The following is a 144,179-nucleotide window of genomic DNA, read 5'->3' on the forward strand; positions in this document are numbered from 1 at the left end:
GTGAGGTGTAAATGCCAGCCCCTTGGGTTGTATGTTGTCTCTGACATCTGATGGCACCCTCGGTCTTCACAAACCTATCTGATAGGAATGATTCGCTAGAAATCAGACTTGATGAAGCACTTTTTTCCCCACTATGGAGCAAGCATGAATGTTTGCTCCCCAGCAGGGTATTATGAAGAAGCTGGAGCAATGATTACATGGTTTGGTTGCAAGATGATCTGTGCTGGGATTTCAGCTCTTGGCTGGTTAACACCTACGAAGCAATTACTCCATGGCACTGATGTGGCCTGTGCCTAACTGGGGTTGTTCTCCTTGAACACTTAACTGATCACTGGAAAAACAGATGGCAGTGGTTTCATTTAACCCTTCTGATTCAGCAGAGGAGCTAAAATGAATGGGGTGAATAGGGAGGAAAATCTTGGGTGTGTTCCCAAGCTGCAGGCAGTTTTTTCTTAAACCATGTGTTTTTACATGAAGAGGAGCATTAAAGGAGTCCTGGAGTGCTATTCAGGTCCATTTTCTTCCAGTGCTTACAGAGAATAAAATTCCAGCATGAAAATAGCTCATTGGAAGCTTGGGCTTTGGTGAGAAGCCTGAAACATCGCTGCATTTATGCAGAGGGGTCATGGTTTTCCTTTCAGTAAGGATTTAAAATCTATTTAATCTCATTTTAGTTGGGTTTGTGGTTTGTGAGGGTCACTTAGCAAAACGATGTCCGTGGATGGAGAACGTTGGTTTCTGAGATTGCAGGGCCTGGTTTTCACCACGGACACACCTGCGGGTGCTTTGGGAAGCCTGGCTGCTGCCATGATTGTGCCCAACAGGGTACAGGGAGGGTGTAAATCTCACTCTGCTGAGTGGCTGTGGCATTCTGGTCTCATGATCTCCACAAGATGTCAGTGTAGATTTATTGGATTAGATATAAAATCCTCGTGCTGTTCCCCCTGCAGATTAAAGCAAAAATTGTTTTAGTGCTGCACAATAGGTTTGATTGTGCTCTGGAATGTGTCGCCTGTGGAGGAGCGACATGGTGAGCACTGGCGTCCAGGAAGGGGTTTGAGTGACACCCCAAAATGGGAACAGAGCTCCTGGCAAAAAAGGGGCAATACTTTGCTCATATCAGTGTGCCCTTACTCCCTTGGGGATGAGTTGCATATTGCATATTACACATATTTCACTTGTGCAATAAAGTGCTCTATATTTTCCTCAAAGAAAAGCTGTGAGCCTGAAGAAAAACTAGAAGGGCTAACCCGGGTGACAGGAAAGATCTGAGAGTGGTTGGGTCCGGTTGTGTATTGATGCTTAACTGCTGGCATGTGGTATCCACAGCTTGCTTGCTTTCTTTACATACAAAAAGTGGTCTAGAAATGTTGAGCAATGAACTGTGACCCCGTAAAGAAACCAGGACATGGTGTCCAGCCCCCTTCACCTTTTACTCTTTTGCATATCAGTCCCTGTTTGTCTGAGAAACTTTTTAATGCCTGTTGAAGTGAATTCAGATGGATGACAGCAACAGAGTTTTTACAGGGAAGATGATGTAAAACGCTGGCAGTGGTGGTGGAGATGCTGACCCAAGCCTAGGTCTGGCCCCATGAGGAAGGGAGCTTCCCCAGCCAAGGCTGGGCTGCTCCATGCCCCTGCACTGCCCAGCCTCTCTTGGGACTACCCTGCCCTGGGCATCGTTGGGCCACCTGAGCTTCCCCTGTGCTGCCAGCTCCCAGATGCTTCAGCCACGGCAAGGAAAAGAGGCAGCGTGACCAGCTGCCGTAGGGATGGTTCAGAGCCAGCTTCCCTGTCTTCTCCCTTACAGCCCCTGGTATTTATTCCCATTTTCCCAATAAAAGCCAAATGCAATGCAGACCCCTGCCCTGCCCCCCTTCCTTGCAGCAGGGCTGCCGTCCCCCCACCCCCTGGTGCTGGCCTGGTGTGGGTGGCCCCACTCCCACTGCCGTGCTCGAAAGCCGCAGGAGCTGCCGAGTGATGATTCATTTATGGTCCCCGGTGCTGCACCCTGTCACCCGCGAGAGAGGGGAGGGAGCGAAAGGTGACAGTATTTGTCAGCGATGGCAGAAATAGCCACGTTTCAGTTTTCACTGGGGAAGCAGGGAGGGAGATCGAGATCAGGGCAGTGCTCAGCCCCGTTCCCAGGCCTGCCTCGCAGCTGCGAGGGAAAAGCGGTGCCCCCTTTTATTTACAGGCAAACATTTGCCCAGTCACTCCCCAGCATTTGCACTGTGCGGATCAGCCAGAGCTGGGGATACAAATTGCCTCTCTCCTTGGTGCATTGTGCACCAGCTCACCCTGGGGACAGCTGACATGACTTTTGGGGGTCAAGGGGTTTCCTGAGGAGGCACTTGTGTCTTCATGCCCTTCATGCCACTGCAGCTGCTGGGCTCCATTTGACTGTTGGCCACACTGGAGAGTTGTTCTTATTTTTCTGCTGGCAAAGGGGTTTTGCCTGTTCAAGGGCTGGACTCTGCCAGCATGCTTGCCGCTGGCCGTGGGCCAGCGGTTGGGTTGTGCTCCTGGGCTGCCCGGGACAGGGGATGCTCTGCAAAGCTGGGCAGTTTTCAAAGATAAGGGATAATCTTATCTTTAGACCTGATTTTTAAATAGAATGAATCCTGATGCTCAGCACACTTGCAGTCACGTTAGATAAGGGAAAAGGTGCAAACAAAACAGCCACCTGGATTTAAGGGCAGAGCTGTCAGCTTGTTCCTCAGGTTAGTGATTACCCCCTGAAATCAATGGGATTGCTCAAGCAAATTGCCACTCTGGGTTTAAGAAGACTTTACTGTGAACTCATCCTAAGCCTTCTTGCTGAGGGGATGTTTGCTTAGTGCTTTCCAAGGGGAAAAATGGAACTGGAGGCCCATACCAAGAGCTGCTCCTAAAAACCTCTCAGTCCCTTCGACCAGGATTTATTCCATTAAATATATATATATATTATTCCATTAAATATATATATATATATGATAGCCCAAACATAGTAGTAAATGCAAAATTGTTTTATAAAACTGGACTTTGTAAAGTTAGATTTATAAACCCACAAGCTATAAGACAAAAAGGGGGAAAATAAAAGGAAAATAAAATGTAAGTAATATTTCAAGTTTAGCTCAATTTTAAGCAGAAAATGAATGCTTTAGCAGAGTTGCTCTCAATGTGATCAGCGGTTGTATTTTGCTCAAAAAGACCCTGTGATCACTGAGTTTAAAACCCTGGGAACATTGCTCTTAGGAAATTATTGGAAGTTACCTTTTTTTCTCCTCTCTCTTGAATTTTTTGAAAAGGGATGTTTTAGGACACTCACAAGATACACAGGCCTCAGTGTGGCAGTGCTCTATCAGATTGGCAGCGACACTGAGCGGCAATATCCAGAACTGGATTGTGCCGGTATTGTGAAGGTGTAAATCTGAGTTTCCAGTCGCTCCAAAATCATAAGCAGCTGCCCAGTGCGTGAAAGGTTGGTTGCCTGAATTCAGAGCTGCAGTCAAATTGTTTCCTCTGGTGTTGCAAGCTGTGTGATTTACTAACAGGAGTGGCAGAGAGGGATGAAAGTGCCTAAAGCCACTCAAGGCACCCCCATGGCTGGTGGAGCTGCTGTGGGTCCTGCCGGGATGCAGTGGGGGGGGAGGAGGGGATTCCTGGTGCTCTGCAGAGGCCAGCTGTCCCACCTGCTGTTAATTTTCCACTTTGCCCTCTCCTAGACCTGAAACATCTCCTGCTCCTTTGTAAGTGCCTTCTGCAGATGTTTTAAAAGTGACTTCCCTGGCAAACTTCCCTGCTGCAGGGGCTGCTTGGCTTCTTTCCACTCCCTCCATAGAGAAAAGACCCTAATGTGAGGGGTGTTTGCAAGTGTGAAAAATAAGGCTCCTTTCTCTATCTAATAATTTTTAAAGATTTGATGAAGCAAGCTTGGCAGTCTTTCCAGGTGCCTGCTGTGCCTCTCTTGCTTGCCCAGAGCCCAGTGCTGCTGGTTGTCAGTCACTTAGAGAAGCCATGGAGGCCCAGTTCTGTGCATTGACTTCCACGGGAGCTTTGCCATTAACATTATTGCTCCCAGCATCAATCCCTGTGAGACAAGACCAGTAACCTTGCTTGGGATGTTGGGCTAGGGCCCCCCACCATCAGGTTCCTGCTGGAGGAGACTTTGTGGCTGTGCATCTGCCAAGAAGAGATGTTGGAGGGGTTGTGCCTTCTGCCAGGCTACACTGACTTCCCTGGTCTGTGTGTACCATGCAACACGTAGGTTTGGTTTGAGCATAACCGCCACTTGAGGCAGTTTTTTCTGCAGCATTATGATAATAGAACTGATCAAAACTGTAGCTAAAACACCCAACCCCACTGTTTTTGACACTGTGAACCAAGGGTCTGGAACAGCCTCCTTTCTGAAGCCTCACTCTGCACTCGGTTGCACGGTGGTTTATTTTGTGCATGGAAAGGTGATGGCAAAAGGGGAGGGGAGCAGGCTTTGCACTTTTGAAGGAGCGTGTTTCAGTTTGGCACTGGGCAGTAATCAAGGTGGGCTTGGGTTGGCTGATGCCCAGCTTGCAGCCCCCCAGTCCCTGAGCAACGGTGCACCTGGCTGCATGCCCACTGGCTCAGGGTTGTAGCTTCTGCAGCTCCTTGAGACCCGGATTTCACAAGATTTTAAAAGAAACCTGGGTTTCTGTCTTGGCAGTGGCATTATTTAGAGGTTGGAAGGGTCTGTGCGAGGCTCATTCCTGATTCTCCATGGCCATTGGCAATAACTTGTTTTTTGTCTCTTCTTCTGCAGTACATCCCCCAAATGGATGTTTAATCTGATGCCAATGTAGGAAGCGGACAGCCTTCACCCAGCTAATCACCAGCACTGAAGTATTTAAACTGTACTGCGGTGCGGGGGGAATTCTGCATCCTTCTCTGAGCCGTCCTCAGGTCTTTACGTTGCCAAAGTGCCATGTCGGTAACAGGAGCAGGCTTGAGCATGGCCAAGGAGGCCAAGGGGGCTACAAGGGATGTCTCTACTCCTCTCCAGGATCTCCAGCATCTTGAGACCCAGCAGCATCATCTCTGTCCATTAGCTGGAGCTGAGGGGTGAGTGCTGCAGTTTTTCCTCTCATCCAGCCCTGGGAAAAGCGCTGAGACCTGTTAATCAGATCTTCTCCCTCCTCCCACCAGGTGGAAATGAGGAAGAAAAAACTGGTCCCCTCCTCTCCTATCTGGGACGGGAAAAAGAAGCTGTTTTCACTTTCCACTGCCTCATAGCTGGAAGGAGGAGAAAAAAGGATGTGGAAAGGGAGAAAGGAGAGGCTCAGGGATGGGGATCCCCATCAATGACCACACTGGGGTCCACCAAAACCTGAAATGGGCAAACAAGGTGAGCAGTCTGTGGTGTGGCACCCCCACTTATAGAGAAAACATTTACTGAGTTGTACTGTAACAGTACAGGGCAAACTGGGAAGGCGACCCAGAGAAAAATCTGTCCCATGTGTGGTTGTGTCAGGGGTGTTGATGAATGTAATTTATAACATTTAATTATTATTATTTTTACTTGTCCCAGTTCTTCCCAGGCAGAGAAGGTCTCTCAAGCCATTCCTCAGGAAACAAAGTGCAGTTAAGCTGGTAAAAAAGAGTAAAACTCCTGTGGTTTTGGTTTTTTTCTTTTCATAATTTTGCCATTCTCATTTTGGTGGGCACTGAGGTTTCCTACACACTTCACCTGAATGAGAGCTGAGTGTGGTGATTAAAAAGATAAGGAAGGGCGGAGTGGTACAGAGATATGGAGGTGAGTCTGAGTTAATGCTTGCCAAATAAAAACCCAAAATCAACTATTTCTTGGTGACAAGCACCAGGGGCATGTGCCAGGGTGGTGGGCGCTGGGGCTGCAGGAAGGAGCAGGCAGCCGGGTGAAGAGGAAGCTGGCAGAGGGAGTGCAGCCCCTGCCTGCCCCCGCCTATTTCGATGTGATGCCTGCAGTGGAGTGATAGCCCCTTGAGATGGAAGAAGAGCCCTTCCACCAGGACAAGATGGGTCTGGGCACCAGATAGAACACACTGGTCCTGGAGAAGGTCACTTGTGGCAGTAGGTCTGGAAGTAGTTGTAGCGTTATGGCTGTGGCTTGCCTCTGTGGTGTGCAGGAATGGTCGTGGTCATGGCACTGGAGGAACACTCCATGTGTCTGACTTGTGTGTGGCCTGAGGTTGCCGGCATCATGTTCCCGAGTCAGGAGGAGTTGTTACTGCTGCAAGAGGAGGCAGAATCAGGCATAAGATTTGAAACATGGGAAGACATTAAAATCCCATGGCAAGTTTCATCTACTCTTTTTTTTCTCTCTGCTTAAAAAAAGAGAAGCTGAGGGGCTCGAGGCCTTTCACAAGCACTTACCTTGGGCTGTCGGCTCCAAACCTACCCTATTTTGAGCATAAACTCCCTACTTGCTGTGGCCTGGTATAACAGTGTCGTGCGGGACAAGCAGTGCCTCCTCTGCCCTGTCAGTGTGACCCTGCCCAAGAGTAAATGACTGCAGTGGCTGTCAGGTAACAACAATAAAAATTAAATGTTGCTGTTAACACACTGCTTCTCATTCCAATTCTTATAAATAGGCCAGATAGCACAGCTACTAATTTGAATAGTTTCTGTGGCTCCCCTCAGACAGCCTTTACAGCAGCAGTCCCTGATTTTAATTGGGCTATGGAAAGACATTACCCTTTTCTGAATCATTTGCTAGATCTGCTCACTCCCACAAATGGTGACACATGATTTTACTGCACAGAAGCCAAACATAACAAATCAACAAATAACTTGTGGTATCTGATAATCCAGGTGACGCAGGTGAATAATTGCCTAGAAACTTACAGGAAGACACTTGGATGCTAGGATTTTTAAAGGTGACAAATAAACCATGAGTATCAGGTTGCATGCTTTGACTTTTTGCAGTAGTGGAGATAAAGATTTGAGTCCAAGACATCTAGGGCTAAGTCAGTTCAAAGGTCTATGACAAGGGTTTGTCTCTGGGAGGAATGTGCTTCACTCCCCATTAAAATGATCCTACATGGAGGTGCTCTTGCTGAGAGGTAAGGCTCTTCATGCCTTCTCATGCCACCCTAGAGCTCCTGAGTCCTCCATGTGAACAAGATCCATCGTTCATGGATCATGACGTCAAAATGAGGCCATATAACCCTCTAATCTGACGTTACGTGCACTGCAAGCCGGGTGGCTTGTTAATTTCAACTAGAGAATCTTTTTTTTCAGAAAAAAGCAAGCAAAGAATCCAAATATTTGGGACTTAATAATTTTCAGCAGTGGAGAGCCCACAGCATTGCTGGGTAAGTTGTTGCAGTGGTTAATTATGCTGATCAGGTCAATGGAGTTACTGTAAACTCAAGTTATACCAGCGTGACTGAATACAAAATTTGGCCTAGTTACCCAAAAGGAGCAGCACTTTGAAGTCTCTGTATGTCTTTAAATAAAATTATTCTCCATCAGAAGATGTGGAAATGCAAGACTTTGCCTCTAAAGCATACTACAGCAGTCAATTGGTCTCCAGTATACTACTGGAATATTAATACCACATCCAAATTGCACCCATGTTTAAGGCAGTTAATTGGACTTATTTTATGCATAAATCTATCGTCGTTAGGGCTATATTGCTGCTGGCTGTGATAACATTTTTATCTGTTAACTTCCAAGCTGCTACGACTAACACCAGCTACTCATGAAATGAGTCAGCTAACTTTCCTTTTAACCGTTTGTTCTGCTCCCTGAAGGTGTTATGAATGTTGTGGTATGACAAGCTGGTCGACACTCATTCCTTTAAAGCTTATGTAGCAATTTTATTGTCACAATAGGCTTTCTAAAAAATGGGGTCAGAGTTTTACAGCAACTGGGCAAGAAACATTTCCCGCTTCAGTGCGAAGACCTGAGCGAAAACAATTGTTTTGATTTATTTAAAAAGTATCTTATGATGGAAATTGCTGTTACCATACCCACTTTTTTTCTTCCACAGGAGCAATTCTTAAAGGCTGAGTTATCCAGAAACTGCCAAGGCAGATTTATACTTAAACGGGATTATAAGGAAATACACTGCAAACCACTGCAACAAATCATTATTAATCACAATCAATTGGAGTGATTAAAGCTCTGAAATCTCTCCTGAAGTTGCATTAATGAATGAGAGATTGCATGCAAATGGCACTGTGCTTCTCTGTCCCAGCCAGATGTTGTGCCTCTCATCCCCCCCTCTCACCCAGTGCACTGGAAGGTTCTTCCTTGAGCTGACGTTGCCATAATGGTTTTTCCAACCCAGGTGAAATTTCCACGGGAGGACTGGGGATGTTTATCCCAAAGAAACAAGGAACACTGTAGCTTGTTACACCCTAAAAAGATGTTAACCCCTATAGACTAGTCACACCCTTACTCAGGTAAAATATTTTCAGACTAGCTAACTTATCTCTTCACATGTAAAATGTCTGTGGTATTCTTCTTAACTTCCTGTGCCTAACTGCTGGTGCTATGGTTGCTATACATGGCCAAGAAGCTATGCTTTCCCACCCCAGACATGAACAGTGCGCTCCAGCATATATTTATCTTTTTTTTCCATACTTCACAGCAATATTTTGAAGCTTAGAAATCTCTTGGATTATGTTTGTGTGGTGTTTCAATAACCTCCTGTGAAAATGCTTGCAAAGGATTATTCTTTCTGGTCTGCGATGATTTACTTATTCTTCCAACTCAGTGTTTGCTTCGTGCTGATTATAAGGGCCATAAAACCATGGCACTGAAATGCATCATTTCCAGAGGCTGCTTGCTCTCTTTGCTGGGAGAAAATGAGGAATCACACCCCAGAGGATGCTTCCCAGACAGAGGAGGGAGCCTGCTCTCCTGGGGCTGCAGAGTGGGGCAACAAGATGCGTCTGTGCCAGACCCACTGGTGCCAGCGCTGGCTGGGAGCGGAGGGTGATGGATGCCCCTGGGTGTGTTCATGGCTGACAGCATCTGAGGAAGGCCCCCTAAAGAGTAATCCTTAATCTGTCTCCTTGGGAGCCCAGAAAGCCTAACATAGTTGGTGGGACGTGTGTGAATTTGGGCCCTTTAAAGATAGAATAGGACAATAATTCCTCCATGCCTACCATGCTGGCATGAACTTGGCCTGCATGTTAAGAGTCTTTGACAATGTCTCTGTGTTTTATCCTCACCCAAACCAGCCAAAATGAAAAAAAGAAGTCCCACATTACCCAGTGCCCACTGGTCCATGCCCCCTGGGAGACAGACGTGAATGTTCACCACCTGCTCCAACCAGGAGGCAGAAGATATGCCTGCAGACATGGGTGCACACGCCTGGGAGAGCAGCGGTGTAATTGCTGAGTGGTGAATACCAGTTTATCATGTTCTGGGATCCTTCCCCACGTACACCTACTTTATATGCTGCTTTCCTGTTTAGATGGGAGATTATCTCAGCCCATAAACACCCCTGTAGTGAGATAGCTTTGTGTAGCTCTCCTCCGTGTAGCAGAGGTAATGATGAGGAGGCCCAGTATAAGGAAACCTGTGCACCACAGGACCTGTCCTCTGGGCTGTTCTGCTTCTGGGTGCCCTTTTGAGGACATCTCCTCCAGCTGCTGCGCAGCAATAAACCATGTCCACACCGTGTCCACAGCACTGAGAGCACCTTCCGCTCAGCAGAGTTTTGCAGCTGCTGGAAGAGGCACTTGTGGGAAGAGATGCCAACACCTACTTTAGGGTGCTCCCGTATCCCAGCACAGCGTGGATGTCCCTCAAAGGCTGGGAGAGGTGACCCAGATCCAATGCATCATATCTCCCCAAAGGGTGTTGCTGCAAAGCAGTGCTTCTTGACGCAATCATCACTAAGAATAGTCACAGGAATGAGGTAGGTGTGTTTTAATGAAGAGCAGCTTTAGCTTCACCGTGAGTCCCCATGTGGGAGGATTGCTTTGCTGTGGGTCAGTGCTGTGGGTGAGTTCACCCCACTCCTCCACAAGGCCACTGGCCCCAGGCACTGCAAGATCACCCCTATGGCTCTCGCCAAAAGTTACTTGAAATCTCTCCCTGATGGTTGTGCCGTTGTTGGTGAAGGAGGCGATGAGCTGGACTGATAGTTGCGTCTGCTATAGAACAATAGATAAGCAAACATTTGAGGAGGAAGAAACTAGTGAGGGGAGAAAAAGAACCTGTATTTCTCACGGTATCGGGATACAAACACTTGGCTAACGGGCCAGTTTGAGCTGAGACTATTTCAATCCAGAGTGTTTTAATAGGGCAAAAGGGCCAGCTGGTCATCTTCCTCTTTTTGTAAAAGATGAACGGCTGTGACCCCAATAGGTCTGCTTTGATTTAACACTCACCTGAAAGGAATCAGAAGCGCCTCCACAAGCACCTAATACTTATGTGAGCCTGCAGTTCATCCCTACAAATGTGCACACAGTGCAGTGTGTGCCAGACTTTCAGCTCATGGGGTATCACAGAGCATTTTCTGCTTAACTTTTTTCATAGTCTTTCTAAGAATTTCCTATTTTTATCCTCCGCTGTTACTTACTGAGTTAAAGGGATGCACTTGCAGAGGATATTCATCCCTGTCATTCATCCCAGGTTACTTGGACAGCTACCTGAGAGCCTTCATGTTTGTTCTTACCTTCATAAGCCCTTATCCCTATAAGCTTCTCTCAGAGAAACCTGGCATCTGACCCTAGCATTGCTCCTCCATTCCTGTGAACCGTTTTATGGTTTGAATGTTCGAGGGTGTGTTCTGCTTTTCTGTCTATCTAGTTCACAAATACTCACTGCTGAAATGATCCTCTAACTCTGAGCTGACCACAAGACACTATGTTCAGCAAAAGCAGGTTTGCTCTTCAAAACCTTTCCTGCTGCCTCTTGGTGCAGCATCGCTTTGTGAATCATGTCTCCCTTCTAATGGTAAAGTGTCCCATTCATAGTCAAGATGAATGTTTCTGGCACTGAACATAGCTGTATTCTGAAAAGTGTCTCTGGCTCCTCTTTAATCTTTCCCTTTTTAACTGTGGGGGTTGTGCATGTTCTGCTTCTCAGTAGGTACTAGAAGCTCTTGTTTAAAGACTCTTGCAAAATGCTTTTGTTTCTTTTAAGTGAAACAGATCATTGGAGAGCCAGACACTGCTAGTGTGTGTTTCTTTCCATGCTTTAGACAGTCTTCCATGCCGTTTTCTGTAAATTCATTCTGGGAGCTTCTTGCTGGTGTCTCCCTGAACCCTTAGTTTGTATCCTCTTCCTGTGCACATTGCTTTAAAGTAGTTCTTCCTACCTTCAGGAAAAGACAAAAAGATCCTCTTGCCATGGCCAGTGCATTCCAAGGATGCTTTGACACCCTGGAATCCTTGGTTGCTGCAGTTGGGTTCCTGCTCTGCTGGTCACCCTGCCTCCCCATCGCTCTTTGCCCTGCCTCCACTTCTGATATGAAATCAGTGTTCTCTGCTGGTAGATAAGGTGAGCCCTGTGGCAGAGGGGCTAATGATGATCTGTCTTTGTTATAATAACAGGTTAACAGGTGAAGGGAGCAATCTGAGAGGGGGAAAGCTACCTTACCCTGTGGTGCCAGTACCAGCTGACTCCATCTTCAGTTCTTCCAAACAAGGAAATTCTGGTCTCCTAAAGGCCATTGGTAATTTTGACTATAACCCATGCGGGGGGATCAGACTTTAAAGTCCTTGTCAATCTTCTCTCCCTTTCCACTGACACCAGCCCATTTTCAGGTCAACATATTTCATTTTCAAGTTGCTATTAAGTTTACAACACTGGCGTGGCATTTTGGAGTAAATTCACTAACAGAACAATGCTCACAGATTACTGATTTGTGTAGCTTTTATCAAAGCAATGTACAAGATGCTTTTATTAATACCGTCAATACTATTATTATGCGGTGCTATCAAACATGAGAATTTACATTTAGCTGTGAATTTATTTTACAGAAAAGAAGATGGTTTGCAGTTCTGGCTGAAGATCTTTTTGGTTAAAAAAATGATGTTTTATGTAGAATGGTTGCTGCCTTCATTTTTTTATCTGGACTGAGATTCACCTTTGTATAAAGAAAAATACACACTCTCTCAGTCTTCACTGCCATCGGGCACCTGTAAGTCATCTCAAAACTTAGCACTGTTTGAAGGTTTTCCATCCAGAATTGAAGTAACAGCGCTAGCCAACACATTGTCTTCAAACACAGAAATTGCCTCCAAAGTATCAGTTGATATTTGATGTAGATTGGATCAAGCATTTGACAGGCCTTAAAAAAAAGGCAGTTGACTGACAACTGTAAAGGCAGATTACTTTCTTTTAATACTGCTTTGACAGAGGGCTTTCTTGGTCAATGTCCTGTCAGTGGTGTGACTAAAGTTTGAGCCAGAGCCAAAGCTTAACCAACATTTTTCTTGTTGATGTGCTCTGATTTTGTGGGGGTTGGGGTTACCCTTGGAGGATGAGCATCTGAAGGAGCTGCACATATCTCTAGCAGCCTGCAGGAAGGGTGAGCTTTGCACTCAGCTGTTAGAGGTGTGAAGGTAACTCATGTCCAGGTTAGTGCTAGCTCCTCTGTGTTGTTCCCATCAAGTCAAAACAGAGGACTGCTCAGCTCTCCTGGCTGTCAGGCCAGGCTTTGGATAAGTGAATTTTTCTCTGCCTGTTTTTCTTCTTCAGCTACAAATGGAGTTGAAGGTGGTTGGCAAGGATCTAAACATTAAGTTTTAGATGCCTGAGTCATGGCAGGTGAATCTTACCCACACATTGAACTGCTAAACGAAGCTGCACACAGGCTCTTGAATGCCCGTCTCCCCAGAAGTCTTGGCCAGCACAAAAACGACTTGAAAGCTGCTCTTCCACCTTATGACTGGGAAGATTGCAGGTACTTTCCCCTTTGCCTGGAGATATTGTTAGAAGGCAGCAGAGGCCCGTTTTACTGCCATAACAAGTTAATTAACTTCATTTTCCCCCAACTAAGCTGAGCAAAGGTTTTGTGTAAGCCACATGCACTATATTGAGAAACAGGGCTTTTCTCCCACGTTCTTGCTGTGCCCGCAGTGATATGGCTAACAAAAGCTGTTGTCTTCTCAAAAGGAAAATCATACTTCTGAATTGTTTCCAATGGCCTGGGTTGCTCTTTTGGATTCTAACTAAACTCACTGCATTAGAAGAAATCCCCATCGTGAATTGTCTGCTTCCCTCATCGAGCCCTTGTGAATCATCCACAAGGGAACAACACGGTGCCGCTACCGTGCTGAGCACAGCAGCTGCCAGGCTGCTCTCCTCGTCTGCTGCAAGACGATGCCCAACATGAGCATTCAACAGCTTTTGTGGGTCGTTCATACAACTTCCAGAATTTTTGGCCTTTTTTTCCCCCCAGTTGATTCAAAAAAGATATGCCTCCGAGGTTTTGCAAAAGAGGTTTCCAGATACTTTTTCATAGCGGGGTTGTATGTGACAAGAAGTGTAAAAAGCCTTTGCAAATCAGGAAACTTGTTCCGCAGTGCAGTTGGTATAGGAAAAAGTTCACTTGCTGCTTTTTGTGCTTGGCTCTGCCAGTGCAGATTCAACATCTCGCAGCTTCGATTCCTGTGAAACACTCTCAAAATATTTGTCACAGACTGCTTTTGCTCAAAATCTACAAGAGCAGAGCAAGCTGTGCAACACAGCATGCCAGCATGCTTGTGAAAAATCCCTTCTGGATGCCTGTCACTGCTCTGCTTAGCATTTACCTTTGCACTCGCTATAGCCATTTTCTTGACCTTGTGTTTACCTCCATGGCACTTGCCCACTTCCTTGCTCAGCTGCAGATCTCGTTGGCTGGTTCAGACATCGCTGCACATGCAGCAATCTGTCAGCTAGGCAGTAACCCCACTGAGGAAGAAATGTGCTGATTTCATCTGACATTGGCACATGAATTTGATTAAAATATCAAAGAAAGAATCCATTGACGTAGGTGTTTTTGAAGACCCATTTGCACGACTTCACAGACATTACTCAAATAGATGTTTTTCTTGATCACCATAAGAAAATCTTGGGTTTGATGATGGAGGAGGAGTTGCAACCCATGCTATAACAGCGTTGCTTGGGATGAAGAGTTGTGTAATCGATGTGCCAGTGGTCCACAGCTGATGTTTTGCAAATCACCCATCTGGCCGCTGAGCTACTCTGTCTGCTGATTTCACAGCACCAGCAACCACTGGGTCTCCTTTCTCACCTGCCTCTGGATCAAGCTGAAAACCAAGGACAAAGGTGATCTGGGCAACTGCTTCTGCAGGAACTTTCCTTTTGGTTGCGTTAGGCCACGGGTTACTGTCTTGTCCCTGGAGAAACAAGAATTGAGGTGATAGATTATAATGCAAACCAGTAATGCTGCAAAACTGCAGTAGGGCAAAGACATATTCCTGAAGATCTGTCAGAGAAGCCAACAAAAATGAGAGCTGTTCTGGTGGGTCAGAAATATTTGGCTATCACTATCTGCAAACTACAACCTTTGATAACCAGTCAGCTACTGAGAAATTCAGCATACTCAGTGGTGAGTTTTATGATCATCTCCTCAGCTACCAGGTATTGATAGCTTTTTAGGAACATGATATCTTTTTGGGCTTCCTTGCCCTTGTCCTCGCTCTTTGTTGTTTTCTCCTTTTCTTATCTCAGCGGTTAGGTCCATTCTTGAGCTACCTTCCCACCCTTCACAGAAACCTCCATAAGATGACTAAACATCACCACCTTCTCTCTTTCTCCCTCTTTTCAAGCTGCCAGATATTCAACAGTGGTTACAGTTGGCGACCTGGAAGGGTCTGAATGATATAGATGCCAACACTGTATGATAAGAAGTATAAAATGCAGTTATTGTCCATTGGTCAGTCTGCAGGTTGACAAAGCTGGAGATTGTTGGTGACAAACCAGTCATCTCCACAGCCTTGGGGCTGTGGGGAGGGTAAGTCCTTTCCTCACCTCTGTGTTTTTTGGCAGTCTGAGGCATGGAGCCTGCCTGGTTTGGGGAACTGACTTTGAATGGGTTGCTTGCTGCTGTGCTGCATTTTGAACATTGCTCTGGAGGAGGCTGGATATCTGCTTCATACCCTAAGTGCCCTTCTGCTAACAGGGAGTTGAGGAGGAAAGGTCTAGACAGGGTCAGAGACCAGTGCCTGTATTTGCCCTCCTGACTTAGTTCCAATATTAAAATAACCCTCATTAGATTCACATGATGGAGCAGCAAAGAAAATGCCTATTTATAGAGGCTGAGGAGAATCTACAGAGATGTGGGTTGCTGTTATTTGTCTGAATGGCGCCTCCTGACATCACAAGTGGCTGGAAGGGCTTGCTCAGGAGCAACACAGAAGGCAGCTCTGCATTAAAGCCCTAACAACATTTTCAGTATCTAGAATTTCATTTATTGTCTTTTGTGATGGAAGTCTTATTTTGCAGAAAGTTTCATGTGCAGAGAGGGTAATGCTTTTAAAGTCGTGTGCGAAAAGGTTGCTTCTTGCTTTTAACATGACTTTTCAACCACACCATGGTGATTTTACAAAGAGTAAGATTAGGTGTATATGTAGAAGAGGAAAAAAAATAGCTGTAAGAAAAGATTTCGCTAAAACAAATTATAGGAAGATATCAAGTGAAAGGAAGACACATCTGGCAGATCTGGAAAAGCAACAGAAAAGTAGCAGAAAAGTCTTGCTTTTCTGCACTGAATTTCCTATAATGTGAAAATGCAGTTTTGCAACAAAACCATACAGGGCTCAAGTTTTTAACAAATATTAAGGACTTAAAAAAAAATTGCTTCTGTCCCTTGTCCATTTTGTCTTGACTCCTGAGTCCTTTTTCAAGTGTGTATCCAAACACTCGGTGGCCATCATGGCTGGTTCCTCCTGGGCACAACACTAGCAAGAAATGCTGAGGGTGCCTTGGCATTTATTCAGGTGGGTCAAGCAGAGAGCAGCTGGCTGCCTGATATACCACTTCATCTAGAGCTGTCAGTCCCTGGCATCCCTGAGGCCCTCAGTCCACGCGTTGTGCCCGGCTGTTCAGGACAAAGCACCACTGGGTGAGGGTTCCTTTGCCAAGTGCAAATCTTGTGTCTTTTTGCAGCACAGCCTGGCTTTGCTGGAAAGGCTGCAGGGAAGTGCAGCCCAGGGTGTTTATTCTAGACTTGTGGGTGCTGCAGGGCAACATCAGCTGTGCCCCAGGATTAAAGGGAAAGGAAATGCTGACTGGCTGATTCATGGCAGAAAGCGAGGTGCAGGGCCAGCTTTGCAGCACACACTGGACCAGGTGAACTTCACTGCAGCATAAACTTTGAAAATGCAAAATTACTTCTGACTGCATTAGGAGCAGGACCTCTGGATCCTTTTGCCCATTAAATCTTCACAAGGCACACTGTGGTGGGGATGTGAATGTGGCCAGGGTGAGCCCTCTGGAAGACACCCATGCAGACCTGCCCTGGACACCTGCATAGGTTGCCTGTTGCCCCTTGGAGGCACAGCTCTGGGATAACAGTCTTTCAGTGCCTTTTAAGTATTCTTGTGGGTTCTTTGTTTTGCAAAAGCTCCAATTCAGGCTGCTTTGATACACGTCCTCTTTCTTCATACACTGACCAAGCCTCATTTCTTTCCTTGTTTTGTGCTCATTTTCCTCCTTTCTATTTTTTTCTTGTCCTTTCTTGCTGATTTTTCCCTTGTTGTGACTTCTTTTTGTGATTTCCTTATCTCCCCCCACCCTTTCCTTCTTCTCTTTTTTTTTCCCTGCTTACTCTCTCCCTTCTGCCTCTTTGTTGCGTTTCCCATTCTCCAGCAGCTCTGGCACCCATCAGGGAGGATGAGGCGTCCCTGTGAGTCTGTGCCTTAATGAACCAATCCCCACCCCAGCGAAGAGGGGATACCAGAGAGTCCAGTTGCTGTCTGAGACTCTACTTTGGTTTTTGTTTGCTTGGGGTTTTTTGGGTTTGGGGTTTTTTTGTTGCAAGCTATTTCATCAGCCAGCGGGGTTGGTAGACACAACTGGAGCAAAGAGTGAAAGTGGGTGGCTTTCAGGGAGCCACTGCTGATTTCTTTGCAGCTGCAGCAGCATTTCTGTAACGTGTGGGTGGACGGATCTGAACAGCCCCATCATTTACCCCTTCGCACTCGATGCTTTTCTCCACCTTGAGCCCCCTCCTAAATCTCATCAGAGATCCCCGTCCTCTCCTTGGATAGAAAGAGAAGGCACCAAGCTGCTACCCGCCATGTGCCTTCGTATTACTGATCACGTGGCACGAGCTCGTCTGATCCTGGTCGAGGTTCACTATTTGGGGCTTGGCAGATGCAAACGTAAAATTGAAACTACTGGTTATTCTTCTTATCTGTTTTCAGGCTGATATGTGGTGTGCCTCTGTCTTTAGGCAGAATCTGCCACTGGAACCTTGCTGGTTTCAGTTTCATCGATATATTCTCCTCGCAGGCCAGGTGTAAGCGAGGGTTGCATTTGCAGCATCAGATCTCAAAGCACATGAACTGTTAACTAACTGGGTTGCAATGGGCAGACATTTTTTTATACCCATTTTACAGAGAGGTAAAAAAAAAAAGCACAGAGTTACTGTTTTTCACAAGAAGAAAGAGAGTGTAGCTGCCTGGAGTTGTCATCCTTCTGCTATGGACATTTATGTTGTGGACAGTATTTGTACACTACAAACTACTATTGGTCATCCTGCCCAAACACTGCCTTCTGTAATGTACTAGTTACCAGCAGCGTAGGAATATATACGTATATGTCAAAATACTGTCTTACTATTATTGTCTAACCATGTTTGCATCTATATAAATCTAGTGTAAAATGTGTATAATGCTACCATGCATATGCATTTGTGTAGCATATACATAATGCACTCATTCATATGCAAATACAGTTGTATACATATATAATGCTTTTCAAGCATTCAACAATGGAAAAAAATATTTGTTTTAAAAAGTAAGCCTTTATTATGCCACAGCCTCCATGCTGATTCTGGCTATAAATGATTTTTCTCACTGGTGACAGGTAGCTATCAGTTTTCCAGGGAAACAAAGGAAAAGAAGATGAAATAGTTGTCGAGCATCGTATTGTACCGTGCCATGAATTTTCCTTCCTACAGGCTGAAGAGAAACCACTGAAATATACCGTAACTGTCAAGTGTCCTGTTTTTAGTTTGTTGCTCAAACACAATAAAATTATTTAATATACAAAAGCTACCATGTGAAGCCAGTCAGTTTTTCCCCCAGCAATATATCAAGGAAAACAAGAAATGAGAAACGCACCTGAAAATGTTGAAACATTGACCGTAGGATGTGGGAGAATATTGTAATAGATCATATTTACGACAAAACAGAAACTCAACACCCTGGAAAACATACACACCACTTGAACTGTGTTTACTTCCAGACACGTTGGCCTTTGCATAGGGGTGGGCCGGGTGATTCAGCTGAATCTGAAACCTGATAAACCCTTGCCTTCTGTTTTTACATCACAGCCAGTGATTGCACATGACACATTAAAACCAGATATCACTACGTAGGCACTACCTTTGGTATTTATTGTATCGATCCAGGTAAGGATAATTTCTCAGGCATATTGTACTTCAGTATCCGCTTATGGATGTGTATACATACATGGGTGCGACAGGATATATGTTTAAATGGAAGGTCCTGAGCCTAGACTGTGAGAGAGTTGAGAGATGAGTTCGTGTCTAGTATTTTCTTTGGTTTACCTTCTTTTTTTGTTTATGACATATGGCAGCAGACTGTGGTTCCCAGTAATGTATGCCTCATTTGAGCTCATTCAGTGAATATGGTTTTGTCCAAATGCTAAGTAAGAGCTACACTTAGTAGGAATTTAAGCTTCATTAATTGCAGCAACCAGTAAAGTCGTACTATTATGTGTTTTCTTTGACTGGAAAAACATACGAGTGTTTCTGACATGAGTTCTTGCACAAGGAAATTTAAATTTAAATTCTGATTCCTTCAAATAGTGCAACTTAGAAATGGTTCCCATGAAACCTTGCCCTCAAATCTTAACTGGTTACATATTTGCAGATGCTGAGAACAAATTAGGTATGAACAACATCAAAGGAAATTGTTCAAAAAGACATAGTATTTTAACTAGCTATTTCTAATTAAAAAATACGAAATTATTTTTTAATTTATGTAACTAAATATTTATTGTGGCATTTCTTTTAAGACAGGGTGGTCAAACTTCAGCAGCCACTAGGTCTGCGCCGAGATTTTGGTAGGCCAACCCCCAGCAGCTCCATCTCCTAATCTAGGGAGCACAACCCCACCTTTGTCCTTCTTGACAGCTCCCTTTCGCCATTGTTCCTGGCATCAGTGTCTGCCAAGCTCTCTGACCACTCTCTGCCACTGAAGCTGGTATAGAGAAATTGGGGAAGGAGGAGGGGGTTGACTGTGGGTTGTTGCTCTCCAGTTGGAAGACTCACTGTTGATTGCTGGTGGTGAAGAAGAGCAGGAGGAGGAGGAAGAAGAGAAGAAGGAGGAAGAAGAGGAGGAGAAGGATGCAGTAGTTGCTGCAGAAGCCCCAGTCACAGCAGCCCAGCTGCACGGGTGAGGAGATGAAGGAGACAGCATTTGGCTATTTGGGCAGCTCTTCTATCAGCAACCACGGTTCCCCATCTCCTCTGAGAGGAAGGGGTAGGCTGCCTGGAAGCTTTCTGGAGGCTGGACCTGCACCACACTGTGCAAGGAGCTGGCAGTTCTTGACTCTGAAATATGTCCAGAGAGGCAGGCAGCCAGCGCGTGGCCCTAATTTCAGCCATACAGATGTAAATCCAGAAGGGCCTTGCTGCCTCTAAGGGGAGCATTCAGGATTTTCAGGATTTTCCTGTGTGTAGCAAGAGATGGACTTCATACAAGGTAACTTTGAATCCCTCACCAGCAAGTACCCTGACAACTCTTTGATGACATGAATTTTTTTAGGTTTAATGACTGGGTCTTGGTAGACATGCCTTCAAAGTCTGTCTCTGCCTACATGTCCTCTGTGAGATCCTCTGCACATTTTGTGAATTCATGGTGGCCCATTTTCCCCATGTAAAGGAGGACTAATAATTTTGCCTTTCTTTTACCATCTCCCTGCAGTGCTCCATTAGCCTGTTAGCCTGAAGCTGTGTTGCATGGCCTTTTTCTTACTGTTGAGCTCAGGAGGGCTGCAGCCATTCTGGGGTGTATAGGTGCTAGTGTACATTGGATAACAAGTAATAATGTAGAAGTTTGTGCCAGGCAAGGCTGAGTGCCACTTGTTTTGCTTGAGCAAGTGGTCTTGAGATCAGCATCATCCTGCCCATCAGATCTGGCTTGCACTGAGCCACTGGATATACTTCTCGAGCCCGGAAAATCCTGGGGATGTGATGGCAAGGGAATCAGAGATTATGAGTTTTCCAGGCACTATAAAATGGGATGGGTAGGATTTGCTGGCCTGAAGACAGCTGGCTGAAAGTGGGTGTGACCTACTCGGAGCAAGAGCCTGGTATCCTTGTGGTTGGTGAGTTCTGCCATTTTGGGTGCTGAATCACTCACGGGGGGGAAGTGTTTCCCTCCATTGACCATGGAGTGGCCCTGAATGTGACACCCACCTCTCCTCGGGCTAGCCAGACCCCGACCTGCCTGTGGGTGCTGCTGTGCGAGGTGGGAGGCAAAGGGCGGGATGAAAAGGGGGTGGGGGCATTAGCACCACCAAACTGTGGCAAGGGATTAATAGATCATTAAATTCCCTTTGTGGTTTGTGTAGTTGGCAGGTGGAGATGCGCACTCCCAGGAGGTAACTCACAGCGATGAAAACTCCTGCTCTGAAATGTGCTACTGAGGAACTGCCTTACGACAGTGACTGGGTAAGAAGCCTCAGACTGGTTGGAAGAGCTTCAGACACTTTCAACTCCCTTAGCTGGGCAGTGCAAATGTCCTGTCCACCTGGGACATGTCCAAACCCTGCTTGGGTAGGGAGGCCCTTAGTAACCTTGGGCTGGGAGGGGATATGACTGAGGTGCCATGCCACCCTTCTGATACCCAGGCCCCTCAGAAATGCGGACTGCAAACTAAAGCAAATCTCTTCTGAGAGAGACTGACATGGTTTAGCCCCAGCTGACAACTAAGCACCACACAGCCATTCACTCACTCCTCCCCCCACAGTGGGATGGGGAGGAGAATTGGGAAGAAAAAAAAGTAAAACTCATGGGTTGGGGTAAGAACAATTTAATGACTAAAATAAAATATGATAATAACAATAATAATAATAGTAATCAAAATGAATATAGCAAAGGGAGGGAGAAATAAAACACAAGAAAAGACAAGTGATGCACAATGCAATTGCTTACCACCCACTGACGGATGCCTGAGCAGCGATCCTGGCCAACTCCCCCCAGTTTATATACCGAGCACGACATCCTATGGTATGGAATATCCCTTTGGCTAGTTCGGGTCAGCTGTCCTGGCCACACTCCCTCCCAGCTTCGTGAGCACCTGCTCACTGGTAGAGCATGGGAAACTGAAAAATCCTTAACTTAGGATAAGCGCTACTTAGCAACAACTAAAACATCAGTGTGTTATCAACATTATTCTCACACTAAATCCAAAACAGAGCACTGTACCAGCTACTAGGAAGAAAATTAACTCTATCCCAGCTGAAACCAGGACAGAGATGCGGGAGGGAACTGAAGGTGCTGAGCTATCCCATCCTTCCTCAGAAAACAAGCTCTCTCCCAGCTCTTATGATACCAGGTGCAAACTGGTATTTCATTGTTGCTTTTTGTTCTGTTAAGATGTTTGTATTCTCTCACCATGCACATACATGTATAAAAAAAGAGCTGTACGTTGAGTGTGAGTGCTTTCAACTTCATGTAATCTCCTGCTAAATTTGATCAAAACCTCAGAAAATTAATTATACAGATAGTAGTAAAAAGACAGTACAGATCCTTTATTTTGGCTGCCTTGAACCCAGAATATGAATAGAAGGCTCTGCTTTATTCCAGTGATGATAAAAGGCAATCTTCAGGTCTTTAATTTGAAAAAAAATAAAAGTCGATGCTAAGGATGATAGGAGATATTGTATTGTAGAGGAGTGGAAAATGGGAGCAGAAGTAGGAGTAGAGAAATGAAAAGGTGGAGTGTAGGAGGAGGACCGTGGGAGTAGAAAATGAATTGTGGTGCATCCATCAGCATTTCAGCATTGTGGGAGATGAGATAAACTTAACGCTGTCATTTGTAGATGCGGTAAAATTTCTTGTACTGAGCTATCACTGTGCTGATCTGTTTTAGGAGGAGCAAGCCCCCCTTCAGCAGCTGAATGGGTGGGTTTTGTTCACAGCAGTGTGTCCTAGGGGTTGTCAACTGCGTTGCGGGGCACTGGGAGAGTGGTGCAGGTGGGGTTAGAGCACGTAGCTTGCTTGACCCTCATACTGTGCATGGCATGAGTGTCACTTGGCTGCTTTGACTCTGAAATCGGTTGACCTGAAAGGATTCAATCCCCAAATACTTGACGGAGAGAAGAAATCCTATGAGAAAAGCAGAGGATCACATATGTGTGGACTGGGGCCTTACAGAAGGACTCACTCACCCAGGTGGTTCCACCGAAGTCAGAGCAGACTGCCTGGCTTACTCATCCCAGGAAAGTGCACAGCATTGTCTCATCAGCCTTCGTCCTTCCTTCAAGCCTCAGCAGACCTGGACCCAGCCGATAGCGTGCAATAGTCAAAATCCCCGCGGCAGAGCTAAGCTCTGCCTATTGCCTTGTGAGTCACGGGGTGCCACTTGCCGAGCAAATGAAGCATTTTGAACGTCCTGTTTTTACTGCACTCTGCCTCCTTGTCCCTCACCCCTCACTGCACACTGCTGCCTGTATTCACTGCTAATTTTTGAGCTGCAAGAACATCAGTGACATGGGGCACAAATGTGGCAGAGCCCTGCCAGGAAGGTGAGGTGAGCAACAGCAACACTATGGAGGGCCAAGAAAGGGCAATACAACCCTTATCCTGCAGAACAAGCCAGGCTGAACTATGAACACACCAGGCTTCCTAAAATCCCTCAGCAGTAGCTTTCTTCCCGGTTTTCACAGTTGGCAACTGACAAAGGAAAGCTATTTTTTTTCAACACCTGCATATACCAATAGAGGTCAGGGAATAATATCTCTATTTTTGACAAAATAAAAAAGCAAGGAGTACAAGATTTTTAAAAAATCCTTAGAAGAAAGCCTGGGTAATAAACCTGTTTCCTTTAGCAGGATGGGTGCCAGTCTGGCTCTTAGATTTTTTTTTTTTTTCCCAGACACCAAGGAAAGGAAAAGAAAATGTTTCAGTGTTCTCGGGAACTGCTTTTGTTTTGGCTCGCATTTAAACATGTCCATTCGCCGTGCGTCCCTGGCTGCTTCTCACCATTATATAATCTCTGGTTCTCCAAGGCAGGGTGCTCTCCCTTATTGCAGGGCAACTACTGTAGCCGAGTTGTGTAATGCTGCCGGATAAAGCTGTTCCAAGCTGAAACGTGGCATGCAAGTTATTAGGTCAAACTGAGACTATTTTGCCTTTTTTTTTTTTTTTTTTTTGTTAACCTGAAAAAAAAGGGTTTTTCTAAAATCTGTGGGCTAAACAATATAAATTTGTGGGTTGAACCCTTTGCAGGATTTGGAAAACATAGAAATGACTTAAAGGCAAAGCAACTCTGAAATCTGATGAGCAACCAACCTATAATAAGGTGTAATCACCTTTGGCATTTGGGGACATAAACATGACAAAACTCGTGCTTTAAATTTTGATCAGTTACTTTGCACTTATACATATGTTGAACTAACTATATAGTAAGGTATCACTGCATGTCTTAAGAAGTGTTTTCATAATAGACAGAGTGTGTATTTAGATGTATGATCTGTCACTAAATTATATGCTGTGGGCCTAAATCCAGTCTTACACTCTCTCTCTCCTTCATTATTGTTACTCATTTTCAGAAAATATTTTTATAGGAACAATGAACCGCATTTAAATAACATTAACCCACTGCCTTGATGCAGAGAGGAGGGAAGAGTAACAGGTTTGCTGGCTCAACAGTGACAGTTACCCTGCTTCAGTAGTTCTTTGACAAGCAACATGAAATGCCGTGGCTGGTTGTGGATTTTGTGACTTACTAAGCCATGTCTGAAGCATGTTTTTTGAAAGCACTTCTCCTATTGAAAACAAAACAGATTTTCTAAAAAGTAGAGTTTGCCAGTTTGAACAAGGTGTTGAGTCGTGCCTCATCCCTGAGATTGCTTCCCTAGTTTAAGCAAGTGTCTTCCTTTTAATTTTAAACAGAGTAAGACTTCTGTGTTGCCCGGAACGTGTATCTCTGTATGTTTATGGGCTCGGGAGGCAGAGGCAGCATGTGCTGCCTTTTCGGAGGGGGGCCTTACTAAATTGTGTGGCCTTGGGGTTTGCCGGGAAAAAGATAAAGTGTGTTGACTTAAAATGAAATTATCCCGAGCTCCAGTGCCTGCCCACGGAATAAAACACCAGCTCGCGGTATGAAAACACGCTCAGCCGAAGGGAAGGTTTATCGCTTCGGGAGGCGCAGACACTTTCTGGCGAGGAGCCGGCCTGGGAAGGACTGAGGCAGGGAGGGACTGAGGCAGGGAGGGAGGCGGGAGGGAAGCAGGGCAGCTCGCAGCCCCCGGCCCCGTCGCGGGGGCTGCCAGGACCCCACGGGGCGGGCAGACGGGCGGCAGCGGCGCCTCGCACGGAGCCAGGGCCGCTGGGCTGCTGGTGGGAGCGGGGCCCCCGCTGCAGCCGGGGGATGCCCCCAGGCCCCCGCCGATCCCCGCGGGCGGCAGGCACCGGGGCCGTCGGGGCGGGCAGCAGGACCCCGCCGGCAGCGGCCAAAGCAGCGACACTCGCGGGGGCATTTTGCGTGGCCGTGGCCCCGCTCCCCCGCGGCTCGCCGTGAGAGCCCAGTTACTTCCTTCGCCCCCCGCGGCGCTCACTCCCCGGCGGGGCGAGGGAGCTCCGGCACCGCCCGCACAGCCCCTCCGCGGCGCCGAGCCCGGGCCTGCGGGGGGCACCGCCGGCCGCCCGCCGCTTCTCACCCCCCTCCGCCGCCGGAAAACAAAAACCACCCAGAAACAGCACGGGGGCACCGGCACCCTCCTGCCAAACCGGCCCCGCGGCGGGAGGCGGGCGGGCGGCGCGGCGCTGCCATTGGCGCGGCGCGGGCCGTCCCTCCCCGCCGGGAGGAGGAGGAGGAGGAGGAGGAAGGCTGGAGGCGGGCCCGCGCGGGGCGGTCGCTCCAGTCGGTGCGCGCCGGGCGGCCGGGTCGCTGCTGTTGCTGCCGCCGCGGAGGGCAGGGAGCCGGGAGCCGGGCAGGGGCAGGGCGGCGGGGCCGGAGCCGCGAGGGGAGTTGTCGGCCGCGCCGTCGGGGCCGCGCCGGTCCGCGCCCGGAGCCTGCATGGGGCGGCGGCGCTGAGCCCGGCCGCCCCGCTGCCGCCGCCGCCGCGCTCCCGCCCCGGCCCCGCCATGGCCGAGGCACCGCAGCTGGTGGACATCGACCCCGACTTCGAGCCGCTGCCGCGGCCCCGCTCCTGCACCTGGCCCCTGCCGCGGCCGGAGTTCAACCCCCCCAGCTCGGCCACCTCCAGCCCGGCGCCGTCGTGCGGCGGGCAGCCCGAGGGGGCGGCCGGAGCCGCGGCCGGGGCCGGTGCCGCCGCCTCGGGAGGGCTCGGCGCCGACTTCATCAGCAACCTCAGTCTGCTAGAGGAGAGCGAGGACTTCGCGCCGCTGCCCCCCGCCGCCGCCCCCCCGGAGGCGGCCGCCTGCCGTTGCGGGGACTTCCCGGCGCCCGAGGCCGGCTGCCGCCTCCACCCGCCGGGGCCGCCGCCGGTGCCGCCGGTACCGCCGCCCGTGGCCGGTCTGTCGCCTGGCCCCGTGGCCGGGCAGCCCCGTAAGAGCAGCTCGTCGCGCCGCAACGCCTGGGGCAACCTGTCCTACGCGGACCTCATCACCAAGGCCATCGAGAGCTCCCCCGAGAAGCGGCTCACCCTCTCCCAAATCTACGAGTGGATGGTCAAGAGCGTCCCCTACTTCAAGGATAAGGGCGACAGCAACAGCTCGGCCGGCTGGAAGGTGAGGGGCGGGCGGCGGGGGACCCCCCGTCGGAGCGGGGGCCCGGGGTGGCTCCGTCACGCCGGGCGCTGCACACGCCGCCGCCCGGGCAGGGAGCCGCGGCGCTGCGAACGGCTGGGCTCGCTGCCCTCCCGCGGGGGCTCGCTGCCTCCTCCCGGGCTGCTCGCTGCCCGCCGCGCAGTTAAAAGCACGGCTCCGTGCTTTTATTTATTTTTTTTACTCCTTTACAATTGTTACTTATTTCACCCTTCCCAAGGGAAAAATCTTACGGGAAAAAAAGCGACTTTGTCGCGTGTCCCGTGTCCGTAGCCCCCCCCCCCCCCCCCCTTTCCTCCGTGGGGCGCAGGAGGGGCCGGGGCCGCCCCCCTAACTCGCCGCTCTCCGCCTCCTCCCGCCCGCCCTGCCCCGCCGAAAGCAAAAGTTCACGCCGTGTCACGGCGCCGTCCCCGGGCAATCGCGGCGGGAGCGCCGCCGCCTCCCGCTCCCCCGGGGCGGGGGGCTGGGGTTCAACACTCGTATCGTGGGGGTGGCCGTCGGGCCCTGCGGAGGCACCGCCGCGTCCCCTTGGGGGCTGCACGGCCTCGGGGGGATGGGGGGGCAGTGTTTAGCGGGGTTGGGGGGGGCCGTGCCTGCAGCCGACCCGGCGCGGCGGCGTTTGCCGTCGGGCGGCGGAGAGGGATCAGTAGCAAACAGGGATGGGGAAAGAGCGGAGGCAGGACAAGGGTTGCAGAAATACCGTGTGTTTAATGAGTAAGCCGCTGTATTTGTCTTGATGGCTTTGTTAAACTTGGGTTGCGGGAGCGTCTTTCTCCTGTGAAATAGTGGGACGCAGTTTCCCCCTGCAGCCGCTGCAGGCTGGCGGCGGTAACCGGTGGGGCTTCGTGCTCGGCGCTGCGCAGGCTGGAGCCGAGCGGCCGGTGCCGCTCAGAGCCGGGCTGTAAGGCTGACTGCCCGAGCGCTGCCTCGTCCCGGGGCACCGGCTCGCCAGGTCCCGGGGGGGCCCGTGGGCACCGGCCACCCTCCCAGCCAGGTGGCCCTGAGCCTGGCATCGCTTCGCGTGGGGCTGTGTGGCCATGCTGGCCCTCACCCACTGTGGTGGTGGCTGCAGAAGGCCTGTGGTACCCTCCAGCTCCTCATCCCTCTGGGTGGCCAGTGCTTAGCGCTGCTGCGAACAAATCCTCTTCCTCTGAGGCCTCTGGTGAGGAAGTGTCGCCCACCTGTGCCCCTGCTCGCTGCAGAGGCAGAGAGTGAAATACTGTGGCACGGTTGCACGAGAACGTTGTCAGAATAACCTTTAGCCATCTGTGTAAAGGCAGAGCCTCCTCTGCCCTGCAAGAGATTAAGTAATGACGATAAACGTCTGAGGTGCACACACCTACCCACGGTATCAGCGTGTCCTGGTGTGTTCATGGCTTCGGCCCAGTTGGGGCCAGCCAAAGTCTTTGCTTCACTTTCTGGTATCTGTAATATTTGCCTCTTTTAAAAAAGAAAGTGTCAGCTCAAATTGTGTATTTATACCTTTTCAGTTGCGAGCTAGGAGTTTTTGTTGTATCAGGTTTTTGTAAATTTACTTTTTTAGAGGTAAGTGACCTCCTGGTAAGGAAATGCCCGTGAATCTTAAACTCATCATTAGCTGAAGGCTTTTAAAAGTAATTTGTTAGTTTCTGTCGATGTGTTTGACTAAAAAATTTAAAGGAAATTCTCTGAAGACATCTTTCATGAAAACCCTTAAAAAGAGTGAAATGATTGATAGCTGACAACTTTTAAATACGGTAACTTGTTACTTGAAAATGCTGGGGTTTTTTCCAGTGGTATTTCAGTCTCCTTGAAAAAAGCAAGATACATCAATTTCAGAATGAGTAGAAGAGAAATGAAAACCAAACAAACCAAAATAAAATCAAAGCAGAGAGCTCCTGAATTCAAGTGAGCAAATAAGAAACTCTGCTGGCTATGTAGCTTATTTATTGCTCTTCCTGTGGTGCTTCAGCAAGTAACAAGTCTTGCACTCCTCTTTCTGACGGAGCAAGCTCTTTCTGTAGCCACATGCTTCCACTGTGACGGGGAGAGCCGTTATGGGTATTGTTTTTTGGTTGTGGTACTCTCTGGTAGAGTGCAGTAGGTACCCTGCCACTGCTAGCGGGTAAATACACATGTACGCTCCTACCATAATTAAGTAGTTACTGTGTTCTACATTGTACACGTTGCCCTAATCCCTTCCTTTGGCTGTGTCACTGCCAGGCTGCTCAGAAAGTTACATGCTTGCAGGTTTTACTACTTTAGCCAGATAAATGCAATGTGTTTCTTAACCACCTTTTCAGGTTTAGTTACTGGCAGCCACTGGGTGACAATGCTATAACTGATCTGCTTGAGGCGCGCAGCCCGTTTGCCTTGTTTACCACCATTTATCCACAGCTCAGTCAGAGTAAGGATTATTTTTATTTTTCAGAGTGGGAGTTGTTGGTTTGCTTGTGTTCTGGGGGCTGGGGATTCGCTGTAGGTGCGGGTGCAAGGCTGGGAGAGAAGCCTAAGTCAGCCAAGGGCCCCGGCAGAGGAGGAGCATTGCTCCAGCGATGAACACAGATTAGCGGCGGACTTTTCTGCTGACAGAGGGAGCGCGGGTTCGCCTTAGAGCCTGGCACTGACTTAGGGACGGGAGTACACTGTGCTCGGGTGTTTTGCAGCCTGAGAAAGAGAGGGTGGTTGATTTCTTCCCCCCCCTCCCCCCCTTAAATAAAGCTTCGAGACACTTCATCTTGTTGGAGTTTGCATATTTGTAAGTGCAACAAAGCACCTTTCATATTATACACAAAATCTATGAAATACCCAAGAAATTGTAAAGAATGCGCCCTTTCTGCATAGTGGCAAGGCTGTGTTTCTCACTCAGAAGATGAGGGCTAACTTCTCTAATGCTTGTGAATATGTACTGCCCTGATTTAATGTCTGATATTGAGCTGCTTTTTCATGTTTCACTGAACAAAGAAGTTCAGTAGTGTCAACATTATCTGTTAGGAGCTCAAAATAGCATCCAAGTTGTTCTGGATAAAAATATTCAGATAAAAATGGCTTTTAAAGTATGAGTAGAAGCTGAAGGGAGTAACATAAAACTATCTATAGTAGCTTATTAAAGTAGGTAAAGTTGTCTTCAGTTATACATACAAAGCAGTTTATTCTAGACTTTCTTAGCTCAGACTCCACTTTATGAACAACCCTCCCATTGAACTCTAGGGCAGCAAAGTCCGCATGATCCCCTGTGCAATGGCTACCTTGAGTGAAGCACTTGAGGTGTTCTCTGCCAGACCTGCTGTAGCGTTGATTGTGAACGAGTGCCAGTAGTGACCGTCATTGCTCAGAAAGCTGAAGCAAGAACAAGATCCGTTTCAGCGATAACAAAGAAATTGTTGTGGAAGTTGCATGGAAGAATGAAACTTTTCTCCTAGTAGTAGTCAAGTGAAAGCAATGTTTTCCCTTACCTGTGCTAGTGGGAGGCATAGGACTTAAGACAGCCTATAATCGTCCAAGAGCAACACTGCAGCTGTAGGTAACTCTTCTTTACTCAAATCTGATAGCTTTTTGGCTAATCATCATATATAAAATATAAAACATATCTGTGATGTGCATATTTCACGATGTCTTTGCTTTATGGCAAGATTGTTGGCATTTATTGTCAAGGAGCTATCACAGTTAAGCTTCCTTGAATGGTCTCATCCTTTTAGCTGGCTTGTGAAAATGAGTTCAAATCAAAACCTATAATTCTTTTTAAACAGAAAACGCAGAGGTTTGGTGGTACTTATCTGGAGGTGGATGGGTTGTTTATTTTTCACAGTGGCAGGCGTTAAGGTTGCATGGGTATTTACACCTCCTTGACTTCTAGTCCCAAGGAAACTCGGTCATCTAAATTTATTTGTTGCCATTGCAGAAGGAATGAGAATAGGTGATATCTAGCTGCAGAAGGATGAATGGATGTAAGCCTGAAAGCCTGAGGACAAAACAGGTGTGGGACGGGTGCTTTGGGTGGCCTTACGGAAGGAACACTCTGTGGTTGTGACTCTATTCTGTAGTGATTGGTCACTATGCAAAATAAATTCTGGGTTGTGGTGTATTTGATTTGGAAGCCACATGTAGTATGAAGTGTTTGAAAGACTTTGAGAAATGAAGAATAACCTTGACAGAAGTTGTCCAAAGCTTTTTATTCTAGATCAGTGCAGAATTTAAACTGTGGAAATTTATACAATTTATTTAGAGTGAAATGTGTGCATCTTTGAGGTTTTTACCACGCATTTCTTTTTCTACATGGAAATACCACAATTGAAGATTGCCTTGAAGAATTGCTGTGTATTCTCTCAATGCTGGTTACATACCTGTAGGCATTTACCTCTCTTCTTAGATGCTTCCCTAGGTGATTTGTGGACCCCCTAGCATCATGCGTTGTATTTATACTTGCATACAACACAGAAACATATGCATATTTGGTTTTCTATTTCTGGATTCTGTCAAGTTAAATGCAATTACAGTCATACTTTCTTATATGTGGCACTAGTAACAGCCTGAACATCTGGAAGCTGTAGTTGCATCTGCTCTGCTGTGACGCCCGATCTCAGCAGAGGCACGCTCGGAGAAATGGCCAGACCAGTTCCAGCCTCTGCCCGCCACATTGTGAGTTTTACTATTTAGTGGCTTGTATACCTGCTCACTGCCACTAAAAGTCCTTTGTAGCAGCCTTCATTGTCTGTCTGTGAGTCACTGGCTTGCGTTTAGCTTTGTCTGAGGTATGAAAGTTCAGCTTAATCTTTGCAGGTGCAAGGTAGTCTCCTAGCTTGCCCCTGAATAACTCATGGCGAAGCTTTGTCGAAATGCTGGCCCTTAACTGTTTGCTCCTTTAAAATCTAATTTTGTTTCTCCTTTTGTGTTTGCCCTTTTGACCTCAGCCCTTGTTTGAAGTAAAAGGCCCATTCTGACCTCAAACCTGTATGTTGCTGCCGTGCTTTTGGGGTGGTGTGTAGGTTTTACTGGCCCCATCCTGCAGGCAGATTGTGGCCACTAGGAACCAAGCCGCTTCTCGGCATCTGGGATGCTCAAGATGTGCCCGCTGTCAGTGGCTTGTGCTGTCCAATGCAGTGTGTCCCAGCATCCATTGCTGGATTTGAGCTTCCATCAGGGCCTTGAATTATGTCCTGGAAATACTCTTAATTTTCTTTGCCCATTTTCTGTTTGCTGTGATGTCCGTTCAGTTACTTGTATGATTATATGTAAGATTAAACATCAAAACAAAACACCTGAGTGGCTTTGTGTACTGACATAATGAACTAAATTTTCCTGAAGTCCCTGACTTTAAAGAACTTCAATACAAAAACTTCTCTTTGTCACTGTATTCCCTACAACACGGTCAGCTGTTGCCTTAGTATTATTATTTTTGTATCACTTAAAGGGTTTCACAAGTTGTCAGTGAAGTTGATGGTTTAGGAAATTGGGGCATTTGCTGCCTGGGATGGAAGGGGGAAGCAGCGTGGTACAAGGGGATAGAGATGTTTAGGTAAGGTTTGTGAGTTTTCTCTTTTTTAATACAGTGATCAACAATAAAATAGGCAATATTTTTGGTGGTTTAGGTTTTTTATAAGACTCCAGAAATGATGTACTCTTGAGATGTCTGTTCAGACTTTTTCAGTTTCCAAAGCATAATAGTACCTAAATATACACTCCTTTGTTTACACAATTGGTGAATATTTTGTAAAATGTATGCTTGGCTTTTGGAACAAAAATGCTGATACAATTTTGCAGCCACAGATTTGTGAAATATGTAGGGCTGTGGCTACAGATTCAACCTTCATTCCCTTGTGTTTTGGGAGAAAGTTCGTATGTGAAACAAGGATTTCTAATGGGAATGATTTTATAACCTTGAGTAATGAATACTGAAGTAAGACATAGTGAACATACCTGGTAAATAGTTTATTGTTTTCCTCTTTCAGAAGTATGGGAAAGATGGATATATTTACTTTAGTCAACTAACTCCTGTGAAAAAGGAACTTCAGATTCGCTGATGCTGCTGCAGCTAGTCATAGTTAAGCATATGGTAGTGCATACTAATATTTTAATGAATTTTGTAGCATTTTGTTTGTAAGTCTGGTTGCCAAAATGGGTTTTAAATATTGGGGAAACACTGCTTCAGAAATGAAGTGCACTGGGAAGAGTCACATTTCGAAGAACAACATCTCTGCTGCTCTTTAGAGAGCTTCAGCATGAATTAAATTGATCTCTTGAGGACAAGTGCTATTCACATTTAAGTATTATTTCTAAATATACTTAGTAAATGTTATTCACAAGTGTTCATCAAACAAAGGTGCTTCATTCCTGTACTGTAGTTTATGATATGCTGACATCTTAAATTAGCAGTGCAGCAGCTGTATCATGAAGTTTCTTGGTAGGTCTCCATTCCTAATGGAGAAGGTGGAGGAATAAAAAGAATGAAGTCAGCTGCTTTTACTGGATTAATGACTATCTGCTAAGAACTTCATTAGGCCTCATGCCTGTGCTAGACTTCAATAGCGGATACTGATCTTTACCAGATCACTTAAAATAATACCTAAGGAGGCAAATGTATTTAGTTCTGAAGCACTTCTGCAGTAAATGGTAGAGGTTTAGCAATGCTTTGCTTTGTGGTGCACGGGACCAGAAGTGGCTAGGTTTAAAAATGTAGTCACGGAAAACCTCCTGGGACTCTGGCAGCTGCCGCATCCAAGAGAGAGTTAGAAATTTGCTGGAGGAGTGGAGGGCGGCACTCGATTTGCTCAGACAACTTACTGTTGTCAAAGGCATCTTGCATCACTGCACAGTATCAATGATGTTATAGTTCTGTTTGAAAATACGTTTTATTCTAGAGTTAATTAAACTTAAAGGTACAAGTCTTCTCTTGTTCTAGCCTTAGAAACCTAATTTTTGGGAATGCTAGGAATCCATGCAGCTGGAAGAGTATTCGGTCCTGTTGCTGCTTCAAGCCAGCGTGCCAGGGATGGCTGCGATTGCATTTCTAAGCAGCCCGTGTCTCCCTGCGTGTTTTGCTGGTGTGTTAACTACTGCAGCCCAGGCCCACATTGGTGTGAGCCTGTGGGGCACCTTTTTTGTTTTGTCAAATAGGTCTAAGGGGTGTGTAAATTTTGGGGCCTGGCATGTGTGTACTTGAGAGAATGTACTCTATATGTGTGGGACACAGTCTCTAAAATAGTACATATTCAGATTTAAATTTGGTTTGATTGACAAAAAAGTGTTTGCAAGCAGAGGTGCCCTTAACCCATGGTGTTTGCTGACTAAATTACATCTCCTAGCTATGCTTTGTAATATGTAAAAGCTCTTAGTTAATTACCATATTTTTATTTTTTTGAGCATCTATTGTTCAGAGGCCACTTCATGCTAGGTAGGCCTCCATGCTTCTCCTCTGTTAGGATGTGGAAGGGTGAAGTGGGCTGCTCTCTGCTTCTTAGGTGTTGGCATCTCCCTTTAAAAATGTTAGAGACTTACCTCCCCTTTTAATTCAGTTAGTACCAGAATGAAATTTTCATGATGCACGTAAATCAGAAAATGAAAACCTTTTTTAAATGAGCGGTGTGCATACATGAAGGAGTTACACATGTAAGCAGCCTTTCTGCTCTCCATGGAAGCTGTAGTTTTAGGGAAGGTTGAAGGTTCATAAAGACAGGAGATGCAGAGGGCAGCTGATTGCTGGCGAGGTTGATCTGCAGCTCTGCAGCTCAGTAGCTGAGCAGCAGGGGCAACGCTTTCTTGCACTGCTGTTGATGTTGCAGAGGAGGAGGGCAGCAAGTGAGCAAAAGTCCTGTATCTGGGATGGCCCTACACCCACTGCTCTTCACCTGGAGCTGGTCTTAAACTTCCAGGCTGGAGCTGGCCGTGTGTAGATGGGCAGCAGTGGCTGTGTACAGACCGATTCCCTGGCTGCCCTACTTCCCCTTCTGCTGGCAGATCCACCGTCTGGGGAGTCCCTGTTCTTGCTGATGGTCTCTACTTTAATGCTGCAGTGATATGTGCCTTCTGGCATAGGCAGAACTTGTGAATGTTTTGTTTATATGCTGACCTATTTAAATTTATAGAATTTAATTCAAGTTTGATTTGGTTTTGCCTTTTTTTTTTTTTTTTTTTTGGCAGTTACCGTGAGTGGGCCACAGAGGGTCTTTGACTTTGACTTTTTTGGGAAGGGGAGCTCTGCAGCATTGGGATACAGACATTCATTTTGTGGAAGAAAATTGAAGTGAATATTGCATGCTTCTTCTCCCCTTCCTAAACAAGGGCTGTATGTGTAGTTCAGAATATGGACTCTAATTGTCCAAATACTGTTGGCAGTCTCACTTGCAATAAGAAGGTAGCAACTTCTTCAGTTTTCTTGTGCTTCACTCCAGAAACTGTGACGTGGGTGGAGTTTCACTTACCCATCACTGACTTTTCAAACTACGCAGTTAGATAAGACTGAAGCAACTTGCTATAAATGTGGTGACTTGTTAGACCACATTTATTGTGCAAATGAGCTTACATCCTGCAAGATCAGCAGAAACGCTTAATGTTTGCCTGGATGGAAATTAATTAAAATTTGGCGACTGAAATTAAAGGAATGGATTTGTTGCCCGTTGTGTTATATGAAGCTGCCTTTCAGTTCCCACAGTAGGAATTGGTGTAATTGCAAGTGTTTTTTTGGCATGTGTGAGTTTCAAGTCCAAGTTGGTGCTAGGTTCTGGCATCTGTGGCCTTCTTAGATTTAGACAGAACTTGTTTGACTTCATCTGCTGTTCTTTATTTTATGTTAAATGTATTTGAGGCCTCTAATGGGAGTAAGGATACTAACAATCCAAAAATATACTACTGTGGTGGTGGTGAAGGCTGATATGCTTGTAGCTTGCGTTTGCTTAAAACTGGTTCGAGCTAATCTGCTAATTTGAATGTAATTGTTAGAATAAAAAAAAGTACCTGTGCTGTACATATCTCGGATTTATATCCAGATTTAAATTTTGATTGCCAAAAGCATACTTACAGACTGAGAGATCTTTAGTGTTTGCCAACTAAATTATATCTTATAGCGATGCTTTGCAATATATAGAAACTCCTAATTAGATATTCAGAAAATGAAGATGCTGTTATTCAGAGATGCTTCATAGCAGGCCTCCGCAGTTCTCCCCTGTCAGGATGTGAAAGGATTACGTGCTCTATGCTCCTGCTCACTGTTAACATGTTGATTTCTCTTTCCAAAAATACTCTCTTTGAATATGAACCTTCAAATTAACTGTAATTATTTACAACCCCCACAACCCCTTCTCCCAGAAAACCTGGCTCTGAAGGCATCCTGGTGGCGCGCTGAGGGAAGAGGGATTATATCTGCTGTTATCTCCCCTCTGGAATCGTGTAATTAGCAGATGTAATTTGTAACTGGTTAGTGCCCCTCTTCTTTCCTTTCCCCCTTTGTCCCCTTCCCCTACAGCACTTTGCTGTGATGCTCCAGCATCAGAGTGCTGCGTTCTGGGGCCAACGGCTGCTCCTGCTGCTCTTCACAGTGGTCCTCTCAGGCGCTAGTTGGAAGGCGTGAAGCGGTGGGGAGGTGTGAACAAAGGGCTTTTCGGGAAAGTCTGGAGCCTGGCTCCTGCCCCGGTGCTGACAGGGTGCTGCTGTGCATATTTCTCTGGGTGTGGGAGCCGTGACCTGGCGGCTGCTCTGTGCCGGAGCTGAGCCCGCTGGTGGGGTCGGGCTGAACTGAACGCTGCCGTCTGTCAGGCCCGTTTGAGGGCCCTTCTCTGTTTGCTGCTCAGGTGTGAAGAGGAGGTCAGGGAAAGGAATCGCATTTCCTCATAGCAGTCACAGGGAGAAGTTTGTAGTGATTCACCACGTAGGTTCCTCACTACTTAAAGCAGTTGAGGTATGTCACTTGGCCTGCCCGGAGGATACTGTGCTGCTGCCTTAATTCCTCAATAAGGTCTTTCAGTGTCTCCAGAGGTTCAGGTGAGGAAAGCAATGATTGTGCTAAAGTGAAAGATTCATGATGGAAGTGTTGTTCCAAGATAAATGTTTATTGATTAGATTCATTTGTATTGCTACTATTTATATTTTTTTTAACGAGCTTTGTGTTGATGTTAAGGAAGGTTTAGTTGCCAGAGCCAGATCTGTCTCGGGTATTTGCAGTTGCTGTTTGCCTATTGCCACTGCCACGCTTGTCCTACTTTAGTCCTGCCTCTCTGAGCTGAGCTCTGCTCAGCTGACAGTTCTGCAGCTCAAACCAGAAGCTATTTGAAATTCAGGGTGAGGATACAGCAAGTTGTGTTATATAATTCAAACATAAATTAAAATACACTACATATTTTTATCTGGCTAGATATATTTAGATTTTGATTAATATCTAGAAATCTACAGTGAAGGAAGCAATACATTTTTTTTTTTTTTAATGTGAAAACCCGGAGCATGACTGCTTGTTTAGCACAGAGCAGCTTCACCACTTTTTTGTAGTTTTTATGGTATCTTGGCCCTGCCGTCCTTGGGATGATATGAAGGCAGATCTGGAAGGCACTTCTCTGTTTCAAATGCAGGTGGCATGATGCTTGGAAACCTCAGAGATGGATGGACAGGCCTGAACCAGGACCTTTTGCTTTTGGCTCAAGTTGGGGGATTAATTTTTTTGGCCTTATTTCTCCTTTTTCTTTTTTGAATATACACAGCCTCTGCGTAAAACTATGGTGCCAGATCTTTACGTCTGAGGACTGCTTTTGCTGCAAGACCTAATGACTCTCCTAACATTGTGTGAGTGTATATTCTAGCCAGTGGAGTATTAATGCTGTTCGAGGGTCTGGTCCTTGTTGCTGGTGGTGTGTTGCACCCTTATCCACAAATGTAGTAAATCCAGTAAATACCTTGAAAAAAATTGAGGATGGGAGTTTAAAGCGGTATTTTAAATTGCAGCCTATTGCAATTGATTTTGGGAGAATAGAGATGCTATCTTAATGCAGACTTTTCCATGCTTGTTTGGAAACTTGAGTCACTCTTGAATAATCCAGTTTGTTCAGTCTATGAAAACCTGATACTGCACTCTTGCCTATTTCTTCTTTACAGTTCTGTGGCAATGACATAGTAATAAGCGTTTAAAGGAGAAACCATAATTTTCTCTGCTTGCAGTCCAAGCCAGTGCTAGTCATTCCGCGATGCTATGAAGTCATCCTTTGCTTTGAGGTTTCTAAGTCTTTGCTCCAAACGTCTGCTCTGGGTGAGTTGTAGTGGCATTAGTGAGGGAGTCTTGGTGCCCTCTCACTGCCTCCAACCCCTCTTCAGACCATCCTCCTGTGGCTGAGGAGGCCAGTTCTGCAAAGTCCATGCTGTCCTTTGACAGTGACTGCTCCTTCCCCCGTCTGGAGCTCTGGAACAAAAATGAAGATGTAAATGAATGTGCAATGATTGCACAACCCAGTTATGCAACGGGGCTGACGTGGTAGCGTATACATATGTAGAAAACGCCTTTTTGAAGAGATGACATTAAGCACAGTTTCACCACCTTCTCCCCAAAGATGAGGGCAACTGTGTTACTTACTTCACCCTCTGGTTGGTTAACCTACACATTAAAGCACACCAAATATTCAGCTTCTGTGGATTGAGGATTATTGTTGATGGAGCAAAAAACCAAACTGGTTCTTGTGGACTGTTTATTTGGGAAGGAGCTTTTTATTTTGGGGCCCAGAGTCCAGGCAATTAATGTTACAGTTCTCAGTCCTGGGGCAGTGTCCTACACTGTAGTGAGTTTTTGTTCTGTCAGCATAATCTGAACCATCTAAGTGTGTGTTTAGTTTCATCTTTTTCAAATGAGTGATGGAGTTTCAGTTGGAAGCATGATGTGCTAGTCCAACAGGTCTGTGAACGAGTGCTCAGCGTTCCTTGCAGCTGGGAACTCAATTCCTTACTTACTATGGCTTTTTAATTTCTCTGGAAGAAGACGTGCAGCACACTGACTCCTGTCTTTTGTGTGAAGGAAGCAGACTGATGGCACAGCGCTCTAACTGCATTTTTGGGGCAGGCTTATAGGTGAGGCTGCCTTAGCTCTGAACGTGACACAGGTGTGTGTTTTGTCACTTCCCTGGTGAGTTACCCTGTGTGTCATGCAGGCTGGTGGGCCCTGGGAGTAGGACTGCAGCGAAGCAGAGGTGTGATGCCCCTCTTTGAGTTCACTCACCCCCTCAGGGGTGTCTGCTGGATAGCTGTGTCCCCCGTGGACCTGTGAGTGAGCTGGGGGGCTGTGAATGGGGCTAAGACTGGCTCCCCTCCATGGATGTTATTACCAAGCAGCTTCTTGAAAATGTCTTGGGCATAATTGCTGATGCCTTGGGGCAGGGGATAGACTTCCTGAGGTCACTTACATGTCTTCAGCTGAGCAGAATGATATTCAGCTACAAGACCTGTGGGAAGTTGTTCTCCCATCTAGGATGTGCAGTCTCTAGAAACAGAATCTATTCCATCTTGCCAGAAATGGCTGATGCCATTGTTAACGTGATGTGCTGTGGCTCTTGGTCTGACTTTGGCTGGTACATTTTTACTTATGTGTGAGAAAATAAACCTTTTTGTCTCTCAGTTGCTTCTCTTCTTCTGTATTAATTCCTGGTAGGTAGAACAAATAAATGATGATATCTTCATACGTAACACTGCTGATTGAAAGAAAAAATTCTGCAGACTAAGCAAGGAGACTGACCTGATGACTCCTCATGACAACTGCCTAGTTTAAGTTAACATTCAGAATATTTATATCCTAGTTTACTCCTTAGAGGCTAATAGAGTGCTGCTAGAGTAATTTTCAGATGAATCATCCCATCTGCCATGCATGCTTTGCTGTTTCAGCAGTAGAGGAGGAGAGGGAATATATACATACAGTGGCCAGAAACGGTATGTTTGCATTCACTGTAAAACTAATTAAAGTTTCAGAGCTTTTTTTTTAGCAGAAATTTTATATTTTTTGCTTTGATTATCAGTTTCACATGTGGCTCCAGCACTGATACTGCTCTGTTGGGGTGGTCAGTGCCAAACTTTGCAGAGGCTCACAAGGCACAGGGGATCCTTGATCTGGCCTGCTAGTGAGTTGAAGTGGAATCATTGCAAAGTAATTTTTTTTTTTGAAAACACAGTTCAAATGTTGACCCTTGGGATTGCCAAACTGAGACAGCTGTAATTTGCACTCCCCTAAGAATAAAAAATAATAATAAAAGAATTGTAGACAAGTGAAACTGGAGAGGGTAGCCTGGCAGTAGAAAGGTCACCTGTGGAATGAGTCTATAGGGCTAATGTTCAAAACTTGTTCTTCCAGGAGCTCTCCTGAGCCAAGGGAAGAGCATCCCCAGCATGCAGCTGTCTTACCTGTGGGAAAGAGCAAGCTGGCATTTGAAACCAAGAATTCATAACCACAGTAGAGCATTGAACATGTCATGTCCTATCTCTTACTTTGTCCAGAAGCAATTATTTGGGAGACCAGCCAATCTGTTAGTAAGGTTCATGGCTTTGGATTTGGGTTTGGAGAGGGCTGGAATCATAATCTTGAGGAGTTTGTACTTCAACCTTATCCCATCTTTGAGAACAGGCTATGATATTAGATAATGCTTTAATTATTACCAGGCAGAGTAAATTCTTCTGTTCTTATATATTAAAAATCTTTCCTTGCTGCTGTCCTAAAGATCTAATTTTCTCATAAACCGATTTGGCTGGTGAATGCTTGGACTGAAAAATACTAATAGATTTTGTGCTTTCTTCATGTCTTTAAGCTTTTTACAAGAATTTTATCTCATGTGCTTGGTTTCAGTGCCCAGACAAACTGTATTTGAAGAAACTGAGAGCAGAATATTGAAGTGCAGAGCAATTAAACTGTTTTCTCCCTTTTCATGCATTTCACCCCTGCCCCTCAAGGGAATGATATATCTGGTAAACTCCAGAATTAATTATGTGAGGTCAGTTGAAGGCCTGAACAATAGCATGCTCTCTTTTCCAGGCAAGAAAGACAATTTTTAAATGCCAGGAATTAAAAGCAAAGATTGCTTGCCTATGGAGAGGAGTTGCTGCACCAGATACTGAGCTGACATGCAGGCAGATCTCTGCTACCCTTAGATGAGGATTAGTTTATGCCCTGAAGCAAATGGGTTATTAACTCTTGTAATTTTATTTTAGCATGTTTAACAACAGATACTGTTGTTTATAAAACCCATTTAATCCCTTTTTAATCACTGCAAGTTATTTTCCAGTAGTTATCCTGCAGCCATGGGTTCCAATGGTTAGTTATTTACTGAGCAAAACATAGAATTTGGCTGTTTGTGTATTTTTTTAAGTCATTCTTTAATGCCTTGGATTAGAGTTTAAAAAAAAAAAGGAAAAAAAAAAAGTTGTGCCTCTACTTCTGTTGCCTTCTCCTCTCTCTTCCTTCCCCAACTCTTCAAATATCTATAGCAGCCCCTTGCTTTTGCTCTTTACTCGTTGGACTATCTTTGCTGCATCCTCGTGTCCGTTCACTTTTTCCTGGCCACTGCTGTTGCTTGATGTGAAACACCAGCAGATAATCCTAGCAGATTTTTATTAGCTTGGGCTTTGCTCTGCACCTCAAGGCATTTATTGATAAATAGGGGCCTTGTATTATGGGATGTATAAACAGGAGCATGTGACTGCCGTCTGCATTGGATTTGAGCACACAGGAAATAGCGGTGGCGTTGGTGGTGTCACGACGCTCTTAAAAGAGGCAGTGCCTTTTCTTAGAGCCAAGGGTACCGTGGGGGAAAGGCTGGCAAGCTTTCAGGCGTACAGGAGGTTCTTCGTGTGTGAAATAAAAGCTGTCAACTTCAAAACTATATAACCGAGAAGAAATATTTTCATTTTCAAAAATGATCAGAGCAAGAGCATCGTTGGCAGGTGTTGAGAAGGGGCACCGGGGGGGTGGAGGGCTGAGTGGCTCTCCCAAGGGAGAGAGGAGGGAGGGAGCTGTTGGAGCTTGGAGATATATTGGTGGGAGGGGAGGAAGAGAATAACCCACTGTAGTTATGAGCATCATTGCTTGATCTTTTCCTCATGTTTCCTATCTACTCCTGGGGCAAGAGCTGGTATTTGCTGTGTTTTTTCACTGCCAGCCAGCTGCTGTGCAAGCACAGATACCCAGCAGACAAACTGGTGTTGCAGCCTGTCCTTTGGAAACCAGGCTAAAGCAAAAGTGCACCAAATGGCTTAATTTTCAAGCTGTAATCCAGGTTGAGACAGAGGTAAGAAATAATTACACCAGAAATTACTTGCCAGGTTAGGTGTCTTTAGCTAGGCACGTTGTGTAAAAGAGCGGCGAATGATATGTGCATAAAATGCAACTTGTGCCAAGGTCTTCAGGCCTTTTACATTAGCCCGTCTGTGACCCAGGGCAATGCCATGGCTGCAAAGATTTCTTCTGAGGTAGAAGTTTCCAAACTGCTTCAGTTGTTCTGCTGAACAACAGGTTTTAGTTACACACCAGCTGACGTTGCAGCTGTGGCCCAGGGCAGTGTTTTGTTTTTGTGAGCCAGCTCTCGTGGCAGCATCCCTGTGGTGACCCAGCGGCTGGTGTCCCTACCCAGCGGCTGGTGTCCCTGCCCAACAGCACTGTGTGCGGTTGGGGATAGGGACATGGTGGCGGACTTTGCTGTGCTGGCCTCTATAAACTTTTGGGGTGTCTGACTTGAGTTCTGTCTTCCTTCCTCACTGGAGGTCAAGGAAAACGAAAATGAGAATTTTGCTCTTCTGGACTATGTATGTGTGGACACACATGGATGGCTCACCTGCTCAGAAAGAAGGGTGGAGAGCCTTAAGCCTTTTCAAGTTTATTGCTCAGTCCTGGCCACTGTGCTGGGATCTTTCAGCATCCTGCAAAAATCTGTTCTTTCTGTGCTAGCCACTGGGATGCAATGTAGCAATGCTGCCTTGCATAGGGGAGTAATTTTGTGCTCTGTCAAGTGTGTGTCTGAAATAGGGTGCATATATATGTATATAAGTCACTTTCCAACGCAACGTGAAAGATTAGGAATGAGAATGAGACAGTGATAATGTTTATGTCTTTCTGTCTGTAGGAGCTTTGCCTCTTGGGTCTGATTAAGTCAATGTTTAGTCCGTGAACATTTTTTTCTTTTAACACTGGGAGATCTGCTGTTACAAGAGATTTTGCCATCGGGTCTGGATGGCATAAAGCATATACCTGACTGACTTGAAATAATTTGATTAGTCTGCCTTTCACTGGGAGAATCCCTTGCTCAGGCCTATCCCAGGGATAAATGAATCATGCAGAGGAGAAACTGAAATTGCCAACCAAGGTTTTAAGTTTGTTGCTGTTAAGTGACTGTTAAATGAGCTTTGCTATAGGAAACATGCCCTTTCCTAGAAACGTCTTTAACATGATCTGAATTATATTGAAATGTGAAACTTCCTTCCAAATTTATGGAAAAAAAAAATCAGAGGGCAGAATATGCCTTCATTGTCAGAAACTTCTAACCAGGTTTATTGCTTGTGCTGCTGATTTGGTAAAGTACCACTTACACTGAATTTTATTATATGAGAGATAGAAACAGAGTAGCAAAACATATCTGTACTGACCTGAATATTCCCTCTCCCTGTTAACCCCTTTTTCCCTCTGCCATGTAAATCTTGCATTAACGTTCACATGGGTAGCACCAGTAAGAAAAGTAGATCTTGCTTACCATTTAAGATCTGATTTTTCATCTTGTACTGGCAACCTAAAGATTGTGTGTAACTGCTGATGGGAACTGGTTGTGCGAGAGGTTCTGAGGTTCCTCTGCAGCACTGGAGCTTCAAAGTAGGAAATAGAGGTTTCTTCTTTGCTCCTGTCTGTTTAGCTGGTGTGTAGACCACAATCCTCTTCCGAACTCGGTGTGAGGTTGCCTGAAGTTAGAAAGCCTAATGGTTGCCTTTAGTTAAGCCTAGTGATTCCTTTCCATGTGTTGACTTTTGTGATTCAAAGTGCTTCTTGGTGTTGCAAGGAAAGCCCTTGGGTAACAGGAGAAGGGAAAGAAGACAGCTAGATATCCTTAGGAGACTGGTCTATTTGGGATTAGTAGCTGGTGAAGGAGAATAGGTTCCTGCTTTAACTGTTCACAAGGAGAAGCTTCATCAGGCATGGTGAATAACTTCCTAGAAAGGAGGCAGCCCTTATGAAAATCCCCAGAGGTCCTTTTAGGCTCAAATTATGAGACACCATCAGTCTAGGGAAGAAACCAAGGGACAGTTTTGAGTGCTGACAAAATAACCTCATCAAATTCAAGCCTGTAGCCCCAAGTGCCTGGGACGAAGATGGTATCTCAGACCATGTTGTTTCCAGCTCATGTGAGGGCTTTGTATTTTGGCTTCTTGAGGGATTGGCCCAGTTTGCCCTGTTGTGCAGACATTGAGAGTTTAGGCACCTCTGAATTTCTCTCTGTATGGGCTATATTTCAGCAAACTGATTTGGAAACCAAGCTCTGGGCATCTTCTTGCCCATACTACAGTGGCCACTAAAGGACTGGGAAGAAGGTCCTCTAGAAAGGATTAAAAAAGCAAGAATCTCCTAGTCTGTAAAGAAGTCATGGGTATCGCATGCAGTAGCAACAGTCTTCTCCTCCAGGGAGGTGGAAAGGTGACAGTCTTATATGGGGTTTAGCCAGTGCCTGACCCCCTGCTTACTAGCACTGGGAAGTCTTAACTCTGATCTCTTAAAGATGGAGCACAACCACACAGTTCACACATAGCGTAGGTGTGTTTTTCAGATAAATAGTATAAATTCTATGCATATGCAGTCCAAGAGGGTTTTCCCTTTGAAAGCAAGGCTGGGAATACAGTGTAGTATGCTGTGCATCCTGGTTGTGTATGATGAAATATACTCTTTGAGCCAGTGATGGCTATGACGTCTGTGAGTCTCTGGCTTGCCCACTGCGAGGACAGATGTAAGAAATATCTGAACTGCAAGTTGTTTTGTGCTTCCTAGAAAGTGCACAGGCTGGATGGTTTCAATATGGGGACAAAGGCTATAATGTGCTGTGGGTTGCAGAGAAATTTCCTCATATTTGGGAGTAGTAGAGCTTTGAAAATCAAAGCAAACAAATGTGTTTTGGTTGTGGTGTTTATAAGAAAAGGTGAGAGAGGAAATGAGAAGACTTTGAAATGTGAGTTAAATCATGAGTACTATGAGTTGTTTTTCTCGTTTTTTTGCTTTGTAAAATCCTGCTTTCTGTTGCTGAGGCTTAGTAAGGAAAGTTTCACTTTCTAAAGAGAAGACTATGTATGTCACAAAGAAAAGGAATATCTTAAAGGTAGTAATCTGCTACGTAATGGAAGGGTTTGTTATGGGGAAAAACTGCAACAGTAAGACCTTATGGGATTTCCAATTAGTTCAAAAAAACAATCTTTACCTGGAAGCATGAACTAACTCTTCAATAACATAAGTGCAGATGAGAATAAAATAGAAAGATAGAATTAAACATTGTTATGAATAAGCTGCAATTAATAAGGAAGGTAACTTGCTATGAATTTTATCTAAGAAAATGGCTATTCCCATGCTGAAAATTAAAATAATAAAAAGAGTTAAAGGAAGAGCTTTTGTAATTCAAAGCCTATGTGCTTTTTTCAACTTTGTTGTCCAGTACAAGCTATGACGTCTGTCTGCAAGTCTTGTCTTTAGACACATGTATTCTTTTCCATGATTTCTGGGTCAGAAGGAAGAGATTTTTTTGTTCTTACTGGTGTAGGATAGAAAAAAGCAGACTTTTGCTTGCAGAAGCAGTGCTGTGTAATGTCATTGAATGGGGCTGTTCACATCACAAGCCAAAACGGAAATAAAGTTAAAAAAAAAAAATCCAGAAGCTTAAAATGAACCATTCTTCCTGCATTTTTAAGGGTTGAAATCCAAACTGTGAAAGGGATTAAAAAACCCCTAAATGTATCTGTGGGCTGTTTATAAACCCTAATATTTTGCCATTCCAAATGCTGGGTGCTTATGCTTCCCTATAGTGTTGTCATCAAAATTGTTTTGATTTGTAACGCTTTTTGAAGTGTAGCTCTGATGTGAAATGTGGCCCCAAAATTATGGAAACTTTACTCAGTTTTGAAAATATGTTTAATGAGTCACAAGGCAGTAATGAATCCAGCTTCTGTGCTCATTGCTGTAATATTCATTATTATGGATAACTGTCACCAAAAAAAGAAAGGAGGTTCAGTTCAAGAGTTAAGTAGCCTTGCTTGGGATCTTCTGTTTTGCTCCTGGTGGATAGCAACTTGCTGGTTGGTTCAAGCTGTGTTGTGGACCTTCCAAAGGATGTTGTTTAGAAGGGGCCGAAGGGTGCTGTGGAGTTTGTGAGGCATATGCTGGGCGCTTGCAGTTTTTGGGGGCTGCAAAAGATAAAGGAGTGAAAGTAGCTAATTTGGAAAGGGGGTGCAGATTGTGGGGTTCAGGTTATGCCCGTGGCAGGATGTGTGGGACAGTGGGGGGGGGGTGGTAAATCTCCAGGAAACCATGGCGTGGCTTGTTGTGCTTGCATAGCTTTAGTGTATCAACCTTTCACATGACAGTGTTCTCACTTATTTTGACACGTGTTTGTGTTTAGGGCAGCTGAGAGGAGCAGTTGCAAGAAAGGCAACCCTAAATGTATCAGAAACCTCCACAAAATAGCCTAAAGCCTGGGGAGGCCCAAGAGCAGAGGGGTTTCAGTGTCCTTGCTGGCGGTGGTGGGGCACTTGAGGAGGAGCACTGGACAAAGGAGAGGCTGAAGCAGCGTGGGGGCTGGTGGTGGAACCTGGAGCTGAATCTGGGACTGTGAGTCAAAGTCCCATGACTCCATTGCAAGACCATTAGTCCTTTTAAGTAGCTGCCTTAAGGGCTGCCAAGAATTAAGGCTGATGGATAGCACCAGAACAGAACTTGAATTATTCGGGGTTTTCAGCTAGAAAGCAGCATGGGGTAGAAACCAACACTGCAGTGTGTCTCACAGGCAAACTCTGGCACAGTAAAACGTGCATGGGAAGAAAAAGTCTGGCCTGCTGCAATGGTAGCTCTCAGTCCTGACCACTGTTACCCAAAAGATCTTGAGGTTTTAAAGGTCATGATAAATTTGAGTTACTGGAGCATGCATAAGGAGGTGCAGAAAGAAATGGAAATTGTGCATTTGTACGTTTAAACTGTATGTTTAAAAAACTTGCAGTCAAAAGACACCTCTTTAAAAGCAACTTTGTACTTTTGTCTGCATTTTTGGTACAGTATTAGACTTTTGGTCATGAATAACTTAGTAGTTATTGGTTGCCAGTTTATTAGCAGTAGTACTCTGGGAATTAACATTTGCTTTTCATACTCTAGTCTAAAGCATTAGTTTACAATTTTTTGTTCTATGTATAATGCAGAAAAATGTCAGGTTTTTTCCCTACAGTGAGATATTAGATAAATTTTATATTCTCAGTACATATTATTTTAATTCAAAGAGTTTTGAATTCTTTGTATATCTAATGTCAATTATTGTATATTTCAAATATGCAGAGTCATAGGGCTTGAAATTCTTTGAGACAGATACCTCCCCTGGAAATGACCAGGGGTGTCTTTGTGACACTTAACTTGTGCAAATATTTGTGTTTTCTACTATTTTAGGTATTTTTCTTTCTTTTTTTAAAAAATGGACGCTACTTTAAAGACTTTTATATATAATTTGGTTATAGATTTTTTTCTGTGTTCTATTTTTTCTATATTATTCTGTTGTTTAAAGTGTTCTGTGTATGTAGGCCACTCTGTGTATAAAAATATATGTGCTCCAAATTTGAGCTTGAAATAGCCATCTTAATGTGTCTGTGCTTTTTGTCTAAGTCCATAAAATAATGATAGTGATTTTCTTCTACTTGTTACTGTTCTTTTAGTTTGTAAATGGTGTAAGGACTGATTACACGTGGCTTGCAGTACTCCTGCTATTACGTATTTCTGTATTAGGTAAAGGATGAGTATTTTTGGGATATCATCTGTTTCTTAATACTTTTCAGTGGGACAGTTTGTATGGTTTGTATGTAGTGTTTGGGCAGAGCTGCCAGAAGTAGGGCACTGTTTGCTCGCTAGCAATTCACAAAGCGATTCTGGAGTTTACAGCCAGAGGTCCTGAGTGTGCAAATGCACAACTGAGCAGTTGTGAACATGATGTGAGCCCTGGAACCTGATTAAAGACAGCTTCCTGGGAGCAAAAGTGCAGGTGAGGTTAGAGCCTAGACCTTTACCTCAGTGCAGGCAACCTGTTGTTTACAGTAGTGAAGTGGTGGAATCACTTTGGCAAAGAGGCTATTTGTCACAAATTTCATATTCTTTGGCTGTTTGTGCAGTATTTTTTCTTCTTTATTTTTTCCTAAGGTATTGTTTTTGCAGAACATATTGAAAACATGCTTCTTTTTCTTTTCTAATTTGATTGTAATAAGGGCTTTGTTAATCAAAAATAAGTGCAATAAGGCAGAATGACTTGGTTATTTTTACATTTTCCGGTTTAAAAAAAAAAAAAAAAGCCTCAGTAAGTGAGCCACAATGAGCTGTGATGTATTTCCTCCATCAGGATGGAAAATAAGCCATTTATTATTTCAGCTCTGACTCACAGTGAACCTGCTGACACTGAGACATTTTATAATCATAAGGAACAGGTTAGGGCAGTAACTTGGACGCCAGGCTGGGGATTACCTACTTATTACAGTGTTTTACAACCTGGATGCTTTAAGTTTTCTGGCAGAATGTCCTAAACCTCATACTAAACACCACGTTGTTATTGTACAATTACTGCTTGCAGGTCTTGCTGTAGGTGGTGCCAGCTAGACAGATGCCTTCATTATAATTATCCCTTTTACTATATATAAAGATTTCATTCCTTTAATCCATGTAAATTTTACTGCTCTTGAAAGTGATACTAATAGTTATACTTTTCGCCCTTCCTCCTTGTCCTGTGTTGTTCTGAAACCAACTGAGGCTGGGCTTGCTCAATCCAGAAATAGGAGATTTCCAAGGAGAACCCGGGTTCTGCGGGAAGCAGCGCTGATGACTCAGACAGCGCTGGTGGTCATTGCATAGTCCCTTGACACAGTCTGAAAGAAAAGCAGTGCTAACTCCAGTGTCCTGGCCAAACTCCAGCTGAATAATTACTTTCTGCCTGCCTTGAATTCCTCTGCAGCTTCAGCTGGAGAAGTTGAGCTTCGTTTCTCTTCTTATAAACAATCCTGTAGTGTTCAAGTGGAGGGGCTGCTTCAGCGCACCTTGGAGGTAACTGTTTTGACATCAGGTGAGTGACTTTATCCTCGCACTTGTGTATAGCCTGAGAAATGCTCTGGTGCATTTTTGGATAAATCCCGGCTTTTATTCTTAGCAGTCGTGAAAGCATCTGTCCCGTCATTTTTGGTGCTTGTGTAAATAACTTCAAAATACATGTCCTGGGAATAAAAATAACCAGAATTTGAGTGTTTGATTGGCCAAGCCAAATCCTCAAGTGCTCCTTTTGCTATGAAATGTGAGACATTATCTTGTACTCTACTAATCAGTATTGCACTTACTGATAAATGAGGGCATCTGTGAAATTCATGGTCTTCTGATAGCTAAATGTTGAAAGACGACTGGGAAAGGAATATTGAGATGCTCATTAGTGGATGAGCTAAGACTCTTCCCACATAACTGTTTAAGCATAGTAGGTGGTCTCTTGCTCTTTGATAAGCACCACAGTGGGCAACCCATGACTGGATGTCTCTAGTCTGCTTAAGCCCACAGCTCCACATAAATAGTGAATCAGAAAAGTAGGAAGGTAGGTCAGAAAGTCATGTCTACTTTGGCAGTGTCTTCAAAAATAAGACTGTAGCCAGAGCTTGCTCTGTGTCTTGGTGTTCAGACAACCTCATCCCACCATGCTGGGAGGGGAAGGTTGGCTTGCTCAATGAGAGGGACCAGTCTTGCATGCAGGTGTGTACTGTACCCTCTTCCACATATGGGGACTCTGCCAATATTTCATTACACTGTCCTCTAACAGCAGAGACTGGAGGTCTTGTGCTCCTGAGAGAGGAGGTGGCTGGTGATTTAATAGATAGTTTTTTGCTGGTCAGTTGGTTTAATCTGGTGTCTGGCTAATGTGTTCCCTGAGGTGCATAGCTGAAAGGCTCCTGTGTAGACGTACTTTTTGTCAGTGAGTGACAAATGGAGTGTGATTCAGATGTGCCTTTACACATTTAACACATGCAAAAGTTACTTGCAGGAGACAAACTGCAGGTAGAAGAACTGGTTGACGTGGCTGAAGATCTTGGCCCCTTGATTTTGTGCAGGGTCTCGTGCACAAGAGTTCGAATTGTTTTCTTATGAGGAAGATGGAGAAGTTAACCTCAGAGTTAAATTTATGCTGAGATTTGCTGTTGAGTTAATCTGACAGATTTTGCTTGCCAGATACTGAGTACATGTTTGAGTACAAATACTAAATCAAGATTCAGTGAGACTTCCTATGCATATAGGAGCTACCTTTTTGCCATTTATTCTCCCGAAGAAGTTAGGCTTTGCATCCACTCCTAAACTGCCCTTTAATTTCCCATCTCTTTTTGATGAGGAGACTATTCAAGTCTTCTTGAAGCCTGCTACTTAACAGCATTCTGTAGTTAACCATCAAATCCTCTATTCAACACTTATTTTATTATTTTTTCCTCTTCCCTACCTGGGTGCTCAGAAAGTACACCAGTGTTGTAGCATTTCTATCTTGCAGTGTTGGATATATGCAGTATTGGATGTTTGATAGGAGTCAAAGTATTAATAATTGGTTGTTTATGCTATGCAGGTTGCCCACTTAGTTATACAGAGTAATTTGAGCAAGGCATCAAAAAGACTGCTTGGTAGGTTTCCATAGCAAATTCTGCTTGGCAGTTTGTTTTCAAATCATCTTTAGGCAGTATGTGGTACTTAATGTGTTGTCAAAATCAAGATGCAAGAAAGCATATGGATTAAAACTTAGTGGAGAGAGTCTGATAGTTTCAGGCTTCTTGGAAATGGCAAAATTGGAGGTACAAGCAGTTAATCATAGTAGCCCAGGAAATTTCACTAGCTGTTGTGAAGCTCTAGTGTGTGTAAGAATATATGACTGCTGAAGGCATAGACTTTCTGAGAAAAAAAAAAATCTGACAGTGAACAAGCAGTTTTCTTAATGAGTAAATGCTAATTCCAGGCTTTATAATTTACTGTATGATAGAAGAGGCAAAGTTACTGGTCTCCTGCTTTTCCTTCTTTTTTTTTTTTTTTTTTTTTTTTGAAGGCAGGGCAGCTCTGTGTGTGAAGTCTGTTTTTAAGCTGCTTCTGCATAAATGCATAATCTCTGCATATTTGCATGCAGAAGAAACTAAAGTATGCAACAAGTGTAGTTCTCATTAAATTGTCCAAGGATCCAAAGTCTTACCTGGTTTTCTGTAGGCTTGTCAACTCTCAGAGCCATGGGTCTACATAGATCTTCCAAGATGAAGAGGAAACACTAGATTCTAGGCATATCTAATCTGAAATAATCTCTGTATGGGAAGAGGTTATACAAAATATGCAAGTTGAAAGGCAATGTGGGCCCAAGGGAGAATTTATACTGTGAACCCTTTATTTATCATATGAAACATGTTGGTAATCTGTCATTTACTTTAATGAATTTTTTATTTTTTAAATTTAGCCTGAACTGTAAGGCACAGATTTTGAACGGACTTTGACTGTGTTGTTTGAAGAACGACAGATCTTCTCCCAGAACAGAATTAACATGCAAGTGACACTGGAGCTTCTGTATGAGAGACAGGTAGCAGGTTTAGAGATAGAGTTGTATCTGGTAGGTGCTTTCTTTGAGATCATGTAGATATGTAAGTAGGAAGAGCTCTTTGATTAAATTTAGAGTAAGAAATTACCCTTGTGTGTGTATCAACAAAGAATGTGTAAGTAGATGTTCCTTGGTAGATACAAGGTGGGTTTTTTTTTAGTAAGATTGTTGTCAAAATACTCTGTGTTTTCTCTGCTGTTGTTACTAGTCTGCCTGTGGCACTGCATTGCTATTTGTTACCCCAAGTCCTTTTCTAGGCAAGCCACAGATCTATCTAAGAGAGTTTTCTGCTTGATACTTTCCTTTAAATTTCAAAAGACTGGTGCAAATAATTATTTATAAAATAGCAAAGGTGCTATTGCACATGTTTTGGGAGAAAATGTGTTCAGATAAAAATGAGAGTTGCAGGACTAAATTCTAGGTACTTGAAACATATAGGGGTTACATCTTCTTTTAGATGCACAGTGCGGGATAATGAGCAGCTTTATAATCATAAAGCAGGAATGTATGGTTTAACTCTACATGTGCCAAGCATCTTTCTACTACAGTTATTTGATTTTATGAGCTTCATACTTACTAGGAAAGACTGGTTTAAGGCTAAGAATTAATTAAATCCTACCAACCCCATATTCCCATCAATTTAACAGGCTAGATTTTTATTAAGATCAAGTATTTGGGTCTTTTTCAAGCCATTTGCTTTACAATAAGATTTTTTGTTGAGAAACTGTTGCTGAATATATGTGTGTATTTTTCTGTATATTTCTGGGGGAAACATGGGAGTGTTCATTAATAAAAATTTGAATTTCACCTCTAAGAACAAATATTTATAATTGGACCGCTTCTGGATTTGTCCTACATAGAGACTGAAAAAATTCGGTGAGCAGTATTTTGCTAGAACCTATTTGTGGTAGTTATCCCAAATATTTAATAGGAAGGGTCTTTCTGGGGAGCATATTATTTCATTAAAAAGTCTACAGTGAGAGCACTGATCTCACAGTGCAGAGAAAAGCCAAACCATAATGTGTCAGAAACTATGGCATGATCCTTATTGCCCCTGGGTCTCCACTCATTCCTTTGAGCCACTGCTTGCTCTGTGAACCTACCACTAAATATCTAGCTAAGAAGCCTCTGCCCCTCAAGGTGATATCAATGGAAAATCAGAGAAGGCGGCAAAAAAGTCTTACGCAGTTCATTATAGGAAGTATTTAGGTGTGGCTTTGAGTCTTCTTTCTTTCTGGGACATGGAAGCAATCCTTTTTTGAAGTGTATTGCCTGCACATAGTGCTTTTCTTGGGGTGGAGAACTCCATTGCATTGTGCAATTTTATTTTTTTTAAATAAATTTAAAAATCTCTTGTTCTTCCTTACTACAGCATTCCTGTTACTTTCTCTGTTATAAAATACTCACCCAGAAAAAGCTTCTCCCAAAGAAGGTTCTGCGTTGCAGTTAGCAGCTTTTTCTTTATGCCTATCGGGAAATGGACCTTCTAATGATGGCTTCTATAGAGATGGAACAAAATCACCTCCCTGCATCCTTCAACACCAGCCTTTGTGCAAGTCATATGGGGATGTTGGGGTATGCTATGGCATGGGTGAAGCTGGTAGGGTGATGGCTGCCAGAGTTTGAACCAGAGGCTGTGAGGACCAACCTTGTGCCCAGATGGTTTATTTCACTTCTACGCCACACAGCCCTCTGTCGCACTGGGAGGAGCAGCCTGCATTTTTGTAGGAGGAAAACCCTCTTCAGCAGTATCAGTCATCACTTCAGCTTTGTAAGACTGCAGTAAAAGAAGAAAGCATGACTCTTAGTCCTGGTGCTTTTGCCCCATTCCACTGCCTCCTTTCTTAAAGACAAAGAAACCTCCATCCTGGTGTGCTTCCTTCCGTGCTGCAGCAGCCTGAATGTCATCTGACCGTGATTAAGGATTGCAGCAGGGCAAGATGGAGGATGAACAGCTTTTGTAGAAGGAATGAGGCTTGGACAGATGTGGTTAGTTGAGTTTGGGTTTGAGAAGACAGATGATGAGCATGCTGCAGTGGGAATGTGCATGCAGTAGATGGATGCAGGATGTCATGCTGCAGAGAATGGAAGACACCTTTCTGGGGCTGTTCTCAGCTTCCCACTTACCAGCCTGGTAAGGCCACATGATTCAATTTTGCCTATGCTGTTGAGAAACCCTGAGCTGGTCCTAGGCAAGTATCAGTCACACACATACTTTGTCTGGGTGAGGATTTGATGCCAGAATTGCTAATCAGATCAGGAAGTCTGGGTGTGCTTTTTTTCTACAGCAATGTGTGGGCAGAATGCTGTGCCTCCTGCTCCTGCAGGTGATTGAACTTGCTGGGTTTTATAGCTTTGAGACTTTGGCCTCTATCACATGCATCAGTATGAAAGTGGTGCCAGTCTAGAGCTTCTCAAAGAGGTGTTTATTTGAGGAGGCTGAGTTCAAAACCGCCCTTGGATTCACTGACTGCAGTAACATGCTCAAGGGGCTGTAAAATACAAGGGAAGCTGTTACCAGAAGTATGAGAATATGCACAACCAAAGCCCAGTGTTTCTGCTGTCAATGGCCTGGGCAAACAGGAGTTTTGACTGAAATTGGGTAGAGAAACACAAGTTGTATTTTTATTTCAGTATATATATTATAGGTAAACAAATCAGAAACTCTGCTATTGCCAGAACAGGCATCTTTTAGATCATTTTAAACTCATGCATATAGTGGAATTTCCAAAACATAAATAAAAGACATGAAGTTAGAAATGTGGAAAACAGGATAGACACATGACTGAGTGTTTATGAACATCTGTCCCGTCCCAGACCTGCAGCATAGCATGTGATGTTGTTGTTTCTCCTCCAGCAGAAGGTGAGAGCAGAGAGAGTGTGGTCACCAGGAAGGAGTGAGCATAACTTGAGTTAGCATAATCTGAAATCCTTTCACAAGGATTTTTTTAATTTAAAGCATGTAGCACTCTGAATCATCTAAAGTAAATGTATTTATTTTTCAAAGTTCATTCCTTACTCCTGTTATTGTCAATATTCAATGGTGTTGGAGACTTTAGCAGCTCTCAAATGCACCCTATTTCCTTGGAATTCGCAAGTCTGTGTTTTAATTTGGCAGATGCTTTTCTTTAAAGGACTAACTTGTTGCTACTGTTGGAAGTTGTCTTGGGAGCCAGAGAAGTCCTTCCTCTACAGCAGGTGATGCTGAAATTTTTCCCAACAAGAGTGAGATGCCTGAATTCCTGTCGTGGTGCTGAGACGCTGTGGAGCAGAGCCTGCTGTGAGCTTTGCAGCACTATGCAGCCGAGCAAAGTGGACTTTCCTAAGTGCGAGATCTTTTGTAAATGCAAATGTCCTGTGGCCTGTGCTGCACAGTGGCTCTATGCCACTGTCTACTTGGATTCCTTTAAAACAGTAAAAAGCAAAATACATTTCCTCCTCATCTTCCCTCTGCCCCCCAAAACTTGTATCCCTGAGAGGTCCATTGCCAGCCAGGACAGGGTCCTGGTCTTGGCGTAGTTTCCTGTGTGAACCTCTGCCCTCCTGTCTCGGGGCACCATAACTCTGCAGCCAGGCTGTCACAATCTCTTTTCCTGTGATTGTTATCCAGACATCTCCTTTCTAGTTTGTTTTACAGCACAATGATAGTGAGCGCAGGGAGGAAGGAGTGGGGAGGAGCTCCAGTTGTAAAAGGATTTCTCCCCCCAGTATTGCTGTCTGTCCGGCGGAAGCTGTGCCTGGCTTCCTCACCCGAAGGGGGAAGGACTGGTGTACAGGGAGGAGGCAGGCAGTACCCCATGGCAGGAGATCTGGGAGATGGATCTGTGAAATGAAGTTGTTTCACCCATCAGGCCTAACATCAGGATTAAACTCAATTGATCGGAGCACACTTATCACTGTCTGCCTTCAGGTTCTGTTTGCTATCTGATGTCAGCCAAATTATGTTTTAAAAGTGAATTTCAAAATATAAAAATGGCTTTTAGTGAATTAGGCCTAAGATCCTTCTACTGCCATCTTTTATCTGCCTGGGACCTATTGTATTTAGAGTTCAAGATCAAGGCATGCATCTATCCAGTGAAACACCTTCACATTAAAGCTTTGAATTTATTTTATGGAAAGCATGTAATTATAACTTAAAATTCCAACTATCCATCTACTTTCAAGTTACACATATATATTCATAAATACTATTTTCATTTTCTTAATTTGTCATGTTAGATTAAATGAATAGCAAATAATGCTAATGATTTCACACTGGGCTTCTAAAATACGATGTAGTATTGCTGTTATTGGTGAGCATAAAATGCTTGTGAAATTTTACAAGCTTAGAATCTTCATCAAGAAGGTACTTGCTGTTGTTGAAGCTTTCAGTCATATTTCTTGTTAAGAGGAAGAAATCACAGAAATACAAAATTAAAAAATGAATCCAATTGGCTATCTTAAAAAAAAATCCAGTAAGGGTCTCTGGTCTTTTAGAATAACTTTCACTAAAACCATTATACCTTTCTTAGAAATGATGTCTTGTGTATACTACCTCAAGTCCTAGAAACAAGAAGGTAAAATAAGGCTGACTTGCATGTGCAGGCATGTCTGCAAACAGCAATAAGGACAGAGTTCACTCGTCAGCTGTGAACGGGGCTTGTAAAGGCAAATTAAAATACTGTGGGTTACTTAAGCTAAACTTTTGGTTAAATATGAAGTCGGAGCAAATGTGATACAGAAAAACCAATTGAAAACACATGCCGGGCAAAAATGTTCTAGAATAATTTGTGTGTTGGTATGAACCTTGGATAAAAGTAAGTTTTGTGAGCCTGCCCCTGCTTATTCCGTTGAGAGTGGGGAAGAGGGAAAGGAGGTGTTACCACCTGTTGTGCAATGTAAGTCTGCAGGATGCCTCATCTAAGCATCTAAGGATATATATACACACATATATAAGGAAATATATATAAAATATTGTATATATCTATATATAATATTTACATATATAAAACATTAGCATTTTATTGCTAATTTGTGTGTGATGTGTTTATGTTTTTAAAAAAACCAAACCGAAACCATGTACAATGGCCAATACACAAATCATGGTGCTGCTGCAAAGGCAGATGATTTAATTGTATGCAGCATTTAGGAGACATGTAACATCTATGTCCTAAAATCCTGCTTCTGCAGTAGTTATTTTCATGTCACGGATATAAAAGTAGAGCAAATGCATTGTGTCATTGTCTAAAGAGTAAGGTGAATCAGACCTGAGACATTCCTACTGGTGATAGTGTCTTTCATTTTTGTAGGCTTACTGCTAAGTTTCCACATACACAGTTTCTTTTCGAGCAGAAACTTTTGTTGCTCTCATCTTTCCTCTGGGAACCATGGGGTCATAGTTCTTTTCAGTCTGCTGGCACATGGTTTAATAGAGCCCATTTTCATAGGAAGTCACTGAGTAGGAAACACTGTTTGAAGGGTAAGACTTGGCTGTATTATATGGGGGTTGTTTTCTGTTCTTATGGGGTTGCTACTAGATTTAATGCATAGCCTGGAAGAACTACTTTCAGTAATGTTTACACAACTAACTTGGCTTTAGCAGTGTGAATGGAACGCAGGTATCCCAAGACCTGATTTCATGCTTAGTTCATTTCCTCTATTCACTTTTCACTTGTTTTTTAAGGATAGAAGATATTATGGGAAAAAAAATAATCATATTCATGGCATTGGAGGGAGGACGAGGGATTTTTGCTGGATCACTGGCTGTAAATAAGAATAAATTTTGCAGGTAGAACCATCTGCAATGCCAGAGCAATGTTCATGTGCAGTGTTTTAAAGGAAACTTTGTAGGAAACAAAGCTTCAGTGTGTGGGGCTGTTAGTGAAGCCGCTAGCTGTTACGTCCAGAAAACAAATGCCCACTTTGATTCTGCCTTTGAAGCATGGCTTTCTGATGGATAAAGAAGAAAACATCTTGAAGATAAACCAGTCCTTTCCTCCATGAAAGTCACTATGGTTTCTTAGCATGGTGGGAGGTTGGTGCAGAGTAGATCCTTCCAATTTCTGTCTCCAGATCAATTATGACTTGTAGGAGAAGCCTTAATCGGTAGGTGTATTTCAGAAGAACACTTGTTTCCAGCATAGTTTTTGTCGTACGTACTGTCTTCAGTATCTTTTCATAGCGTGGTTGTCCTGGGCTGTCAGCTCTTTGGGTCACTGACTCATTAAACCTCTGTACCTGGCACAACAAGGCCCCTTTCTGCTCAAGGTCTCTGGGTGCTACTGCAGTACAAATATTTAATGATAAAACATGCTTATCTCCCGCCAAAAATCTGGCAACATCCTTATCGAGATATTATTAAATTGTCAGTTCAGCCATATGCTGAGCATTTTAGGCGAACAAATGTTCACGCTGGCTCTCGCGCCATACGTGAAGACTCAGAGAGAGACAGGTGGCCGTGTTTACACCATTGAGTACTGCCCGGTTCCTTACAAACAAGAAGTTGCATTAAGTGACTCTTGCTTTATAGCAGCTTAAAAATTTATGGACTTGATATGCTTGAGACAATGTTAATTTGATTACACTTAAAATGTTAAGTGTCAGTTGGTGGAACCTATGTATATAGTTTGTGTATTAAACGTGTCGCTGCAGTGCCCTTGAAAAAGAAATGGGAGAAGTAAATTTATTAGACCCTCCTCACAAAAAAACCCTTGGCAATGAAAATATGGTTTAAAAGTTTAACAGTATTTTTTCTTTCAGAGTAAGTAACAGAAAAATACCTTCATCCATAAATTTAATTACTTTCAGTCTTTTGCCATTGATGAATGCTCAGGAAGATCCTGGTGCTTTTTTAGACGCTCTGTTCTGTCTTCATTCACTTTCTCCAGATGACATCACTTATCGCACCTTGGTTCTTAGAATACATGAGCTTTAAGATCCACCAAGTAATTGTCAACTCTTTCATTTTATCTTCAGTTTGTCTCTTTTTTAGGAGTGAGAAGTGGGGATGTTGTTCTGTCACTCTACTGGCATTTTTTTCCCACTATTTTATTCTTGGAAGGTAGCCTGTCTGGCAAAAAATCAAAATAGTCTGATTTTTGCGAACATGCTTGGAATTTTCTTTCAGAAATCTGTAGTGATACTGCACAGCCTTAGCTGTGGTTAATCAAAATATCATTTTGATTAATTTCAGTGTTGAAGATTTTTTTTTTCTCTCCTATGGTCTTGCTTTAAAAATAAATTAATAAATTAGTCCATTGTGAAAGCTATCTACTATGACAGCTATTTGCATTTCTTTCATTAAGAATTGTATTCCTTTCTAGGGGCCTGCTACAGCTTGTGGGATTTTATTCTGCTTTTTTTTTTTTTCCTATTGAAGGGTAGACTTTGTACCAAACTTCCATAATGATAAATGAGAGAAGAGGGAGATGATATTTCTTCTTTCTTGTCTTCATTTGTTGATAGCATTTGAATGCATCGGTAAGTAATGAGCTGAAAATGAATTAGAATTTATACTGAACACTTTCTTCAGAAAGAGATGCTTTCAGAATGTTTAATGCAAATTAATTTGAAGGAAGTTGCTGAATTGTCTTTATTGTTGGATATTACTTTGTAGTAATTCTGCTTTTTATGCCTGTGTACTTTCTTCAGGAGAAAGAGGTTCACATGCCAAAAAAACCCGTGTAAGTATAAACATCAAGAACATTAATACTTTCAATCGTTGATGCTGTTTTAGGTGAACTTCCCTTACTCCCTTACTAGCTGCTCTGCTGTCTTTCCGACCTGTGTATTACTTTCTCTGCAGTCTTTTTTTTTTTTTTTTTTTTTTTTGTCAGAATGAGAGCCTATGACGATACCGCTGCTTTGCAGCTCCAAAGTACCAGGAACAAATGTCACCTAGCCCCTAGATGCCTCCTCATACCTTCCTTGCAGTGTGAAACTAGAAGAGCTGGACACCCCCATTGACAGTGTACCGTGGATCCTCTCAGAGGAGTCTTGTGGCTGATGGATGTTCCTGGGGGTGTAGAGAGGGCAAGAAGAGGCTTGCTGCTGTTTTGAGCAGAACTCCTCAGATGCATGCTCATAGCTGTCTGGGCCTAGTAAGGGTAATTTAAACTTTATCTATACAGGAGCTGAAATACAGCTTCCAGTGTCTGTGTCTGAACACTGTTTTCCTAAGTAGTGAGATGGTAACATCTCCTCAACCCATCTGCTCTTCAATTCATTCTGTGCTCTATGGAGAAGTTTTTGTTTGATGTCTGTATTCTGCAGGGAAAGTCCGTCGTCTCACTGAAACCTGCTCCAGAGCAGTGTAAACCAAAGCTGTTGCTGGGCCGGCTCTGTTTCAAGGGGTGGACAGAGTACGTTAGAGCCACAGTGGCATGTTTTTGGAAGACTTGGACAGTGATGAGTCAGTGTCCAACATGGTTTGGGAACATGAGGCCCCTTGTAATTTTCCATCTAAATATTTCAAACACTTTTATGCTTTTCATAAAATACAGAGTGTACAATTCCTTTGAAACTGCCATGGGCCAGGTTGCCAAAAGAGCACAGAGGCAGCATGGATCATAGTGCTGTTCAAGACAGGGTATGTGACCATCCCTTCCATCGCAGTGCTAGAGTCTCCAGGATATATAAAGCCACCATCAGTGGAGATAGGCTAAGGCAGAGATCACAGAATCACAGGGTAGTTGAGGCATGAAGGTACCTCTGAGAGGTCGTCTAGTCCAGCCCTTTGCTCACAGCTGGATCTGCTCAGGACTAGGTCCAGTTGGGTTTTGAATCTGTCCAAGGGTAGAGACTGCAGCCTCTCTGGGCAATTCTATCACTGTTTGACCACTGTCACAGTAAGGGTGTTTTTTCTTAAAACAGGGAAATGCTGATCCATAGGGAAAAGGGGGACATAGTGCCAAGGACCTGATGAGGTGGTGCTCTGAAAGCAAATGACCACTTTCAATTTTGCTAAAGGATCTGAAGCACATTTCAAACAAATTGGAGATCACTGTTGAGAAGCCAGAAGCTTCACTGTGTTTGCACAATGCCTCTAATCATGAGAAAAGCACCATGCTCATGTCCATTCATGGTATGGTTTTAAGGACAGCACCCTGTATCCCTTGCTGGCCCATGCTGCATCCTGCCTAGCCACTGCGTCCCCCCTCCTCTGTCTGTCACATCCGATCTGAGTGTCTCATCTTCACTTCCAGGGCCTCATTTAACCTAGTGTTATTTTCCCTTCCACTTTTACTCATTCTTGTGATGTTCATGCCAGCCCCTAGTTTGCTTGCAGTATCTGTCTCCATTGCCTACTTGATACATCTGTACAAAATCTATTTTGGAGAGAAACCATCCACAAAACTGCTTCATTATCCTCATTCAAAAGCCTACTTCAAGTCTTTATAGTGTTTTAAAGACCTTGGTAACAGGCTGAGTTGCTGGTGTGCTCCTACTACTTTCTTGCGGTTGCATGTTCCCTCATTGATTCAGCATAATGCTGCTTCCTTATCACTGGTTGTCTGTTGCTGTATTCTCCTATCTCAGGTTGTAACCCTGCCTGAGAGGCCACTGTTTTTCTCCCTCCGCAGAAGTCCCAGTAGAATAGCACATAAGGCCTGTGTTGACAGGATAATCCATAACACAAGAAAATGATGGTAGATCTAGATGTTGTTACCTAGGTGAACTTGGATGAACAGCTCCCTTGTGTAGAGAGCCCTGTGGTCTAAAGGGTACAGCCAGGTTTAAAGATTAAAGTGAAAACATGTAATAGCGGACAACAGAAAAATCTTAAATGCTTAAGTGCTTAGATGAAGAGATCTGAACTCTTAAAAATGCTGCAGGCTGGCCTTGGTTTGTGTGGGAGGGGAACATTTGTGGGGTGATTTGATCTCTGCAAAGCTGCTCTGCATCAGTTTGGGCAGGATTATTGAGAAAGATCAGCCAGATGAAGCCCACAGAAAATAAAATAGAGCAAGGCTGTTTGCTGGGAATATTGGCATAACTCCAGCGTGCTCTATCCCTGGCTTTTGGGCAATCATCCTGATCATCCTTGTGGTGGCAAGAAGCTGCCTGTGGTTGGGCTGGAGGCAGGGAAAAGTAATGAAACTGCTGATGGGTTGATGTGGTCCTATTGGCCTCAGTGTCATGACCAGCTGAATTTGGGGACCACTGGTGTTACCCTGTGTTGTCTGGTTGTGTTTGTAATGCAAAGCTGTTGGCAAGATTAGGTGGTTGCAAGTCCAGTGACTGCTGTAATAAAATTTCTAAAAGAGAAAATGAATTTTTCTTTCTTCCTTCTTAGAATGTGTCATCTATCTGTGGCCTAAAGCAGAAGTGTGTTCTTGCCATGATTGAGATACTACAGAAGTAAATGACACTGAAGTTAAATGAATCAATTTAAAACTAAAGTCACCTTTATAGTTGGATGCAGAAAGCTGTCTCATCACAGTTGTGCTTAAGAGTTTTACTAGCAGTCAATCAAACTTAAAGATATGTTAGTAGTCATACAGATCCAGCAACAGTTAAATGTTGGCTTTGAATATCTGAGCTCTTTTTAAGAGTTGCTCTCTATTATGAAACAACTTCTTACTGAATTGAAGGTTAGCAGTGCTTTATCATTAAGATTTGTTACATTGATGCTCTAAAATGCTAGTTTTAAAGTACTTAGTACTTTTAAAAGGTTGGAATTTCTAAGAACTACATTTGTTCTTGTTGTTTTTGTTCTTATTGTGATGCCCAGATGCAAAATAAAGAAAGGTTGTAGAAGGTGATTCTTTTGCTGTTAGAAGTTGAACATACATGAAGGAACTCACTTGCTTGTCTTTATCCGTCCTATGGACAGGAGGTTTCAGGATGAATACGAAGCTGCTGATGTCTCCTACAGCTAGTATTTGCATGTATGTGCATTCTTTGGAGGTCTGTCTTCTGCCTTTCCTCATATCAAAAGAAGTAATCTTCAATTTACCAGTTTCTAACCTCATCCAGTTTTGCTGAAGTTTGGCCCCGGTGAGATAGGAAGAGAGCACTCTGAATAAGGTCTTTCTTTATCATCTTGCTATCTCTTCTCTTTAGCAGGGAATCTTCTTCCCGCTTCCCTTGAAATCCAGAGCTTCTGAAGCAGCGTTTGCGTTTCTGTGGAATCCAGCAGGACTGTAGACTTGTCATTTGATTTTGGTTTGTCAATGAATGGCCCTTCCCATGCTTCTCTTCTAAAGAAAAAAATATTCGGTGGAGCTTGGCTGTTTATCACTGGCCTTTGAGTCCCTACAGGTCTTCTTGTGGTTATGTAGGTAGTCCCTTATTCCTTATTTGAACTGTGCAAAGCTGCATGTGTTGTCTTCTCATTTAGCCTATTTTCCAATAAAGAGATGATATTTAAAGAAAAAAATATTTTTTTAAACTGTGATAGGAAGTTTTGACTACTTTTGTCCGTCAGAACTTTGAATTTGCATGTAATACTGCTTGTCCTGAGTAGGCAGATTGTTTAATAGATCCAATCAACATTTAGATACAGTAAGTATTTGTGACACAGTTTTGCCTGACTGTAAATTCAGGCATATCTCTTGGCAGCAGTAATCTGTAAGTCATCTGCAGATTCTGTTCAGTGATTTGACCTGCTCAAAATAAAGTTATATTGGATGAGCATTAATTCAAGCCTTCTTGTGTGTGTGTATGTGCATCTCTTAAGAGAAATTTGCAGTGCAGCTTAAATAAGCCTTAAATCTGCTGAAGCAACAAAATTGCACAACTATCCGACACAAATAAATGTATTTGGTCAAAGTAAGATGAGTATGATGGTGAGCTGGTAAAATGATGGGAAGTGGTTGAGTTTCTAAAGTCATCAGCTAGACGCATTATTGTTGACTTTTTGGGGGGCAGAAACTAAGTTTTGGTCTAATTGTAATGTGAACTAATTATATGTTGAGAATAGTGTATACTCTAGACAGCTGCTTTGGTAACACCAACAGCTTTGGTTTTTAAACTCAGGATCGTAAGTTGGAAGCTTACACTATGTCAGAGGATGGATAAACTTCAGTGTGCAGCTTTGGGTGTTTTTTTTATAACCAAACATACAGGCATGTACTGTATCTGCTGATGTTAGGAGGTGCTGAGTTTTTATGTTCCTCTTATCACATTCCTTTGGGCTTTGTTGAGTATGATCAAACTTTTAGTTTAAGTCAAGATTTTAAAAGTCATCTTTTAAGCTTAAAGGAAAAATAAAAAGTTTTATTAACTTTGTATATAGAGGGAAATGTGGAGGGAAGAAAAGAGAGGGCACTGTTTGCTTATGTGCCCCAGACTGTAATGCTCCCAGTTCTCATGAAATGTCATTATCTCATTCTTGTTTCACTTCTCCTTCCCCCGTATCCATATTACATTTTAAAGTCTTTTATGCAAAATACATCAAGTCAGTTATTTAATCATCTTAACGGAAAAGTTTGGTCTCAGTTGAGTGCCAAATTAAAAAAAATTCGTATTAGCTTTTTCATCTCAGGCTAGAACTGTTAATGGGTGCCTGTCTCCTACCAAACATCACCAGCTTTGCATAGTGTTTATGAACAATATTTATATGTATGAAGTTGGTCATTGCCAAGGAAGACAAGGTAATAGTGAAAAGTTAGTTGTAGGCTCTAGATTCTAGGGATTGGCAATGTATTGACTGAATATTCCTTTTAAAACAAGGATCCATTTTCTTACTCTTGTTTCAAAATATTCTGGAATTTCCTATCAGATCAGTAGCTATTGACAGTAAAAAAAAAAAAAAAAAAAAAAAGGTTGTCTGCCTGAGTAAATTTCTCAAAACCAAACAGAGCCTTGAAAGCAGTGTGTCCCCAAACCCAGGAGTCATTTAAAAAAAGGTGGGTACTGTCCAATCAACTTTGCTTCTTATTCCCCTTAAAGAGGAGGAGGAGAAATAACCTGCAGATTTTAAAGTTCTCCATCCTTGTTTATAAGAGTAGTCTCAGACATCTGTTTCTGCTGTGGTGCAGTCATGCTCTGGTGCTCCCCCCACCAAAGCGTCGCATGTCTCTGCCTCAGCTCACACAGCGCCTGCCTTGGTGCTTTAGGGAGGGTGAGCATTTTGGAGGTGGTCCCAGCTGCACCTCGGCAGGCTGAGAGACCCAGCCAGCATCCCCGCCTCTCCAACCGCAGGCAGAGATGTTCCTGGCCCTGCTTGACAGGATGGTTCCTCTCCTGCTGCAGCTCAGAGCCCCTATAGATGGTGGCCATACAATTTTGGGGCTGCCCCAGTGCTCAGGTTCGAGTCCATTGGAAGTAAAATGGCTGGCTGCACTGTAGCCTGGCATTTTCTGGGTTATGTGGCCAGGACATTGGACTTAGTTTCATTCCTCCATTCTCCTGTTTAGCTGAAGCTCAGACTTCAGAGTCTTGTGGTTAGCAAGTGTCTCATGTGTGTGGTGAGGGTGGGACCCTGGGGAGGGACTGCAGTGCCCTGCTAAGTGAACATCCAGTTTTTGTTTGAATTTAACTCTTATTTTTGGAACCATGGGTGACTTATTCTTGGAACCCCGTTTTTCAGAAACCCATCTGCATGCAATGTTGCCAGGATTTCTGGTACAAATATTTTGTCATTTGCTCTTGAGACAATCTGTTGTTTCAGTCCTGAATGAAGTTTTGTAATATGTTGCTTGAGATATCATGGAAAAATATCTAAGTGGTGGTGTAATCTTCTAGGTGAAAACACAGGGTTATAAATTTTTTTCGTAAAAAATTGGATTATTTGGTTTTATCAATGAACAAAACCTATAAGACCTACAAGACTCTAGTGCACCTATTTTTTCCATACGTGATTTCAGTAGTTGAGTTAGAAGTGGGCCACCTTTTGTTTTCCAAGGAATATTTGGATATCTTATATTTGGTGCCCATTTTGCTTGATCCTTTCTCACCAATTTCACATGCTGAGAGCATTCATTATGCCTGGAAGCCCGTTTGTTTTCACTTAATTTTTTTTCCTCTAGAGACAGAGCTCATTCCATTAACTAGTACCTCTCTTAGTGTACGTACAAAATCCTGCCTTTGCTAGTCAATGATACAGCAGAAGAGTTGGTGAGAACTTTCAGAAGTTAGAGATGTAAGAACAAGGCTCAATCTTTTACTTTTGAATGACAGTTCTTATTCTTTATCAGACTTGTGTAATGCTGGACAAATCGCTCTATTTCCCCTGTATATATGTGTACAGAGGTAGGTGGTACTTTTGTGTGCTATTTTAATAACAAATGGCAGTATGCTGCAAATAAATTTCTTAGGGAACCGAGCCTGAATACTCCGAGTCTTACAACCAACAATGTTGGCTTGTTAGTGTTGACCCTTCTGGTGTTGCCAACAATGGGATCTCCCCTTGGGTGATCATGTAGGGGGCACAGGAAGATATTGTAGGCTGGCTGCTCATGGTAACACATCAAGGGTAACTGCTGAGATTCTGTTTATTTGGATTATTTTTTTTTTTCTACTTCTCTTTTTCTTCCAACCCCAAAGAATGAAATGGAAAGGTCCCCTAATAAAGAGGTGTGGTGATTTGACTTTGGCTAAATGCCAGGTATCCACCAAGTCGCTCTATCACTTCCCCCCCTTCCCCTTGTTTTCTCAACAGGGCAAAGAGGGGAAAGAAAATAAGATAGACCAACCCTTGTGGGGAAAACAAAAGCAGTTCTAATATAAGCAAAGTGAAGCAAAGGTCCACACGCAGAAGCAAAATAAGAAAACAGATTTATTCTCTACTTGCCATGAAGAGGCGATGTGGGGCCTTCTCAGGATCAGGGCTCCCATACGCATAGCGGTTGCCTCAGAGGACCAAGGGTGACCCCACTCCCTTCCTCCTTTCTCCCAGCTTTATACTCGAGCAGACGTCATGTGGTCTGGAATATCCCTTTGGTCCGTTCGGGGCAGCTGTCTTGGTTGTGTCTCCTCCCAAGATCGTGCCCACCCCGTCCCACTGGGTGGGGAAAATGTCGGAGAGAGCCTTGGTGCTGTGTAAGCACCTCTTAGCAGCAGCCACAACACCAGGGTGCTACCAACACCCCGCCAGCTCCCAACATAAACACAGCACCGTGAGGGCTGCTATAGGGGGAAACGAATTCTAGCTCAGCCAGACCCAGTGCAGGAGGGTGTCAGGAGAACTGGGTTTTGTCACCAAGTGGTAAAGAAAGGGCAATAAATGCACTTGCCGTGGTTGATACTAGAGTGTGTATGTTTACCTGTTCTCATGGCTCTCCTGTTTAACTGGCAGTCTCTGAAAAGTTAAATCCCCACTAGCAAATGGCTTAAGATTTGAAATGAATGGAAAAAAATTCTCAGTCTTCCAAAACAGCCTTCTGGAGGTGAATCTCATGGAACTTGCAGATGGGCAGGTCCAAAACCTCAGGAAGCAGCTCCAAGATGTTATAGGAGAAAACTCTAATTAAGAGTTAGGTCAGCTTTGTGCACCTGGGAAAGCTGTTGCAGATGAGGTTTCTAACTGTAAAGAGAGAATGATCTGCTCCAAAACTGGAGCATGAGTCGAGTGGTTGCCAGGTTTATTTTGGCAGAAGAAGCATTGGAGGTGGTGGCTGGTGCTAAAGGTGTGCTAAGAAAAGCTCCTTTCTGCAATGAGTGGCTTTAAGCTTGAGAAAGCTTCCCATACTCACAAAGTTCATATAGAGTCCTTATGTATACTGCTCCTTTTGGCACTTTCCTCTCTTCCCACTTCTATCGCTGGGCCTGGGAGCAGGCAAGTGGTGCTTCTTGCTTGACTATTGGCTAGCAAGTCTTTCTCCTGGGGCTTCGCTTGCTTTTGTTTTGCTCTATGGATACCACATGCCTGGCAAACTTTCAAGTGCTGGTAGCTCCTCTGTGCAGGAGAGGTGGGCAGGTCTGACAGCACGTAGCTTTGCTGGTGTACTTAACTTTCACTTGTCTTCTCCCTGCAAAATAAATAAATAATCGACGTGTGAAGGGGAAAAGCGTGGGAGGAAAAATGTCAGGAAATTCAAAGGTGAAGCTATTTCCTCCCTCAGTAATATTTTTCTTCTGTGTGTTGTTTCTTCTCTTCAAACAATGGGGTGAGTTTGAATCCATTCTTAACTATCAGCCTTGCCATTGTTTATTCATAAATCCTTTCATGTGTGTGATGGACCTCAGGAAAAACCCACACTTCCATTGTGAGTCGTCTGGGCAGTCTCTCTGTAGTACAGTGCCAGTACAACAGAGCTCCAGTCCTCCTTTGGGGTCCCCGAGTGCCAATGAATTAATATTAACGGTAAAGCATATGATGTGTGTGATTTAAAGGTGTAGGCTGTGAAATTTGATAACTCTGGCAAAGCTTAGTTTTTTTTTTAAAACGCAAATAAATAGCCCAGATACTCAGAACAAGGATTTCTGATGTTAATTACTTAAGCGTAACGGTGTTTGTTAACTTTTTGTGTGTGTTCGTGTGTATGAACACACTTGCATTTGGGGGAAGCGGTGTTTTGCTGAAACAGGTGAAAGTTGGTTCTGTAGTATAAAACAGGAAGCAGATGGGTACTAATTAAAGCTCTGTTGATGATAAAAGGGCATCTGAGTTTTTGAAGCAGCTGCTTTCCTAATTTTATATATAGCTGGTATGTACTTTTATGAGCCGTCCTCCCCACACTTCATTGTTTTCATGAAGCTGGAGGAAATGCGTGTGCATGTGCGTGTGTGCTGCCGTGGCTGAGGGATGGTGCTTGCAGCTCTTGCTGTTTGCTTCCTTCTCTGTGTTAGAGAAAATGGTGTTTTCTGAACACCTGACAAAGGTGCCAGGCACCTTTACATTTCCCTCTTCTTCTCCCTCTGCCTTTCCACGTGCAAGTAGGTACTAGGCTGCTGGGAGCACCTGTTAGCAGTGGTGCTGTAGATAAGGGAGGGCAGCTTACTGTGTGTTGTAGGTCTCGGTGTCTTGACTCACTGGGGAGAGCTACATCTAGGAGAGAAAGTTACTCTGTGTCTGTTACTGTTCTGTTAAGACTTTCACAAGGTGGTTAAGAGAGTCAACAACAAAAATACCACTGAGAGTGTCAGCCTCCAATGTGTGTGACCTGCGATCCTCATTATAATTTCTAATCTTCACAGTGCTCTTTATACTGCCTTAACTGCCATTTATCTTGGGGGTCATAGGATGGATAATAAACTCATTTTACAAAAGGGGGAAACAAAAAGATTCAAGCATATTGTATCGAAATGTAGGTAAAGAAAAAATAGCACCAAAGCAGAGCAGATCTTCATATGGTAGAACTAGCAATGTTAGTTGTAGTATTTTAATTCTGTCAACAGAAAATGGATGTTGGACATAAGGAAATAAATGTTTCTGTTGACTTGATTAGCATAAGTTTTATTCATATATTGAATTGTTGAAACCTGTTTACTGGCAGCTTTTGCCACTAGGAATTGGTGTGGGGGAATTTGCTTCTTCATTAGGGAAAGTGCCAGTGTTCAGTTCCAGTGTTGGAGATGTCATCATTGTGGTAGAGGAAAATCTTGGTCAGCAGTGGACTTGAGTCCAGTAACATGCAGATTCGGGGCATGGCGGCTGAGGTGTGGAGGAATACCTTCTGTATGGGGAAACTCTTGTTGCACTGGCCACATTTCTTAGTGAGCAGTGCTCAGGAATCAGGACTGTGTTCGGCTGAAGCTCTCATAGTGATGGTCTCTGGGTGTCTGTCTGAAGAAGCAGCCTTTCTATTTTGAAGTTACTGCTGAGGTTACAGGTTCCTGATTTAATCTGAAGCAGAAACAGCTTAATTTGAGTGGCAACTCCTACCACCCTGTAAGCTCACAACTGCCTAAGAGGAGCTGGATGACCCAAAGTGTTCAGGGAAGCATTGACTGGTTTGGTGGCTGACACTCCTTCCCTTGGTGTCGCTGAGTGACTGGTATCTACTGTGTCATTGAACAGCTATAATGAAACTGCTATGCAGTACTAGTTGCGGTCTTTAAATCCTTCTCTGGTAATGCTGTTAGTGGGGGTTATTCCCACCATGTCTTTTCACTCTTGTGAGAGATGACCACAACCTGGCAGAGCTTCCTAAGCTGGGACCTGCTCTTGTTTGTTCCTTGCATGTGAGGGGCTGACAGGTCTTTCTGTAGGAATGAACCCAAAAGCTTCTTGCCCTTCATAGCAGGACTGAGAGGAGCCAGCCGATGAGCCCACCTCTTTCCCTGTCCCTTGCTAACATTGCAGATGTGTTTGTGGATGTCCCCTCCTAAATTGTTCTCTCCTCAGCTACTCCATCTCTCCCTGGTTCCTGGTGGCTGAAACAACCACCAGGTCCCAAATTGCCTGGAAGAATGCCAGTGTCGTCATCTCCATGGGACAGTATGTCTCTTGGAGGATTTTATTGCCTCAAAGTCATGTGGGTTGTCTGCCTTTCTGGTTGTGGGCTCAGTAAGTTGTGTTGCATCATTACAACCAAAACGATTTGCTGGGGTTTACCAGGTGCCAGAACCTTGTCTGGGAGAGCTTTCTTTCATGAACAGACTGCAGGGTTATGAATTCTCTGCAGTATTGGTTTCTTAAATGTTCTAGTTTTTATGACCCCTCAGTGTTTGTCAAGAAGCTGTTGCTGTTTGAGTGTACTTTGACATTGTACTTTTGTTAATCTTATTCTTTAAATCAGTCTTTTGACAAAGTCTGGTGACTAGGTTTAATCTTGGTTCTTGCTCTTTTTCTAGAGTCAGCAACTTAAAATTGTCTCTTTTTTTCCTGTGGTGAAGGTGTATCTAAGTCAGGATTACAGAAAACCCAGTGCAATCAGGCAGAGGACATTTGACTGCTACTGCCTCCCCTAACTGCCTTCTGAAAGATTTTTAAAGTGTTTTGGAGGCCCTAAGAATCTGTAGGCTTCAAGCTGAGAACAGCTACAGTAGAAAGGATGTGGATTTACCAATAAACTCGATTAAAAAAATTAAAAATATGTATAGTTAAGGCCGTTTGAGAAGTGGGGAGCCTCTGTGGCAACGCAGAGCAGTCATGCAAGCTGATGCAAAAGTTTCAGTGAGCCCTCAGCTGTGTCAGGAAGCAAATGCCTTGTCACTGCTGCTCTCTGGCAAGTTCTTTCTTAGGGTTAAAGGCCTTTAAGCCTGGTTTAAATGTGTTTCTGTGGCTTTTAGTAGCCAGTCATACTGTATAGAAATCGCTGCAGCTGGGGGATTTGTATGAATCACAGTGCTCTCTACAGTTCTCCTTAGGGGTGAATGTGTATTCTTTGGTGGATCATGCTCAATCTTGAATGTTTTCACATTTGAAAATTTAACACAAAAATAGACAGAAATAGTTGAGAATTGCTAAAAAAATTCATCTTTTCGGTTTAAAATATCTTTTTTTTTTTTTTTTTGAAGAGCTGTAGAGCACAGAGATTTGTATTTTTGTTGTCAAAATTACTCAGCTACTACTCTACTTGGAAGATCAGGCAAATATGGTGAGTGTATATGTGTGTGTGGGATGTCTGCTGTTGTTAGGCAAACTTTGAGCAAGATTACTCTGAGCTTCCTTATCAGATGCCCCCAATCAGATGCCTGGAGTTGAAGGAAGCAGTGGCGAAGTGAATGAGGGGTCCTTGAATAATTGACGGAGGAGGAAAAAGGAGGATTGAGCCCACAGCCATTTTGCACTATTTGAGCCTGATGTGTGCAATGTGTTTTTCAGTGGTGGGTCCTGAACTCAGCTGATGCCTTGAGAATTTCATAAAAAGGAGTTACTAGACTTTGTTAAAATAGTAATTAGTGCCTAGATATCTTCAAGGTACTAGGTCCAGATCCTTCACTCATTGCTCCAAAGCTGAGTTTTGAAAGTACCTTTTTATAAAGTCAGTTTTGGAAAAAATGTTGATTTCCTTCAGCTCCCCCTCTCTTTCCTAGGAAAATGAGGAACATGTAGTTAAACCAGAGCAGTTGTTAACTGTAGTCCTTTTAAGAGATACAGACATGATCTTGCAGCAAACAACTAACTTGTAAATGTTGAGGTCAAGGCTCTGACCTGTGAGCAGATAATTATTCTGTTATCTTCTCTGATTTTATTACTTTTATTCCAGGGCAGGAAATAGGGAGTAAGGGAAGAGGAAAGGACTGAGAAGGGGTAGGGTAGGTAAGCTTTCCTATTATTACTTAAGGCCAAGCACTGTGAAGTAGATACATTCAATATTGCTGAAGTGTAAAAGCAGATAAACTACAATTCTTTGTTTACTCTCAACTTCTACCGCTGTTTTTTGAAGCTTCAGATACCAACTTTGTCAGAGGCTCCAGTACAGTATTGCTCTATTGGAGAGGCTCCTTTGTAACTTTGTCAAGTTGGCATATTAAATCTAATCTTAAATTAGAGAATGGTGATGCCTGGTGTCGAGCCTGGCATATGCACAGCTGGTGATATGAGAGAATGAGAAGAAAAATTAATCGATGCATATGGTCTTATCTTTAGGAAAACTATCTTTGCTCCAACTTCTGTTGCCCAGTTGGAAATATTTTGGCTCAACACAATCCCCAGTTGCTGTGGTTCAGGGGTTGACATAGCAACTTTGGCAGTTCACAGCTCAAAAAGGGCCATGAGCTCTTCTGATTTATGGACAAGCAGATCTGCTCTTTCTTGCATGTCTCCTTGTACTTTTATTTAGTTACAGACTTGACATTTGGATGGGGAAGGAGTTCTTCTGTTGCTGGTTTTCCAGAAATGTTCTGCAGGTAAAAAGAAGGGTATTTTTGGGCAGCTGTAGTGCACTGAGGTTTGCTTGGGTAGACTGTAGATGTCAGTGGGAAGAGGGAGTTATATTGCCAAGTACCTTTATTTTTGAGTCACAAGTCTGTATTTTCCTAGAAAGTTAGATCTTCAAAGTTCATGTTAAGGGGATCCAAACTAAGGTATTTTTAGGTGGGGTCATTTGCTCTGTCTTTTGTGAAAAGAAAGAGTTGGGGGTTTTGAGCCTGTATGCTGAAAGGACTTGAGGCATGATTATGATGTTATGTCAAAACTCAAACTCATATTTTGAAGATATATTTTCCACAAAGATGGCCAAAGGAAAACACGTAGTGAAACAGCCATATTTCTTCTCTTTTGCTTATTGGGATTCCTAAGACTTCTCTAATGGAGGAGAGATGGAAATCCTGCTGCATGGGGATTGAATGCTTGAAAGATAATGTCCAACTTAACCCAATAGAAAAAATCCTTGAGAAATTCCTGAAATGTAGTTCCATGATTTCTACTTTGGCACAGATACTGTTTTGTATGAATTGTGTGACTTTTGGAACAATGTCTCTCCTCATCCAGAGGGCATATTCTTAGGAGTCACAATGAGTTAGTAATGTCCACAGCAGACCATGAGCCTGATGAGCAGTGGGAATGGCATGAGGTTCAAAGTCTCTTTTCTAACTCTCTGCCTTAGTGTCAGGGTGAGCGTAGGCTAACAGTGCCTTGATGGGGCGCTGCCTTTTCTAGCTGAGTTACCTGCAATGCCTGGGTGCATTTGAGCTGACTCCAGAAGAGCTTTGTTGGTTTTCCTATGATTTCAAAACCAACCTTGAGCAAATATGGTTACTTTATATTCTGCTCTTTTTTTTCTTTTTACATCCTGTTTCTTGATCCCTTTTGTTTGTGTTTTGTTCTGACCATGCTTGTGAGCCAAATCATAGCTGTGTTTACAGGTTGCAAAGCTGTGTAAAATTATGAATTATCTTCTTGCAATTCTTCTTGTAAGTCAGCAGTGGACAGGAAGAAAGTTGAAAATACTGAATAGGCAGCATATTGCTGCGTAGGCACTTAATGTTGTTACAGTGTGATATAAGTTAAAATACTGCTTATTTCCTCTTTGCTGTTCAAAACAACCTGAAGCATGTTATGACCAGGATCTAAACAATAACTGAAAAAGTAAAAACAAGCGTTTTAACAGAGAAAGGCATGGCCTGCCAAATACTCTGTGTAATTTATGACTACATGAATAATCAACAAACAAAATACTTGAAAACACCTGACCTTCCAGGGGAAGACTTTAATTTCTTTTTAAAACAAAATGAAAATGTGCAAACATTCCCTGTAATATCTTCAAACCTGAAAATAATCCAAAAATGAAACAAGAGCAGCAAGGGCTGCAGTGTCTTCTGGAGTTTGCTAGCAGTGTACTGAATCTGTGGATATAAACCCATAGAGGTATCAATGACAAATTATTATAAAACTTCATAAATAAACTTGGTTAGATAAATAATATTGGAAAACATGCCTTAGTAAACATGCTTGCTTTTTTCTGTTTCATCCTTGTTTTTGAAGAGACCCTTATGTGATCCATGGAACAAATAACTTCCTGTGTCTTGATAGCTATTGCAAATGACAGCTTCTACTGCTGACATTCCTGCTATTTTTAATCTGAAGTAAGTTTGTGTTCTGTAATTTTAAAAAAAATTTTTTTTTGAAATGAGTGCCTCATTCTGACCTAGCAAGCTGATTTGCTCAAGGAAAGACCTTGCGCATCTTTGGAGCGGCACAGGGGCCTATGTTGCTTCTCTCTGAAATTCTGCAAGAGGAAAAACTAAACTGTGGTACTTACAAGAAGCAAAAGCTGTCAGGAGACAAATACTGAGCAAATCCCTGTAGAGTGTCTTAAGACTTCCTTTGCAGACCTTTGAATTGATTAGGGCATTTGAGCTCTCTGTCTCAGCTGTGCTTCTGACATACTGCTTTAGTGTACATCTGGGGAAAGCTGTAGGAGAGCTCCTGTGCCTTCCTCATCTTTGGGCAAAGGCACGGGAGGGGTGGGAGACCCATGGCAGCCTTTGTGATTGTGAAGTTGGATGTTGCAGTCCTTAAATCTGAATAACTAGTCAGGCAGGGTCAGACTGCCCAGTTACCTGTGGGCTTTTCATTGAGGGGGGGGTGGGAGCAATGATGGTGAAGTTTCCACCAAGCAAAGACTGTGACCTCCGGGAGCACAGAGCCTAATCCAAAAGTTGGTAGGAGCTTTTTTGAGTTTGTGGGACTAGTGAAGGGGAATGTGAGGCTTTTCAAAAGCAGTATTTTCTTTTCCGAACTGATGAGACTCATGGCAATGTCCTTCCTGGGACACCTCTTGTTGAACCTGGCAGGCCCCAGCAGTCTGAGAGCCTCCTCATGTCAGGCTCTTTCCAGGGGAATGGGAGAATGAGTGAGGTTTGCTCTGAGCAGCCATGGTGAGGCCAGTCTCCTGGCATATATCAAATGGAGAAAAATAGTAATGGGAGGAGATTAATTAGATCTAGTCAGCAGGAGAAAAATAGCACCCAAAATGCCTAACAAAGCTCCTTTTTGTATAACAGCATCCCACTCTGGGAGCTGTCTTACCCTGTGTTCAGCATGGTCCCGCTAGCAGCAGATGTGTATGTAAAAGGTCCCAAGCTACAACGGTGTGGCTTACTTTCCTTTTTTGTTGTCCTCATTGTAATATTTTACTGTTTTTCACAAAAGGATGTTTTGGTATTATAATGAATGCTGATGCACCTGAATTCTTGAGCTTTACTGTTAATTCCATTCTTGTCATTAAAAACATGGCTGCGTCTTCTGCTTTTTACTTTTCATGTTTGGGAAGGAAGAAAGCAAGTAAATACAGAGCTGATGGCTTAAGTCGCTGTTGCCAGATGACATTCTATGGGAATGTGGACTTGCCAGTATGTAGATTGTAAATAGTCCTTTGATTTAATGAGGGTCTGTTAAGTACAGAGCACAGCCTACAGTAGTGAGGGAATAGGAATGCTTCCAAAAGGGGTGTGAGGGAAGAAATTACCCTTTAGCTTTCCCTCCTCTGTGTGCCCAGCTTGCTCTGAGAAATAGGACTCTGCCTCCCATACGCTACTGAAAGTTGTGAGCGTGTCTGGGGGTAACTTGGTTCAGAGTTGGTGGTACACGTTTTGCAAGATTGGGTGACTGTGGCTTTATAATGCTGAACAGATGTCATAAGAAACAGTGATGAGTGCCAGCGTTTCTTGAAACTGCAGCCTGGAGAACATGATAGAAAGAAGTGTTTGAGAGGAAGATGATGTCATGAACTGTGCAACCACCCCTCAGGACTCCTCTGAGTCCCGAGATCCTCTTGTGAGAAAATAAACTAAAACCCCTTTAAGTATAAGCTATGCCTTATGCGAAAGAGGGTGGCTGCAACTGGCCAGGCAGTGAAGACGGGCAATCCTCACTGGAATATAGCTCGAGGCTATAATGAAATTTGGATTTTTGAAATTTGAAATTTTTATGGGCATTGTAGTAGCAAATCATGTTATATAAAATATACTGGACTGTGGGAGCAAGCTTGAATTGGAAAGAGCTCTCCCAAAGAGAGTGTGCTGGTGGTCTGGCATGCTTCTGTGGTGGTGGAAAAAAGTACCAAGGCAAGCTGTGCTCAAAGAAACTGAGTAGAAATACAATACCTAGTATATGTGCTGCCTCTTTAGGATGTACGAAGAGGAGTAATTGGAAATCAGAACTTGCTTCTTGTAACTTTGGAGTAAAGAACAAGTACGAAAAACAGAACACAAAGAAAACTGAACAAATTTTGACCGCATAAGGCAATATCCTTTATATGTTTGCAGATGATGCAGTAGTTTAAAGAGAACTTAAATCTGATCCCATTTAAGCTATTTTATTAAAAACTTCAGAAATCTATTTTTTCTGCTAATAGTTTGTTAACAAGAAAATGATATTTTATTTTCTTTTTACATTAGAGACAGATAAAGGGAGAATTGGCTAGAGGAAAAATAAATAGTAAAACCAATGGCTTTATACACTAGACCATACTCATGTGCAAAAGAAACTAAAGGAAGGAGAAATCTCCCTGTCTTCTTTCCTCAGTTTCTCTTGGTTACTACAGCAACATCAGATATTTACAACATTAGTTGAAATCCAGAGGGTGGATGTTATTTTTAAGCTGACACTGTCCCCTTACAAATGTGAAGCCTTCAGCATCTTTACCACTAGATGCAGTAAAGAGTCTCTAAAGATGCACTAAAACAAATCCTGCTCAACTCTGTTTTATTTTCCTTTTTGTAGTTTTGGGGACTATACTAAGATTTTGCTAGCCTATTCTTGCACTTGCTGTAGTCAAAATACAGATCAAATGCATAGTGAGATGTAGCATAAGATACCGTTCAGCCTGTAAATGGAAGGCTTTGCCCTTCTTTTTACAAGACTTGCAGTTTCCTTCAGCCAGGGATTTCCTGTGGGGCACAGCTAACCCTGCTGCAAAGGAAACTTGCTGCTTTCATTGACTTTGTTTCTGAAAAACTAGTATTCAGTGACACCCATGTCCGGAAAATTTGAGTCCTTTCCTTGCTAAAGGAAAAGGGCTCCCTCTGCTATGCTAGTATAAATATAATAAGAAGATGTATTTATGTTTTGCTTTTTATTTTTTTTTAAATCTACACAAAGACTCAGTCAACCCAATTTTTTGTATTACTGCGCTTGTACAACCTCCTTGATATGTTGCTTCCCAAGGTAAGAAATACAGACAGACTTGGTGCCTTTCCTGCCAACAAAGAAACATCTCTCTGCTGCCCTTGTCAGGTGAGTTTGTGCGTTCTAAGAGTTGTGGGCGCAGTGCTGCAGGTGCGCTTAGCTCTGTCTGTGGGTTCATGGCTGCAAACTGGCAGCAGCTCCTTCCCCATGTCCCTAAGGAGAGGTATATGGTCAGGCAGTGGGTATCGTTGCAGGTGAAATAAGTCCTGAAGCCTCTTCAGCCACAGCTAACCTGTGGGCAGTACAGCAAATGGGGCAAGTGTGTGGACAGCCTGTGTGTGCAGTGCATCCTGCTTTGCTTTACCAGTTTCAGTTTTAACTTTTCCACTGTTACTGGTAGCCCATTGCTTGTAAATCCATCAGGTCCGGGCAATCATTCCAACCGTTTAGGTTGTCAGTGATTTTGTGAAAGCAAATAGTCTTGATACGTGAGAACGAAGAGAAGATGTGTGTCTCCCTAGTAAAGCATCCAACTGAAACCAAACATTCAGGATTAGCTTGTGCCTTTACCTAGGCAAGTGGCAAATGACTGCTTTGGTCATTATGCAGGACTTTTGGCATGTAAAGTTTATGTGATTTCTCAGGCAGGGGTCTTTCCAGTTGTTTCACTCATACTATTAAAGTTTTTGAAGTAATCATATCTGGTTTGAAGTAATCGTATCTGTCTGGTGTCGTTGTCATCCATCCCTGTCCCGTCCCCTCCCCCCCTTATTTTTTTTTTATTCTTGGAAGTTCTCTGCCTCTCCATAAAGACCAATGCAAAAAATGAGCCCTATTTTCAGACTGATGTTTCTCACCTCTGTGGTTTACACGGAGACTTTGCCCTATTTCTCACTTTATTGCTTCTTATTAGGGAGAATGTATTTCTAGTGTTCCTTTTAAGATGATCTGCTGGTCTAATTAGTATTGATATCTTTAGCATGTTTACACATTTGTACCTCTTCATTAGTGCTAACAAATGTCAATAAAAGGCAGCTTAGTTTTAGAAAGAAAAAAAAGGGAGAAGCTTTCTATAAACAGTGCTGTAGTTTTGTGATGAATTGGGTGTAACTCTGGAGAGTGGCAGAGGTGAAACAGACTGTCTGTTAAACAGGAAACGAGTGATTAACATTTTTTGTCCTCTGATCATAATTATTCCCACTGGCTGAAAAAAAATAAACACCCCTTAGTCTCTCTTTATTATAGTCGCAGAATAAAATTTTAAGCTATTAGTCATTCTGGCATTGTATGGATGAACTGCTACTTTATTACTCCAAATTTGTATTTATTTATTTTGGTAAACTTTGCTGATAATTGTGATTCATGTTTTCCTTGCAATAATCTGCTTGTGCTCTGCATTTAAAGACAGCTTTGCCTCAAACTGTTAGTTGCTTTCCTGGTTGCTGTGTTAGAGCCTGCAGTGAATAATTGTAAGAGTGCTACCTGCCTGTCATGAATTGCAGCGAACTTCTCACATCTTACTGCACTACAGATAATTTTAATGGTTTTAATCCCTTTGATGAACACACATTAGCAGTGGTCCATGGTGCTAATCTTGGCTTCACTGTCATTCAGTGTGGCATTGGTATATCTGCAGGTGTTCTCTTGCTTACCTTTCTTGAATGAAATTCTTCTTGTACACATGATGGCCTGTATTACAGAATTACAGAATTGTCTAGGTTGGAAAAGACCTTGAAGATCATCCAGTCCAACCATTAACCTATCACTGACAGTTCCCAACTACACCATATCCCTCAGGGCTAAGTCGACTCTACTCTTAAACATCTCCAGGGATGGGGACTCCACCACCGCCCTGGGCAGCCCATTCCAACGCCTCACAACCCATTCTGGAAAGAAATGCTTCCTGATAGCCAGTCTAAACCTTCCCTGGTGCAACTTGAGGCCATTCCCTCTTGTCCTATCCCTTACTTGGTTAAAGAGGCTCATCCCCAGCTCTCTGCAACTTCCTTTCAGGGAGCTGTAGAGGGCGATGAGGTCTCCCCTCAGCCTCCTCTTCTCCAGACTAAACACCCCCAGTTCCCTCAGCTGCTTCTCGTACGACCTGTGCTCCAGACCCTGCACCAGCTCCGTTGCCCTTCTCTGGACACGCTCGAGTCATTCAATGTCCTTTTTGTAGTGAGGGGCCCAAAACTGAACACAGGAATTGAGGGGCAGCCTCACCAGTGCTGAGTACAGGGGTAAGATCCCTTCCCTGTCCCTGCTGGCCACCCTATTGCTGACACAAGCCAGGATGCCATTGGCCTTCTTGGCCATCTGGGCACACTTCTGGCTCCTGTTCAGCCGGCTGTCAATCAACCCCCCCAGGTCCCTCTGTGACTGGCAGCTCTCCAGCCTCTCCTCCCCAAGCCGGTAACGCTGCTGGGGGTTGTTGTGGCCCAAGGGCAGCCCCCGGCATTTGGCCTTATTGAAACTCCTCCAGTTGGCCTCAGCCCATGGCTCCAGCCTGTCCAGGTCTCTCTGCAGAGCCTCCCTACCCTCGAGCAGATCAACACTCCCACCCAACTTGGGGTCATCTGCAAACTGTACTCGATCCCCTCGTCTAGATCATCAATAAAGATGTTAAACAGGAGTGGCCCCAAAACCGAGCCCTGGGGGACACTACTCGTGACCGGCCACCAACCACATTTAACTCCGTTCACCACAACTCTTTGGGCCCGGCCATCCAGACAGTTCTTTACCCAGCAAAGCGTGTGCCCATCCAAGCCATGAGCAGCCATTTTTGCCAGGAGAATGCTGTGAGAAACGGTGTCAAAGGCCTTACTAAAGTCAAGGTAAACAACATCCACAGCCATTCCTTCATCCAATAAGCAGGTCACCCTGTCGTAGAAGGAGATCAGGTTTGTCAGGCAGGACCTGCCTTTCATAAACCCATGCTGACTGGGCCTGATCATCTGGTTGTCCTGCATGTGTTGTGTGATAGTACTCAGGATGAGCTGCTCCATCAGCTTCCCAGGCACCAAAGTCAAGCTGATAGGCCTGTAATTTCCCGGATCATCCTTCCGACCCTTCTTATAGATGGGCATCACATTGGCCAATTTCCAATCTGTTGGGACCTCCTCGGTCAGCCAGGACTGCTGGTGAATGATGGCAAGAGGCTTGGCGAGCACCCCAGCCAGATCCTTCAGCACCCTCGGGTGTATCCCATCCCATAGACTTGTGTGTGTCTGTGTGATGCAGCAGGTCACTGACTGTCTCCTCCTGGAACGCAGGGGGTCGTTCTCCCAGTCTCTGTTTTCTGGCTGAGGAGGCTGGATTCCCTCAGTACAACTAGTCTTGCTATTAAAGACTGAGCCAAAAAGGCATTAAGGACCTCAGCCTCTTCCTTCCTTCCACTAGTTACCATATTTCCTCCTGCATCTAGCAGGGGATGGAGGCTCTCTCTGGTCCTTCTTTTGCTGTTCACATACTTATAGAAACATTTCTTCTTGTCCTTGATTTGTTGAAGCCGGATTAATTTCCGGCTGGGCTTTAGACCTCCTGATTTCTGCCCTGCGTAGCCTCACAGCATCTTTCTAATCACTGTGTGTGGCTAGCCCCTTCTTCCAAAGGCTGTAAACTCTCCTTTTCTCCCTGAGTTGCAGCCAAAGCTCCCTGTTCAGCCAGGGTGGTCTCTGTCGCCGGCTTCTCTTAGAGCACCTGGGGACCGCCTGCTCCTGAGCCATTAACACTTCTTTCTTAAAGAGCGCCCAGACTTCCTGGGCCCCTATACCCTTCAGGACCGTCTCCCAAGGGATCCTGTCAAGATGCCCAACTAGACAAAGCCAGCCCTTTGGAAGTCCAGGATGTCAGTTCTGCTTCCCCCTCTCCTGGCCTCTCTAGGAATAGAGAACTCTATTATTTCATGATCTCTGTGCCCTGGTCCGTCTCCAACCACCATGTCATCCACCAGTCCTCCTGTGTTCACAGAGAGGAGATCCAGCAGGGCACTTTCTCTGGTTGGTTCTCTCACCAGCTGCGTCAGGAAGTTATCTACCACACGCTCCAGGAATCTCCGGGACTGGTCCTGCTCTGCTGTGTTGTATTTCCAGCAGATGTCTGGGAAGTTGAAGTCTCCCACAAGAACAAGGGCAAGCCATAGTGTGATTTCACCTAAATGCCTATAGAATATTTCATCCACCTCTCTGTCCTGGGTGGGTGGCCTATAGTAGACTTCCACTACACCATCTGCCATGTTGGCCTTCCCCCTGATTCTAACACAAAGGCACTCCACCCTGTCTTCACTACACAGAGCAATCATAACTGTCCCTAACATACAGCGCCACCCCACCCCCTCTCCTTCCTTGTCTATCCATCCTAAAGAGCTTATAGCCATCAACTGGCACACTCCAGTCATGGGAGACATCCCACCATGTTTCTGTAATAGCCACTACATCATAATTTTCCTGTTGCATCATGCCTTCAAGCTCCTCCTGTTTGTTACCCATGCTGTGTGCATTGGTATACATTCTGTGGAAATGTTTTGAAAGACACATTATTTTTAATATATAAAAAAATATATACTAATTATATCTGACCTCTGCTGCTTTTTTAATTGAATCCCTTATCAGCTTTTCTATGATATCACCTGGGACTGATGCCAGGGCACCCAGGTTATGCGTGTCTCCTCCTGCTTTGCTGTTTTTGTGTTACTGCTGTAATTGCAGCACAGGCTGCATGCAAAGGCCAAAGGCTTAAAGAGGGAGGAGGAGAGGCCCCAGTTATAAGGGCATCCTGATTTTGAAATGTTCCTCTTCAGTGAGGCCCCAGTGTTAGCAACCTGTGTCACCAGTGAACCTGGGAAATGCTTCTTCATCGTAAGCTATATATGTACATATGCATAGATACATGTTTTGTATTTGTGAAAACCAGAAATGTTTATTTACAAATACAGAACCCTTATATTTGTCAAACACTTGTTTTTTATCTGTTAGAATAGAAAGTTTACAGCATCAGTTTTGTAAAGGCAGCATTAGGATTTGTCTGGATCACCAAATACATAGTTATCCCTGCTAGCTTTGAATTTTTTTCACATCTGGTACTTATTTCTTCCCTTATTTTCTACACTTCACAACTTTTGTTTTATCCTGATGGCTATTTGCTTTTTTTTTTTTTTAAAAAAAAAAAGTTTTAACACTGTGTTGCTGCCTTCTTGTTGCCTTTCTCTTACCCCTGGAAACTGATACATTTTAGACAAACCTGTGGGCTGTCTTGGCTTCCCAGATTATTCTACCAGAGAGAGAGGAAGTTCCATTTGACAAATCCCTTTTAAAAATCTCACAATTTTCATATGCATCTTCGTCTGTTGTTTTTCCTAATCAGTGTCACTTAGTTTCCTTGGCTTTGAAATGCTAGCAAATGTTTATATATTTGGTGTATGCTGTGTTGATGTTATATCATGCCTGTATTATGGTTATAGAAATAATTGTAGTTATAAAATGAAGTTTTGGCACTGATGTAGGTGATCGTTAACCTGTTTGTGGCTCTGTCTCTCTCTTGGAGGTACAGAAAATATAAGGTTGGTCATAAGAAGTTTTGGTTTGGGTCATCACATGTGCAACAGTATCCAGGTGTGGGCTTGCCCTGTGTGTATACTTCTTATACCGTGCTTTACCTTGTTTGTGGTTTTTACGCTTGTTCTTTCTAAATGCCTGTTCAGGGGAAGTAGGCAGGTGTTATCGACTCATTAGAAATGTCCAAACTGCAATTATGGAAAAGTGCTTTAAAGGAGTCTGCCTAAAATCAAGAGAAGGGTATCTGAGGATAACAATTGGTAATTACTCAAATACATGTCAGTAGAGCTGCCAGTTCTGACATGTAACTATGCATAGCCAAGTCCCTTAAACATCCATGGCTGGAGCTGTGCATGTATTTTGTTATTACATACCATGTTCCAGAGGAGAAAGCTACAGTGGTTGTGAAATCCCGTCCAGTCCTTGGAGCCACGTGTGGCAACAGGATGCAACCTGGAGGATGGCCAAGCCCCTTTGGTGTCCAAAGTTTTTTTTTGTCTCCTACAGCTATGAGAGGGAAGTGTAGGAGAGTGTAAATCTGAGGATTTAACTGCAGAATATGCAGGATTTAAATTCATGCCACTGACAGGTGGTCACAGGAGACCCCCCTCTGTTCAGGAGAGACATGTATAGTGACCATATAGTGATAGCTGTCCCATTCTTGTATGTTCATGCATGCAACAAGGGATGCGTGGCTGAAATCTTAAATTAAACAGTCTGTGAAAGTATCTCTATGTTTGGTGATGGTGTTACATGGGTGGTAGTCTGGGAAAGAGTCTTGCTGTGCCAGAGCACAGAGAAACAGTGCAAGGTCCCCCTAGAAAGATTGAAGTGTTTATGCACTTTTTCCAGCTGACACTTCTTAACCATGTAACAGTGCAGGACAAAAATGAAGTCAAACAAAAGCAACCCCCCAAGAACAAAGGACCCAAAAAAGCATGACCTGTTTGGGAGGAAATCCTGCCCTTCCACCTTCATGCAGCTGCAGGTGGCAAATTGCCAGCATCTTCTAAATATGACTCTTTGACCTGAGGCTAAGTGACATGCTTTCTGTACATGCTCTTATCTGACAATGGAGAACGTTTCTAAGCTGTAATCAAAGAATGCTGCAATTGGGTGGCAAAGATAGCTATTTCATTAGCATTTGAAGCCTCTGACACTGCAGTCAGATGTTCCGTTGTGTTGGTGAACATTGTAGTACCAGGAACCCTTTTCAGAGAGAAATGTGGCTAAGGCTGCCTTACGAACAAGTGTTCTATCTGTTGACCAAGTGCTTTTGAGTGTCCAACACTAGCTCTGAGGCAAACCCAAGCTCCATGTGCAGCATCTGCTTCTGAACTACTTGTATCTCATAGTTATCAGATAAGACACACAGGATTGCCTTACACCAAACTTGTACCAAAGGAAATTCTGGTACATCTGGAGTTATCAATGTTCTCTTTCCTCCTTAGCCTCTTCACCCTGCCCCTGCAGAGTTGGCAGTGTGGTTGAAAACCACAGCAAAGCAGGTGCAGGCAGTGTAACTATTCCAAGTAGACCTGCCTGTTTCACCAGGCATGGTCCAGCTTAGCCTTGGATAGATGCTACGTGGTGCCACTTGCCATGGTTATCCCCTGCGGCTGCTGCTGCCTGGCTGTTAATGCTGAAGGAACCCTGAGCAACTGCGCAGGTAAACTTCCTGTCCTTCGCATACTTTTCTAGGAGATTTTTTTGTGACTTCTTTTTAGAGTGGTGCTTGCCACTGAGGGTCCAGGAGTAGGGTGATTTGAACAACTGGACCTGCTGTAGCGTCCCCATACACAGACCTTGAGAGGTCTGATATCTTCTGTAACAGCAAATGAAAATCCTGGTGTCTTCTCTTTGCTGCAAAGGTTTTGCTTTGGTGGTGTTTCCACGGAGGGGCTCTGCTGTTTCTGAATCCTGCTGTAAGCTGTCAGTAACAGGACATGCTAACATGACTGACGCATGTGCCAGCCACTACTGATCACAGTAGACACCTTTCAACAGTGATGATGTTAGCAGATGGGTTTCTGAACTTCTCTCCTACTAGTCCTCAACTCTAACTTTTTTGCCAAGCATGTTCCTATTTCAGTATTCTCCAACTATCAGTTAAAATAAATAAATAAGCAATCTCCCACTTCTCTCTCTTTTTTTTTTCTTTTTTTTTTAGTTGTGATTATTTTAGAGGGTCATACCAGAATCAGCCCTGAAAGTTCCAGCTCCAGCTTCCAAATCCATTTCAGATATTGTTTAGAAAGATCTGAGAACTACAGCATGCTGTGGCCCAATCTGTATTTGCAGCCATTTCAGCTGATGGTAGTGCAAGCTGACTAGCAACATGTGTAGACTGTCCCCTTGGATGAGGTGTAGGAAGCAGTGGACTGCTGAGATGTCTTCTGAATGAAATACTGATGGGCAGTCATTGGACTGTTAATTTTAATGGAAATGTTTGACCTCTGTGTTATGGAAGCATTCTTGCTCTTACGGCCTTCCACTTTGTTATGGCTGCCTCTAGAGGCCAACACCTTCTGCCTTTGTTACTAGTTAGTGGTGAATCTCTTTTCTGAGATGCCATGGCATACTTATTGCAATACCATCAACATATGCACCTTGATAGGAAATCCACACATTTTGTAAAATGTATTGGCTGTTGCATCCATTCCTTGCTCTCTGTTTTGGTGGCTACCTCAGTACTGTGGCAGAATGGGTGCTGCCTGTGCCTGCATGTGAGGGTATGAGGGTGGGAGACACCATGGACACTTGTAGGTGCTTCTACAAAGTTTGGGTCTTGCAGCTTCCTGGATAATCACAGATCCACAGTTAGATCCTGCTTGGAGAGGTTTGCAGGGGCAGCAGGAGCTCTGCTCTGTTTTCCTCTCCCTTGTGTGCTCCAAGGGCTAGGGTAGAGGAAAGATGGCCAGAATGACTGTGGTTTTGCTTCAGTAAGTACAGGCCTACAGTGTTGTAAAGTTTTACAAAGCAGCTGTGTTTTCGGGTATTTCTTTTTACTAAAACACCAAAACAATTTACTGGAAAAGTAATTAAATACCTCAACTTTAATTGTAATAGGAGTATGTTTGTTTTTTTTTTTAGCAATTAGTAAGGTAAAACTTAAGTTGCATGTTTTAGTATGAATATCTTGGATTTCAATGCAGTATCAGGTATCAGCAGAACTATTTGCACCCAGGGATTAAATGGCTGAGACATTTATTTCTTTAATCATTTTAAAACATAAAGCAGTTTGAGGTTTTTTTGTTGTTTGGAAGAGCAGCAAGCAGGGCATTCTCGCAGCAGTGCGGTTCAGCTGTAGGAAATGTTGGAAATGTAACTGAATGATATAAACGTGTAGATTCAAAGGAATAATTTTCTTGGCTTCATAAGTTTTATTAGCTGGTATGTGCTCATCACGCTGCATTTCGCAGATACTGGGTTTGCATATTTTGGCTCTTAAATCAGCAAGCAGTGATAAGCATATCCATGGTTCCCGATCCATATGATGAGGTATGTTATGAAGTTGGTTCACTGACCAAACAGGAGTGGAGGCTCTTTGCACTTTATCTCAAAGGCAAAACTCCATCCCAGGAAACCCCACAGGTGGCAGTAACCCTGCTGCCATCCTGACAAGGTTTTGGCAAGATTCCAGTATGGATGCTCTCAGAGCGATCTGGCATGTGTCGCTGCTGTGTGGAAACCAGCCTCAAAACGTGGCAGCTTGCTTTTTGGGTCATTCAGGCCAGGTCTTGGGAGGCTTTGCTTCGAAGTGCCTCTGAAAGCCATGGCTGAAGGTATCTCACAGTGTGCTGGGGCCGGCGGTGCCGCTGAGCGCCCGGCCACTGACAGCCGCGCCACTTTTCCCACTGCCAAGATCCACTGCTGAAACTACACTTTTTTATCAGGTCATGTTTGTGTCTGGCAAAGATTTGTAGACACAACATCATTAACAGCAGTGCATATTTTCACAAGATTTACCTCTTCAACACTTTTTCCAAGTTAGTAAATCATAGCTTCTTTAATGTCCTGCTGGCTGCGTGAAAAACAGGAATTTATGTAACAAGCTCTGGGCCGCAAACCTTTTCCTGTTAGGAAAATTTTTTTTTCATTGCTGGCAGAGTTAGGAGACAGCTCTGTTACTCAAAGAGCGACCTCAGATGTCCTCAGTACAATAATACCAGATTATAACATTTTTGATGACTAAGGAATAGCAGCAATTTCTTAAATATTTAACACTTCTGTTGCAGAGAAGAGGGAACTGAGCCTTAGCACGGCATTTTCTCTGCCTGATGTTTTGTGTGTTTGATATGCCTATTTTGATAGTAAACAGTAAGCCTGAGCCAACTGGGTATGTTTACAAAATACAGTAAAAAAATGAACTGGCGCAGGAGGTTTTTTAATCAACAGACGTGCAGAACAACTTTCTTGCGACATTTCTAGTGCTGGACGTGTGTCAGCCAGGGATTCGGCTGTGGTCCTTGAGTGAAAACAATGGGCTGTGCCAGGCAGGCCTCACGCGGCTTCTCAGGTGGCCCTTGGGTCCACAGGCAAGTCCAAAGATGGATTTACAGGTTTACCCTCCTGATGTGTTAGCTGCACCTGGTGAAAATAAAATGTCAAAGCCTTCCCTTACACCCTGTAGCTAGATAGAGGATGAGATTTTGATTGCAGTGTTACCTGCAGTGAAGAGATACAGTTCTATGTTAATTAGTTACTATGAGAATAGCTTCCTTTCAAAATTGAGTAAGGAAGCACTCAAATTGTCGCTGGTGTTTGTTTAACCGGGATAATTTGTTAAAGGTGGTTCTTTGGAGGGGAAGGAGAGGTTGGAAAGGCATCTGAAGTTAGGCACATGGTTTGACTCCTTGCTGTGCCGGTTGAACAGGGAGATGCCATGAGGCCGTGTTCTGCCGTCTTCTGCTGTCAAAAAGCACCTCGTACCCGTCTTGGGGTGAAGCTGCACTTCTGTGGGGGTAGTCTCAGGACACAGATGCCTGTAAGGTGTTCCAGGACTGTAATGCCTCCTTGCTGCCCTCATCTGCTGAAGATCTCCAACCCCAGAGTAACCATTCCTGTTGCGCTCTGCAGGTGGCCTGGCCTGCTTTGGCTGGTTGGCTTTTTGTGGTCCACAATGTGTCATGGCACTTGTAGGGAATTTGAGCCTGTTGTCTCTGATTTGAGCCCCTGAGATGACTGTTTACACCTGGCATGCCTCCTTATGGTCTTTGCTCATTTTCTTCTGACAGCTGGATGTATAGACAATGAGGAAAGATGTGCATCTTTGAGAAAGCAGATGTACACAGGAGAACAGATAGAGAAGGAAGACATTTTTGGAGATGCTGCTATCACAGGCAGCACTCTGGGTTGGGAAATACAGCAAAAGCAGCCAGAGACCACAGCAGTGGCTGTATGCCTTGTCCTCTGGTTTGCCTCACAAGGTATGCAAAGCTCCTTGAGCTGTATCATCCTCATGGTTTGGTGTTGGTAGTGGGTCTTGGGGTTCATCTTAAAAACTTCAGAGAAGATAGATGGGGAGGAAAAATGTGGAGAAACAGGAAAGGTAGAACAGGGGGTTTTGTAGGTCTAGCAGCCATTTAGTGTTTTGAGATAATTGGCCTACTGGCCCGTTGGTCAAGATCAGTCTTACTCTTCTGTTTTCTAGAAACAGGCTTTCCATTTTTGTTCCCCCGAATTTTTCTCTAGACAAATTGCTAAAAATGACTGAGTGGAAGGCAGCTACTGCCACTGAGATCTAATTTCTGTTTTACCTATTTCATGTGTTGTTTTGTGGTTCCCTCCTACTCGTTCTGCATGAGTTGCAGTCCTAGCACAGACTGTGGGTCCCCATGTAGACTGTGCTACTGTCCCACCCTCCTACCAACATACATGGCTGCCTATTTCAGCACTCTTTGAACTTGTGGCTTTTTGTTAGCAATTATGTCAAAACATAGGACAACTTTTCTGTTGATATAATGTTCTTTACATGTGCTCAGCAGAAAATTACACAAGGGAAAAAATGTTTATCCACAGCTTGGTAATACAAAGGGTAGTTTCTTCTTAACAGGTCAATCTGTGGTCTTGGATTTGGGGTTTTGGGATCTTTTTCTTTTTCTTCTTTTTTTTTTTCTTTTTTTTTTTTTAATATATATTTAAGAACAAAACTTGAAACATTACTTGTGGCCAAAGAGGTAATGAAAAGCTTCAGTACCTCTGGTCAGTCTTGAAGCACGAGATATCCTGTGCCCTTGATATTAGAAGAGTCAACTTTGCATATTAAAATACTGATTTTTTTTTTTTTTTTTTTTTTTTTTTTTGGAAGACAGTTTTAAGACTGGGGTTTTAAATGCAATTTTGTCTATGCTGTTTGCATTTCTTTCTCCCTTATGATTTCTTAGGAAATTTGTGATGTTTATTTATAAAACTCAGAACTTAATCCTCAACTGGTGTTCTATATGTGTTTTCTCACATAACACAAGTAATATAAACCTCACTAATGTTCAGTGGCAATACTCACAGGCTGGCATGTTTGCAGAGTTTAGGCTTGTGCAGGATGAGAACCCATTATAAAGATCATAGGACAGGATCTAGCATTTCTGATTTTTGCATAAAATAATAACAAAAAACCCCCTAGGTTCAAAAAAGGTTCAACTCATTAGAGTGAAGGTGATAATGAGATCTTCAGTTGTCATCTTGGTCTTCTAGTATATTTAGTCTCCTTTGAGGAATTTGTTTTTCAGAACAGCTCCTTCAGTATTTTATTTAACTTTTTATAACATCAGTTGTGGTTGGGCCACATGACAGACAAATTGATGTGGCAACTCTTTGCAAGCTCATTTCAGCTAGTTCTGAGTGGTGAGCTGATAAAAGATGTTTCCAGACTGGTATGTTTTCCCATTTCATGATTACCCCTGTATTTTCTAGTAAAAAGAAAGAGAGTATGTTTGCAAAGGCGGATATTACTATGGCATAAAATACACATGTTTTCTCCCATTTCTTACACTTTATTTTGTTTTTCAGAATTCAATCCGTCACAATCTGTCTCTGCACAGCAAGTTCATCAGAGTGCAGAATGAGGGAACAGGGAAGAGTTCCTGGTGGATGCTCAATCCTGAAGGAGGAAAGAGTGGCAAATCTCCTAGGAGGCGGGCGGCATCCATGGATAACAACAGCAAGTTTGCCAAAAGCAGAGGAAGAGCTGCCAAGAAAAAAGCATCCCTTCAGTCTGGTCAAGAGGGAAATAGTGACAGCCCTGGATCGCAGTTCTCGAAGTGGCCTGCAAGCCCCAGCTCTCACAGTAACGATGACTTTGATAACTGGAGTACATTTCGACCTAGAACTAGCTCTAACGCTAGTACGATTAGCGGAAGACTTTCTCCTATTTTGCCAGAGCAAGATGATCTTGGAGATGGGGATGTGCACTCCATGGTATACCCATCATCAGCCACCAAAATGACTTCTACTCTACCCAGCCTTTCAGAGATGAGTAATTCTGAGAACATGGAAAATCTTTTGGATAACCTTAATCTCTTGTCACCTAATACATCAATGACTGTGTCAACCCAGTCTTCATCTGCTACCCTGATGCAGCAAACACCCGGTTACTCATTTGCATCCTCAACTACAAGTATAGGTTCACCAAATCCAGACTACAGGAAATTTACATATGCTCAAGCTAGCATGAACTCTTTGCCCCAGATTCCTATGCAGACTCTTCAAGACAGTAAATCAAGCTATGGATCGATGAGCCAATATAACTGTCCCGCAGGACTTCTGAAGGAGTTACTGACTTCTGATTCTCCACCGCACAATGATATCTTGGCATCAGTGGACACTGGTGTTTCCCAGGCTGGTGGCAGGGCGCTGGGCCAAAGTGTGCTGATGGTCGCTAACTCGGTGATGCCAACTTACGGCAGTCAACCGCCCCACAACAAAATGATGAACCCTAATGCCCGCCCTCACCAAGGACATAACCAGCCAACACCTGCAGTTAATGGTCGTGCCTTGTCACACACAGTGAACACCATGTCACACACATCAGGTCTAAATCGCCTGTCGACAGTGAAGACTTCGTTACAAGTGCCTATGAGTCACCCAATGCAGATGAATGCTATGAACCCGTACGCCCCTGTTAACAGTTGCAATGGCTACGGAAGGGTGGGAATTGTTTCCCTTCACCAGGAGAAGCTTCCCAGTGACTTAGATGACATGCTAATTGAACGGTTGGACTGTGACATGGAGTCAATTATCCGTAATGACCTTATGGATGGAGAAACGTTAGATTTTAACTTTGACAGTGTATTGCCTAACCAAAGTTTTCAGCACAGCGTAAAGACAACCACACACAGTTGGGTGTCAGGCTAGGATGTAGTAGGAGGTAAGCTGTGCTTTTTATAATAAATCTGAAAAACAGCTAAAAGGAAAAAGAGATGTCAAAATGCTTAAAATCTGGGTGGTCCTCTATGTTGGCATGCAAAGTGCCTCTATTACAATCATTCACTTTCCAGTCCTTTGTTAGTTTTAAAATGAGGTTTGCACTGGTGCATTAGGATTGCCCTTTACCAACTTCTGTTGCTTTGAGTGGAGCACTAATGTTTTGCCATTAACGTTTTAAACAAAAAAACTTGCTGGTAACTAGCAATTAATCAATACATTTTTTTTTCCCCAATTGGGGTATCTTAAAGCTAGTTCAAGCATATTTTAATAGATTTAATCTTTTGGTGTGAATGTTAATTTGTTCTTTCTGTTGTTTGTTTTTTTTTTTTTTTTCTTCCTAGGCTACGGTTATATTCTCCAGACTTGTCTGACAGCAGGAACTGAGAAAAGCAGTACAAAGATGTCCTTCACCTTCCTTTTTAATTTTCTTGACAAAGCTGTGCGCATGCACTAGCTTTTTTTGGGGTCTTTTTTTTTTTCTTTTTTCTTCCTTTCGTCAGAGTTGGCAGCAGACAGAGTATTTTCCTGTACAGGATGTTTGCCCAAGGTTTGCAGGTTATGTGCTGCTGTAGATAAGAACTGTGCAATTGGAAATTTCATTACTCTGAAGTGCCAAATTCACTACACCATATAATCACAGCAAAGACTCTTACTTACATCATGTTGTGCTTTCGGTTTTGTACAGTATGATCTGTAGAAGAAGAATTGTTTTTTAAGACTATCTGTTTTGGTCCAAGAAAAGTTTATAAACTTTTGTAAGAATACTGTGATGATCTCATGCCCTAAATAAGTTTAACCTTCGTTGATGTTACCTGTGTTTTGATGAATTGAGATAACTGTGGACTTGCCTTGCAGCAGTATGAACTGCATTGTTTTACTCAAAATTGCCACACATTTCATATGGGAACAGAATAGCTTGTTAAATATGATCCTACTAAACTCACTGACTATTCAAAGCAAACAGTAGGTTAAATGCCATTTGATAAGTTACATGTATTCATGCAAATTTATGCAAGAATATATCTGGATTTCATTGTCAGACTAATGACTTTACTGTTGGATTTGAGATAATTTTTGGAATACTTTCCAAGCTATTTTTCTTATAATTAAAGTCTACTTTTGTTACATAGGCAACTTAAAAAAAAAAAATCTGAGATCGGGCAGCATTCATAATCTCTTCATTTTGTACAGTATTTTAACTGGATTAAGTACATGTTTTTATAAATTTCCCTAGCACTTGGGAGTGCTAATAAAGGAAAAGCTTAATAAGGATCTTGAATACAAAACATTTCTGTCCCTTTTTTTGTTGTGTGATGTATAAATATAGACAACTTTATGTTTAGGAAATATTTAATCAGTTTTATATATGCATTTTTAGAAATGTCATCTGCTTCTACTATCATTTTAACCCTGACTACCACAAAGTGTTAAGTATTCATTGTTAGATGCTTGTACAATGCTTCACATTTATATTTATTTCATGGAGGTCTCATAATGTTTGTGCACTCAAGAGCAGGACCTTATGGATAAAATTCATAATTTTGATAAAAAGTGACAAAATTATCATTTACATTAATTAGCAGTAGTTTTAGGGTTTGTCAGTGTTTCTGTTGTAATGCAGTACCTTTGAAGAGGCAGAAGTGCTGCTTTTGAATGGGAGGCTAAAACTTGTGTGATGACCTATTGCAGGACAAAACATTACTTTTTTTTTTTAAGTAAGAAAGATTAAGAAGTGGCAAAGTTATACAAATACATGAGATGTAGGGTAGGGAAGAACATCAATGACAGAGGCCTTGTTCCCGTGGAAAAACTTGCTCTTGTTGGAGTAGGCACACTGACAGCTACCTGAGTGTTTTCAGGATTGGGTCTTGGATAAACAATTTCTGATTTTCCATAATCACATGATGTGGTTTTTATGGATATGTGGATAACAGACCTCACCTGTCTTTTCACTGATTGCTACATATCATTTGTGTTACAGAAATCCTTGGAGCTTTTTTATGCACTGACAGGATGAACAGTTTTTGTTCTAGGGCTGGCTGTTGTGCAGAAGGGGAGAAATAAATGTTTTTCCACTGATTTTTCTTTTGTCTACATAGCTCACAACTGGAAAATGTTTTAACTGAAACTTATCTTCACTGTAGTGATGGCGTATGTTGGAGAAAGAAATGGGATATGCTAAGAAAATGAAGTTTAGCAACAAGCCATATATTTAATGATCCTGTAACGGCTTTCCTAAGGCTCTGCAATGTGTTTATTGATGTGCTAGCATTTAGCTCCCTGTTGGGCTTAAATCACTACTAATTACAGCTGGTCCTACTTTTTTAGATATCCTATTACAGTTGTCAGCAGTTCCAGGGGTTGATGTTAAGCTGTCCTGTGATACAGGATCTCCCCCAGCGTGAAATCAGTCTTTGAATTTCTGTTGAGCAAAATGAAATGTTCCTAGTGCTGAAGCCTCAACGAAACCGCCTGCTTTTACAGGCAAATATGTCTAGTAGCATCTTCACCGTCAAATTCATAGTCCCTGAAATGATTTTACACTCCCAGGTAAATCCTGACAGAGGAGCAAACGAAAGGCTCACATATGGGTTTCCAGAGATCCTTCTTTCTGCTGAGTGTGCAAAAATGTTTGCTTCCAAATGGGCACTGATATGCATAGGCCAAAGTAGTCATAAAATTCACCTCTGCTTGCAGAGAAAGCAGTACTTACAGCTATACTCCATGGGGTTGCAGCTGAACATGCTACATGTAACAATATACCTCCTGTTTATTATTACTGCTACTGTATAACTTCCTATATACAGATATTTTCTTCATTTCCTTTTATAACTATGAATAACATAAATGTAGCCGTTCCTTAATTACAACAGTCCGTAGGAAGCTGCTTTTAATTATTATGAGAAAACAGTTGTAGATAATCAGAGGTTTAGGCTGTATGGTCAAATTTATTTCCTTTTTTTTTTTTTTTTTTTTTTTTGTGGTGCCATTCTAATACTTTGCAATTGTAATTCTGGAATACTGTGAAGTCTGGTGAAGGGGCATGTTGTCTGCCTTGAAAACAAACATTATGTGACCTCTAGTAATAAATCCTTTTTTAGTAAAAGTACCAAGTTTCTAGAGTAACTTAGTTTGTCAGAATTGTTGTAAATGATTGGTTTGTGAATTGTGCAGATGATCTTACCTATGCAGCCTTGTTTTTGACTTTTCTCTGGTTTGTACTGTTATTAAAAGTTTATTGTATTATAGAGCTGTTCAGATATTTTAAATATAAAGATGTATTGTTTCCATAATATAGCTATATGATATATGTTTAGGTAGTAGATGCATTAATTGGAAAGCTCTGCTTTGATAAACTGACAATTTGCCTACATTTATAAGCAAAAGTCATATTGCTTATCATTGGCTTAAGTCAACAGAGCATCCCTAAGAAGACAAGTTAAAATTGGACCAATTATAAAACAGTATAAAATTTGCACTTGTTAAACCACTGGATATATGTTAGTACTTTTTTATTTTTTTACTGATTTGAAATTCCTATTTTCATTATGAAATTGCTAGGATCCTTAATTTATGACTGATTTTAAATATGGTATTCTCATTATTATTATTATTTTGGTAATCACAATGTAAAATGCAGCATGGTTTATGCAAGCAAAAAGCAAATTACTTGGCATTAAAACTGGCCTCCTTTTTGAGGGTGTTCCACAAACCAGCAATATCGTGAGAGATTGGCATGTACATACTGCTAGTTCTACTTGCGAGTGGTGTGACAGCTCTTCAACGCTTCACTGCTCTGACTTAGTCACATTGCAGAATTAAAATTCATACGTGGATATTTTCAGAAAAAGTGCCTGATGTACTTCTACAGACACATGAGAACAATCCCTGACAGTTTGTTGTATAAAGCCATAAATGTATATAAATTACGTTTAAAAGGTTTTGTGTCCTTTCTTGTATACGGAGAATGAGATTTGTATGAGGATTCTACTTGTGATTAGTAATCCTTCTACTCAGACGTTGTCGTAATCACTTTCCTTACCGTGTAATCTTTTTAATGATGATGATCCCATTTGGACAATCCTGATGGCATTAGCAATTTTATACGGAAAAATACCTCATGGTACCAAGTCTTGCCTGGCAAGATGATACCATATTAATGAGCAAACACTAACTGCAGAATAGTTCACAAATTTTCCATTACTTGGTATAAAGGAATTTCTCTCTCTTGGCATTGCTTCTGGAATTGGAACTGTAGCAGGTACAGGAACCTAATAGGGCTGTGTTACCAGTGTTTTATCACAACATAGTGTGCTAAAAGTAACTTGTTTACAAGTCTTTGAGACTAAACGCAAGAAGAATCCATGCCTGACTTGGGGCTCATGAGAGATCTTTGTGTAGAGACGCTTTGTTACTGGAAGCTGCATTAGGCAGCATCAGACCGTATTGCCAGTGCTTCAACAAGTCTAGTTCAGAGAAAATTACAAAAAAGTCCTGAAATCCTTTCAGAATGGGTATTTGTAAGTAAAAGCTCTTAATAAAATTGCTATGACATGAGATGGTAATTAGTGTATCAGAATGTTATGTAATACATTGTTAAAGAAGAAGAAAAAAGGGGATGTAACAACCATCAAACCACAGGAAAGAATTAAGTCTTTTAGTCCAAATTACATGTTAGATCCTAATGCTACTAAATGTGGGAGAGAGCCGGCTCTGGAGAGACATTTTTCTCTTCCCTCCGCTCCCCCTGTGAAAGCAAGATGTTTCACAAATTCCTCTTGGCCCTCTTTTCCCTCGCTTTCGCCTCTTGTCTTCCTCTGCTCCTCCTGCCTTCCTGAAGTGTGTACCTTTTCTTGGAGTAAAGTTTTTTCATTGCCAAACATTTGGGCTATATAGGACAGCCTGCATGGTGCTGCTCCTTTCACAGCTGCACTTTAATGCTGTGGTGGCAGGAGCACTGATGTGAGTAGAAAAAGCAGGAATGTCTCATTTATTTATTATTTTTTTTAAAATTTAAATTGTGTTTCAAAACAGAGCTGGAAGAAAGGAGGAGAGGCTGCCAAAACAGACAGCCAATAACACCCACGCCACAGTAGTCTTGTGAGGCCCAGAACCCTGCTTGCCTGCAGGTGGGGAGGGAGAGGGGTGGCAGAGAGCAGGCTTTAAATGAATTGCTGGCAAAAATGCCAGTTTGATATTAAAATGAGCAGAGGAAGGCCTAAAAAACATGAAAGAACGCATTGCACGTAAACATAGAAATATTTAAAGATATTTAAAAAATAATTTCCCCTTGTACTTTGCAGTTCCATCTTTATTTTAGCTTTGCCCTTTTTTTTTAAATTTTTTTTTCCAGTGTATGTTTTGGAAGGATTCTTGCACGTTAGGGGAAGCTGAAGAGATCTCTGCTCATGTTTTCAAAAGCCTGACTTCTGGAATGGGAGGGTTGTAAGATCCAAAGATACCCTCTTTGGGTGTTCATGAAGCTGTTGTTGGAAGGGATGTGCATCTAATTGGTACATGACTAGTTACTGCTGTCAGGAGAGATAGTCAAAGCTTGTTTCTTGGGAAAGGACTGGCCAGCAATTTATGCCAATCTGGCAACAAGGGATTTGAATCTGCTGATCAAGCACAGAAACCTTTCAAAGCATCCTTGTGCTCTGAGTCAGTTCTGCATCGATGTAATAATAGCTGATGTTTCTGCACAAAAACATGTTTATGTCACGTCGATTGACAGTCCGATTAAAAAGTACAAGTAGCATTAGATATTGCAGCCATTTATCGTGCAGCTGGTGTGCAAAGATGGGTTTTGTGAAGACCTCGAGAAGGGAAAAACTTGTGGTCATGCCCACTGCTGGAATTGCATGGAAATTCCTGTTCAGTACCTGGTGATGTTTTGCCTGAGGTAATATTCTGGCATGTGCCAAAAGGAAAGCTAATATGAGGAGGCAGGGACAGCACCCCATCTTATTTCATTTTATGTTTTTCTAGTTGCTCTTGGACCCTGGGGCATTCAGAAACTTTGCATGTATTTTTTGCGAGTAAACTTGCATGGGTGTTTATCACTGAGATGATGGGAAAAGGGATGAGGGCTTCATGCAGTATGACTGCAGGAAGCTTCTGATGGGTATTACAGGCCTGTGGAGTAAAGAATATGACAAGGAGCTTATTCGTAACTTGGAACCTCAACATTTTACATACTTGCTGTGTGCTCATCTGTAGTTGCTCATGCCGTCCTTAAGTGAAGGGGTCTTTCTAACTGGTTGCATTTCCTTCTCAGTGCCCTAGAGTGACAGTACTTGAGCAGGCAAATGCCCAGCTTGCACAGGTGCTTTGCTGGGTTTTCAGGAAACTGTGAAGTTTGTCAGGAATGTCTAAATTGGTTCTGAAATATTCAGTCAACTTCAATTTTGCTGAAGTTGGAAGAGTTCATGGAAAAGCCCATTACCAAAGTGCATGCATATGCATTGAAAAGGGAGGGGGGGATGAGAAATTCTGCAGGTATAACGAGCTCTTTCTGGGACGATGAAGCAGAGCAAGAAACGACAAAGGAGGCTGGATTTCTCTGGGGTAAGGGCTCAATGTAGTGAGAAAAGAGCTGCTTTTCTGTTGGGTTTTGAAGTTGCGTCCAGTAGCAACCACAATCGACACAATGTCCTGGGTCAGTTTGTTGCTTGGGACTTTCTCACAAGGTGAAAGCAAGTGACGAGCTATGAAACCCTGTGAGAGCTGGAGTAATTTCAGGAGTCCAAGTAAGTTACCACTTCCTGCTCCTCCCTTTCTTCCCCCTTCACCCCATCAATTTGCAGCACATGAGGGGTGTGTTACTGTTTAGGTGGTTTTTTTAACATTTCCACCCTGCTCAGAGGAGTTGGGCTAGGCAAGGCCTTGCATTCTTCTGTCAGCCCCAACAGTGATGACTGTGATATCAAAATTCTTTGCCTCCTCCTCCTCTGTCAGCCCATACAACAGACCTCTTAAATTAACACCCAAATGAGCCTCAAAACCAAAGTTGATTCACTCTGTAGATGACTCCTGAAGCCATTTGAGGTGTGAATTTTTGTCTGCCTGAGGCTTTCCTGCTGGGAGGCTTCTAAATTGAAAACAGCCTTAGGGTGGCAGGGAGAGTCCTGGGGAAGGGGCTCTGCTACCTGGTCTGCAATACTGCTGGCCCTCACCCACCCTGCCTCGGTGTCCTTTAGCCCTTGCACTGGGCCTTGTTGGTCTGCAGAGCAAGGCTTTCACAGGAGAGGTTTCTGAGATGTCTCATTCTACTGCAGGCAAACTCTGCTGGTGTAAGCCCATGCGCGCGGAAGTTTATTTTCAGCATAAAGCGAGAGGCGCAGCCCTCCCACCTACAGCCTCCTTGAGCAACTGTCTGTCTTGGTCTCAGTGGGCCTGGTGTGGTAGGTACAGCAAGCCAAGAGCCTGCTGGTGACTGAGCAGCATGCCAGATGCATGGGGTAGTTTTCATGCCAAAAATAAGATTAATTAATAATATTCAATATAATTATATTGAATATGCTGGACTCCAGTATAATTGCTGGGAGACCTGTTGCTTAAATAGAACTGAGTGCCAGATAAATGAAGTAAAAAAACCCAGTGGTGTTGCTCATCTTTACAAGGGGTAAACATGGTCAGAAGAGCTGGATTTGACCTCCATGTGGGGTAACCTCACAGAATGTGTTATACAGGCCTGATAACAGTGTGGAGTGATGGGGGTAATAGTGGCTGTGTCCCTGCTGGAAGGAGTGGCTAAGTCAGTAACATGGGGACATGGATGATCAGTGTAACCTATTTGGATTTTCAGTGGCTTCAGAAGTTTTCCTCACTGAAGTTCCTGAGACAGCTGGGATATAATGGAGTTCCTCTCCAGTTCCTACACTGCTTTAAAGGGTTGGCCATCTGAGTGTGAGTAGTACTTGTCTTTTCCAAACTAGGAAAGCCACCACTGCCTTCCCTAAGGACCTGTGCTGTTCAATGAGTTTGAACAACGATCAGTAGAAGCAGTTGATCTAAATTACTGAGTGCATCATTATGCAGGATAGCGAAATGTCAGGCTGTGCCAAGAGTTGTGGAAGGGTTTCAGGATATTTTGTGACTAGCTGATAAACAAGCAGATATGATTAAATGTTGATAAATGTGAAATCATGCACGGGGGAGAAGGGAAAAGTGGGTCTAGCACATATGGATGCATAATGAACCCTGGATGAGGTGCTACCACCATGAGAAAGATTTTTGGAGTTGTTGGAAGGATTTCTTGCAAGTCAGCTCAAAATTGGCTGTGGACAAAAAGACACAGTAGAAATAAGAGGAGGAAAAGAGCATGGAAAACCTCTGTGGTGCTACCGCTTACATGCAAAATGTGCTTATATCATAAATACTGCATGCTGTTTGGTTATTAAAGAGGGTATTGCAGGGCTACAAAGAACCAGAAGCAGAGCCTGAATAGAAGAAGGGATGAGTGAGGGTGGGTATAGAACAGTGAGGTGTTAAAGGTTTGTAAAATTGTGGATGCTGTGGAGAAGGTAAGTAGGAAACGATTAATCAGTATTTCCTGTGACACAATTGGGGATACCCAATGAAATGATCAGGTAGCAGATTTAAAAACAAGAGGAAGTACTTTTTCACACAGTACATAATTAAAATTTGGAACTCATTGCCACGGGATGTTGTGGAAGCCAAAAGTATAAATGGATTAAAAAATAGATTACACAAATTAATAGAAGATAGTCTATCAGTGGCTATTAAGTACAATGGTCCGGATGCGGCCTCTAGCTCAGGAAGTCTCTAAATGGCCCTTTGCTGGAAGCTTGGAGCATGTATCAGGGAAGGGATTACTCAGTCCATGGCCTGTCCCTTACGCTCTTCTCTCCTCCATATCCGCTACTGGCCACTATCAGGGACTGGCCATTGGCGTAAGTGGACCTTTAATCTGACCTCACAAGGGTGTCTTATGATTTTTAGTTGTGCTAGTAATAGGTACAGCCAGAAACAGCTGCCCAACACCCTTCTGTGAGGAGGTTTCTGACATCTAGTTGTCCCTTTTCAGGTCTCTGGCAGTGGTCATGGACTGGCTGTCTCTTGTTGGGAATCTTACTTGATACCTTTCACTGAGAGGCGTCAACTGAGATTATGTTCTCACCATAATAAGCTGCAATGTAACAAATGCAAAACACCTAGTTAGATTTGTGCATGGTTTTTTACCCTAAAAGCTTACAAAACAGACAGACCTAGGGACAACTAAAATTTGTCTTCTCAAGCAGCTCTTCCCAAGCAGCTCTCTGGAGGCTGCTCTCAAGGCAGGGATAGGATAGTGTGTTACAAATCCTAGACTCACTTCCACACCCACAAATAAAGCACTACCTTTTTTTGCTTTTCTTGGCAGATAAGGGGTTAAAGTAATTCATGTGGGCATATGAAAGCTTTTCAAAGATAGTCAACAGTGATACTGGACAGTGAGCCTAGCAGAACCAGTCTAGAAGTAATGGTGCGTCAGTGGGAGCAGCTTCTTCAGTGCTGACAGCTGAGGTCAGCCAGAAGAGAAATGTGTGTGAACTATGCAGTTTTACCACTTTCTAAATATTTTAATGATGTAGAATGGAGTTCTAGTGGAGGACAGAACAGCATTTTCTTGCTGGATCCGTTGTTTGAGCTCTTTCCTTTGTATGTTAACAGAATGACACCAACCTTATTAACTCACTGTAACTGATAGAAAGCTGACCTAAAGATGCGAGGAAAGGTAAGGCTTGTTATCCTGCCTGTAGCTGAGACAGCCCATTATAGGACTTTATGTGAAGAGACACTGAGTAGACATTGCAACGTAGTCTTGAATGCCAGCAGCTATAAATACTGGATAAGAGTGAATTTATGCTGTAGCTCACCAGACAACATGCAGGAAATCACAGACTTCACTCAAGTGTTGAAAATGTAATGCTAATGGACTTCCATATGCATTGCAAACGTTGCTTTCTTTCCTTAGATCTGTGTCCAAAGCTGCTTGCTCTGCGAAGCTTTGAAATGTGAAATCTGATCAATGCTGACTCTTCTCAAAACATTCAAAAAGAATTTTTAAGAAAGCTGTCACCTCTGCTTGTGCCCCTTCAACGGCGAGTGGTTGTTTTCTCTAAATTTTCACCATTAAAAGAAAATGGAGATATATAAACCTCCATAAATGCAAACTGTAGGTTGTTTAAATTAACTTGAAGTTTGGCACCTCAGCCAGCTGAAACCTGGACTTTTAAATGTGTTTCACTTTGAATAATAGACAACCACGTGTTTTATAAAGCACTGGTTAGTTTTTTTTTATCAAGCAGATCCATTGTCTCTTCCCTGCCTTTTCTCACCCGTTTTCTCCTTGCCTGTAGGTTCGGCGGTGGCGTAGTGACCCCCAAATCAGGTGCAGTGTCACAGACTGGGCATTGAGAGCTCTTTCCTGTTTATATTGGCATCTGCTATTATTTAGCTTCTCTTTTACTTGCTTTTATTAGTAGCCACAAGGTGTGAAGTGTTTCTCAAACACGATGGAAATATTCCCATTCTGAAAAACTGGAATACATTACAACTGACAATTTGTAGCAAGCAATTGTTTTTGTATGACTGGTTTTGGAGGCTGCTATGTCTCTTCTCAAAGTTTCCTAGTTTGTCCTGAACCCTGTTTTGACTGTATTAGCCATTAGCAACATTAAGATGTGTTGAGGTCATAATGAGAGCTTCAGAAAGCTCTCTGCCACCCACTTCAGAAGCTGTGCAGACACTCTGATGCTATTGCAAATGCAAAGTGAAACTATTTCCTATGAATAAACTTAATTTGGAGGTGATTTGTATCAGTTTTTTTCTTTTTTTTTCTTTTTCTTTTTTCTCATGTGCAATGGCCTGGTGGTATTTACACGGTCAGTTAGTTACTGGGGCTCTGTGGAGAAGTGGTAACCTCTATTAAGCAGAAGTTATGACTTCTTGCACTTTTGGCCATGTAAAAGGAACCCACAACCTAGCTGACCATGTCAGCTCCTTTATTCACTGGATTTCTGTGCATCCTCATAATTTGACTGAGGAACGCTTTATAATTCCCTAATTTAAGAGGCAATTGCACACTAACGTTACAGTTGCCTTTTGTGCATTAGTTGACTGAGTGATGATACAAAGCTGTTTCTGGCAGCCAAGGGGATGAAATCCAGCTGGCAGATCTGCTGGCGCGGGGTCTCAGTCAGGCAGCCCTGCTTGCTCTGAGTTTCTGGTGCTGCTGTGCTAATTGCTGGAATGTGACTCCTACCCATGGCGTGAGCATGAACCCTGGCAAACGAAGACTTGCCTAGCCCTCTGCCAAAGCCTTGGCCGTCCCCAGCTCTGAAGGCTGCTCCCAGCTCTCAAGGCTGCTCCACTTAGGTAAGTCGCTCCTGCAACGCAAGTGCTCAGGAGCTGCCCACCAAGAGCCCTGAGCCCTCCCTGCCGACAGCTGCATGAAGGGAGCAGTCCTTTCAGGGCACATGATGGTGTTGATTTTCTGGTTTATTTTTAAGGATTTGGTTTATCTAGTTGGAAAACACTCATCAAAGACAGTAGGTAGGATGGTCTCTGATTCTGTGTGTTCGGGTTCTCAGAGGCTTTGGTGGTGCAGACATAGTAAGTTGTGATCAATAGCTGTGAGAGCAGCCTCTAACTTCAGTGGCACTGGAAACCATGGGAAGACAGCATCAGTGTTTACTTGGGATGCGCTCTATCTGTTGGAAAAATGACCACGTCTCTAGAGTACTCTCTCTCTTTTTTTTTTTTTTTTTTTAGGGGAGTACAGTTTTAAAACTTCAGAAGTGTGATATTTAAGATCAAGATACATTTAACATGTCTGAAAATTATTTGCTATTGCTCAGATGAGAATGGATTCCGATATATTGATAGGAACAGGATTGATAGGAAAGGATTTTTGACTTATTTTTCTCAAGACAAAAATACAGCACTGATAAGTGAATTTAAATAAAAAAAATATTATTCCTTCATGCTCCTTCAAGTTATAGATAATTCTGGGACACATTTTACCTATACATTTGAAAAAGGCACATCTTAGTTGTTAGGTTTGTGTGGAGAAATAGTTGATTTGCTTTTAGTATGACACAGTCCAAAAGAAATCCAATAATGTGGAGCACAGAAATAAACATAGTCCTTGATATATGATGGAAATCAAGGGGTGCTAGACTTCTGGATACCTGCTTTTTATCATGTTCCTATAGTCCTTCCCTCTTTGAAGAGTTTTGTACTGCTGCTTTATCAGCATTCTATATGGCAGAATGGGGCCCCACTGGGCTGGGTGTTGGAAAAACCTACACTGGGAAATCATCTCTGATTTGCAGCCTTTATGGTCTTTGTTGTGAAAAGGGAAGCAGGGTGGGAAAAGGGAAAACAAAGAAATGGACTGATTAGCATGCTGGCAATCAGTGTTATGATCCAAGTATTTCATATTTGATTTTGCTGTGATGAGAAGCTAAGAGGAAAGAAAACCAAAAGGACATGAGTTGCAGAAAGGAATGGAGGTAAATGAAAGGGGATTGGGAGGAGAAGACAGGCCAGGTGGAGAAAGAAATGGGAAGGAACAGATTCTGTTGCTGGTCAGTGCAGAACAAAGAGAGCTGGGGAGAGTTACCAGACATTCAAACCAGTGGCTGGGCAAGATGTACCTGGTCTGAGAGTTACTGTGGTGCAGAGAGCCAGCAAAATTGCTGGGGAACTATGATCTCAGTCACACGTCCAGGCAAAGCAGCTTCTCAGCCAGTATGTCCTATGTGTCAGTGTATGCTCTTTATGCCAAAACTGATAAAATAACCCAAAACAATGAGCTTAATGAAGGTACTCATAGCTGAATAATATTGCGAGTATTAACAGTCCTATGTAAAATGAATAGTCTAGACTACATACGGAGAGTGTTTGGCCACCAGGCTGGGAACCATGGACTTCCAGCTCCTGTGTGACTGATCAGGTGTGAAGCATGAAAGCGAACACACTGGCAGTCACTGGGAGAGTCTGACACCAGGTCGAGCCATTCTCAGTGCAGATGTGGTACCAGTGGCACTGAAATGAGGAAGGCAGCAATGGAAATGGTGATTATTCAGGACTGAAGCAGTCATTGAAAGATAAAATGTTGCCTGAATCCAAAGGGCTACAAGTGGGGATATATCTTAGGGTTTGTTTCCAAGACGTTGAATCTGATCTCAGATTCTGCTAAATACATCTTTGCTTGCTATATCAGCTTCTATTCTATCACCTATTTGCTCACAGGATTAGGGTGAAGCAGATGAATTTGTGGTGTCTGGGTAAAGAGTCTTGGGAAAATGGTGGGTGCTTACATGCTTTAAAGACCTGTTGTCAAGGCTGTGTGTGGGGCTGATTTACTGCCTATCTTTAGGGAAACTGTAAATGGAATCCATGTAGCCAAGTGCTGAGTTTTGGGATGGGGCTATTAGTGGTCTGTGCAAACTGGCACTCATCTGCAAAAACAAACAACTGAGACACACCTTTCAGCTCTAGCCAAACCCAACACTGTAAGTGGCTCCACACACTAGTGACTGCAGAGCATAAGACACTCCGGCTACTTGTGCCAGCCCTTTTGCTGACCACACAGGGCAGTTGCTGAGGGAACTGGCTTGGGGAGCTGATTCAGCCAAAAAATAACTTGCCAGAAAAGAGGTCTTGGGAATTACAGAATTGGAAAAGAGCATCTGTGGCTAAGAGATGGAGCTATGCTAGGTCAGCACTTCCTCCGAAGCAAGGCACAGGGATACCCAGGCATTATTATCCAACTTAAAAGGCTGGTGTTGAGACCTACACCAGTGACTGTGCTTGTGAACACAAGTGACAGAGAGTGCTGGCCGAACAAGGAGGCTTTCACTTTTGTGAAAGCTCCAAAGAACCTTGCTTTAAATATTACTGTGCCCATACCCGCTACATTTTTTGCCTCTGCAAAGCTAGATCCATTTGATTAAGAGAACTCCAAGCAGTGCTTCTGGTCTAGAAGCTTTGGAGTAATTTCTTCTTTTTTATTCTTTTACCAACCTGTTTCAACTGAGCGTGAGCTGGCTGGAAGCTAAGCAAATGCTGAAGCTGAAACCTTAGAACTGGAACACAGTTGTGGATTTAGCAGCTTAAATTTTCCAATGAATGCCATCAGCCCTGCCTGACTTGGGGTCTAATTAGTCTTGGAGTCTAATATAAACTTGTTCCTGACATGAAAACTCCTCTTGTTCTTCCAATGTTGGTCTGAGAAGTCTAGCCCCATATATGTTGCTAGCCACTACAATCTCATTTGTTTGAGAGAATTCTTGACAATTTGTTTGAGAGAATTCTTGACAATTCTCCACCCACTCTCCTACCCTCTGGTGTCTCTTGTCCACAGTTTAACCCCCTAGAGAAGCTAGTAGAAACCAACATATGCATACTTTGCAGTATGGAAGGATTTCTAGGAGGCACTTTACTTTTAGACATGGATGGATCTGTGCAAAATAAGATTATCCGTACATAGTCTGATGCTCAAATTTACTCCCAGCTCCTCATAATTCTTCTGGAGAAAAATATCCATTTGGAGGAGAAGACAGGCTTTTTCCTCCTGCTGTTCCTTCTCCATCCTGTCTTTAAACTGTGCAGTTACTTTTTTGGAGCTTGTGGTTGATGTGCAGTGGATTTCACTTTCAGAGAGTTTAGCTGCTCCTTGGAATGGTCAAGTGCTCCACAACCAGGTGTAGCAAGCTGCTGTTCCCAGTCTAACGACCTGTTCAAGCATGACTTTGTGATAAGGCATGAGCATGCCCATAACACATGATACTTGGAATAGGTCACTGTTGAGATATTTTGTTGTGCTTTTATTAAACTGGCTGATGTCCTCAGTTTGAACTGTCTGGTTCTAGCAATAAAACTCAGCAGCTGTGAAGTCTATCAGGTGCTGAGGGACCTTTAAGCATAGGTTAAGCCCAATGTCTTTAGGTCTGAGATGTTCAGCTTCAGAGACTTCATGCTATAAAACTGTGTTTGTTGGAAAATTTAAGCTGCTAAATCCACAACTGTGTTCCAGTTTCAATGTCTCAGCTTCAGCATTTGTTTAACTTCCAGCCATCTCACTCGCAATTGAAGTGGGCTGGTAAAAGTTTAAAAAAAAAGAACAAAAGACTTTTACACCGTATCCCCAAAGCCATGGTGTTTACCTACCTATTTCACAGGAGATTTTAGGAGCTTAGTTAATGACAGTTTCTGAATATTTTGAGTTTTTCAGATGAAAACACATATGTATGCCCATATGTTGTTCCTACAGAGGCTGTGTCCTTAAGCTAGAGCTTCCCTCTCACCTTCAAGCACACAGCAGAGAGGAGGTCCGTCTGTACAAGAGCCCTGCACAGGCGAACTGAAGGAGCCCTTTGATTATTCCCTGATATTTCTGATAAATGCAGCAGGTGTTTGAGCAAACTTGGAGTTTTGGGCTCAGAGCAAACACAGGGGGGAAAATGTGCCTGAAAACTCATAGCTTGCGATAAACTTTTTTTTTTTTTTTTTTTTTTTTGGTCACCTCTAACGACAGAAAGCAACCAGACATCTTCCATTCTGAGCAACTTCTCTTAGTAACACTATCCTCTCTCCCTGTGGCGGCTTGACCACTTGTCAGTGGATTGGATTCTTGTTAGGCAGCTGTTCTTATTTGGTATAACAGTGACCCAACAGATCTGAGCTATGTGCTCTATTGAAGAATAGATTTCACTTGATAGTTTGAAAATAGTCATGTCACTTTCTATTTCTTTTTCCGTTGCTTTAGTATCTTTGCTCCTAGGGCTGCCAGGACAGTGAGAGTCCCAGACCCAAGATAGCATGGACAGTTTAAGCTGACTGTTTGCTTCTTTGTCACATGTGGAACTGTAATAGCCCTTGACTGGGTTTCAGAAAGCAAAGGTGTGCAATTCTGGGGCAGCTCCACCCCAGCCAGCGCTGAGGGAATTATTCTCCCTAATTTGCAATAGCGAGAGCAAGTGTTCCCACCCACAAAGTTGCAACACAACACGTGAACTGGCCTAGCCAACTCCTGCATTTCATTTGCCCTGTGCTTCATGCCAAGGGAGAACCTGAAGAGCAGAAAAACAAGCAACTGATGTGAATGTTATTAGAGGTGTTAGACTGGCATTTGTAGATATCTTCTTTTTAAATCTCAGTTTTTACCAGGAGCATGGACAAACTAAGAAGAAATGCTAGCAAGATCTTATGTCTAGTTACTGACCCTAAACTTCTTGTAAAACAATTTAAGTGGTCTTTTTTGATATGTTACTGCTGTTGCTCCTGCCTCTCTGGGGTTAAGGGAAGTGGTTGCTGTTTCACAAGGGGTCGATAAACAGTATCAACAGACCTCGCCTTTTTTTCTTAGAGTGTATGTTGGCAAACTGGTGACTCCACCACTGCAAGTGTCTAGGTGAAAACTACTACTGTTCTAAAGCAAGGGGCTGCTTGGTGAAGAAAGACACCAACAGCCTAGATCCAGCTGTACAGAACAGGTATCTCTAGCTTGCTCATTGCTAATCAAGATTCAGCCATAAATGTAAAAACTGTGTGTGTGTATATATGTACACACAGGTGTTATACATATATCTACATATGTGTACACAAGCACACATAGAACATTTAAGCCTGCTACATGACAGTAAGCCGTGAACAAAGGCTGATGCTGTAAATAAATGGAATTGCTCATGTGAAGAATTCAGGGTGCCTTGCAAGAAATTTAGCCAAGCATAGATTGATGTAACGCCAGAAAGAAACTGCAACGGTGCTACCTGACCACCTGCATAATGCAGGGCATGGGACTTGTCACAACAGCAATGCACCTTCTGACCCTGATTTAGATGCCATTGCTGAAGGAAAAGCTACTCTGCCTCTTGGTATGTTGTCTCAGTGAATCTGACTCCTCGCTAGGCTAGGTGGGTTCTCTCCCTCCGAGCTTCAGATGTCTACAAATGAAGTATCTAAATTCAAGCTTGTTTCCCCCCATCCCAGATCCTCTGTCTGGTCAGTGAAGGCACTTTTGATAGGCACTTTTGGGGTATCATGTACCTCATCCAAAGTTAGACATCTAAAATGGGTGTAGATGAACTGCATCCTGTAAAAGCCTATTTTTGTTTGCTGACTAAAAATAGAGTCTGAAGGAACCAGCCCTGCTGAAGATGCTGCACCAGTTGCCTAGCCTCTGCCTTCACCCTTTGCATTTTGTCTTCATATTTTCTGATAGAGTGGATGAATTTCTGTTCCCTGGTAAAATGCTGTGGTTTTCTCTCTTAATCTTTGAGGACAAATTGGAGTGATTGGCTGGAATCTTCATAAGGCACATCTTTAAAACTCTTTAGTTATTCTTTGAGTTCCTCTCTGATGTCCCAGGGCTGGGTACACTGAACCAGCAGTAGTCATATGATTCCCACCATGGATTTAGTACAGGTCTGTTCAAACATCCAAAGATTGCGTTTGTGTTTTGGCCAGACTGCGGCACTGCAAGTTGGCTATCAAATCATGACCCATGGTCTGTCAGTCATGGATGTCTGAGGGGATTCTCTGCCTATGGAACACCCCTTATGACAGTTGCTTGGTGATTATTGACATTGACATTTGACAATACCAGTTTTAATTAAAGTTATCATGCATTTTATTGGTTTCTTCATCTTCTGTCTTCCTGGTCCAAATGTTAATACCCATCAAAATATTTTATATATAGTTAAGCAGTTCTACCACCCCTATTACTGCTATGAAAAACTGTGTCATATTGACATCAATTTAATTTGATAGGATTTATTTTCCATAAATCCATGTTGATTGTCATTAACTATATGTAATTCTACATTGCTCCCAATCCTTTTGTCAATCACTTATTTTAATAGGGTCAGTATCAGACCAATAGAATGGGGTTGACCTATTTATTTACAATTTAGTCTGGGGTACTAATATGACATTACAATTTGTCCATGCTCTTCCTCTTTTTTTTCAGTTTTCTTCCACCCTTGAGTGTTCAGGTGTTTTGAAGTCCTCATGTACCTCTGTCTTTAGCTTGCCTAGTGCCTTGCCTAGTGGAGCACTAATATTCTGAGTGGAGTCACACAGAATTTATGTTCTGGAGTCAGAAATGAAAGCATTTGAGCTCTCTTGATTATCTTCCTCCATAAACATCATTGTTGCTTAAGCATTGTAGCATTGTTTTCTTCCTCTGGTAACATGAAAATGTTCAATGGGAAGCTTGGAAACTAGGTTTTAGAACAGGGCCTGTGATTTCAAGAAAGGTTGTTTTTTGCAGATTCATAAAGGTGGATAGTTCTGACAAAAATTTAAGCCATGTATGGACTGTCTGTATTATTAAATCCTAAATTAGTGGTTCCTAAATTGTAGTTTGTGGATCCTAATGATCTCTGAGGCTATGGTAAGTACCCTTTGTATTTCACTGGCACATCAAATTTGCCAGCTGCAATGTGATGTCTTGTTTTATGTGAGGAAGATGCGATGATGATGACGTGTATGCTGGGAGTAGCCTGCCTTCTTCAGCCCCTTTGAACACTGACCCTTCACTCTGTGGCACAATCTCCCATTATGCAAAGGATCACAGCACACTACTTTCTTCTTTGACATACCTCTCAGAGCACCATATATGATGGGCTCTGCTAGTACACTCCTCATGGCTCTGAAATGTTCCATGGGAAAAAATGCCCAAGGAACAAGGTGTGTGGAAGAGCTGCTTGGTGGTTGTCCTAGGACCTGGGGATGAGCTATTAAGAAGAATGAGTATTCCTAGCTGTTTGCAGCCTGGAGACTTCTGCAAAACAAGCCTAATTATTACAGAACAGTCACTTAAAGCCACTGGAAGACATTGCTGTTTGCTGTAAAAAAAGGGTGTGGACCGAGATATACTGTTAGATTTTTGGAGACGTAATTAAGAGGCCATCTACAATGTAAACAGTCCCAATAAATTTGTCAGAGACACTGCCAGAAGTTAGACAGTGAAAGTCAACCTAGCTTATGTTAGCCTATTGTCTACATTAGTTTACTGTCTTGAAATTAAATCCTTTGCAAAGGATTTAATGATGTTGTGGATATTAGCTTTTTAGTTCTGTCTTTGGTTTATATCAGGCTAAAAAGATTTTGGAAACAAAGGAATAAACTTATAGACATGTCTGACTGGTTAATCTTAGAGGCAGCACAACTATCTAAATGAAAAATATCCTTCTAAGGATATTTTATGATGGAAATCGAGTTGTTTAGTGGGAGGAAATGGATATTATCCGGTGAAAGCTTTTGCCAAGGTCCTTCCATTTTTCACAGAATCAACATATTCCTAGCTCTAGGGAAAGGTGCTCCACTAAGCAAGGTTATAATCCAGGAGTTACTTCTCTGGGAACAAGAGGAAATTCAGAAATGTCGAGAAACCTGTAGAGGGAATGGAATATTTGCTCTCCAGGTTATTTTTTTGTGAACAGCTCGGGAGCTCTCTGTGGGAGGCTCCAGGCATGTCTCTGCTGGCAGGATCCAAAGCTCATGTCACCCTGAACACCTACGCAGCAGGGTGCTCTTGCCAGCTGGGGACTCCAAGTCTGGAGGGAAGCCACTGAAGTTGGAGTGGTGTTGTGTGTGTGAATCAGGTGGACCATTCCCATCGTTTGGCAGGAAGATGGAGGGCTAACAGGGAGAGCCTACTGGTTTGAGGTGAGAACTTGCACCACCTGGATCACTTCTAGCACATGATGTGCAGTGTTGATTGCCACATTGACATCCCAAAGCAGCAGATTTTAGCTCTGGTAGAGAGATGATGGAAAAAGTAAATCAGACAATGGAAAGGGTCATTCAGGGGCTTCAAGAATCTGCTTTGAAGAGCGCATTGGTGTCTGGCAGCTAATACTTTGAAAGCTTACCTTGTCTCAAAGAGGGGCTTGAGACCACCTTGGTGCTGATTTTCAGAGTAGCAACTAATAGTGCAAGTTGGGAGAGGCAAAGCAGAAAAAAACCCTAAAACATACAAACCCTTTAGAAACTGAGGGTTTGATGGTGCACATGCTGCTCTGCTGTGAATTGCATGTCTGCCTGTAGGTTAGAACAGGAAGCAAGGCTTTGAGAGCTTTTGTCAGAAAACCTCAGAGCTTTTGGTGGTATTATAAATGTCAAGTATATTTCAAAAAGGAGGAAAGTACCAGACTCTGTTCTGTACAAGACAATAGGGACTTTATGATATTACAGGAAGCTGCATGTGAGAATTACAGCGAAGTTAAGGTCTGTGGTATTAATGCACTGTAATAACTGAGCTCTCAAAACATTCAGTTTATCCCTCTTTCAGCATATTCCCAGGCACATGCAGTATCACACTGGCTGAACTGTGGAGTGTAGACTTGCACTCAAGTGAAAGCACTTCAAGAGAATTTTTGCCCAAGTTTCAGTCCTCTTAAGTGAAAAGATTAAAATAATACAAGCAAAACCAATCTGTTACTCTTGATTGTACAAGATTGTACCGACAAGTTGGTCGGTAGAGAGCATTGTCTTTAGTTTCTGGTCTTGAAAAAATGAGAGAAACAGTGATGTTAGGAGGACTGAGAGTAGGAAGGTAGGCTATTTCCGAACCCTGCACAAGAGGTGAGCTGGTAATTGTTCATATCTCAAAGACATTTGAAATAAGTAGGGAAATAAAAAGTTCTACATCAGACCTGGATATGTGCCGAACATAAAAATCTAAGATTACAATATGCTTGGACACACTGTAGGAAGCTCAGAATAAGACGTGACCCTGAAAATACTTCAGCAGTCTGACACTCCTTTGCTGCTGGCCTTGTACTAACCATCTATGATTCTGTCTTGGCTGAACTGAAGCAGAACCTATTATAATCCACCCAAGACTAAATTGTCTGTAGATAATTGGACAGTGGAGCAACTGAATTATAAAGTACAAATGTATCCATGGGAGAATATAAAAAACACATTAAGGAGTCCTGTATAAGTGTTCTTTCTACCTTATTCAGCAGCCTTTTAAGAGTGCTTTTTTGTTCTTCATTTCTTACTGTAGGTTGTTGTAGGGAAGATTTCCGAGCTGATAATATACATGGCCTGAAAGCACTATGTTAAACCTTTCAGATTTTTTTTCTATTTTATATCGGTAGGCCGATGTTGACTGTGTATAAAGATGGATATGTGAAATTAAAAAGAATGAAATCAAGTTGTGTTTGTCAGTCGAGAGAGAGAGAGAGAGAGAATAACAAGTGGTGTGGACTACCAGAGCCCACTGGGGCTATTTCTAGGTTTTATTTTGTTGCTGTGAAATGTTTATCCAGTCTAACAAGTAATAGGTGGAGGAGGTATCCTGTAAACTTAAGGAACACCTTGCCATTCTAAAAACATTCATTTATGAGCTCGAGTAGAAAACCCCCTTTGTCACCTTCTTCAAGTATTCTTTCCCACTAGCCTTGCTAGAACATGCCAACTCTCCCAGACCAATAAATATGAGAACAGTAGATGTGGTGAGGATAACGATTCCTGAATTACTGGTGAGCACAAGACTGAGTCGTTGCTTACAGCTGCCTTGTGTTCTCACCACAGGAACAAATGCCAGTCTGCATGGCAGGTTGCAGCATGGTTCAGGACCCTCAGTGCTCCTTTTCCTTATATAAAAGATTGTTTTTGACTATTGACTTTTTTTTTGGATCACACCCCTCTTTTCCAAAGAGTCAAGGGGGATGTCTCCTTTGTGGACTCAGTTACCTGCTTTGCTCCTTGAGCGCTTGTCTGTCCCTCTTGCTATACCCCTAGTGACCGAAGCAATGCCCAGAAGTGGACTTGCCAGCCTTTTCTGTCATCTCTCTCAAAGTCTGCTTGTCTCTGCCTGCATTTGTGGTAATTTTTAGTAGCAATCTTCCCAGGTCTAACCCAAAGCCTACTGTAGCCAGTAGCAAGCCTGTGAGCCAGTGGGTCTATTGCTGCAGCTAACTTGAAGCACAGGCTTGACAGGTCAGGGCCCAGGGACTGGACACAGACATATCAGAGAAAGGTTCCTGCAGGTCAGTAAGGATGGGACTCTGCAAGAGAAGCACTCAGAAGTGCAGTGTAGATTGGTGCAAATTGAAATTCCCTTCCTAGCTGATGGCAGTGGGACTTGATGGTATGCTCATTGTATGTGCATGTGTAAATGCTTCTCTGAACCATGTCTTCTGTTGGTAGGGGAGGAAGAAGAAAGTAGAAAAAAGAGCATAATTTTCTGACACCATTTTGAAGCATTATAAAACTAGTTTCCTTTTAAGTCCAGTAAGTTAAACTTCACAGAAGTATTTTGATGATTTACACATGTGGGTTGAGATTTATCATGTCAGTGACTTGCACTTGCTTAGTATTACTTTCCTAACTGTGCTGAATCTCTATATCTTTAGGTTTTATTAGTCAGATCAAATTCCTGGTGCCTGGAGTAGGATTTGTGTACGCAAAGAATGAGGAAGATTGAAGTCTGGGTAATCATTATTATTTCAGCTCTGCTTTCATGCCTTCAGAGGTCATAAAAATCATCCCTTGCTGCAGATATTATTTTTCACACACTATGAGGAAAGATTAAAGTAGGTTTTCTTTTTTTGTCCTGGACTTAGCAAAAGACTTTCAGGAAGTATATTTCCCTTTCTCAAAACAAAAACATGGGGTAATTGAAATGCAGGGAATCATTTTCATATTGTTCATTTCCCACTGCAACTCAAATGATTGCACTTTGGAGCTCTCCAGATCACAGAGGTTTTTGATAATGTTAAAGATATGCTCAAGATCCAGTCACTCTTGAGTTAAAGGAATGCAAACTGTGTCTAGCAAACATGGTATTTCCATAGGAGATTTGAATTGGTTTGCTTTTGTAGTACTGTTGCGAAACAGGCACACAGAACCATCTCACAAGCAAAACAGAGGCATCAAAAAGACAATATACCTTCCTTCCTGAGGCAGATATTTCAGGAGTTGGGGAAACACAGCTTCCTGTGTTCTCACACGGATTTAGATAATGAAACTCTTGACTGATTCAGAAAGAATAGAGCATTACACAGTTGCTTGAAAATATTACTGTGTTATTGTACTACGTGCTGTAGCATTAAACTGCCAGATGTAGTGAAATCTTCTGTGTACATGTCCTAGAAAACATCCATAACCCCTGGGCTGTGACTGGTCTTTCCACAGTGTACTCAGGCTGAGATGGGAGGAGCTGGAGAAGAGCAACAGATGGGGGGGAAAAAAAAAAGGTGTAGCAATAATGAACATAAAGAGGTTAGAAGTGGCTGGTTCATTTCTATTCTTTTAAAGATGTGATTATAGGTGGGGCTGGTAGCTTTGACTACCATTAAAGTCATGTAATACCTGGCAGCTCAGTATTCTGTTTTAATTATTACTCACGTTCTCAAGGCTCAACTATGTAGGCTGAAATTTTCGATGTGGTGTGCTGCTATGATTAAGTGTAACAGGCAAATGAGGCCAGAATGCCCCCCCCCCCCCCCCCCCCCAAGTTCAAGATAAAGACAAAATTTTAAGAATATTTATTTTTACTTTAGTAGTTTAATTTTTTTATGCTCTCATTTCCATGCTTCCCTCTGCTCTGTAGCAGAGATACAAAACACAGTAGGAAATGGTTGTTTTTCTATCAAAGATGTCTCTTGTCCATCCATCTGAAAATCTGTCCAGGCTTAATCGATTTATAAGCCATGTGAAATCTGCATTTTGCACAAATTTGAAGTAAAAACCTACAGGTCTTTTTAGAGTTCAAATCTCGTGAAGATATCTTCCTCACTGGCCATCTTCCAGCCCTGGCAATGTCCTCATGTGCATGCTCCATCCCTGCAGAGCATCTGAGTCTGTGGTGAGCTGGAAAGCATCTCCTGTGTCTGTGTCTTGATCTGATGTGGGATAGTGGGGAGCAGCTGCTAGAAGTGAGAATGGGATGGAGAACAGCTCTCCTGTTCATGATCTTTTCCTGGTGCCTTGGTAATAAGCGGGAAAAAGCTGTCATCCAAATACAGGGGTTGGAAATAAGGGCCTCAGTGATTAAAGGTGACAAGAGAGGAGAGAAACAGTGTTGGGAGGTTGAATGGGGGGAAATTCAGTTTAAGTGGATGAAGGATTTAGAAAAGAGGGAGGTGGATGGGAAGGCAGCTGGGGTCAGGTATATGGCTGAAGGAAAGGGGAGACTGGGACTAACTGAACAAATAAGACTGGAAACATGAAGGGAAGGAGATGGTCTGAAATATAGACTAGGATCACTGGGATGCAGGGACATGAACAGCACAGATGAACATGATGTAGCTTGAGCCAGGGGTAAGGAAGGTAGACAGGAACAAAAGCATTTTGGAAGGATTTGGAGGAAATATTGTCCAATATATTCAAGCTCACCTTCAAATTCAGAATTCCTGAATTTTATCAGCTCTTTTGCTACTGACAGGTCATTTCTGTGCTATCCAGTCTGCATCATTTCCACTCTGTCACAGTTCTTTTAAATCAGGCTTATACTGTTCAAAAGGAAGAAATCTTCTATAAAATTTCAGACTCAATATCTTGAATGTTAAATGATAATGATGCTATCTGAAAGCTCATGGTGTGTAATTCTTTATCCAGAGTATGCTATACTGTACAGATAGATGGGTCCATGTCCAAATTTCTTTTGGTCCAGAAGCAAGATAAAGCCAGAGGCTAATGCAGTAAAAAGGATCAGGAAAGTACATGGTAGCAGTGGCTACACACATGGTGATGGCAGAGGTTGCACAAGCCAAGTCTGTTTTCTATGCAAAAAGAGACAAGCAAATATCTTCTTATTTTTAATCCCTCCTGAGGTTTTACAAACCTTTTTATCCCTGTGCGGCAGAGCTGGAAGCAGGAAAGAGCACTCACAAGGATGGCTATGAATCTCTGAGTCAGAGCAGAACTTAAAATCTGGTTGGAAGTCCATTTGACCCTGGTGCGGGTCATGACAGTGTCCAAGGTTGGATGTGTTCTTCCCCACATGAATGAGAAGGGCAAGAGCCTTTTCTCTTCAGACAGGAGACCTGGTAAATGTTAGCTTCTTCTCAGGGTTCTGATGAAAGATCCACTAAGCAGGCTTGCTGTGCTGCTTCTACCTCAAAATGGCCACCTTTTTTCCAAGCATGTGAGAACATGTAGAACCATAACCACTCATGCTAATGTGTATTTGGCAGTATGATCTCTGAGCACCTGAGGGTTTCTCAGTGCAAGATGGCAATATTGCAGTACTTTGGGAAAACAGCAGAACAGTCAGGCTCTGACTGGGAATGAATTCGTAGACCTCTTGAAATATTTTCATTACTGTTGATACATCTGTGTAAGAGAAATGGGAATATTTATTTTTCACTTGACTCATGTTAGAGCCTTGCTGGAAAGTGGAACACAACACAGCTGTTATCAAGAGACTTGAGTTCATATTCAGCTGAAACATTTGATACACATGGTGGTAAGCACTGCTGAGCAAGCAGTGCAAGCAGCGCTTGTCAGGCTTGCCTATTGCCTCTCAGTATCAGGCCTGAGACAGCTTTTGGATAAACAGTTTGTCCTGTGTTTGAGGGCATTACCATGTCATGTTTCTACCTGAACAGAAACAAAACCTTGCTGAAAAAAAGCTATTGAACTTGGGTTAATGGCAAAATCATGGAACTTCAAAGCAATTACAATCAAAAGATTACCTCTGGACAAGCCAGCCAAGGTAAGGTAAGGCTGCACCAGTGATCTGCTGGTGGGAACGTGAGTCTATAGAGGATGGGGTACCTCTAATTTTAATGGGGGTTTCTGTTAGCTAATTCTGCTGCAGAATGAGGGTCCCTGTTTAAATTTTCTTCTCTCATTTCCTTTTTCTCAGTTCAACAGAATTAGAACTGATGTGTAAAGTGCTTATATTACTAGGAACAACAGTAGGAAACCCTTTGTTAACCTTAATTTCCCATCTAATATTTCTCTGCAGCGTCAGCCAGTCTCCAAGGAGATAAGGTTGTTGACAATAACTCCAAATTGCTATGTAACTGTCAGATTGTGCAGCTTCTAAAGAGTAATTTCTTAATTTTGCCCCTGTTCATTTGTTGATGGTTGGTGTTTTTTTCTTTTCCCCAGAGATCGTGCAATACCCAGAACTTCTCACACCTCTTGAATGTTAAGTAAATGACAGACTCGAGTTTTCTCCCTAAGAAACGGTCTATTTCTATCAAAGGCTCAATCCAGCAGTTTGCTGAGATCCTACTTTAAAACACTCGGAATTCTGCACTTTTTAGGAAGCCAAGAGAAGGTGAGATCACTCAGTACCATAGGAATTACACAATTAGTTGCAGGACCTAGAATTTGTCTTTTAAGATGAAACCTTAAGATATGCAGAAAATCTACTTGCCAGTCCAGAAACCTGAAGGTATCCAGCATGATACACAGTCCCATTTCTGGGCAGCATAGAGGTGAGTTTGAGAGTCCATGTAGCTCTACAGAATGTACCCGGAAGAAGTACAAATATTCCGTGTCTGTCAAACTCTCTTGGTAATTATAACACCCCAAAGTGTTCAGTTTTGCTATTTTACACAGTCCTGTTGATGAGAGAACCTCGACAGTTCACAAAGGAAATGTTCAACTCAGTGAAATGTTACCTTTTCTAAATGTATTTGGTTCAACGATTATAATCTAACAGATCCTGTATAATTTTCCACACTACCTTTCTCTCCTACCTTCGGTGCCTGCTGGTGTGACTTTCATTCTCTTGTCAGGAGGGAATGTCAAGATTTTGAAACTATCATATTTATTTTTCATTCAGGAATAGTAAGAAAGTGTGGTCTGCTCAGGATGTATCACCCATTGCTGAGGTATGAAAGCAAAGCAGAGGCCCAAAATAAGAACAGGTCTCATCTCTGTGGCAGAAAAGCTTTTCCACCCCCTGGAAAGGTGGCAGGTGAAAGACCAACCCCATGAAAAGAATGTAACTTCCCAAGAGCTACATTTTACGTGAATGAAAACACAGTTGGGTTTAGCATTTTGATATTTTAGCTGCTCTTAGCCATTAGATAGATTTATGAAAGCTGAGAAATTCTGATATAGATTTTGGAACATCAACATACTCTTGACAAGGAGAAATAAAATACATAAGGACATGAAAAGATGCAAGATAAGAAACAAAACAAGATTGAAATGTTCCTTTGCTTCACTCCTGAAGGTAAAAAAGTGAGGCAATTCATAGAAACAGTGACTCAGAGAAGTAATGATTAGTGAAAGAAATAATTAGTTTATGATTAGCCCTTTTTTCCTGTGTGTTCTCATGTTTGGGTAAAGCATATTGTTCTTACAAATGTCGAGCGGACATTTATCACATCCTCTGTCATAATTATTAGTGACAAGTCAAGTCGAATGAAAACAAATGGAAGAAGTAAGTGTTTATCTCACTGTGAATTCTTTCTGATAATGTCTCATGAAATTCTTTCCATCTTGAACTTGCGGGAACTGAAGGAGCATTTTGGCCTTGGAACATACTGGGTGTATTACCATCATTAATTGAAAAGAGTATCCCCTTTAACTCCTCTAACAATACAAGAAAGAGGACAATTTCATTCCTGAGAACTTTGCACTTCTATTGTTTACACAATTTAAAAAAAATTTGAATTGCACTTAGATGAATTGTACAAGGTACCCATTTAGTCCTTCTGACCTGCTTGTAGAACACCCAGCAGTGTTGCCAAATTTTATACTGGGACAGTTAAGCCTGAATGAGTTTTTTCCCCGTATGAACAGGTTTTCCAGAAGAGGAAAATTAAGAGAGGAGCTAGGATTCCTTCTGGTGGGTACTCAAACTGGGACATGTGGGACCATGTTTTGAGGAGTACCTCAGTGCTCTAAAAGGTGAGAAGAGCTGAAGCCTCTGGCACTACTGCTCATTCACAACCTTTCCTACTAGTAGTGAGTGCATTGATGATGGGAGTTGTACTGAGTATCAGGAGGAGAAGGAAACAAAACTGTTCAACAGAGAATGGGATTAATGCTGTTACCATGTGTTTGATCCCAGAGACTAGACTGGACTAAGACAAAGAGGGCTTAAAGGGAGAGACCTTCAGAAGAGCCTTGTAATGGTCACTCCTTTTGACCTTTGAGGTAAAATGCCTGTGGATTTCGGAGTCAGTTTTATCCTAAGGATCCTGAACTGATCCTTAATTTCTGAAGCCAACTGGCCCTGGGGCAACCTGAATCTCACAGAAAAGGGCTCAAAATTGCTTGAAAGAGATCTGCTTGTTTTTCTTATTGTTTAGATAACATGCTCGAGGATTTTATTTAACTTTGGTTTTTGATACTCTAAGAAGTTTTACATTCGGTACAGGCTGAATCAACATGTCCCATGAGTTTAAGAAATGCAGTACATGAGCACTACTAGGTAGGGGGTTTGATAATGAGGGCATGGACTTTGTTGTTCTTCATGCTGTTGTATGAGAACCACTGAAGATCATTGTATGGAGCACTGGAACACTGTAGGTGTTTGATTACGAGGAGATTAGATGAGTTCAAGCTGATCATGTGAGTCCTCCAGGGCTTTCATTACCTCTTCATTGCAGGGTTGCTCTCCAGGTCATGCTTGTTGGACTGGGAGAATACAGAAACTGGGGGAGAAGAACCAAGTTCAGGGGAACAGCTCATGGTTTGGGCAACAAACCCCAGTGACTGGCTATTAAAGGCAGTCTGCTTTGAAGGGAGAAGGACAATTTCACAGTCAGGCCCAAGAAATCTACTTTTTGCCTACAAAATGTGCCAAAAAGGAGAGTTAGCTTTATCTGCTTTAAAACCTATGAATCAACAGGAAAGCACCAAATCAACAGATTTCTGTGGAGATTGCTCTAAAGCCAAGTGCCTTAAACCTTCTGCAGTTCTAAAAGTCTCAGGAGCTTGGTTTGGACTCATAAAAGCTGAGCACACCAACGGTAAAGAAAGGTCTCTTCTTGTCTTAGCATGTTAGAAATGTCCTTAGATTCTAGCAATGCTGACTTCTAGATGCCTTGTTATGGGGTGGGGTTGTTGTGTAGGGGTGGGAGAGTTGGGAGCCTGAGTATAAAGTGAAACTTCAGGGAAATCAGATTTACACTGCAAGCCTGTGATTTAGGTAGCAGTTTGAGCAGGTTAGGTAGAGATTATACACCCAGAACACAAATATGATATCTGAGTTCTGTCCAGCCCAGTGGGTTGCTGTGTAGCAGCAGGATCAGGTAGGTCAGATACTCATGAGTGACTGTGGTTGGACCCCATAACATGTCCGTGTTAAAAGAACCTACCTGTGAGACTTGGTTGCTTGTCTTGCTGCCTTGGGACCTCTGTATAACCCTATCCATAACATCAATCTCTGTTTTGGAGAGGGTGCTGGTTTGCAGGAATTTGGTGCCCAGTAGTATGCAAAGGCAGTGGCAACATTACTGGAGCTGGTTCCAATATGTTTTCTTGCATGTTTTTTTTCCTGGCACCACTTCTTGTGACCTTGCCTGAGAGCGGCTCAGAAATTCCTCCCCCTGCTCCTGTATTCAGTGTCTCGAAGGTGTATTTATGTGACTGATCATGCAGCTTTGCCAAGCCAAGGCCAGGACCTATCTCTGGCCCATACAGAAACTCAGGGGGAAATGTATGGGTGCACTCTTGGATGCTGGTGTGGAAAGGTGCCCTCAAGGCTGGCAGCCAGCAATTAGAGAGGGTATTAGAGAAGTTAGAGCCAACCAAACTCTCAAGCAATCACATGTACTTGGGGATGGACCTTTCATCTTTGAAAACCAGCTGCTATTTTTTTTACTTGCTTTTGGAGAGGTTTCCTCAGCAGATGAATTCAATTGGGAAAAGAAAGCAAAGTCGTCTGTATTTAGACCACAATCACTCTGGAAAAAATAGGGGAAATAAAACTATTTGATGGTGAACTGTGTGAGGCTGAAATCAAAGGAATTTGGGGAGCAACAAACTTGGCAGAAGCAGCAAATGATCCTTGGTAAATCTGTGGCATCTCACCAGTCTGAAATGGGCAGATCCATATTTCAGATAATATACTACATAATGGCCCTTAATCAAACAGCTTTTCTGAGGTGAATGAACTGAGATTATTTTCAGGTCACAATGCTTTCTCTTTAATTTTCCAGTCCTTGCTGAGCCTAAAATACAGTAAAAAATAGCTTTTTCACGTGGTATTTCAGTATTTCCCTCCCAGTCTGAGCAGAGGAAGCAGAGAAGAATGGGAAAATAAATAAAATCAAGTAAGTTTTTCTGGAGGATCAAAAGAGTTTAATTTGAGTTTTTGGGCAGAAGTTTGAGTTGCTTTTTATTTTCTATGAGTTTATTTTCCTTCCACCCTGGCTCTGAACACTGTGTACTTTCAAGATAACATTGTTCAAAATCTTATGAAATTTACACATAAACTGTCTTAAGTGAAAGGGAATATTTAAGTTTGGAGATAGTTGTAGAGTGTCATGATCTAATTACAATAGTATTTTTGAAGGATAACAAGTGTCAAAAGAAATAAACTGGATGTTATGGAAAATAAAATTGGGGCCAAGAATCTAAGGCTAGCCAGAGAAATTAAACATTGAGGCTTTTCCTTTGGAAGGTTTTAAATCAATTTAGTGTTGGTGAAAAGTGCCAGATTCATACCAGAGGAAAATGATGCCTTTTATTTATTTGTAGGCGAGGCTGGCATGCGCCAGTAACAGCATCTCTTCTTTAGACTATCAGTGTACTTTGACACTCAGCTGAACTGACCACCAGGAAAAGCAGTTGAAAAGTCCTTCTGTCTCTCTTCCCTTCTGTCCTCTGAGCTTGCCAGCAGCCTGACTACACTTTGCTTTTGAAAGTGGTTTTGATCATGTGGATCTATCCATCAAGAGCTACACCGAGACAAATGACTCCTCTCATTCAACTCCAGGAACAGCTGTCAGACAGTTAAAAAAAAATCTCAACTTTCTTTTTATTATTTATTTGCATGCACATTTGAATGCCAGTGGATCAAGATATGGACTGGGGACAGAGTTTCTTTTTTTTGGAGCACACAGTTCACACCTAGGTTTAGTCACCATGTATTTCTACCATGCTTTGGGAACAGGAGGCAAGGAGACCCTCCACAAATATTAGTTGCCCTCCAGTGAGGCAATGTGGTGAGGGGGCTAGTGAAAGAAAATAGAGGTTTTCAAGATGCTTGCGAAGAGTACAGATTTTTTATGGCAGTAAATGCATCTTTTCTTAGTTCTTCAGAGCAGCTCCTTTTCAGAGCTGAGCCTTCAAAACTGGCTGATGCAGTAGGATCTGTAAACTTTGTACAGTCCTTGTGGGACTCCTTGTGGGAGTCCTCAAGTGGTAAGTTAAGTTGGAAGATCAGGAACTGTTCCATAAAATATCTTTTTTTCATAAGGTTTTACCTCCTACTGAATGTAGAACTGGAACTGAATGAGAGAATTCAATTTCTGTTGGGTGTTCAGTAATTAGCTGAAAAGAGAGTCCTTTCACAGACCCTGGTTTCTGTGGTGGAATTTGATTGCATGGTGAGGAATGCCTAGCTACCTGGAAGCCTCTTCAAAGCCCATATCCTCTCTGAAACACACAGTTCTAAACACCCCATGGTTCACGCAGAAGATGTTAAGGTATCAAGCACGTCTCATTTTGAGGGAGATTCCCCAGCCTTGTAGGCTCAGATGCCACGTTGCTGGCTGTTAAGAAATGAGGTCAGAGATGTTTAATGCCTTCATGCCATTCAGAGAGTTGCACTCAGTGGAGTGGAAAAAGGCAGTGTCCGTCTGCAGCTGCAGATGACACAGCTTTGAATCACCAGGGCTAATGGGATCCACTGACTAACTGGGTGTTTCCAGGAGGCAGCCACTTGCCAAGGAGGTGAGGGAAGGGAAGGTGTCTGTCAGGATCTTGTCTCTCTGACTCTGGCATGTGGTACCATGGATGCTGTGAAATTTGGCCTGGGATAAGGCAGGGCTGTTGTACAGAGACAGTCTTGTGTCTGGGAGTCCAGGGCCCGGGTATTAAAGCAAAGGTTGAAAAGGAAACAGTGATCTGGACTGAAAATAAAACACAATAAGTCATTGCAAGGAAAGACTGTAGGGGAAACTAGTGCTCAGAAGGCTGTTCTCAAACATCTGAAATCAAATTCCTAGGAAAGGGACAAAAATAAACAGCAGGGTGAGGAGGTTCCGGGAGCTGTTGTGGCCCTGGTGTGCATGAGTGGAAGGGAGGCTGGGGTCAGGTTTTGTGTTGCCCTCCGTAGCCAGTGGCAGGGGGATCCCTGCTCCCCAAGTGAGCAACCGCTTGGGTCGTTGTCCCTTCCCAGAGAGTTATTATGCTGCAGCAATGCTGGAAAACTCCCTGTGACTTGCAGCTTTGGGGAGCTGCTTTACTCTCTTGAGCAGAGATAAAAATTTGCTGCAGGCAGCCCTTGATTCCTGCGGGCACCATTGCTGGTTGCTGGCTCTGGATGTTGTCCTGGGCTGGCTGGCTGGCTGGTAGGGCTGGAGCTGGGAGTGGGAAGGGCCAGCAGCCGGCAGCCTCCCAGGGGGGAAGAGTTTTCATGAAGAAATGTCACCGCTGGGTCTTTCAGCAGAAAGAGATGACTCCCTGCAGAATTCAAGAGGAAAATGTGAAAGTATTCCCCCTGCCTCTGATAATAAACTTGAAATGGCCAAAGGAAGAAGTACTTAGCACTTGCAAAAATGTTTGCCTTATTGGAAAGCCCCAGAGACCACAGCACTTCACTGGTTTGTATAGAGGCTCTGCACTGGTAAAGGGTTTGCCAGCTTTTATGCACTGCCCCACCGATCTAAATTAATTTGAGATCTTTGGGACTGACTCCAAAGGTGATAAAGTCGGTCAGCTTTCATTTCCTCTCATTCTTTGATCTCCCTCCTGAGGCTGCCTTCAATGGAACATAATGAATTGATTTTATTGTTATTCTTGATTATGAGATGACACAGACCCAGTAGGAATAGAATAGAAATCATGAGGGTTTTTCTGTTCGTTTTTTTCCTCCAAACAAAATTTCAATAATTTTAATTTACTGAGACTGTGTTTTAGGGAGACTGCATTGCTCTCTGCTGATCTCTCTTCATTCATGTGGAAGCTGGGCCTTCTTTGTGAGGTGTCTATAGCTGCGTGGTGTGAAGCTGGACCCCTGAAACTCTGCAGCTGCTGTTGTGATCCATCCCTCCTCTTGAAAAAAAAATACAGAAACTGGTTATCAAACCCACATTTTTGTGATGGGCAAAATATATTTTTGTTGAGAAAAGAATTTATTTCTGTACTGCCTATATACACCAAGTAATTAAATAAATAACTTTAAACAATCTTTATGTGCATTTTTTTCCAGGCATCTTAGAGAAAACTTACATTACTTTTCCATATTTCATATTTTCATTTTTTACGATTATTTAACAAGATCTGCTTGTAGTCAGCTCAAAATCTCTGTCCCTCTAGACAATGGATTTTGGCTGGATAACCTTGGAAGCACAGCATTATAACCAGTGTCACTAGGTTGAATCTTCTGAGATTGTCAGTGACATTAAAGAGCCTGGCAGCTGTTTGGCAGCTGAAGTAAAGAGAGTTTTACAGACTGGTCTCACTCTTTTGAATCAGGGTTGCCATCTCTACAAGCATTTTAGTAAGGAAGACATTTACTGTTCCTGCCTGTGAGACAGGATCTCTTTGAGCATACAGAAATGTCTCCTCCCAGTTTTCTGACCTCCCAAGAGAAAAGAAATGTCTTAAATTTGCTTTACACTTCTCTGAAACGTGCCTGCATTTTGCCATTGTATACAATGCCTTTGACGAGTTAACTTTCCAACATGTATCTTCTAGTGTTTTGGTCGTGTATCGAGTGATAAGGAAAACAGTGAACTTGAAGACTTCTGGAGTCTCTCTCTCTCTTTTTTTTCTTTTCTTTTTTTTTTCTTCTTTAATGTGGTGGTAGTCTGAGGTTTTATGAATTTTGAGGCTGATGAAAAAAAACCCAACAAACTACCAAAAAGCCCCTTATCCCAAACCAAAACAATTTCTTTGTCCATCCAGTGTCTAGTTCCACACTCCTGTTATCTGACTTACTGTATGCTCAGGTATTTGCAGTAATGGTTACTCCGAGATTGTCTACACAAAGAACAATAAACAAGGGGATTAGTCAGTCCATAAATAATTGCTTAAATGATTTAAGTATTTAATAAGTATTGAATTATTTAAATGGTTAGGGATTATGTAACCAGCTTGTCCCACCAATTTACTCTGAGGTAGGATTAATGTAGATTTCCTACTGCCATGTACCTGCCCAAGATAATTCTTATTCTGGTTATGGCTTATAACCCTAACCAGCAGCAAGCTTTACAGCCCATCTTGCTTCCTCTACCTTCACTTTGTGGATAATTTTGGCAGGTCTCTCGATGTCTATGTGCAAAGAAACATATTCCATCCTAAAAGGCAAGGAAGCAGCATCGCCCTTGGGAAGGCCTAAATGGAGCTGCAGAGGGAGTTGGTGTGAAGCACCTCATATGTTATTAAATGCATACCTAGGTGGGGCCTATCTGTGTTACGAATCCCCTGGTACTGCAGGCAACTGTCTTTTCACAAACTGAATGCGCCCCCATCTTGGAACTAACTTCATTTTTAACCCCCTTTCTGTTGAGAAGCTGTTCCAGAGTCAGTCCTCAGCTTTCTTCTAATCACCAGTCTGAATAAATCCAAACCTGATTTACATCCAAACCCAATTTACATCTTTGTCCTAGCACTGCCTTTTATCCTCAGTAACTCTGCTACTTGCCTGGTGCTTTCAGTGATATGTACAGACAGGAATCATAACTTTTCTTTTAAAGTCAACTCATATGATGAACTCTTCATGTCTCTCATTATCTTAGCCTGATTTTGTACTTCAATACCTCTTCACGGTTAAGCTAATGTTTTTTGGGCATGGATGACTGAATCAGACATGCAAACATCATTTTTCTACCCATTAGAAAGCAAAAAAACCTTCCCATCCTCATCAAACATATGAACTATTAGGTATGTAATAGAGGACACAACATCTTTATGCCACTGTTTAATTTGGTGACTTGATCAGGCCTGTATGCTTAGTGCAGTCCTGCTCGCCTTAGCTTAGAAAGGGTGTACTGAAACTGAGAATAGGACAGCAGGGGTGTCCAGCGATATGGATGGACTGAATACAGGGGGCCTGTTCAGCCTGGAAGAGAGGCTACTTGGGAAGATGTGATAGAGGTCTACAAAATTTGGGAAAATTTAGACGTAGATTGACTGTTCCTTGTTTCATTCTGCACAAGAATTAGGGGCCAAATGATGAAATTACTGGTTCCTATTGGGAATTAGATTTAAAACAAAAAAAGGGGGGTGATTCTTCATGTGATAAGCAGTAAACATGAGGAAGTCCTTGCTGAAGGACACAGTGGATTCAGGGAATTTGCACTGGCTCAAGGGTAGATTGAGAATCATTTGGAAGAAAAATCCATTGTGGGTTGCTTAATAGTCAAACCACAACTAGCAAAGGAAATCCCCTGAGCTGAAAATGTTTCAAGGCTGTGAGAGTACCAGAGGGAAGTCTTACATGTGCTTGTCCTATTCTTATTCTTCCTGTTCTTACCCTGGCCACTGTTGAAGGAAGGGTAAGGGGCTAGGAGGACCCTTGGTCTGAACTAGTACAGCCATTTGTATGTTATTGCCATTCCGTGTTGCACCACTACTTTATGCCATGACAACAATTACTCCTCTGGAAATACCTTGACTGACATATCCCAGGATTACATTTGCTTTTTCTCATAGTTACATCATTTAGTATCTTAAGTCATCCTATAATTAACTAATGCTCCCTGCATCTTCTCCTCCTCCTCAGTCATCTCCAGTTAATGAGCTCTCAGCTTATGGCAGTAGTTCTCACTATTACTCCATGTATATATGATCTTGTGTTGAGTAGCTTTGAATTTCATCCCATTTTTGTATCTCGTCACCTTGCTCCTCCAGTTCTTGGCTTTGTAAGCCTCCCCTAGAAAAATGGGACTTGTCTCCTTCATGCTATGAGCAGATATCAGCAGCACACTAGCTTTGTATATCAAGGTCACTTGCAAAAATATTAAACAAGATGGGGCCAAGGCTGCTGCCTGAGTAATTCTATTACTAGCTTCTCTACTTCCCCTTTTGTCAAAACTCACCGCTGTCTCTTCTTCACCTACTTCCTTCCCACTTCGAAGTTCTGCTATTTGGGCCATGATTTTGCACAGCCTGTGCATGTGGAGGACCTTCTGGGCTTGTTCTTCAAAGGCAGGTAGCACTGGGTTAACCCTGCTCTACTGAAATAATCTACAGTCTCTCCATGCCTTTCACTTCAGTGCTGGTGGTGATGGGCCAGCATTAATATTGCAAAAAACCGCTGTCTTTTTTTGAAAGTGCAGATCTTCTTTCATAGCCAAATATTTGGTTTGTTTCCTGAAAAACATGGAAAACTACATCAGATTCAAATTATGGTGTTCGCTTCTCTCCCATTTAGAAAAAGTGACACAATGGCACTTAAGACCTTTGTTTAAAACTTCATTTGCTTCTGAACTACATTTGCCTACGTAACATTAATTGGTGGGCTTTGGTTAAAGCCAGAAGGTTTTGCTATCTCATTGCTATGGTTGCATGTAATGTCAAGTAAATTACTGGGACACTACTATATTCCTGCAAGTTAAGATAAATTTTTAAGGGGAACACACAACACTTTAAAAGAGAGTGAGTAGAACCCGATTATTTTGCAGATGAAGATGAGGACATCCTTTCCTACAGATGTCATCCCCAGGGACTGAAGTTCATTTTGGATTGGAGTTGCAGAGGTATCTAGCACCTGAACGTGCACTTGCGTGTTGGAGGCAATGGTTCCAGGGACCTGATTTCACTGAGAAGGGGTCCTGTGCTTGGATACCCCTTCCCTTCCTTCCAGCCTTTTGGGTACTTCTCTATGTTGTGAGAGACATTTGAAATTGTCTAATAGATCACTCCTGTGCAGTTATTTCTGTGCAGACGGAGTAGTGCTACTCGTGCACCGGCACTTCAGGGGTTTGTGTCAGGAATGTGGCAGTGTAGGCACTTCCAGATGCTAATCCAGGTTTTTCCAGATGCTCATTTCCATGTGCTTCTCCTGTGGGGTTGCTTCTAGCTAAATTGCAACCCATCTGTAAGACTTGGTTTCTTAATCTGCAAAACAAGACTAAGAAGTGATTTCAATACAGTCAGTCAGTGTTGCTCTTCATCTCAGCAGAATGTTCCCTGTTTCTTGAAAAGTAACTCTTTGAAAGAAGAAAGTTTGGCAGGCCTGGGGTCTGCAGCCAGATGCTCACTCCACAAATCCTTATTTACCAGAACCAGGCAAAGAAAGATGGACTTTCGACGGCATTGCCAAGAGAAGTCACATGGGGCAGGACAAGTGCTGTAGTCAGAGAGCAAATAGAGTTTTTTAAAATTTAATCATGTCAGCTGTTTTTTTGGCAGGAGTGTGTAACATAATTGTACCTTTAAAAAGGGAGTTCAACGGAAGTGTTGGTTGAGGATATGAATGTTCCAGAAACTTGGTTTGCATGCATGAGCATAGCTGCAGGATAGCTGCCCTCCCAGCCAGCCCCTCACTCTTTTTGCCTGTGCTGCTCATTGGATGGACTCAACACCATGGCTCCAGGGAAAACTAAATTACTTGGAACTTATCAAAAGGTTACTTAGTTACTTAATCATAATGGCTCACTTGCAATTTTCTCCAACCTGTGGTATGTGTGTTTGTGTTTTACAGAGACTTGAACAATGATATTCCCACTGAGTATAATTGGATAGGCTCTCCATTGGCACAAATAGAACACCACAGGTCTTAGGACATGCACCTTCGAGTAGCAGTGCAGAGTCTATAGTTTAAACTACCTGCCTGCAGAGAAAGGGAATTTTTCTACTGTGTATGCTCAGTAATTATTTGTCCTGTGGCTGTTCATTGATTGAAAACAAACCCATCCCTTTGAAAACACTTGCATTTAATTTGCAGGAGCGTGATAGGAGCTGCTTAGTTACATTATATATCATTGCTGATGTACATGGCAAGGACTGTAATTTTACTGTCCCCAGTTTAAAAACAACGGTTTGGAGCATTTAGTGCTAGTGACACTGATTTCTAACCAGCTTTAGAAGCAGCATTTCTTCCTCTCATGTCATCTGGTCAAGGTGGATTTACAATTATCCTTGCAGTGAGTGAATGAGAAGGAATTATGTTTTCCTCCTCTACTCATGGCAATGTCTTTTCCTCATTGCTAAAGGAAGTTCCAGCATGGTGGAGATGTCTCTTTGAAATTTTACAGTCCCTCAGCTAATACTTACCACTTATCTCATGCTTTTGTGTTTGTGGATTTCCAAGGAGGATAAATATTTTCACCTCTGTAAATGAGGCTGACAGAGACCTAGTCAAGTGAAGTGATTTGTGCTGGAAAGAAAACACACTCTTCCTGATGTTTATGTACTTGCCATCACCTCCAGCTTATTGTGAATCACAGCTCAACTCCTTCTAAGTGAATTAAAGTAAATGGAGCTCAGCACCTTCCTTCTGAGATCCTTTATTCTTAGCTACAGTGAAGCAACATCTAGTGGAAAAAAACTTAGCAAATGTAAATATTACATGTAAGGTAAGGTTTACACATCAAGACAACTAGGAAATAAATGGGGAACTTCAGGACTGTCAACATGCTTGAGTTGTAATCAGAGAAACAATGGCCACCTGTACCCTCTCCTCTCCTCTCCTCTCCTCTCCTCTCCTCTCCTCTCCTCTCCTCTCCTCTCCTCTCCTCTCCTCTCCTCTCCTCTCCTCTCCTCGCCTCGCCTCGCCTCGCCTCGCCTCGATGGCTCCCAGAGTGACCTTCTGAGTCCCCATGGCACCCCCTCTGATGATGTCTGCTGAGCTGTCAAAGGGCCTGGGTGGATCTGGGATCATGCTTCTTGTGAAGGGTAATTTCTCCTATTTTTTGCCTGATGCAGCTGAAGGTCTGGGATCCTGCCTTTTATCTAGCACAGTTCCCTCTTCCCTCTATACCCCACTGTGACACATGGGTAATCTGTCTGCAACACCATGGTGGCTGTAGAGAGTCTTCCCAAAACTGTGATCCTATGTATATCTCTTCCAGATAAATAAGGTTGTATGGGATTTCTTGCAGGGCTATGTGACTCCTATAGGTGATGGGCTGCCTTGGTATGGTCTGAAGAGCTCACTAAAGGTCTGACACCATAACTGTGTGTTGTGAGAAACATCCTAAGAGCATCCATAGGGGTAAGACTAAAGGAAGGCTGGCAATTCTCCCCAGCAGGCTCAGAGTGGGCACCCAAGGACAGGGATATGTAGGACAAATGTTCACTTTCATGGGAAGGTTTTTCTGACTTCCAACAGTTACCTGTCTAGGCACTTGCTCAGCTGGGAAGGAGGTGAGTTGCCTTGTACTTAGTAGCTGTCAGTAGGTTATATTTCTTTTTCCCAAGCTCTCAAAGTTTTTACAAGGTTTGTGAACTTGTTTGGTTGCTTTTTAAACTCTTTAGCATCCACAGTATCCAGATGTGAAAACACAGATGAACTGTGTGTGTGTGAAGTAGTTCTTTTTGTTTCTTTTGAATCTACCATCTGCTAGTTTTGTAAAATGCTCCTTAAGTTCTTTGTGTGTGAGGGGAAAAATGAAGTTCCCTGCTTTCTCCATACCACTCAGGATTTGATACATGCTGTTATATATGATGTCATATTCCTTCTCAGTCCCTGTTTTTTGGACTGAAGTGTTTTTGTCTCTTTGGCTATTGCTTATACAGAAGTTTCTTTTTTTTTTTTTCCTTTATATCCTTTATATCAGTCCTTCACTCCACCCTTTCCAATTCTGCTGCATACTTTTTGAGATGGGAGGGCTAAAATATGCCACAGTATTCAACACTTAGCTACACTATGATCATGTTTTGCCTGTGCTGAAGATGTTTTCCCTAGGCCTGAAGGCATGGGGATGCTGGGCTACAAGATGTTCATGCAACTGTGTGCACTATGCTGCACAGCTTTGTGTGGTCTCTATTGGCATTGCCTCTCTGTTGGAGATATCTGTGTGAGGATACATGAACAGAGAGTATAAAATAAGAGAATTGTGCTTGCAGAGTTTCCCACTTGGTGTAGCATGGGTCATGCTCACTTGGTAGGCTGAAGAGTCTCCAGAGACTGGGAGAGTAGGTGATGGCCAAGGAATGAGGCCCGGAGGGTGCTCCAGGGGAACAGTGACAGGAAAGTGCAGCACAGCCAGGAATACCCTTTTGCTCTGAGCAATCATGTTTGATATCATCAGCAGTCTGTAAATCACTGCGGGTGCTGTTCCTTTGCTTCCATTTAATCTGTTGGCTAAGACAGATGAAAACTGTGCTTAGAAATAGATAAAAAGATCTAATCCTCTCCACTGATCATGATGTAATGAAGCTGAGTTCCTTCCTGTCCTTGGGTGAAGTATAGTGCCCATTGATGTGTCCCTCTATAGAAAAACTTTCTTATTCTTTCAGATTCTTAGGAGAGCATGCTGGGTTTGCTTTTCTTTTGAAAAAGACAGAGTAAGAAGATGCCATGCCCATGCACAATGCTGCCAACTCATCTTGCTAGCTTAGATTTTGCTTAGTAAAACAAACTGTCCTCTGCAGCCCTAGCCTTGGAGATGAAGACCAGACCCACTGTGCCTTGACCTCATTAAAATACCATTTTTATAAATATTTGTAGTAATCGCACAAATTAGGCATACCATCTTTTCTGTGAAGCATAGTATTAACTGGGGAAAATGAGATGAGTGACTGGAAGTAAAGGTCTATGGTGAATCAGCTGAAACTATTCAAAGGCATTGTAAGCGTTACTGTTCCAGATTAGGTTGATGTCAAATAGTTGTCAGCACTAAGATCATTAATGCCTATTGGACTTATGCACTAACAGGCCTGTGTAGGCAGAACATGCCTTTCACATTTCCTAGATATGACGAGGAAATAGTTTATGGAAAGCTTCATTTAATAAAGATTTTATTTGATTAAGTATTTCAGATCACTTAGCAGAGCCCATTTTGTAGAAAATCCGTATAATTTCAGGTACTGAAAAATGTACACCCATACACATTCACCAGAGAATATCTCCTGGCTGACACAATTAAAATTGATTCTGCTGGTGTATTCCCTTGAAGAGAAAGTCTTGGATTACGGGAGTGGGTAGTGCAAGCTCTTGGCCAACTCAGACGTGTGCTAGGTCTGACTCCAGGTCAGGAGGATCACAACACTTTTTTGTTTTTTTTGTTTCTTAATCTGTAAAACGGGACACACAAATTTATGTACAGGAGAGAGTTAGTGCTGTGGCTCGTATTGGCAGGAAACGACTTTTTTCTTGACAGTTAAATTCACCCAGCTGAGGCCGTTCTTGAGTGATTTTTACCAAGCTGCTACAGTGAGCAGCTGGCAGAGGTGGAAAGCCTCCCTCAACCCCAGGGTCTCTGCTTTCCCTTGCCTGGGGCATGCGAAGGTCAGTCATGCAAAGGTACTACAGATACATATTCAAGTCTTGTTTCCAGCAACCATTTCCAGCTCGTCCATTCCTCTATCACTGCAAGGAATGGGGTTTTGTTTGTGTGTGTACCTTCAATTCCACTCTGCCAAAAAAAATGACATACTTCTTTTTCCTAGTATCACATGTGTTCTCTAGACATATAGATTTCCATATAAATACAACATGGCTAAAGGGCTTATTTCACTAAGACAAGGCTTGAAAGGCAAAGCAGTAACTAGGAATAAGTCATGGGAGCTGCACTTTATTTTTCACCCCAGATGACACCTGCAGACCATGCCCTTCCTGGGTAAGAGGCAGGAAGTCTTCATAACCCAGCACACTAGCTACATGCTCATCCGTTCTGCACACTATTAGTGTGACTTTCCTGAAAACATGTTGTACGGTTGTTTTGTACGGAGATGGTGGCGAGGATCTGTCTGGCAAATAGCAGCCGTGAGATGGGTTTGTCTGCAGTGTTGAGGTTTGTGCTGGTAAGGTTAGCAGTCTTGCAACCTCACCTCTAAGTTACGAAAGGTTTTGTACAGTAACTTGTCATGTGAGTTTGCATCTGATATTCACACAGATAGTGTACCACACGTAGAAGCAGGTCCTTCGACCAGAAGTACTTCTTTTGTAACAGCCTCATCTCTACTGCTTTTCCCAAGCATGGGATCAGCCTCTCAAAACAGTTTCCTTTCACCATCATGCCTTTCCCTGACTAGACCTTTTAATTTGGCAGGATCAAACAGCTGAGATATTAATGGGGCCATTTTCTAATTTTCTTTTACTGCTGCATCTTTTTTTTGGTCCTGACAGCAACAAAGGTGCTACTCTTGTATGTTTCCCCTGACAGAAGCATGGTATTTGTATTCTCAAGAGATACAAACCCTCAGCAATTCATGGAAATACATCTTATAAGTGTCCCATGTGATGGTTCTCACATCCACCTGTGCAAGAATTTCTGTTTCTACCAGATGACCAGGGTAGCAAAATTTGCTACCTCAGGCTGCTGTCACGCACCCATTGCCTAAGACCCTGAGGTAGCTGCTGTGACAGTTTGATGGGCCAGAGCACAGAACTGAGGACTGGCTTCCTTTCTTTTGTTATTCCACAGAGATAGAAAGCAGGAATAATTTCTCATGGGGGTGATCCCAGTGCTGTCAGAGCTGCAAGAGCACAGACAGCTCTGGCAGAAACTTTTTGGCCAGTACAATCTCTCTCAGGAGGCCCTTGTGTCAGGCACAGATGCTGGACCACTCTGTTGTGAAGAGGTTGCTCCCACAGCCCCTCCCAGCCCTGCGGTTTGTGGTTTCTCAGGTCTGCTGGCAGGGAGAGGAGGAAATGCACTTGCTTCTCAGCCTGCCTCACCAGAACTTGCAGACCTGGTCCTCAGATGTGAAAAAGTGTGCATGCTCCAGACAGCACATTAGGGGCTGGGTCCTCCAAAACTTGCCAAAGGACCTCCACAGGCCCTCGGTTGCTGCATCTGCTCACACAGAAGCTGTATTTCAGCTCCTTTTAGCTTTCTATTATCAGCACAGCTGTTTTTCAGAGACACGTCAATGGGAGTTCATGGTGGCGAGAGGAGAGTTTGTCTTTCCAGTAGCTGCTCTTTGTGAGATGAGGCTGTTTTTGTCAAATAGGGAGAGCTTGGAAGTCTGGCACAGTCCATCCTGGCAACTGTCAGCATTTGTTCCTGAATTTCTAGGATGCAATGTCAGGAGATGCAAAGGCATGATCTTAATGTCAGGATAGTCTCTTGTTGCACTGCCCAGGTGCTGGGGAATCTGTATTTACAATGTATTTATCCCCTCCCTTTCCATCTCCTTGAAGCATCTGGAAAGTTAACTGCTGCTGGGGAGCCTCTTGCTTTACCTGTGGGGTTGCTGCAGGTTGGGGAGCAGCAGTAGTCCTGGACATCACAGGGTTACGGAGCTGTGCCTTGAGCATTGTCAGGACATAGGGCTGCTTGGAGGTAGGGCTTTCCTTTGGGTGCACAACCACCATATTTGGGCTCAGGCCTGTAGTTTTACAAGTGGATCTCTTCCTTTTACCTGTCTCTAGCAGAATGAACTCTTCTGTGAGGAAAAATCTATAATGTGCAGGGTAAATTTCAGTATATGGGGTCCAGTGCAGATAGAGATTCACCCACAATCATTGGGCACCAAAAGGATTTGTTCACCTATTATTTGATTTTTAGGTGAAATCAGTGTCCAGAATCAGACTATGAAGATCAAGGAAGGGAAGGAAGAGTAGTGGGCAGGACTGGAGGTCTATTATGTTGCCTGTCCCAATCACACTGAGGAAATCTGACCCTTTTGTAAAAAGTGGTGCGTTTAATCAGCCCTGGCACAAGAACCTGGTCATTAATTTTTATCTAACAGTATGAGTAGTGTGGGATCTAGGAAAAAATGGGTCTTCAAACTGGCCTGCCTCATGGCAACAAAGAGAGAAAGTGTCACAAATAGAGGCAATAAAGGATGCTTCCTAAAAACTGCTGATGTGAGGGATGGACTGAGATCTTCTCTCTGAGCTGGGAAAAACACCTGCAGCCAATGGGATGGAAGAAAGGGAGGAGGTAGGTCATTTCACTGACACAGTATTTTGTACTGAGCAGATTGCTTCCAAGAGGGTATTATTTCCCATGATCACTAGGCTTTACCATACTTTTGCTGTAGCAATGAATGGGTATGTTTATGCTAAGATGCTTAGCATATTCTAGCAGCTCTTTATAAAGATCATTATCTATAATTAAGTAAGTGTGTGTAACTGTTATTGCTCTTGTGCTAAAAATTGCTGCAAATGGAGCTGAGGAGGGAGAGGATTATAATTTAGACATCAGATAATTGGACTTAATTTGCTTAAGAGAACTACTAGTTGTGGCCACTTGAAACAGTAGGTCTTAAGCTCAGGAATAAAATGCTTTTCTAAAAGCATTTAGTGTTGCTGTTCATATCTGTGTCAATATTTCCACTAGAGATAAGTGGTTGTGTGACTGAAACTTAGCATATGAAAATGTCAGTCAGTGCACTGCTGAACATAATGGTCTTGATTTTACCTTTTCTCACAGACATCTGAAATTAGAAACAGGCTTCTGTTTCCTAAACTTTATTTGTTTCTTCTGAATTATGGTCCCTTTCACATTGGTCCCTTTCACACTGATCAGATTTCCAGGCATGGTTTAGAGGTGCATTTGCTCTTCCTGTGGTCACAAGTGTGGTAACAGTGGATTCAGATGTGGCTAATAAAGTTATTGCCTGTTCCCTAAAGGCTGAACTTCACCCCTCTGCACAAGCCTGGCCCCAGGTTGAGATTTCAGCAACTGTTTTGTGAAAGGCTGTGCTGCCTTTACTTACTTTCGGAAAGCAGTCATGAAGTAAATGTAACCACCCAGTGTTGTCTGCTGCATTGCCTTGCTACCCAGCTGTCCTTACGTTTCCTGAACCTGCCCTGGGATCAGCATTGCTCCTGCTTGGTGTGGCTACCACAAGTGCAGAGTGCTAGCATTACAACGTGTGTGATGGAGAGTACTCAGGACTACGTGTACTGTGGCTCCCATGAAGCTCAAACTTGTAGTAGACTTTTGCATGAAGATGAATTGTGCCCTTACTCTCTGTATTCCAGGTTTGTAGCCTGTTCAAATGCCTCTTTGAGGATCCTGATATACTTCTTACTTCCAGAAAGAATGGACCCAGCTTCCATGCTTTCAAAACAATTATTTTTAAATGCCTGCACTGCATTCTCAGTTTTGTCACTGAAAATTTAGCTGGTTCTTTTCTGCTTTCTGTTTTATTCTGGTAAGTCTGGAGTTGGAAACTGACTGCTTGTCTTAGTTAATATGTGAAATAAATAAAAAAATAGCTATACTGCTTATACAGAGCTGACAGTGTGTAATATTTGGGGCTCAGCATTATCTTCCAGATGTGAGTCAGTGCTGACTAAATAGTTGTTCATTTTCTTGGGTTCCTGTGCTGGATCCTAACTGCTGGAGGTGTGGGCAGTACATGCTGATGGGCTCCATGGACAGGCTAGCAGTAAATGCTAGTGACCTCCAGAGATGATGACCTGCTGCAAGATGAATCCTCTGCAAAGGCTTGTGGCAAGGCGCGTTCCTAATGCCAGAAGGAGTGAGAGATCCTGTGAACACGAACCCAGAGATTTTATGGAAGGTTATTCCAAGAAGGGGGCCTATATGGATCAAAGCTCTGTCACTGGATAAGCATGCAAAGTATGGCATGAAAGCCATGGATGCAGGAGAACAGTGCTGTGGTGCTTTTCCCACCTTTCCCAAAATTATGCACGAGGACTTGAATCTCAAGGTATTTCAACACAGTTCTCCTGGTGTCTTGAAAATCATGGCTACAGAACCCAGAAAATCAAATCCTAAGCATGCACCCAGGATGGGTGCTGAGCTGACTCCAGTCATGGGGCAGATGATCTCCCATCAAACCTTAAGTGTGTACTCTGAGCGTGTCTTGGTGAAGGCTACTCACCCAGCAGACAGGAAGAATGGAACAGTGGCAGTTAAAAGCATCCTCCCTCATGTTCCAATCCTTCTCTTTGATCTAAGTAATAAGGTGAATAATTGCCTGTGGAGAATTATGGGGTTAAGCTTTCTTAATCTTGCCTGTTGAACACTGTACAAATGGGTTATGAGGAGGATCTGATCCTCAATCTCTTGTATATCAGATGAAAGCCCTGTTGAGCAGACTATAGGGCCAATCACCAACTGAGATGGAATAAGGGAAGAAGTGAAAAAGCTCTAGCTAGAAGACCATACCAGAACATTTGCAAGCTTAAGAGGAGATGTGGTTAGTCTGTTCCAGCTCAGGTAATAGAACCTCCTACAGATCACCAGGTAAGTAACAAAGGAGAATTATGTGCAAAGATAGTTTTTAAAATACCATCTTCTGCAAAAATTATAGAAAAATATTCTGAGATTATATTCTGCATGCATGATTTTGCTAGCTTCCTGTCTGCGCCTCTACTCGCCCCACTAGTAAGTTTTAAATCCAGTATTTAATTTCAGTCAAATTCGTCAAATGGAAAGAAGTCTCATCCAGATTTCTTCAATGGGCCTTTACACCGTATAGCCTGGAGATCATGTGTGGCTCCTGGAACCATTTGCTTGCTCCACAAGAATAGTCTGATAAGCTTAGGTGGAAGTTATGGGAGAGCAGCTGGACAGCTAGTGAGTGTGTAAATGCTAACTGGCCCACAGACACACACTGCTGATCCATTTAGCCTCTTAGGCTAGGTCTGTTCTGCTGTTACTGTGTTTATGTTTTATCTTGTTGACTTCTACAAAAAAAAAATCCTGGGTATGTAGTAATATACATGCAGTATGGGTGGCAAAGGGACCAAGATGCAGGAGTAAGCATGGGAGCTAAGCTATGACATGATGGGAACAATCCTTATATACCTTAAGCACCATCTCTTTCCTTTGTGTCTTTGCTAGTTTAAGTGAATTCCAACTTGGATGGCTTTCAGGACTGCTTTCTTTAGACAATCCATGCTCCTTGGACATCACATGTGCTTGGGAACGAGGATTCCACCAAAGAGTGGGGTGCTGTGGGGTCAGACATTACAAAAATAAGCATTTAGTACCTTTGAGGACATAGTCTGAAGTGAATGGTGGGATGAAGGATTGAACACAAACATTTAATCTAAAAAAGATGCTGCATACTCTTTTTTTTTTTTTTTTCAGCAATGATTTCATAAGGAGTCTTAACGCCCTGATTAGGTGTGACTGTGGCAGGGAATGCTTCATCACCCAGCCCAAGCTATTGCAGCCTGGCAGAGAAATGACTAAAGACGTAAGATAACTGTCTACTCCAGAACCATTGTGTGTTACCTTCACCTGGGGAGAAGGGAGATAGAACTGAGTATCCTTCTGCAACAGTCATTGTTGGGTTATTGGCTTGATTATTCTCCTTGGATATGTATTCACTCAACAGATCACAGCAACCCCAAAGAGATTAATTACGTGTATTTTTAAATTCCCTAAGTGCACATTTGCATAACTAGCATTTTTAAATATTCATAAATACATATTTGCTTGATAGATTGTAGCGGCATCATTTGCAGCTTCAAAAGGGACCTTCACTTAATCAAACCAGAAATGTTAATCATTTCTTGAGGCTCAGACATATGATCAGCATATTGTAGCACAATAAATACATTGAGCATCAGCTGAGGCACGGTAATTGAGTACATGCTCCTACCCTATGGCACATGGGAGGAAATCTGACCCAGCTTAACCCCCTATCACTGTGGTTTAGTTGGGTCCTCCCTGCATTTGCTATAGACAGAAAGAAGACTCATACATAAGTGCTATGGATCAGCTCATTTGGGTTAAGTGAATCTCACATCCTTGCTAGTTTCACTTTCCCAGTGACAAAAACTTTGCATGCATGCCACTGTGGACATTCCTGCAGACTGTGTGTGTCCTCATGGCACTCTGCACCCTCAACCTCATAGAGTATGTCCATCGTGTTAAATAGAAAAGGCCAGGAAAGAATCCTGAGCACTGAAGCCATGATTGATTCTACAGCTTAACTCATTCCCTGGCTCTCCTTTGAACTCTTTCAATGATCTGACTCCAAGATACCACCCTGGCAGAGTCCTGGGAACAGCTCATAGTGCCCACTGGGAGGGCACAAGGTGTGTGTGCCTTCACCCTACACTGTCATCCAGTGCTATCTCAGAGGGCTCTGTATCCCCAAACATGCCTATATACCTTCTTGCTACCCTGGGAATATGCAACATGTACTTTCAGTGCCATAACATTATCCCCCTGGGGTGGACCTAAGGCCTCAGTACTTCAGACATTTTCAGTTAAGAAAAGCATGAAGAATAATAATACTCTGGAACAGGCTCCCCAGGGAAGTGGTCATGGCACCAAGCCTCTCAGAGTTCAAGGGGCATCTGGATGATGCTCTTAGTCATATGCTTTAGTTTTAGGTAGTCCTGTGAAGAGCAGGGAGTTGGACTTGGTGATCCTTATGGGTCCCTTACAACTTAAGATAGTCTATGATACTGTAATAGGGGACCACAGCTATAGAGATCCAGGGTCTTGTGCTGTGTAGTACAGACATACCCTGTCTGCCATCGAGGGGCTAGTCCCAAAGCATCACGAGTGTGGGATGGTCTGTACATTGCTCCACTGCAGCAGTACAGACAGAACTGCTGAAGCCAATAGCAGCTGGGGGGGCTTCTATCTCAGACACTGACCGATGTGCAAGTCCCCACTCCCCACTCAGCCTGGCTGTATGTTTATTTAATTCTGGCTGCAGGGAAGTAGTTCTGATGATTGTTTTCAACTTGAGAGAAAGGAGAGTGTAATTTTTATTCATGCAAGCAGATTGTGACCAGGTGTTACAATCAGAAGGGCTTCCCCCCTCCTTTTCCTCTGTGTTGCTATATGAAGAGTCTTTGCAGTATCAAAGCAGGAAACCTCAAAACAGGGTGACAAGGAAGTTAACTCCTTCTGGGCCCTGCCTGTGAGGTGGTGAGTCAGATGTGAAGGGTGGTCCCTTGGCAAGCAACTGCAAAGAAAAAAGAAAGACAACAGCTGTCCCCACCAGCTGAGCTTTGAGCTCAAGGTCAGGAAGAGAGAAGCATAAATTCATGACACACAAGAAATGCCAAAGTTTGCACTCACACATAACAGCTTATGTCTGGGAAGTGGGGGCCCCTAGAAAGGATTAAAGAGTGTCACTCATGACATGGGTCTGGTGGGAGCAGGGTGCAGGGGGAAGGCAGAGGGACAGTGGTTTTGGGGGAGGGAAGGAATAACCCAGAAAAAGGGAAGTAGAATGATTCACATGAACCAGCATCCCTGCGCTCACAAAGAGGGTCCCTGGTGTCTGGGCTGTTGGTCCCATACCCATGGGTGCATTTTGTGGGCAGTAGTGGCTGGGTGCCCACACATCTGCTGTGCTGCCCTCAGTGTAGGCTACGTGGCACCCCAAGGGGCTGCCAGTTTGTGTGGTGTTTGCCTGGGAGGAGGAAGGCCATGAAGAGGGAACCAGTGACCTGAGCTTGTGCGTGATACCTCCACATGAGACCACATCCCTGTAACCCCATTCTGCTGAGTCAGTGTGGGGCACGTGAATTTTAGTTTTCTGCTGGGTGATATTGCATAAACTGTGACATCTACACCAAATCAAATCCTCCCTGCCTTGGCAAGTGGGAAATGAGGCTTTGAAAGCAATGTCTACTTGGCAGGTTGCCCCAAAGTCAGCCTTAGGTCCTAGCACTGGTATTTCGAAATACTTCACAGCATCACATCTTAGCACAAGTGATGTCCTGACTTTAATCCTTCCAGACAAATTCATTTGGGGGTCCAAGGTTGTTTGGGGCTCAATAGTTGACAGTTAAATTTCTTAAGAAATTATTCTGGTATTCTCCTTTCTCCATTCTCTCAAATGGGAGCCAAAATGAAACTACAAGTATATGATTTTGTTTAAAAATGGATACTCCTTTATGGCTGGATTCCAGCCCCCCACCCCTTAGAGCCAGTCTTTTATTTAGGAAACATGCAAATTCAGCCAATCATAACAAAAGTTTGATCATTGAGAAATAAATAAATTTTATAGTAGCTGAAAACCAGTCTTAGCAGGTATCTGTGGTTGAATACGTTTTTGTCAGGAACCTGCTGGCCTTTTGAACCTCACAGCAGAGAATGGTGGAAGATCCTGAGGCATCAAAGTTTCTGTCATTTGTATTTCATTGCTGACAGTTCCTTTTTAGAAGGATAAAGCCACCTCTATTTTTAATTGGAGCTGTAAAGAAAACCTACCCCTGCAGTTTTGGATGAGTCAAGATTTTGGTGGCAATGAATCATTAATATTAATGCCTGCTTCAGCGGTACTGAAATAAGCACCTTACATCAAACAGGGAAAGAAGCCTCACATGGAACAAGCTTATCTGACCTGCCTTCAGCAAGGAGCAAAGGGAGAAGGGAATACTGAAGTGAATTTTTTCTCTGTACAGGTTTGATACCTGCAGGAAAGGAATCTGGAGGCTGAGAGTTACCAGACCCATTAATTAGTACATGAGTTCCCACTGACTGGCTTCCCTTTGGATGTACTTTTGTAATTTTGATGTGGCTGAACTCGTAGAGGACCATAGAGCTCTGACCCACCTTGAAGTGTCAGAGCTGCAGCTGGGCTGGTTTTCACCAAGGATTTAGGAAAATAACTTAATGTCAGTTGTTCAGCATACCCTTTTGGGAAATTGTGACTTTTTTGGCCACTCTTAAACCCTACGAAGTTCCTGTCTGAACAGATTTATTTTTATCATTATCAAGTAATCAGGGTGCAAGATGAAAGCTTATTCTTTCTAGAATGAGCTATTAACTAGCCCTTGTTAGGATAAGGAACTGGCTCTGGATGACTTCATGATGAAAAGGAAAAGGAGAGACAAATTTACTAATTTCTTTTTCTTTTCCCAGCTATTAGTGCCCAGTCCATTTTTGCTGTTCAATACATGGAAGACAGATCAATTAACAGATATAGGCTTATAAACTTTAGTTATATTTTCAACCAATAAAATTTAATACCCCTGTCTAACTATATTTTCTAGGTCTGTTTATTGTTGAGAAATAGGATCTGATGACAATGTACGGATTAGTAATACAAAGCTTTTCTTAATTACTAGCCATGCTCAAACGAAGATTAAAAATTTCTTCTTTCTGATTTTTTCCTTCTTACAGACTCAATGATTTGGGCAAAATAACATGTGAGGAGAGGTGAGGACCCTCTGCTTTTCCTACATTCACATCTAGCTGATATTCCTTTTTGTTCATAAAAGTGGTGACTGGGATGGGGTAAGGATGGAGATGACAGATAAGTGCTCCCAGACTTACAGAGCTGGGACTACTCTGGTGCCTGAGGGGAAAAGCGCTTTGGCTCAGCCAGGTTCTCACTCCCCATCTCAGGCAGGGGCCACTTTCCAGGCCGGGTTGCCCAGCTGTGGAAGCAGAACCTGCTCACACAGAGAGTGGCTTTCCTGCACCCATGAATGTGCTTCCTCCCAGGCCACGTTGCTCTGGGGCAGGCTGGCAGTTGTCCTCTTGGCAGCCCTCTTCAAGATAAAGGCCAAATCCAGTGCGGCCTAAATTATCAGCCTTGGGCTGGGGATAGCGAAAAAGAGGTAGTCTAACATCCAACTGAAAAACCACAGGCTGAACCATACCAATCCTGTGACTGCTTGTCCTTGGTAGCCTGGAAAGGTTGAGTTTGAAGGATTAGGGGATGCTGCCACAGCTTCTCCAGGACACAGCCTCAGGGCTGCAAAATGAAGGGGTCTAACAGGGAGTCTTGTCTGCAGCCAACCGTAAGCCTTTTTTAATGATCATGTCTGAAATGTGTGAACACTACCAAAATGCTGACTAAGTTCCTACTGCCAGAAAATGAGAGGTTTGATCTAAAACCAGGGATGCATTATTTGGGGACAGTCTTGACTTTAGTTTTTTTATGTCCTTGGTGAAAAATCCACAGGAAAAGTCACATTCAGACATGCATGTATGTGCAAACACAGAGAGCGTCAAAAAGTAGACCCTTAGCTAGGTATTAGCTCAGTTTTGCTGTAGGACCTACCCTATTGACATATTCTGATCACAGCTACAGAAATTAACTGATCACCTGGCCTGCCAAGATGGGGACTATGTGGCCAAAACCAGATGGAGCTCCTCTGAATGCTCCATGCCCTTGTGGTTACAGCTGTCTTGTAGGAGAAGTGGTCTGAAATGCCCTCAGGCGGAAGGACGGCTTGCCCAAGGGTTCTTGTGTCCAGAGGGAGCGTTTGACTCAGGGGGCTCTTGCATTGCCTTTCTCTGACTGTCTTGAGGAGACAGGATTGCCATGTTGTCCAAGTCCTGAAGAATCTCAGATGGGTGAAAAGCCCTTTATGCACTCTGAAGTCAAGCTCTAAACTTTCTTAGAGATTATTTCATAGAATAGTTTACAGGCCTCCCCACTCTTTCATGGGTTCCTGTGCCCCCCAGTTGCCATCATACTTTACACAAGGCATTAAGTTGCCTAGCTAAGATTCCCCTGTTTGCATCCCACCCTGTGGTAAGCCCTGATTGCATCCTATCTAATTTTGGACACTTAAAGGAAACATCTAATTTAGGAGCCTGGATGCTCCAAACTTCTCCTGTCAACAGTGGTGTGAGGCCTCTGAGAACAACAGAGGCCCTGGGTGGGCTGGAAATGTCTGTCTCCCTCCACTTCCTAATGAGGTCACCAAGGGTGAAGAAGCACTTGAGTTATGTGCCTGAGTTAGAGAGGATGATTCAGGTACAAGTCCACTGGAAGAAGTCCACTGTGTGGGACCACTGAAAACCACTGCAGTGTTCATCTGCTCTCACATCTGGGTTATTTCATATGCCACTGGTTCGTTCTTGGGGTTGTAGGATTTTCCTGTACGTTGTAGCCTCCCTGCACATGTTTGAGCCTTCACACAAGCACAGAACTTGCTGATTTTCTTGCCAGATAATCGAAGCAATAAAGTAGATGACTCAGCGGGATCTCTCAGCCATCGTTTGGATGAGGACCAAGTGAGTGCTAGGATCTGAATAGAATAAAATTTTAATGGAGGGCTTGTGATTGAGACTTAGAGTTTCTGTTGTTTTTGAGGTTTTTTTCTTTTTTTCTTTTTTAACTCTCATTATCTGGTTTCCATGGAAAACTTTTTCAACAGAAAAGGAGAACAGCTTCAATATTTTTCTTACAAAAGTTAATGAAGAAATGAGATGCATCTCTCATTTTAAAGTCAGGAATCTCAGGCATGGAGAATTGAATTAGCCAAAATGGACTGAGTGATCCGTTTCTCCTGGTCCCCATTTTCCTTCCTGAAATGTGCACACCAAATAAGAACTGCTGGTCAGAACACCACTGGAAATGCCTTGTCTCTTGTGCCATTAAACAGCCACTCTATTTTTTTTTGCATTAGAACAGTCATACATGAAATAAGCTTGCATTCATGAGGCTGCCTGTTACTAAAGTGATTTGATTATGTTGCAGGGAATGACAGTTTAAATTGCAAACTCAGTAGGCCTTCTTGGAAGCTTCTTTTTTTTGCTCACTGGCAAAAGAACTTGGAATATATATTTGGCCTAATCCAGTCTAATCTGATCTGTTTCACAATGCCATCTGGATCTCATCAGGGGCTGGATACTTTCAGCATTTGATCCAGGCACTTTTTTTTTTTTTTTCTTCCCCTTAATGGCTATTCTTTAAGAATTAAGTATTTTGGAGAAGTGTTGGTCCTAGTTCATTCCTATTCATTATGTGGAAAATATCCAGGAGCAGCCACGGAGATATTTATTGCCTCTAAGGATCCAATAGCTAATTGAATCTGAATTGGTTGCTATCAGCTGTTGTTT

The 144,179-nt window shown here is 43.1% G+C and overlaps 1 protein-coding gene across 1 annotated transcript; it reads left to right on the plus strand.

The window, feature by feature from the left end:
- Positions 1-25,316: 25,316 nt before the first annotated feature.
- Positions 25,317-94,800, plus strand: FOXO1 (forkhead box O1). The gene is made up of 3 exons (XM_074913739.1): positions 25,317-26,083; positions 88,831-90,187; positions 90,588-94,800. Exons 1-2 carry the CDS (start codon positions 25,478-25,480, stop codon positions 90,172-90,174), a joined length of 1,950 nt encoding a protein of 649 aa, XP_074769840.1. The 5' UTR covers positions 25,317-25,477; the 3' UTR covers positions 90,175-90,187; positions 90,588-94,800.
- The last annotated feature ends 49,379 nt before the right edge of the window (positions 94,801-144,179 follow it).

This window comes from Athene noctua, chromosome 1 (assembly GCF_965140245.1).
Source record: "Athene noctua chromosome 1, bAthNoc1.hap1.1, whole genome shotgun sequence".
NCBI lineage: Eukaryota > Metazoa > Chordata > Aves > Strigiformes > Strigidae > Athene > Athene noctua.

Bases quoted from the DNA above. Each gene is read 5' to 3' on its own strand.
- FOXO1 (XM_074913739.1), top strand. From the start codon at position 25,478: ATGGCCGAGGCACCGCAGCTGGTGGACATCGACCCCGACTTCGAGCCG. The intron at 26,084-88,830 runs GTGAGGGGCGGG...TTTGTTTTTCAG, and splicing joins ACAGCTCGGCCGGCTGGAAG to AATTCAATCCGTCACAATCT.